This window comes from Oryzias latipes, chromosome 12 (assembly GCF_053564925.1).
Source record: "Oryzias latipes strain Hd-rR chromosome 12, Olatipes_Hd-rR_3.1".
In the NCBI taxonomy this organism is placed as follows: Eukaryota; Metazoa; Chordata; class Actinopteri; order Beloniformes; family Adrianichthyidae; genus Oryzias; species Oryzias latipes.
The window spans coordinates 16,560,341-16,686,620 of NC_136248.1; the positions used below are offsets into that span (position 1 = coordinate 16,560,341).

At 39.3% G+C, this 126,280-nt stretch overlaps 3 protein-coding genes across 3 annotated transcripts; all 3 read left to right on the forward strand.

Annotated features, from left to right (window-relative positions):
- Window positions 1–206: 206 nt before the first annotated feature.
- On the forward strand, window positions 207–23,888 carry atp2a2b (ATPase sarcoplasmic/endoplasmic reticulum Ca2+ transporting 2b). The gene is made up of 23 exons (XM_004074844.5): window positions 207–847; window positions 1,123–1,140; window positions 1,210–1,292; window positions 4,600–4,704; window positions 5,793–5,931; window positions 12,295–12,375; window positions 12,985–13,070; window positions 13,701–13,856; window positions 13,971–14,112; window positions 14,533–14,699; window positions 17,193–17,281; window positions 18,257–18,359; window positions 18,443–18,574; window positions 18,674–18,793; window positions 18,886–19,104; window positions 19,193–19,316; window positions 19,390–19,601; window positions 19,676–19,896; window positions 19,977–20,179; window positions 20,265–20,350; window positions 20,425–20,558; window positions 22,154–22,271; window positions 22,371–23,888. The coding sequence occupies exons 1-23, from the start codon at window positions 730–732 to the stop codon at window positions 22,641–22,643; spliced, it is 3,129 nt and encodes a 1,042-aa protein (XP_004074892.1). The 5' UTR covers window positions 207–729; the 3' UTR covers window positions 22,644–23,888.
- Window positions 23,889–26,107: 2,219 nt separating this feature from the next.
- On the forward strand, window positions 26,108–111,274 carry bcr (BCR activator of RhoGEF and GTPase). Its single transcript, XM_023960573.2, has 23 exons — window positions 26,108–28,481; window positions 75,904–76,088; window positions 81,065–81,169; window positions 81,469–81,654; window positions 89,936–90,043; window positions 91,016–91,073; window positions 91,164–91,216; window positions 91,601–91,741; window positions 96,782–96,903; window positions 97,679–97,844; window positions 97,928–98,050; window positions 98,248–98,323; window positions 98,400–98,504; window positions 98,715–98,789; window positions 98,959–99,056; window positions 100,171–100,302; window positions 102,355–102,414; window positions 102,590–102,699; window positions 103,311–103,450; window positions 104,741–104,875; window positions 104,965–105,070; window positions 106,792–106,954; window positions 107,050–111,274. The coding sequence occupies exons 1-23, from the start codon at window positions 26,909–26,911 to the stop codon at window positions 107,137–107,139; spliced, it is 4,110 nt and encodes a 1,369-aa protein (XP_023816341.1). The 5' UTR covers window positions 26,108–26,908; the 3' UTR covers window positions 107,140–111,274.
- A 5,844-nt stretch (window positions 111,275–117,118) lies between these two features.
- adora2ab (adenosine A2a receptor b) lies at window positions 117,119–124,310 on the forward strand. Its single transcript, XM_011481901.3, has 7 exons — window positions 117,119–117,387; window positions 117,717–117,877; window positions 119,817–119,956; window positions 120,045–120,335; window positions 120,475–120,606; window positions 122,221–122,324; window positions 123,216–124,310. Exons 4-7 carry the CDS (start codon window positions 120,136–120,138, stop codon window positions 124,178–124,180), a joined length of 1,401 nt encoding a protein of 466 aa, XP_011480203.1. The 5' UTR covers window positions 117,119–117,387; window positions 117,717–117,877; window positions 119,817–119,956; window positions 120,045–120,135; the 3' UTR covers window positions 124,181–124,310.
- Window positions 124,311–126,280: the final 1,970 nt, after the last annotated feature.

The following is a 126,280-nucleotide window of genomic DNA, read 5'->3' on the forward strand; positions in this document are numbered from 1 at the left end:
TTATATTACAGAATTTTTATAACATTTATAAAAATGTATAATATTTATAACAGTTGGGCTCACTTTCTTGTGTTAACAATGGTTGGAATCCGGCAGTGAAAACGTTAAAGATTATGTGGATTTAACATGAACAGCCTGCACCACGCAGCAGCAGACCCCTGAACACGCGAGATGGAGAGAAAGAACGACTTCCGGTCTTTTCAGCCAATCAGCGCATTCCACATGCGGACACTGAACGCCGCATTCGACGAAGAGTCGCGATTGGTGCCGATTCGAACGTTAGTGATTCCGCAACAAGGAGCCGAGCTTCAACTCAAACCACATGTTTATTATTACCTGTTTAGATTTTTTTAAATGTCTCGCTAGTTTAAAGGGATAAACGAAAGCGGGAAGCTACAACCGAAAGTGTGGAATAGAAATGAGGAAATTTTTGACGCTGTGAACCGGGAAGCTAGCGGAGCTCAAGGAAGCCGGCGAAATCAAGCAGGGTGCAAAGGCACAGTTAGCTTTAGCCTCTTAGCTTCGCGTTAGCAAAGAAGCCGCTTATTCGTCCACTCTCGCCTTTTCCACCTGCGTGACGCGCGCTTTCGTGGAACAACCACTTGTTCGCTCATAACTGGGCCCTCGCGCAGACGTTTCCTAGTGTTCGTGGCGTGGATCGTGACCGGCTATACTATAGTCGTCGGACTTTCCGAGACGAGCGGTGTCCTCGAGTGTCCGCTGACCATCATGGATAACGCGCACACAAAGACGGTGGAAGAAGTTCTCAGCTTTTTCAACGTAAATGAAAGCACTGGCCTGAGTTTAGAGGAAGTTAGAAAACAACGGGACCGATTTGGACCGAACGGTAAGGAGCCGGTTTGAATCTATATATTAGCTTACAAAAAACACGAAAGTGTTATCCGGGTGTCAACGGATACATACCGGCGACAGAAAAAACGCCTTACGTCACAACCCGGAGTTTATGTAGTAATTTGTCTTTTAGGTGATTTTTTAAAATAGTATTTCTGTCACTTAAAGCACTTTTACATTGTAAATGTATTGCTATATAACATAATGTCCTTTTTCTTTCTATTTTGTTTTCCAACCATCTCTTTGCGGTCTGAATCGGATGATTTGCAGAATTGCCGGCTGAGGAGGGTACGTGGATCTTTTTGTGTTCTTAAAAATATACATTTAAAATGTAAACTAATAAAAAAATTTCCGTAGGCAAGTCTCTTTGGGAACTTGTTCTTGAGCAGTTTGAAGATTTGCTCGTGAGGATCCTGTTATTAGCTGCCTGCATATCTTTTGTAAGTATGACTCAAGTATTTGTTCTGACAGGGGCAGAAGAACATGCATTACAATGAAATAATTTCTCAATTTACTTTAATCTTTTGTTAGATCACCTTCACAACTTTTATAAGCGTTGATATTATAGAAAGGGAAAGGAGAAGCTTAAAAAGGATCAGCACTGGCACTTGCTATGAGACCGACTCACTTATTTAACTGTTTTAGAGCCATGTGGATTTTTTTAGTGTGGAATTTTGACTTCTTTGTTTAATGTTAACAAACTTTCAAAGCTGTGTGATAACTTTAAGAAACACCTTATTAAAACAGTGGTTGTAGTTAAAGACCCACTTTAACAAAAATAGTGTTTTATGGCATATATCTAATGATGGAGATAATATAAAGAAAATTAAGCTTAAAGTTGCATTCTGGAGTATTTCTTAATCCATATCGATTTGAATCTAGAGTAGATGACAAAATGCTGTTGGATAAAGCCTGTAGCTGTGATGCAACTGCTTTAGTTAGTGGGCCACAAGCTTCCTGCTTCACTCCATGATTCTCATACATCCACTTGCAGAGAAATACATCCATGAACGTCTTTGTTTTCCTCGTCTGAGCAGGGATCTGGCTCAAAATTGTAATACTGGATAGCTCCAATATTACTAATCCCATTTTGTTGCATCGTGGAGGTGTGAGGAGCTGAAAGTTCACTGGAGAGCACGTAAACCGATGGATGATGGGAAATGAGTATAGGCTTACTCCACCCCAACAGTCCCGCCCACAACTCAGATGTGAATTTCTAAAGAACTACTGCCACTCTGCAGAAACTATGTCCTAGAAACTGACACAGGTTTTTTGATTATTGACCATAAACAGAGTAATCGTAATTATAAGTCCACTGGGACATTTTTTAAAAGTAGATTAAAAGATGATCGGAGGGGGTGGGGACTTTAACCTAATATTTGATTTGGAAATTAATTTAGTTTCTGTCAAAAAATTAGGACTCCAAAACTTTTATTAAAGGAATTTTAAATATTAAATTTAAGAGTGCAATCTAAGGATAGTAGGTTATTGAATTTGATGTGACTTTAAAACATTGAAATCGCACTCTTTTTTAATACATGCACTCAATTATTATAGTTTTTTTTTTTTTTTTGCCTTTTCAGTATGAAAATTTTCTAAAAATGAAGTGTTTCCTGGTTTTGCACCTTAATTCTTGTCCTAAGCCCTCTACTGTCTTGTGGCTGGACAAGTTGAGTTATATCCTCGGACTTCAACTAACTTAGCTCAAATCTTATTTCCGCGCTCCTCTTTCTGGGTCAGTTGCCGTAGCTTTAATGACGTTTGGTCCTGCTGCCCCGAATGGTTGATTGGAAGACTCGGGAGATGGATGTGCCGGGGGGGGTTCCACTCAGTGTGATATGAAAGCTACTTCCACACTGTAATACATTACTGGTTATTTGTGAATGTTGTTTAAAAGTTAACCCCCTACTTTGCTAATAATGCAGATTGTTTTTGATAAAGTTAAAGTACCAGACAAACAATCGGAGGATCAGAACCTCAACTTTTTCATACAAATGACCAAACCAATTAAAGAACCACAAACCTGTTTCAGAAAAACTTTTTAACAAATTTAATTTAAACAAATTTTACCAAAGCAAAAAAGAGAAAAGCCTGTTTTAAAAAAGATTCCATATAGCTTAAAGACACCAGGACTGAGAGGAAATGGTTCTATGAAAAACAGGAATAAACCCACAAAAATCAAATGTTTAAATCCATGAAGCCAAGCAGGACATTTGCCTCATAAATACAAGTCGAAACAAGTTAAGAAGCTAAAATTAACCAATAAGAAGCAGAAATCATTTTGTAACATTTACCTCATAGTCTCTCAGCTTTGAATAATAATTAGACTTTGGGTGGTTGGTCTGTTGTAACAGATAAGATTACTGAACACTGAGTAAAATATTACCACAGTGATGCCTTCCTACAGTCTTTTGGTTTCAACAAAAAGTAACATGTTGCTGTTCATTATTGCCATCATTATTATCACATACAGTACTTGAGTTAATGATTTACTCCCAACACTGGTTTGAGTGTTGATAGATTTTGTTCTGAAGTCAAATTCAATAGATTTTCTTCTCTTTGCTGTCAATTAGAAGACGTTACTGATGTTAATACATATATAGATATTCATTAAATTGTGTTTTCCTTTATAGCTTTTATGATATCATTCTCAGATTATGTAATGATCAGAACTTGGTGAAAGTTGTTAGAACCCAATTGGTTTTGGCATATTGTCTTTAATTATTGCAAGTCAAATACATTATTTTTCCCCTTTTTTAGTCAGTTCAGTCATTGCAGAGTTTGGAAAACAGTAGTGTCTACGTGTTTTTTAGCCACAAAGACTGACATTTTTTACACTGTTCACATAAGTGAACATGAAAAGAAATTGATGCAACTTATGACATCTATGTCCATGTCATCAATAGATGACGTGGAGGGGGGTGGTGGCAGTTTTTATTGATCTTTTCATTTAATCTTTTTTTTTTATTGCTTTTGAAAGAAGATTTGATAACTTTTCATTTTCTTTTAGCTTGGTTCATTTTTGGGCTTTCTCTTAAAAACAGTTGGGCTTCAATCCAAACAATGATATTATCAATATTTGTAACCGTTGTACATGAAAACCTGCATTATATTGAATCCATTCAGTTTGTGTTCTCAGAGGAATTTAATTGACAAAGTCTGACCACAAGTCCAATATTTCGGTCTATAATGAAGTCGTCCCGTAGTGGAGTGTGTTTCATGGAATAAACACTGAAGGAAAAATGGCTTTAGCCTTCTTATTGGCACTGGAAATGGGTTACTGATGGAAAGGACCGAGGCATTTGGCGCCTCATTGACACACTTTGTTTCTGGCACAGATTCTAAAAGAAGCCGAAGTGGTTCCTGCACTCCTTCTAACACACTTGGCCCAGTTTGCCACAGTGGGATAGACGTACATAGCTGTTAAACTACATCTATTTGTACAGATCTTTTTTATATTTAAGGTGTGTGAATTCTTAGAAATATTTGACACTTTAAGGGAAATAAGAACAAAAAAAAGGGATAAAGCGGCCATCTAATTTTTGTTCTTTGGAATTATTTTTGTGTTATTTACTGAAATACATTATATATTTTTAAATCAAATCGTATCCACAATCTGACTTTTGTTTTTTTTATATGAATACATTTAAAATGTATGTATATATGTATTGTATGCACATAATATCAGTGTCCCCATTTCTGAGACACAATCATATTTCCTAATTTCCTTGTATTTCTTCTGGGCAGGCACTGGCCTGGTTTGAGGAGGGGGAAGAAACCATCACAGCCTTTGTGGAGCCTTTTGTCATCCTCCTAATTCTCATTGCTAATGCCATAGTGGGAGTCTGGCAGGTAAATGCACATTTCATTCAGACATCTATCATGCTACCAGTCTATTTTGGGGAAAAAAATGTGTGGTAAGGAGTTTAGAAACGACTGGAAAAGAAAGGTGAGCATACTGCAAAGCTTAAGATCTCCAGTTGTTTAAAGATTCTGTGTGGAGCCCCCAAAAAATGTGGTTAAATGCAAACTGTAACAAATACGGGCTGTAATGAAAAGAAATGTAACTTTTATTGCTGTTCCATTAAGCTAAGATTTTCTGTATCTTTATTGAATCAATATTGGATCTCCAGCAAAATCCTAGTTAGGAACAAAAATCATCCAAACTACAATATTGATCAGTACTACTGATTTTAATCCCAAACAATTCTGGGGTTTGGTTTTCATTATTTTAAAAGAAACTGAAGCAACACCTCCCGCCTCTCTTTTTGATGACAGAATTTTTCTACCACACTACATCCTGCTGATGGTACCTTTTCTAGTTTAGTGGTTATTTCATTACAAAGGTGAGAACAGTGGAAACAACAGCAAAGGACTGCTTCCGAAGTTAAAATAACATATTTCAAAATATGGTTTTATAGAATCAAACCCAAAAAAAAATTCTTAAAAAACAAATTAAAATAAATTCAGTAAGAAATGCCACAATACTTACAAAGTGCCTTGTAACAAAACATAAAACTAAATGACAATTGGAAAAAAATCAATATCATAATATACAAAAGCGAGATTTACCAATTAAATAAGACATTGTTGTTTAAGTGATAGTCTTATCAGCCGATGACAAAATAAGTGACTCTGACGTTTTTCCTAAATATTTCAAAACTGGTAGTTATTTCATATAGTTTTATTTTTATGCCATTTCATTTTTTGTACCTCATTTCTAAAAAGTTCATGATCTTGGTCCAATGAAGTCAGTTTATTTCTACTATCCAGGTCATGAATTCTTTTCACTAACTATCCTGGGATCATAAACAATAACCTCCTATTGTTCATTCATGTAAAGAATGTGGCACACTTTGTTTCTTTTCATCTTGACCAGTATGTTTGTTTTAAAAAGTTTACTGATCTTTATATATTTACATTTTTCATCTTCTATTCAGGAGCGAAATGCAGAAAATGCAATCGAAGCACTCAAGGAGTATGAGCCAGAGATGGGAAAGGTGTATCGCCAGGATAGGAAGAGCGTCCAGAGAATCAAGGCCAGAGACATCGTACCTGGGGACATAGTGGAAATAGCTGGTAAGAAGACCATTATTTGTTAAACGTTTATAATTCACAGGTCTTTTTCCTCTAATTTTTGTTGTCTTTTATTGCTATTAAGTCACAGAATAAGGGGAGAAAAAAAAGAATATTTATATATAAAAGATGTATCCATTAAAAAAATGTTCTTAAGTTTATGTTACATTTGGTTTATGCTCAAATGACATAAAAAACATGTTAACACAAAAATGTAAAATCTGAAATATTATTCCCAGGATGGTAAAACGACAAGTTTGAGCTGGTGATGACACTGTAGAAAAACAAATGGGTGGTAAGCTGTTAGTGTTTGGCAAATATAAACGCAGGGCTCGACATAGCCATTTGTCCGCTGGCCCGGTCCTGTTTTTCGAGCAGTACGGACCACAAGACTTTATTTTTTACTTGTCCGCTCGGGCCACTAAAATATCTAACAATTAATACATTTTTCATCTTTTTCAATAAAGTATATTTTGCGAAAACGTGTAGATTTACCTCGTCTTTATAATTCACTTTTTCTGCTAGTCCTGTGTTCAGACTTCAAGGGTTTCTATGGGAAACCTTTTATCACCCTTCTCCTCCTCTCCCGCCTGCGGGCGCGGCTGTCACTGCCGAGCACCACGCGGCACGCGCTCACTCAATTTTTTTTCAAACTTTATTGAATGTAACAATTCAATACTAAACAATGTTAAACAGCAACAACGAAGGAACAAGCCAGTGGGTTATTATTACATCTTATGCAGATATATTTAAGCTGACACACATATTAGCGCGGCCCATGGTGGTTTTTCACCGCGATGATCATAAATCCAACACCGTCACTGAAGAGAGACTGAAGCATGTCAGAGATGTGGAAGACATGGCAGGAAACGATAGGAATATGTTAGATGGAGTAATGGGTGGAATTAGTGCTATGGACAGCAAGATATTTAATGAATGCATTGAAGATGAAACTGTATCCACTAAGCTTTAAGCTGAATGTCAAAGAATCAAAGGCAACTCCAAATACCTGAATCTCAGACTCAAATGGAGTATAAGGTCAAACTACTTAATTTTGTTTCTTTACAACACTGTAAGCAGTAAGTATTTCTAGTTAGCTGAATGATCTCAGTAATTTAATTTTATTTCATTTTTCAATTATTTAATTTAATTAAGTAACTAAAGTAACTAAAAAGTAAATGTAACTTTGCAACAGTAACAAAAAGCAGAACCTTAAGGCAGTCAGAGCAGGAAAGTCAATAAAACTTCTTAACTATTGATTAGGAACAAATGTGAAATAGCAGTGATTAGAAGCAGCATGAAAACTTCTTAACTAGTGTTAACTACTACACTGCAGCGCTCTCTTCAAAACATCTGAAACAGACTAGAGCAGATTTAAGTTTGATATGGTCTATTTTCAGTCATTGAAAAGTGTATAAATTAGTGTTAGATGTCACCAGAATGCACCAAATTAAAATTTTCCGGGGGGCATGCCCCCGGACCCCCCTAAAGTTGGAAGCACCTGCGGAGCGGCGGGTCTCGCTGTGCGCGGTGTCGGGCCAGTAATTTTCAAAAACTACTGGCCCTGTGGGCCAGTGCAAATTTCTGGGCTATGTCAACCCCTGAAACGCTTCTCATCACTTCTCCTGATCAGTCTCTACAACAGTTTAGAATAAAAGTAGGAATTATGTAAAGCAGTTATGCAACAGCAGAAGTCCAGTTTGTTCCTGAGCATTTCTTGGCTAACCTCATCTTGGTTTGGGCCACATGTGTTTATGGCTCTTTGTGTCATTGCTTTGCTGTCCTCTTCCCTTTTCTCCCCCTTTCTTTTTCTTTTACGGTCCAGTTGAAAATTTTTTTGTTTGGTCTCAGATTAGTGTTTCCAATGAGTATTTTAATTTTGTACTGATTGTTGGTCATGCACGGTGGCGCAGTGGTTAGCGCTCTTGCCTCATAGCAAGAAGGCCCCTGGTTCAAGTCCCGGCTGGGGGACATGAAAAACACAACATCAATGGGGGACCTTTCTGTGTGGAGTTTGCATATTCTCTCCGGGATCACCGGCTTCCTCCCACCGTCCCACTGCTTCATAGGTTGATTGGCAACTCTAAATTGACCATAGGTATGCATGTGAGAGTGAATGGGTGTGTGATTGTGGACATTCTACCCTGCAACAGACTGGCGACCTGTCCAGGGCGTCCCCTGCCTTCGCCCATAAGTGGCCGGGATAGGCTCCGGCAGCCCCGTGACCCCGAAAGGGGAAAACGGTATAGAAAATGAATGAATGTTGGTTTAACACATAAATGCGATCAACTTAGCTTAAGCTTTTAGGACTTTTCTTAGGGGACTGGCAACTTCTTAGGATGGAAAGGTTTTATTTAGTTATTTTATGTCAACATTGATTTTATAATTACAAAAACATATTAGATAATGTGAAATGATTTTAAAAAGCTCAGGGAAAGAAAATGGCACTGAAATAAGTTTTCATATGAAGAGGCCCAAAGCAGGAAGTCAGTTAATTAACCTGATTGACCAACTCAGCTGCCAGTTTCTCAATGATTTTCTTTTTTTTTTGGTCTGATCACCAATTACTGTGACTTTCTGGCCTACTTAGTCATTTAAGAAAAAAATTGTTCATAAAACATCCGATATTTTGTGATCTTCTAGTTAGTTAAATGAGGCAAAAGACAAGTGTAGCATATGCTTATACCAACAGTTAAAGAGTTTTAATCTTTTTTTATACTTATACACAGTATAAGGAAAAGAATCAAAAGAGCTGTGTATTGCTTGAATTTCCATCCGAAGGAAAGATGCTGCTGCTTTGAGACGTCCTTTGTGTGCGTCTTAAATTATTAATAAGCTCCAGCGGTTCACTGGCTAAAATGAGTCTAAATTGCCTGTTATTTGTGAGCAGATGGTCTAACATATCCTCTGTTTTTAGCTCTCTTGTTTATCAACATAATGACTTATCAATACCCAAGCTGTACAAATATTGCATTGTCTTTGAAAATCATAAAGATTTTCTTGAAAAGTTCACCTTTTGGCTTTGCTCTCCGCCACTTTCAGAGGGCTGTTTTGTTTTTTGTTTGGCTTGCTGTATGTATAAAACGTTTTTCCACTTCAAGTTTCTCTGGTTTCCCCAGTATTTTCTAAAACTAATCAACTTGTTAGAGTTAGTACACATTTTCTTAAATATTTATTTAAAAAAATATTTCTGTCTTTTCTTGTAAGATTTATACATGATTAGATAAACATAGCGTCTTTCCTGTGTTCCTGCTCTCTGCTTTTTACTCCGTTTTTTTTACTTAGTTGTGTGTTTTCTGTGCTGCTTCATTCTGCTAGTACTTTAAGTTTCTCTGAACGTGCAGCTGTGTGTGGGAGCTGTCCCAGGACAATTTCAGGACGTTGTACAAAGTCCTAGAACATTGTAGGTCTGCGTGTCTTAAAGTTCCAGTCCCTGAGAGCAAACATACAACCCCTGGGACAACCACAGTTTCATTGAACCCAAACTTGATGAACAGCCGGCTGCTAGGTAACCTGGACCCTAACTCTAGTCCCTACAAGAATCCCATAGCGTGCTGTTTTCTTTACCACTACACTATTTTCTGGGCTGGACTCAGTCTTTGTGACGTGCTTCTCTCTAGAGTGATCATTGTGGGTTACACTGGGACTGTTTTCAAAATAAATGTGTGGAGTCTGACATAAACTTCTCTCTCAGAGAACAGATGGGAGGAGGAAATGCTGCTGTCCTGGCTATCATTTTCAAAGGGAAATAAGTTACAGACAGCAGACCAAAAGGAGGGGATTTTTGTCTCGCTGAGAAAAAAACGTTTCAAATTAAATGTCTCTTCAGTTAATTTGTTTGCATAAATGTTACTATGCACTACGCACTACTTACTATGCAGTTAAATGAATAAGAGCAGCTTGAAAATGAAAAACTGGAGGTTTTATTGTGTTTAATGCTTCAGAAGATAAAACAATTAATCTTGGGTCTGTTTCTAGTTTGTAATTTACCATTATACAGTAATTGCTGTTTTGAAGACTTACAATTAATAGTTTTTAATAATGCCCTCACTGTTGAGAAACAAATCCACCAAAGGGATTCAGCTTTCCTTTCTTACTGTCTGTTTAATCCTGCATTTCTTTTGTCTTCTTGCTGCTCACTAAGTATGGAAAATATCAAAGATATCGAGAGTTTCCCTTTTGAAATGCTAACATCGTGATCCATTTCTCTGTTGTTGACTTTGAACCTCATCTTTGCCGTAGTACATCAGGGACTTCCAGCCACCCAGTATTACAAACACGCTCACTGAAACTATGCATATTTTGTTGTGTGCCATCACAACAAAGTCCCACTCTGATCATCCTTTGATCTATTTTCAAAGCGTTCCCAGAAGTCTTTTAATTACTACTTTGCTGTTTTTAGCCCCAAAAATGTTCATTTTTTAGGACATCGTTTCTGCAGAGCAGCAGAGGTTCATAAAAAAAGCCGATTTGTGGGCAGGATCGTTGGCGTGGCGCAACCCCGCCCCCTTCATGGAAGTAATGCTATAAAAACATGTTTATAACACTAAAAACCAATCTTATCGAGGACTTAGTTTATTTTCTTGTGTCTGATTGGCTGATCACTTGTTGAAGTTGAGGTTAATATATTCTAGATTTATCTGTCCAGCATCCTCTGTGAAAGTCAAACTTTTTATCTTTTTACCTTTATCTTCTCTTTTAGTTTGAAGACTGTTATGAGTGTGAAAGTGGGTTTGTCCTCTGACATTATTCCCTCTATATAACCCTGGAATGGAAAATAACATGGAAATTTGGGAGGATTTCCAATTAAATTGACCAGTCTTTGGGTTTTAACTAAGGGTACAACAGATCACCAGCCTAGTTCGGCACACACATGCACCGCAGATCCCCCCTCCCTTTATGTGCACCTCCCGCGCGCTTCATTTAAATCAATTGTCTGTTAACACCGAAGGCAAAATGATTCACACCGTCTTTGTTTTAGCATGCGTCAAAGTTGGTGCTTGACTTTTGTCCAGAAGTGTGTCAACCCGCAAGTCCGCCGGGAGTTGTGGGAGGAGCTTCTGGCATAAGTTTTTCTCTAACCTCATCACGTAGGACGTGGATGATGAGGGGTCAGGTGACATGATCTGAACCATGAGGTTTTGATCCGCTGCACCCCTAGTTGTAACAATTCTAGCAGCTACATTTTTCTTTCTTCACTATGAAGTCGGGAGATGATGGAGGTTTGTCAGTCTTTCATTAATTGTGGAACCAGGCAAAATGTGTGCTGGTTCAGTTGAAGAGAAACCTATTTCTTGTTGAACTAAAAATGTTTCTATTTTGAATCAGATTGGGTTCAATTGGTTTCTTACTTGAGACGTTGAATTTTCCACGCGGAGGAGTGGGTTGCAGGTTGGAGGCTGCTGCAGACCCCTTTGAATGGTCATGACAGTATCGCACATCATGCCGTTTCTATTTTTAGCCCGCACATGGAGATTTCCTCTTAAAGCAGATGTTTTCAGCATCCCTCCCTCCACCAAATAAAGCAGTATATTTTCTGCTGCTCAAAATACTTTGACCATTTTTGGATGTGTGTTTTTAAAAGGGCCCATCCAATCCTCCTTTCCTCTCCTCCGTCCACCCTCACATTTTGAAGGGCACTCTTAGTGTAGGTTTACATGTCTGTCTGCACAAAAAATCTGTCCGTCGCTGTTTTATTTATTTATTTATGTAATTTTTTTGTGTGTTTGTGTGTGTTAAACAAATGGAAAATATATTTTAAATCTCCAACAGCAGGCTCCTTTTTTTTTTAAACTTTTTATTTTATTTAGAAGTACAGTCTTGCCAGCTTAGCTTAATGTGACCTTTCAAAAGGTGGAAATAAACATATTTCATAGCTGCAGGAAGTGGTTGAAGTGTGTTTGATTTGTTGCCCTCAAACACATCTGAATGTTGGTAACGAACATTTTCTCTTTTTGAAAGAATACACAAGTAAACAAATGTGCTGTTTCATGACATTTGTTTTATTGGAGGTTCTGTAAATCCCCATTAATGGAAAGACTGAGCAGAGCTATTTTTGTCCTACGCAAGAACTGCGTGGAAGCTTGATTCTTTCTATAGTATGTACCGCTCTAAAATAACCTGTCTATTTTATTGGTGTCAACGAACCTAAGTGTAAAAACCTGATGGCTAATTTTGTTTCAAAGTCTTTTATAGTGTTTTTTTTCTGTCTCTTTACTGTGAATTCAATAGATTTTTTTGCCTTTTGCACATTTATTTGCCTTAAAATGTATTCATGGTGATGCTTTCATTTTTTGCCCACATTGAAGATTTATCTATATTCTTATCAGGATTATTTATAGAAAGTTTTGTTGCTTTTGTCCACAGTTGGTGACAAAGTGCCTGCAGACATCCGGCTGGTTTCTATCAAGTCAACCACTCTGAGGGTCGACCAGTCGATTCTAACGGGTAAACCCTTTCGAAATCTTGCTCTTCTTTTTCTTTTAACGCTGAAACTAATCATTTTTAGTGATATTTTAGATCCAACGTCAATGTTTCTTTTGCACAGACATTCTTTTTTGTAATTTTCGTTTATTTGGAGAGGAGAAAAAAATCGACTCTAAAAGAATCTTATTTTGATTACATTTGTCGTGTCTTCCTTTAAGTGTGTAATGAATTCTTGGAGAAAAAAGTCGGAAATTATTGTAAAAATGTCAAACCTAATCATCTTTGGATGGATATGTGGTCAAAAAGGTATCGGGGAAAATATCAGGAAAGCTTCAGAAGGATTGCTACTGTCTAATCTTTCTCTGCTACCTTAATTGGTAGTGAATTCCAGGAGATATTTTGGTGTTTCAGCTTTTTTTTTTTTTTAAAGTCTTCCTTTCAACAGTCAGGCCAGCATTTCCCCCTTTAACTCTGTTCTAATGTTTACTCCACACAACACAAAAATGTTTAATGTGGGGTTTGACAGGCAGCTCACGTGATTCTGCTTTCTTAGTACTCTGCTGTATAGAAAGTATCAACCGACAGACTCTAGTATCATTTCCTTTTGTGTGATTTTCTGGTTTTCTGCAGGAGAGTCTGTGTCTGTGATCAAACACACAGATCCAGTGCCCGACCCACGTGCCGTCAACCAGGACAAGAAGAACATGCTCTTCTCTGTAAGAGACTCTTCTGTTGTTTGTCTTTCCCTTAATTCATACTATTGTGTGTTTATGATGACTATCTCCAAATGTTCTGATTTGACAGTCATGATTGGTTGACAGTCCTAAAGCTAACCATTAACTCTTCATCTTTAATCATAGTTAAATGTGCAGTAGCAGTAAATAACTAGAAAATACATTCAGAGGAAAAACAAGACGTTTTTTCATAATTGGGTTTTATTTTTAGCCTGCAGAACAACTTAAGTGAGTAAATTGTTAGTACTCAAAGTAAACCCTTAACTTTGATCAAATGCAGTTTGGCTCTTAGTCATCAGTTCTAAATCACTGGTGAGTCTGACGCATGTCTTCCCCAACAATAAATCAACCTCTGTCAAATCAGGACACATTCTAATTTCTCCATACAACTTTAGCAGAACATATTTCCAAAAATGTTAATTTTGTTGCTAGAAATATCAAAATCTTTTAATGTGTGATCCGTATCAATGAAAAAATCTTTTAGCCTAATAAGAGTCTTGTGAAAATGATTTTACAATAATTCTTTTTTTCTTTTTTTGGGAGATGGGAGCTTGTTTGTTGAATTGGGTGTTCTGCTTTCGCATCTTTATATCTACTTGTTGGACTCGACAGGGTACAAACATTGCAGCTGGCAAAGCGGTCGGTGTTGTTGTGGCCACAGCTGGGAACACAGAAATAGGCAAAATCCGAGACGAGATGGCATCAACGGAGCAGGAGCGAACGCCCCTGCAACAGAAACTGGACGAGTTTGGACAACAGCTGTCCAAGGTTACACATGGGGCTCTTTTTGTGCCAAACATTTATGCTAAAATCCAACCACAAAAGACAATCGATGATTAGATTTTCATCATCGGTGTTTTCTGACATGATGTTGGGTTTCAGGTCATTTCGCTGATCTGCATCGCCGTGTGGATCATCAACATCGGACACTTTAGCGATCCTGTCCACGGCGGCTCCTGGATCCGAGGCGCCGTCTATTACTTTAAGATTGCTGTGGCTCTGGCTGTTGCTGCTATTCCTGAAGGTACCTGATAAAGATCATCGTTCAGGAAAGAAGTTTATAAAAAAAATCAATACATACAGGTCCTTAATTCATCAGTGTCCCAATCCAGTCTCTGAATGGATTTGATTCTTATTATCAAAAGATTGGATTCACCATTCAGTGCAAAATTATATCTAAATATTGTATTTTTTATTTATTATACACTTTTGTTTAATTATGTAACATAATTGTTGGTTTAAACTGAAAAAGTAGATGACAAAGTTCATGTTTTGCATTTTAAATGACATTTTCTGCTGCACAGGAAAATGTATTGAGGAATTTTACTGTATGAGGTTTTTTTACGAGCAACAATAGTGATATAAGATGATATAAATTGTCATTCCAATACTCAATCTTTGGATTTATAAGTGAATGAAATCGTTCCTTCCTGTTTCTGCTCAGGACTTCCCGCTGTCATCACCACCTGCTTGGCTTTGGGGACGCGGCGCATGGCCAAGAAGAACGCCATTGTCCGCAGCTTACCCTCAGTGGAGACCCTGGGCTGTACATCTGTCATCTGCTCTGACAAGACCGGGACACTAACCACCAATCAGATGTCTGTGTGCAGGGTGAGGGACTGTTTTCCTTGGTCTCCTTAACTAACTGGTTGAGTAGTTTTCTCCACCTCTTGGGCAAAATGAAGAGTCAGTGTTGCTTCTTCATCATTTAGTTGGTGTCAGTTTCACCAGAGGTGCTGCTTTGATTCACTTTTGAACTTGTCTCACCTGTTAGGGGGAGAAGATTCTTTAAAAATGAGAACAAGAGGACAAAATGAATTTTGTCCTCTTGTAGAGGAAAAAGAATTTTTATGAGTGTTTGTTAGGAGCTTGACACCATTTTTTTTCTCCAGATTGAAATTCATTTATTTTAGAGCCAGTGAGGTAATTTAAGTGCTGAGACTTAGAAAGTCCTAAAGTTTCCGATCATCGTAACCTTTGTGCTCCACTAAATTCCATAACCCTGATGCGTCTAATGACTTCAATAGAAAATTCTAAAATTAAATCCAATTAAATTATCATTCAAACTGCAGTAACCCAAAGTAAATTTTTATTAAATAGAGTAATTTCCTTTGGAATGAGCTGAAATTTCAGATGACATTCAAGTCTGCAGTTTATCTTTTTGAAAGGTATTTAACTGAAGCAAATGCAATCACAGTAACAGAAACATTCAGTTCAACTTATTAATAAAGCCACACTTCATAAGGATGTCTCAAAGTGCCAAACAAAATTCAAAAACCAACCTTTTTGCCTTTTTTTAAAATTATTTTTGTTTAATTCAGTTGAGGTCATTCCAATTAAAACAGATTTTCTTAAATATTATTTTTTTGTGCAAATTACTCCCAAACTGAAACATAGTTTATTATTAAGCAATCCCTTAACCTACCATATTACTCTCAGAATTATAACGCCAATACATGAGTCCTGGATTACTTTGAGCTCTGAAGTGATAATCAATTTCTCAATCGTAAAAGGGGGCAGTATGGCAACATGACGACTAATATTGTTTACCTTTTGTAAAGTGAAAGTCGCTGAAAACGGAGGAAGAGTTCTTAGCATTCATCAGTTTAGTCATTGAAAATATCAGCCATCAGACAAATGAGGACCCAGCATGGAACCGGATGTTCGTGTTCCTCTGAAACTAAATTAAATAACAACCTGTGGGACGGCGAATGGTGGACAGTGAGGCTCCACTGTACTCCCAACGCTGATGCCTTCAAAAGTGACCACAGATAATATCAATGGTTTCAGTGGAATCTTTGTGCTGAAAACTAGGATGAAACGTCTAGCTGGACCAGACTCTGCCATGATCATTTAGGTCTTTACAAAGACTGTCTGATCTTCAAAGGTCTTTGTAATTTTTACCACAGGACAAAATATATATTTTTAAACTATTCAATTAAATGAAATAAAGCCTTTTTTTTTTTTTACTCAAAGTGAAACTTTTGCACTTGTCAGCAGATGCTTTAGCCGACTACTGGTGAGCTGTGTTCTCCACATGAGATGTTTCAGCTTCTTCCACCGATGTTTTAAAGATCAGGACTTGTAGATGGCCTCTTTAGAACAGTCTATTGTTGCACAACGTGTGCTTTGACTTTTAAGTTCACCTTCAATCCCTGCAGGCTGCTCCTGGCTCTCGTATCCATCCGTTTCAATTTATCCTCAGTTTTCCTCTGTGGATCTGAAACGTCTGACGGAATTCCCACTTCTAAGATGCCTGTGATGCCTAATTAGAGGAACCATTTTAGTTGAACACGTCCCTGTAGTCAAATTATTCTAGTCTCTTCTAGATCATAAAAAAGAACCAGACTGAAATGTTGGCTGACGCCTCCATCGACTAATGATGATGTAAATGCAGCTTCTTTGCTCTGCATCCCTCACCCCTCTGTTCAAACGGAGCACTGATCACAATGCAGCCACTCTCTTTCAAACAGCATTGCATAACTGACCCTGTGTCTCTTCCTGCTTTCTCTCCCTACCTGTGTTGCTTGTGCAGCCCACACAGTTTTTCACAGTTCAATGCGATGGAGAGGAATATTTAAAAGCATTAAACGCAAATTAAAGAGAAAAAGACATACATTTGAGCTTTTTACGTGTCACTCGTCCCTTTTGTGTTGCTTTTTCTGCTGCAGGACATGGAGACTCACCTCCACTTTCATTTATGAATAAGCAGGACTGCCATGAACCGTGAAATGAAAATAGAGATAGTATAGAAAAATGTGTAAAAACTGATTCTAATCTGTGAATCTTAACAGCTCTTTTCTCATTGTCTGAACTCTGGGAGTTCCAAATTTACAGCTGCACACATGGAAACTTTAGGCTAACCTCTCTGTAAGATGACATTAATGTATCCTTCCCTTCAAAGTGGCCTGTCTCTGTTTTAGTTCAAGCTTTTATTGCATCCTGCTCAGTGTTTCCTTCACACAAACTGTACTGCGCTGCCACCTGCTGGTTGCACTCCCAAATGGCATATGTGCCAAAACTTTCCTTGAGTTGGAACGTATTCCAGTGAGAATGATTAGCCAAAGCTATTTTCTCTAAATAGTTTTTCCTTCTCTCTTTCAGATGTTCATTGTTGATAAGGCTGGAAGTGATCACTGCTTCTTAAAGGAATTCACCATCACCGGCTCCACGTACGCCCCGGATGGAGCAGTGTGAGTATTTTAAGCCTGCGTTTCATGCACTGCAGCTAGCAGGGCTGTAAGACGTCTGTCAGGGAGGCTACAGTCTTCCAGTGAAGCAAAAGAGCGAACTTCAGCACTGGGAAAATGACAGGAATGCAGCTTAAGGGGTTGATTGAAGAGGTGATGAACATAAACTACATTCTTTGATGTAGGAGAACTTTGAGACAAACTGTATTATATTTTAAACACCCACTCCAATGGAAATGATATTTTGCTGGAGGACATGTATAAAGAAAATGTTATGTTTCTGAATATCTCCTTATTCAAATTGTTATGAATCAGGAGCAGACGAAAAGATGCAGTCTGAAAAAGAGCGAATTTTTGATGTAAAAAACTGCTAGGCGGGTCACAAGCTCCCTGCTTTGACCTCTGGACAACAGGGAGGGGAAGGGGCGCCAACAGTCCTGCCCACAAGGCGGATTTCGAATGATTTCTTGCCACTATGCAGAAAATGTTGTAGAAAACGACAGTTGGAAAAAAAAGAAATCAGAATTAAAAGCCCACTGGGAATGCTTTAACAATAGATCAAAAAGATGATCAGAGTGGAACTTTAATGCTTTTTCAGACTTGAATATTCCAAATCCATTTTTTTCCCTTTTGAGAGCGGAGCTCCTGTGATAAATGAGGGGCTGCTGTTTTCCCAGTGTTATCGCTCAAACCAACCTGTTGAGGGCGTTGCACATCTCAATGGTGATTTCTGTAAAAGATGAGAATAGATAAGTTTACCTGTCTTTTAAAAGCAAAAAGCTTTTTTTTGTGTCCCTGGAATAAGAAATGTCTCTGTGTCGGATACTAACATGCTTTATCACTTTGTGGAAATGTGGTTCCAGACATGTATTGTGCTCAACAGTTAATGTACTTAAATGTGTGTCATTCAAGTTGACCCTCGTCAGAAACTCTTGTTTCCTATAAAACTATGTTGTTGTATTTTCCCCCTTTGTTTAGGTTTCATAATGAAAAACCAGTCAAATGCTCCCAGTATGACGGTTTGGTGGAGCTGGCGACCATCTGTGCGCTCTGCAATGACTCGGCCCTGGACTACAACGAGGTGGGTCTCTTTTGACTGAACAGGACATTTTGTTCCAGAATTCGTCAGTGAATACATTTATTCCCCTTTTCTGTGTCCATCAGGCCAAAGGCGTTTATGAGAAAGTGGGTGAAGCCACCGAGACGGCGCTCACGTGTCTGGTGGAGAAGATGAACGTGTTTGACACGGACCTTAAGAGCTTGTCGAAGGTCGAGCGAGCCAACGCCTGTAACTCTGTATGTAACCTCATGCTCTGGTTATCAAACTGAGGATTTGAGCGGAAATAAGTGTATATTTTCTTATGTTTAAGGCTTTCTCTGTCTTTGAAATCACAGGTAATCAAGCAACTGATGAAGAAAGAATTTACTTTGGAATTTTCCAGAGACAGGAAGTCTATGTCCGTTTACTGCACTCCCAATAAAGCCCGCTCCTCTTTGGGCAAGATGTTTGTTAAGGTAAAAAAACGGCATCAAAGATCTGACAAATTCAACTATTTAACAAAAATGTTGCTGTTACAGTTTGTTTATGAATACTATTTTGTTCCCAGGGTGCCCCAGAGGGAGTGATTGACAGGTGCACACACATCCGCGTGGGCAGCACCAAGATGCCAATGACTCCTGCCATCAAGGACAAGATCATGTCCGTGATCCGAGAGTACGGCACCGGCAGAGACACGCTGCGCTGTCTGGCTCTGGCCACTCGAGACGAACCGCTGCACAAAGACAGGCTGGTGTTAGAAGACTCCACCCGCTTCATAGAGTATGAGGTGAGAGCCTATCCAGAAAGTTCTGTCCGAATCATCAGATTCCAGTTTTTTTTTTTTTTTTTTTACTTTTGAATTTCTTTTTTTCTAGACTGATCTGACATTTGTGGGCTGTGTCGGGATGCTGGATCCTCCCAGGGCAGAGGTGGCGGCCTCTATCAGGCTCTGCCGCCTTGCAGGCATTAGAGTGATTATGATCACCGGAGACAACAAGGGTAGGAAGAGCCAACCAAATAAATAATTTAGGACCTTTTGAAGCCATTTGAGGTAAACCCTTGTATATTTTAGGAACGGCGGTGGCTATCTGTAGACGCATCGGTATCTTCGGGGAAGAAGATGATGTTTCCAGCATGGCGTTTACCGGCAGGGAGTTTGACGATCTGTCCCCCGCTGCCCAAAGAGAAGCCGTGGTCAAGGCTCGCTGCTTTGCCCGTGTGGAGCCTGCTCATAAGTCAAAGATTGTTGAATACCTGCAGTCGTACGATGAGATTACAGCTATGGTGGGAGATTTGTTTCGTCAGATGTTACTGGAAACGTGAGCAGACCCGACTCAGCTGTCAATCTGTTCCCTCAGACCGGCGATGGCGTCAACGATGCCCCCGCCCTGAAGAAGTCTGAGATCGGCATCGCCATGGGCTCGGGCACAGCTGTGGCCAAAAGCGCCTCGGAGATGGTGCTGGCTGACGACAACTTTGCCACCATTGTGGCTGCGGTGGAGGAAGGCAGAGCCATTTACAACAACATGAAGCAGTTCATCAGATACCTCATCTCTTCAAACGTGGGCGAAGTCGTCTGGTGAGGACTCGTCTGCACTCACTCGTCTCTTTTTTTTGGGGCAAATTTGGTTTGTGTCAACCCTCTTCCTTCCTTTACAGCATCTTCTTGACCGCAGCTCTGGGTTTTCCTGAAGCCCTCATCCCTGTTCAGCTGCTTTGGGTCAACCTGGTGACTGATGGTTTCCCCGCCACCGCTTTAGGCTTCAACCCTCCAGACTTGGATATTATGACCAAACCTCCACGCAACGCTCGGGAGCCTCTCATTTCTGGCTGGCTGTTCTTTAGATACCTCATCATCGGATGTAAGCAAACATCCTCGATTCTGTTAAACCCTTGAATCCCTTGAAAAGTTTGGATTCTGTTTGACGGACTGGTTTGGCTCCGTAGGTTATGTCGGGGCGGCCACTGTCGGAGCCGCTGCTTGGTGGTTTGTGGCGGCTGAGGATGGACCGAGGATCACCTTTTACCAGCTGGTAGATCTTTGTAGATTCTTCATATGAGCATGCATATGCATTTTTTTTTTACCCTTGTTATTTATTTCCAACAGAGCCATTTTTTGCAATGCGCTCCGGATAATCCCGACTACCTGAACGTAGATTGTAAGGTGTTCGAGTCCCCTTACCCAATGACCATGGCCCTGTCTGTGTTGGTCACCATTGAGATGTGCAACGCCCTCAACAGGTTGGTTTGAGCGATAAGACTGGGAAAACAGCCGCCCCTCATTTATCACAGGAGCTATGCTCTAAAAAGAATTTGTAATTGATGTAATAGATTTCAACTCTATTTCTTACAGCTCACTACACACTTGATACACTTTTTTCAGACAGCAATGAATCTTTTTACGTTTTTTTTTTTCTTGTTTAAACTCTCAAAGTTCAAACCTTCATAGAAGAATATTATAATATGAAAACAAAGATCTGCTGAACGCATTGTGTGCTGTACAGAAGACACGGCACAGACGAGATGGATTGACAAGCAATCAGGACGCAGAACTTAATGCGCTGTAAAATAAATGAAAAGGATGCATAATTACACTTTCCAAAAGTCTGCTAAGCAGTGAGGCCACAAAAGCTGAAGGGTGTTCTAGTGAGTGACCACTGTGTAAACCATCGGGATCCTGATCTGTCTGCAGGATGAACTAGTATAGACACCTGAGCTCATCTGGTCTCCATTTTGGTAAATGGTAAATGGCGTATACTTATATAGCGCCTTTCTTCCTACAAGGACAAAGCGCTTTACAGTCACAGACCCATTCACGAAGTCACACACACATTCACACACACATTCAGACACTGGTGGCGGCTCCGCTGCCAAACACAGGCGCCTGCCTACCACCAGAGGCAAGGTGGGGTTCAGTGTCTTGCCCAAGGACACTTCGACTCATGGGCGTGCAAGGCGGGAATCGAACCTTTAATCTTACGATCATGGGTCGACCGCCCTACCGCTGCACCACGGCCACGGCCGCCCCATTTTGGCTAAGATTCCCACATCTCTGGGTGCACAAGTACCAGAATAAAAGTTTGGGAATAGCTGTCCACTCATTTGTGTTATACCACGTTCACATCGGGCTCATGACGCACGTTCTTGAACACGTTCACACTGGACCTTCGGCGGCGAGCGGCGCTCGTCCTGCACCTACAGTTGGAAGAGGTTTGGTGCAAATCTGGTGGATCTTGCTCCAGGCTTCTGCTGTCACAGCTCTATTCCGATATACGAGAGACTTGGTGTCATAGAATTCCAGACGGGCACAAACTGCACTCCTTCATCATCACTTTTATAACCGCAGAGCAAAGGAACGCCATTGTGCGGAGTTCCTGATTGGTCAAAAGTTCATCTGGTTTCAACACACGTTCAAGTTTTGTACATAGAGCCAGAACAGATGGCGGAAACTTGGGTAGCGACGCACAAACACAAGAGTTTTGAACGTGGAAGCCTGAAACGTGTGTTTATGCGGGTTTACATAGACTTTATTTGAGATTGGCCTCTGGAACCCATGATGCAGAGGATGGTGTGAATGTAGGTTTACTGGTACAATTTTAATTTGCAGACTAAAAAGATCCAGACCAGCTCAAAGCTATTCTAGAAGCACAGTTGATGGTCTTCACCTGCAGAAAATGCAACAAGGCAGGATGATGTCTTTCCATGTCAAGCGTGCACCAAAAAAATGAATAAATAAATTCAAGACAAGATATTCACAACCTACTCCCATTTTTAAGGAGCCGAATCAACTGAAGTGAATGCAGGAGGCTGCATTTTAACGTTGCTGTGTTTGTCAGTGTGTCAGAGAACCAGTCCCTGCTGAGGATGCCTCCCTGGGAGAACGTTTGGCTGCTGGGATCAATCTGCCTCTCCATGGCCCTTCACTTCCTCATCCTCTATGTGGAGCCTCTGCCGGTAAGGAAGAGGCTTTCTTCCTTTTTTTGCTTATTCTGATGAACTAAAAAGAGAAAAAGATTTGGACTTCTTGTCGTCACTTCTTGTTTCCATCTACAGATGATTTTCCAGATCACCCCTTTGAATCTCACTCAGTGGCTTATGGTGCTCAAGATCTCACTGCCCGTCATCCTGCTGGACGAGCTGCTCAAGTTTGCTGCCAGAAACTACGTGGAGCCTGGTAAAGAGCTGGAGAAGGCCGCCAGCTCCAAAGGCTGCCCCCTGCCTGCATGTATGGAGGGCATCTCCTGGCCCTTCGTGGCCATTACTCTGCCCCTGGTCCTCTGGATCTACAGCTGCGACACTAACATGGCCGACATGTTCATGTCCTGACTGATTTGAGCACCACCTCTACTTTTCCATCCCCTCCCCCACCCCACCCCACTGCCATCACCTCCCCTCCCTCGTTCTCTCTGCCTTCCTCACTGTGCATCATTAGTGTGTGTGAAAGTGTGCGAGTGTGGATGAGAAGGACCAACAAAAACACAACAGATTCTGTAAAGACCAATCCTTTGAATTTGTAAAAGGGTGAGGCTGTAAATCTGAGCGTCACTCCCAAGGCTGTGGACTTTTGCTGATTGGAAAGAAAATAGTGTTGCCAGTTCTTGTTTTTTTTAATTTCAATGATGCCTTTAAGGTATGTTTTAAAGATGGGAACTTCATGTCCTTTGTCACTACAATTAGAGAACATTTTCTTTACCTTCCCTGATGTTAAGAAAGAAATGGAAGATATGTGATTTGATCTGTACAGAGATGGAACACTATTTTATGCAACTTTTTTTTGTTTGTTTTTTGTTTTTGTAAAGCTTTTGAAGTTGCTTTGACCGGCGTGGCTTAGACATTACCGCCTTGATTTCTTTTCTAACGTGTACCATTGTGTCTTCAGTGTAAACTCAAACGTTTGTAAGGACGGGCGCCATGCGGCAGATGAGGATGGAGGCAGGTTTGGGATGCTTGGCTTTAAGCAAAACGAGAAAAAGAGCATCAGTAGCTGCATGTCGTGTCCACGCATGAACGAACGGTTTCTCATTTCTAAATTTCCCCCTAACAATAAGTCAACGATATTCTTTTCTACGGTTTGGATGGAAATCAGTTTTTCTGCACCGAGCAGCAGCTACCTCAATAGTTGTTTATTTTTCTTTTTGCTCATCTGGAGTTTGTTCTTCTCCCCCCCTCAGTGCTCGCCGATAACATCTGAGGTGTGTCCCTATATATGCCTGTGCAGAAAACGAAGAACAACACGCCCACTACTCTCTCTAACACCTAATGTTTGTGACAATAAGTCTGGAGGGGAACGCTATTTACCATCTGTGACGTTTGATTCAAAGGACAAAAATAAAGAAAATCTTAACATCCATAATACTAAAGTGCTCCAAATGGACATTGAATGCAAATAAATATTCCAACTGCCCCCCCCCCCTTTTTTTTTTTTTCTTAAAGGAAAATACAGTGATAAACCCTTTGAATCAAGTGTTTTCTGTCTTTTATTTAATCCAGTTAAGACTCGTTTGTCATAACTGTTCGTTTAAGTGTATTTGTCTGTACATATAATACTTGAATACAAATATTTCAGACATATGAATGCTTATGTTTTCTTTACGCGACACGGCAGAAAAAAAGCCTTTGTGACACGGATCCTAATCTGCGGTTGGATTCCCGCAGACCTTCAGATTTGGAGTTCTTGTTGGATCGCACTCCTAAACCCGACAATACTAATCCTAAGCGCATCGTTTTGTGTGGATATTAAAAAAAACAAAAAAAAAAGAAACTGTCTGAAGCATGTTGTTTAAGTAGATTGGTTTTGATCTGCCTGTTTTGCTCCTAAAAGCGTTTTTTTTTGTCCCTTCAATGCTTTCCATTGGCTCCCATGTCATTAGAGTGAGTATCCATTTCTGCTTTGTATTAATTGTACAAAATGTTACTTTCTATTAGTCACTTGTGTTTTCTCTAGTATCATAAAGTAGCTGTTTCATGTGGTTGGTTGTGCCGCCGTTCCACCTTAAGCCACCATTGTGATTGTGCCGTTCTTTCCACCTCTGACACTTGCTTCCAGTCACAAAATGACCTTCAAAGTTGAGACAATGTGCTGTTTTTGAGTTTGCTGTGCTGACTTCATCCTTCTTTTCATTTCTTCATAGGTTGGCTTTTATGATTCCTTTTCATTCAGAGCGCTCTCAGAACTTCCTGCTGTCCAGCATGAGCTTCCTCCGCCTCTGTCACCTTGCTGACCAGCAGTACGTATCCATACACAACCCACCAGAACAGCCAAACATGCAAAGGTATAATAGAAGCATCACAAGCTGTTGCAGACTTTAAAATGCACATGTATCTGTGTGCAACCAATAAACCCATTTTTGTTGGTGTGTTTATACCCCCCCTAAATCAATCCCTCCTGCATGAAAGAACTGACTTCCATCGTAGTTTGTCACATCTTTAAAACTGGGTAGAATAATCGTAAGTGTAAATCCATGCATGCCTCTCAGCTGTATAGTACTCTAATAAGGTTTTAAGATGGCTATATTTAATAAATCATATCACTTTTTATTGTAATGATTTTGCACAACGTTGGAGAAATGACTCGAGCTGATCTGGATCCGTCCCCGACACGCATCATTCATCGGTAAATCTGCAATACAACCGGTTGTTTTCTTACCGCCTTGGCATTCCAGTTCTTTTAATGTTACTTTGAACTGCTGTGAAACTGTGATTTTTATTGTGAGGGGGACATGTAACGCCTTCTCTGTGACATTTTATTTTCCAACAATAACGCCGATCTGTAAAGAAGCTGTCCATATTTATCAAAAGACTGATAACGATTCAACAAGCATTACTGAGGTTGTGGTTTCAGGTAAATAAACTATTCTATTATTTGATTTGTGTCTGTTTTTATTCACTCAAATAAATATGAGACTCCAGAGCCACGTGTGGCTTCTTTGTCACTCCATTGTGACTATGGCTATGAAGAACAAATGCAAATAATTTCCATAAATAGTCTATAGTTTCTTTGGTTGCGTTTTGCCGTTTATATTTAGAATTTTAACAAGGCAGAGTGGTTTCTCATTACATTAACCTTAAAGCACATGTATATTTATTAAATTCAATATTGTTTGCATACAATGGTTAAAAAAAAGGATGATGGTGCACCAAAGTCAGTGATAATTTCATGTTGGACTTCTTGCATTTTGAATTCCTGCAGCAGGAGGATCCTGTTTGACCCACGGTGTATTTTCTTTTGAAGGGAAATTGAATGTGCTGCTGTCAAAAGTAGAAAATGTTATACAACTAAAATATAGTACCGGTAATTTATAAATGGTACAATAAAAGGTACCTTTAAGAAATAAAAGGTTTAATGCTCACAAAAACGGAATTTTTCTTAAAGGTTAAGTGGAACTTTTGTGCAATTGTTGGGTTTTAGTCGGTAAGAAATTACAAAAAATGCATTATTTTTTTAGTGTTGAAGGTTGCAGATATTTTAATTTAAAATGTATTTTTCTGACTCTACATTTAACTGAAATATTTTTCCAAAAAGTGTCCACCAGGTGGCAGCATTGAGTTGAAGACTCCAACAGCTTCACATGAACACCTGCTTTTGAAATTGTTAGGTTAAAATGAAAAATATTAATAGTAATAGACTACAAAATGTTTCTATTAAAAAAATAAGAATATTGATAATAGTTAGACGTTAATGCCATTAATAGTCAAATACTCGAAAAGCTTTTATTTTCTTTGAAGGGGGTTAATTTAAAACTTTGAGCTGTCTTGTCAAAATAAAAGACGCCGTCAAGCAAAGGGTGACTGCATCCGCGGTCTGTCTCTTTAACCAGCCGGTTCCGTCACCCCTGGTCCCTCCCATTCGTTCAGCCTCTCCAGTACTACTGGCCTGAGATGGGAATGCAGCAGCAGCAGAATCTCGGACGGAGACGCGGGATGAGTGTGTGAGGCAACATTACAGACGCCGCGATGCCGTTTTCTCCGCTTTGGATATAGCATTTCAAAATAAAATCAAGTCATGGATGTTATCGCCTTTCGTGCTCAGCTGCTTTTTTCTGCCCATTTCTCCTGAGCTGCTGGTACAAAGGAGCTCGCTGCGGAGCAGCACCTGGGATTTACACACTTACGATACGGCAGGAGTGAAAGGAATAACCGCCGCGTGAAGAATTCAAGAAAAAACAACAGAACAAGACGAGGATGCTTGAGTAAACCGAGCAAGATTGAAGGATTTCTCCCGAAGAAAACGGACCACTCGTGTCCTCCAGATAGCTGTCATTGTTCGGAAGATTTAAAAAAAATTGCTCTGAAACTATTTTTCTTGAAATAATGCACGAGGAGGAAGAAGTGGAAAGTGGCTATTTGTCCCCCTCCCCGTGTCGCGCAGTCTCCGTGGCTCTTGGTCCGAGTCGGATGTTCTGCTGCGGCTGCGCAGCCCGCGACAAGTGTCTGCAGTCGGCCCGCGCGCTCCTCACGAGCCTCCTGTAAACCGTCGATTGACTCGACGTGTTCGCTGTTTCGTGACGTAGTGGGGTCAAAGTGAACACTTGGCGTTACCTTTAACTCCTTTCTTCCTTGTCTTTATTTTCAGTGGACACCGAAAATTAACTATGGTGGAGCCTGTGGGGTTCATTGAGGCATGGAAGGCCCAGTTCCCAGAGTCCGAGCCCCCAAAGATGGAGCTGAGGTCAGTAGGGGGCATTGAGCAGGAGTTGGAAAAGTGCAAAGCGTCCATCAGACGCCTGGAGCAGGAAGTGAATAAGGAGCGCTTCCGCATGATCTACCTGCAGACCCTTTTGGCCAAAGAGAGGAAAAGCTATGACAAACAGCGGTGGGGCTTCAGGAAGACACCTCTGAATGAGGGGTTGGACCCTGAAGCCACACAGGGGGCAGAATCCCAGCAACCTCATGTCCAAGAGACGGGTGGTGTTGGAGGGTATGCTAGTGTTGGGGATAGGAGTCGTTTTCAGCCTCTCGGAGATGGAAGGTCCAAGCCCAGACCACCACCAGCCAGGAAGTCGGCCTCTCATGGTGACGGCCTGGAAGCAGCCTTTGACATTCCACCACAGGCTGAATCCAGCTCCTGTGAACACCTTGACGGCCTCTCGCCGTCCAAGCAGAGATGCGGCGTTACGATGTCACCACGCAGGCCCACCTTACCACCCCCAGACAAAGAACTGCCCTCTGACCCCAAGGACAAGCTAGGAATGGGACTTGGTGTGGCAGCTCTTCGATCCAACTTTGAGAGGATCAAACGGGCCAACTCTCACTCTGCTGGGGATGTAACCAAGGGGCAGGAGAAGCACCTGCCACCACCACCTCCTCCCCCACCATTTTACACCAACATGGAATTCCATCACGAGAGGGGTTTGGTTCGTGTTAATGACCGGGAGTTGTCTGAGAAGATCAGCTCCCTGGGTAGTCAGGCTATGCAGATAGAGCGGAAGAGATCCCTACATTCGCTTCCTGGTAATTTGGCCACAGTGGCAGGCGATCTCAGACCCAAACCGGTGTACAGAGGACGATCCACTGAGAGCACATGTGGGTACGACGCAGAATATGAAGATGGTGAACCCAATCAGCGACATTCAGGGAGGGCCAACGGTGGTAAACCTCCACCTCCTTGGCAGCCTTCAGAATTTCAGGCCTACTCTAGTGTCTACGTTGGAGGGGTAATGATGGGTGAAGGTGGTAGTGGAGATGGAAGAGGGAGTGGTGCGGTCACAATGAGAGACCACGGGGGAGGGGACGACCACCTCCTGACCTGGCCGCGCCGTTCATACTCTCCAGGCAGCTTTGAGGATGCAGGAGGAGGTGGCGGCTACACGCCGGACTGCAGCTCCAACGAGAACCTGACATCCAGTGAGGAGGACTTCTCGTCCGGCCAGTCCAGTCACATCTCACCCAGCCCCACCACGGCCTTCCGGCGGCCCTTGAGGGAGAAGAGCCGCTCCCCGTCTCAGAATTCCCAAAACTCGCAACACTCCTTTGACAGCAGCAGCCCGCCGACGCCACAGTCACAAAAACGTCACCACCGGCAGCATGGAGGACATGTCGTCATGTCTGAGGCCACCATTGTAAGCGTTCGCAAGACTGGTCAAATATGGCCACCTGCTGCCCATCATGACCTCATGTCTCATGGGAGAACATCCCACGACAACAGTTTCCATGGAGACCACCTCGGTGAGTTGATTCCTGTCTCATACACATATTGTTAGGTTTATAATGTCCTCTTAAACAGACATGAACAACAGGAATTTGCTTGTTCTTGTTGGCATTTTTGCTTTTTATGTAGTTGTCCTGCTTTCTTAGATCTGTGAAGGGGTGTTCAAGTGATTAATAACAGGAGTAGGAAGGTGTGTTCACTCAAACATGCAGGACTGTGTGTACTTTGGACAACCTTAGATGGCCGACAGCCCAAAGATCTCCCTCTGCTTGTTCCTGGAATGTCCGCTGGGCAGATGAATGCGGTTGGATCCACGCTTGGGAGGCTTCTATCGTCAATGTTGAATCAAAGTATTTAGCTTTTTCTTGGACCGCCTCCTCTAGTAAAACACTGTTGGTATCGACTACTGTCCAAACTTCAAGACGATGGGTCACTTTTATAGAAACTATCATTTTCTCCTCACGCCTGGAAGCCACAGTACAGTTCATAACTGCCTTCAGAAGACCGTGGTGACGGCACAAAAACCACATGTGGAAGTTTGATTGTTCTCTAACTCCAGAGGACATGCTGGGTCATGACAGCTTGAAGCAAACAAACATGAGGACATCCTTTTCGGTTAGATGTAATCCCTACAGACTATTGACTTTTTTGAATGGTAGCCTTTTTGATCAGTCAGACAGCAGGGTGCTGGCATTAAAGAGACGTGCAGAGGATGAGGTAGTGTTACTGGAAAGTAAAAGTACAGACAGTTATCAGCTCTAATGACATAAAGGTACTTTCAAATCATTTTAGTCCTTACAGTATAGATTTGCGCTTGTAATTCATTTATGTGAAAAGACCCTGGCACTCTTATTAAATTCACGCTGACGCATTTGCAGAGATTTAAAGCTGCAGTCCGTCCGGGTTTATGTCCATTCTACAAAGGCTTGCAGAATAAAAAACATCTACAGTTTAAGAATAGTTCATGTTTAAGACAGTAGAGAATGATGAACATTTTTTGTTTATAGCACAACCCCATCAAACAGCATGCTACTTTTTTAAGGTGCTATATTTGGGAGGATGATTCCACTGTCTGCTCTCTTTGTTTTAATGTTTTCCACAACAGTGAGACCTGTGGGAAGTTTGGTGAGCCGGAAGGGCAAGAAATGGCGACGGAGGTTGGGAAAGCGTGTTTTAGAGACAGTGATGCCTTTAGTGGGATAATCTAGAATTTGAACATGAGAAGTATGTTTTTTGTAGACACCCTGCAGGGTTTGTAGTGGGGTTAAGCTGACATCAGACAGACACAACGTTGCAGACAATGTGAACAATCACGGCGTGATCTGGTTTAGGGAAAAATAAATAAATAAAATCCACTAAGAGTAAACGGTTAGAGGAAAGCAAGGCTTTTTTATTTTTTATTTTTATTTGGACGAGTGGTTGATGATGCTAATAAAGAGTGGGAGAGTGCTGTGAGGAAGACTGAGGGAAGCAGAGTGCAAGGCAAAGCTGTCGTTTCTCGCTTCACTGGTCAGGGATGCGGGGGCTGGAAGAAGCACAGATGGGAAGAACTCTCCCATTGTGCAACACAAACACACAAGACTCCAGCTCTCGCACAAAGACACACACTTGATGTTCACTCTCAGACCTTACAGGCCGGTCGGGAGGTGGGCTCCTCTTCTCTCTCTTGGGATGTATTTTGTTTTGGGTTCAAAATCTAATGGAAAAAATGGAGCACTGATGATAATAAACAAATATTTAAAGAAAGAATTAGTCGACTGCTGACGTTTTACTTCTGAACTGGACTGAACAAACTCAAGCTTTGGCAGTCGTGCATCCATCATTTGCTTATTCATGCTCAGCGTCGCTCCCGACGAGTCGCTTTGACATCACCATGACTCAATTTTTACGAGTTCCTGCAAATCAGGAGGGAAAAAATCCTTTTAAACAAACGCAAACCATTTCCTTTGAGTTGGCCGTCACACAAACAATATGAAGATGACTTCAAGCCCAGTATAATCCAATGTCCAACCCACACATGCAGCATGAGCTCGGTGAAATGTGTCATGGCTAGCTCTCCATATGCCGTCCCCATTCATTTATTTGAAAGGAAACCTGCCTTTAAACTAGGGAATACCTGTGGCTTTGTGCCTGTGACGACAGGGGTGCCAAAGCGGGGCAGGCGTGAGAACGCGTCAGTGTCTGCATTGTGCAATAACTGCAAGCGCTGACTCTGTGTCCTGTCTGCAGCTGTGCAGCTGAGTCTGAGCAGACCTCATAATGTTTGACCTCAAACTTGAAGATCTCCGGGAGTTTGCAGAAATATGTCTCACTGTGGAAATGTCTGGATGTGAAAATACTGTGGGATTCAGTTCATTTTTTGGGTGAAGATGTGTTTGTTTTACTCACACCTTTATTTTTCCCCAAATTCAACTTTTATTGTCAAAATGCTTACGAGCTCAGAATGTTCATATTTCCCTTCTCCAAATTACGATGAAATTCTGAGGATTCTTATTTTAATCTCTTAATTATTTTTTTAAATATTTTTTTAAGGAATAATACGTAAAATTTCGATTTCATGCTTTGTTTGGAGAATGTAAAACATGCAAGAGTTTGGGGAACCGTTTCAGAATTATAATTAAATGTTACAAAAAAGTAGCATTTTGAAGTTCAGACTTTAATCTTTAAAAAATGAAACAAAACACAACTATATTGATAATCTAAAAATATTCAAAAAAAATGTATTGTTCTCTCGAATTAGCATTTCGTGTGCATAAATTGAAATTTCGTGGCATCAAATTATGATTTTATTAGCATCCTTCACTACTAAGTGCACTATACAGTTCTATAGCCAGTTTTTAGGGCCGTCCCAATCTACAAATTCCAAAACCGAGTGCCCTAGAAACCTCCCGGAAGTCTCTGCAAAAATTAGCGAAAATAGACCACAAAGCATTGCCTTTGAACAACTTTTGCAAAAGAAATGCATTTAAATTAAGACTGCACAATTAATTGGAAATTTATTGTTATCGCAATATCAAGCTGTGAAATACGCATATCGCAAAAGTCAGCGAAAATTACGATATGGTAGCCCTATATGTGCTAAAGCAAACTTATGGCAGCTTGAAGTATTTAATGAATCAAATAAATCCATTTATCCATTTGACCAATCGGATAGAGCCCTTTTATGTTAGATGCTGGCTTCCTATGGAGTCAAGGGTTATTTGGAATGTAATTTAAGTTTTGTTGACTCTTATTTAAATTAAACTGTTGCAATGAAATGGAAATTATGTATTTCGTTGTTTTGCTATCTCGCAAGTCAGTCATCGTGATATTGATCACCAATATTGCAAATTGTTGAGTTTACCTCACATCGTGCAGCCCTGAATTAAATTGTTGTTGTTTTTTCATAAAACCCTCTACATGTCCATCATCTGAACACAGTGTATTTATAAATAGTCGTCATAAAACACTCATATCATATCATTAGATTGTCACTTCATGAAATGGATGACGTCATGTTCACTGTTTAAGAAAAAAACAAAACAAAAAGTAGTGATCATTATGTCCGAATCGCTTTTAAAATCCAGGGCAGTACATCGTCCCGCAATAAATCGTTTTTTAATAGTTAGGGATCAAAGCGGAAATTTGCAAATAGCCAATAATGCACACAAAAAATGCTAGTAGAAGGCTAATTTGTGTGCACAAAAAGCAAATTGTGCATACTAGTCAGCCTTTTGTTGGCACAGGTTAGCAATTTGTGTGCAGACGTTAACATTTTGTCATCAAAATGCTAACCTGTGCACACAACATGCTAGTAAAATGTTATTTTGTGCGCACTGTTAGCTATTTTGTGCACATACTTGCATTTTGTCACTAAAATGCTAACTTGTGTGCACAAAAATGCTAATAAAATGGTCATTTCTGCGCACATAATAGCAATTTGGGCACACAAGTTAACGCTTTGCATGGACAAGTTACCAACTTGGGCACATGTCAACATTTCGCGCACAAAATGCTAATTTGAGGGAATTTTTTTTTTTTTTAATGCCCATTCCAGGGCTTCATATGACTGTTCTAATAAGTTCCTGAGTACAGTAAGTATGTGTATGGCCATGATTTTTTTTTTAAATCTAGTTTTTATTGAGGCAACAGTACGTCTTCACCTTTTTTTTTTATTTGGGGACAAAGCCTTGTTTTTGGTGTTGAGGAGTTAGGTTTTTTTGGGTTAAAGTAAACAGTCATTAATTATTATAATCTTACTTTTGTAACTACTGATTGTGACCGCCCCCGTAAATTCAGCAGCATTTAGTTGTTTTTTGTAAAATAACTGGGAGTCTGATTGGTTTTTGTTTTAAAAAAGGCAAGTATTTATTAAAGACTTGCAATTGAATAAATCAATCAAAAAGGACATTTTAAACCAAAATTTTGCACCATCAAACCTCAGAAAAAGTATATAACTGATGGTTTAACTCTTCTAAAGTAGTTGGAAGTGTGAAAAAAAAAATCCCTGATGGGCTTGAGAGAAGTAAAAATGGGAGTATGTCACCTATCAGAGGGAAGCATGATGTATACCAAAAACATTCCATGCTAAGGTTGAGTGTCCTGTTTGTATTCGAGTTTACTGCTCTCATACTGTATATGGACTGTCTGTTCGGATCAACTTACAGAACTTCACAGTAGAACTTGGGTTTGGATTTTGCTTTAGCAAACTTAAATCTCTAGTTTGCGTCATTCTCTGGGATAAAAATCGATGCACCTTGAAGGTGAAATGGCGTGAGAGCTTGAGAAAAAGCGGGAAATTCGCTTTCTTGTCACTGAAGCATGTGTGAGAAGACCAAAGAGGATACAAAAAAGTTGGATGAGAAAAGACTTGGGCAGATTCAATGACATTATGCCATCAGTGTTGTGTGTTTCTGGGTGTGTCAAAATTGAATTTGTTATTTTGCATCAGGATGTGAAAAACGCCGTTTTCCCTCATGGCAGCCCACCGTGTTGCTTGTGATTCGCTGCCTCTTGCAGGCGGTACAGGAGGTCTGCCAGAGAGGATCTAGGCCGTGTCCGTGTGCATAGTTAGCAACTTTGCAAGTCAACATTTCCACCTCTTGGTAGAGGAAGTTGACCAAGGACAAAAAAAGGAGGATTTTACAGTAGTTTTCCGCAGCACAATAACTCCTTTTTTTACTCAGGCCTGACCGACTATAGCTCTTAAAAAAGGGCCGGCTCCCTGTTTGCAGTTGAGTGAACTTGGCAGGGAAAGCCGGCGCACAGTAGTTACGGGCTCAGAGTCAGATCTGAATGGTGGAAAGAGGGGAGAGAAGGACTGGGGGAAGGAGACGAGGGGGAGTGAGGGAAAGCGGATTGGGCTTTCTTGCCAGCTGGTGCTCAGCTCAGCTTTTGAAAGTGTTGATACGACCTGCTTTTAGCCGTTACGGTAGCAGTCACCGTTTACCTTTGACCTCTGGCTCCAACATGGCGGAAAAAATGGGGAAAAAAGTTAAAAATGGGCCAACTTAATGGACTTCATTTGTTTGAAGCCAGAAGTCAGTCATTGTCTGTGGGGGGCGTCACATCCACTCGGTCCTGTTCCCTTATACAGTCAACGGTGGAGACCAATGCAGTCAAAACAAGAATGAATTAGAAATGGCTTTGGGTGGTGCTGTTTTGAGGCAGTGGATGGGCGGGTGGAGCAACTCATGTGAAACCAGGTTTAAAACTTGGCCACAGGCCTCCGTGAAGGTGTGTCTCCACTGCAGAGATCGCCTGATAAATGTGTGTTAGGGGTGGAGGGGGGCATGTGAGTTGACCCCTCAGGTGGAGGTGAGGCTAAAGAAAATGGAGGGAAAAAATGCACAAACCCTGTCGAAGGCGCTTTTCTTTTCTACTGTTGGCACTCTTCTTTTTTCTTGTGTGTTGCCGTCTGTCACTGAGCATCGAGCCACAACCTTTCCTCTGGTTACCAGCGAAGCGTGTTTGGAAGCAGAGGCTAAGAGCTTGGAAAATCCCTGAACATTAAATCTGGAGACTTTTTCTTCCCTTCTTGTCGCAGCAGCTACAGTTTCTTGGCTGTCTTTTCCACATATATGTCCTCCATCATGAGAAAAATGCTACAAGAACATGTTAAAAACCCCATTTTCAGTGGATGGGAGCTTTAAAGAAAATTATGTGTTTTGTACAGTGGTTCCAGTAGTCCCTTTTTTTAGACAACATTGGACATTAGTGTTTGATAATCGTATTGTTTTCTGATCAATAGCATTAATAAGAAATAATCCTAATAGATTGGAAATGCGTGGGTTTCTAGGGGATCTTTTACCCTGGTAAGTCGGTCTTTAAGGAGTCAAGCCAGGCTTTAAAATTCCCGAGGAGCTTCAGTTGGAGTGTGGTGTGACGATAACTTTTCAGCCTGACCGCGATCTGATCACATAACACTTTGGCCTTCTGTGCCCCAGGCACTCACAGTGCCACCTGAAAGTGGCTGAGGCTGTGGCGAGGCCCAGCATGCTGAGCTGACACACTGACACAGTATTCCACCCAGCCTGAGCCTGCAGTTTCCCAGCGTGGAAAGGAGATGAACACTGATACGGTGGTGAGGAGATATTATCCTATCAAATGTGGGGCAGCATTATGACCTGAACCATATTGGGTTTTTGTTTTTTTTAGTAAGAAAAAAAGGATTTGTACCACTATCTGCTTGACCTCCGTGATTCGACCCCATGCGAGACAAGCTTTTATTAAAATTTCCCTAAATATTCCAAACTTTCTGATGATTTTGAACAGACTAACCAGTGCAGACTGTGCACAGTTTGTGCTGATGATCCGACTTTTTTCAGATTTCTTATAGGAAATCAATTTTGATGATTGCATAATGTCTTTTATTGCACTGCCTCTATGTATACAACTTTAAATTGCTTTAATTTAAACATATGTGATGAAGGAGACACAATTCAGCTCTTTATGCTTGTCCTTAATAAAGTACAGTTGGGATTAGAGTAAAAACCATTTTAAGACCAATGCTAAAACATTTCCGTTGAATAATGATCTCTTAGGGTATACATTTAAAATGGTTCCAAAATTTTTGATTTTAATTAGTGTTGTAAACTATATATTATTTTTTTGTTGGCCAATCCGCTCAAAACTTTTTCCTTCACTTTGCTGATCCAGCATAATATTATTATTTTTTTGTTTCAGGTGTTTTGGTGCTAAAATAAAGAAAACGTCTTTGTGTCTTTTAATAAAGCTTCACTTTTAAAGCTGCAGTATGACTGAATTTTCTTTTAGAGCTTTTTAAATGAACAATTTTTAAATCTAAAGGTAGGGACGGGCTGATATAATTTTTTCCAATAACCGATATTTCCCCTGCATCTGTAGCTGATAACCAATATTTGCCGATACCAATACTTACATGTCTACAGTAACACAAAGTTTAGGTTTCCCCTTTATTTTTCTTTATAAGAAACGCACAACTTTTTTTTAACAAGACAATCACATTGTACTTGATCTCAAAGGATCTCCTAGGAACAAGTATCACGTTAAAAATTTCATGGAAATATCTACAAGCATTCAGACCATTTATTGAATATTGGACATAACTGTAAGCCATAAGCTCTCCATTGCAGGGGATCTATTAGGAGCAACATGTATTGCTATCAAAAACAACAATTACCTGAAAACAGTCAATTACCGACTATGACTGTAAACATGAGCTTCGGAACAAGTATTTAAAAAAAACCCAGTGTTTCTGAAAACAGAAGATCTGTCGATTTTTTTTTTTTTTTTAATATCGGACCGATTAACTTAAATTATGCAAATGTCGACCTATACTGGCACTGATGCCCATCTCTATCTGGAAGTGCTTTGAAGCATGTGTGTCTGCATGATATTTGATTAAAACCTTAGAGCACATGTGTCAAACATAAAACTTTTTAATTTCTTAAAATAAAAAATAAAAATTGCTGTGTATTTATTCATATCTAGGGGGAATTGGACTTGAAATATCCGATTGGGCAACTGCACATTAGGACTTAAACACTTTCAATATAACCTAACCTGACAGGATCAAATTTTAAAGGATTTATGCTAGAGTAACAAGCAAATATGTTTTCTGTGTATCTGTAATTGTCACTTGAAAAAGTTATAATGCATAAATAATGAGTTATTTAACATTAAGGAGTAGTTACATTTATTTTTCATTACATTCAGTTACATGTCTAAGTTCTATCTGGCCCTTTGAGGACAACCACTATGCAGATTTGGCCCTCAGTGAAAAGAGTTTGACACCCCTGCTTTAGAACTTCAAAGCTATAACGTTCCAGTCAAAGGTCCTGAGTTTTCTTGCATAGTAAATGTCTAATTCCTTGAAAGACTTTAAAGTAAAATTTATTTTAAAAAAGTAAAAAGCAAAATAAATGAATGTGTCAGCAGTTCATTTTTAAATGGCTGTTTGCTGTTCGATATCCTCATTCTTTGTTAGACCAGAGCAACGCCAACGTTTTTTTAATCAAAATTAGAAGTTAAATCTTCCACGTGTTTAAATAGGTTTTTGTTTTGAATTGGTTCGCCTTCTCGTTGTTGTTTTGTTCTTCCCATTTATTGGTTCTTCATCTATGCTTTATGCTAACAAAAGCCGTTCACTTCAGAAAAATATATATATTTTTAAATCGCTTTCTGTGTCCTTGATGTTTCCTTATTATGAAAACTCATCAACTGGTAAATTGGGTGTGAAGAAAATATTCTTGTTGATGATGTTGGCAAGTCCCCCCCTGTAGGCCAAGCTTAAAAGAAGCCTTATTTTCCTTGAAACTCCTGTCTTTTTAACCTCCTCCCTGTAAAAAGTTGTCCTTTGCCTCTCCTGGTCTCCTCAGAAAGGCTTCACTCAGACAGATGCTTTTGGTTTTTGTTGCTTGGAGCCAATTAGAGGTGCATCACTTTTCTCTGTCTTTGTGTCTGTGGGATTCCTGCCAAAAAACAAAAAAAAAATCTAGGTGGGGGCAAAGAGAGATTGGAGTGGACCCCCTCCTCTCTGCAGTTGTCAAAGAGAGCTTTACCTAACCGGTCCTTATAAAAAGAACACAATCAATGCCAACTGTCAGCAGCAGGCGTCCTTGCTTCAGAGCAGTAAAGACTGTCCGGTCTGTTCCCATGAGCCCGCTCTGCTGATTCTATCAAAATTCCACCCTTTCTCGTCTGTTTCTTTACGTCTCTTTGAAGGTGCTTCTGTCTTGGCTCGTCTTGCAGCTTCAGTCTTCAAACTGAAGTTGCGTGAACAGACTGTTAATTCAGAAAATAGCTTTAATTGTTTAATGGAGTTAAGCACAGCTTATCCTCCTGCATTAGCAAAGGGTTGAAGTCGTGCAGTTTTTGGAACCTTGTCCGTCCTCCTTAAATGTCGTTAAATCCCCATGTCCTTTGTCCGTCCGGATGGAAAGAACGAAACTTTGAAAAGAATCAGGTCCACGACTTGGGTTAAAGTGACTCTTGAGTTCCCTCAGCAAAAAGTAATATTTGAAGTTTGTTTTACTAAGTTTACTTAGTATATATAGTGGAGTATAAGTATAGTAAGTTACTATATACCATGTATGTGTGATGTAGGAAGTATACTAACTGAATACTTCTTCAGACTAAATAGGAACATTTTAAGTACATAAAAAGTATACTATCCTCACAGAAGTAAAAGGGTGGAAGCGAAAGAGAAGGGGCTTTAGGCGTGTGTTTTCTTACTGTTGGAAGAGGTGATGAAGATCTACAGCCTGTTCCTGAGGAGCACAGGTCGTTAGACGTCCTAATCCATAAAGCTGTCCTCTGGTTTTTCTACATGATTGACCCTTCTTTACCTTCCTTGCTAGCCTCTCCTCACTTTGGTTACACAAAATGCAGTTTGTCCCTCTGGTTTGAGAAAGAAATGTCAACAAACGAGAATGCTAATATTTCTGAAAGGTCTTGAAACTGAGAGAATGAGTTTTGCAGGATTGATTTAAATGTTAGAATTATGTTTCAGGAGTTTAAGAAAGATTTTGATAGTTTCTTCATTTGAAGTTGGTTTGATCAGACTTTCAGAGTAACAGAAATTCCTTAAAGTCCCACTCCGATCATCTTCTGATCTATTTTGAAAGCGTTCCCAGTGATTATGCCGTTTTTAATGAAAATGGGGGAAAAAAGTGTTGTTTTCTGGGACATAGTTTCTGCAGAGCGGCAGGAGTTCATTAGAAATTTGTTTCTGAATTGTGGGCAGGACCATTGCTTTGGAGAAACCTCCCCGTTGCTGAGAGATCTTTGTTTACAGTCTCTCCTGCTGGCTTACAGCCCCTCACACCCCCAACGGTGCAACAAAAATGGCGAGCGATATCGGAGCTATCCAGACGTACAGTTTTGAGCCTGATGTCAGCTCAGACAAGGAAAACAAAGACGTTCATGGATCTATTTGTCTACAAGCGGACATGTTTACCGACGACGTCTGGCTCCAACATGGCAGAGTTGAGCAGAGCAGGGAACTTGTGACCCGCCCAGCGTATTTTCTATGTAACAAATACGGTCTTTATCAAATGGCTTATTTAAAACTCTGCTACTGATTCACAATGATTTGTATGAAGTCAGAATTACAATTATAAGCATAATTTTCTTTTATAAATGTCTGCCTTCATGAGAAAAATGCCACAAGAACATGTTAAAAACACCATCTGGTCTTTAGGCTAAGACGAATCAAAGTGATTTCATCCTTCCTACATGAGCCAGTTATGACCCTTTAACACCATAAGTGTCCCCAGCAATGCCTAACATACACACACTCTTTGACATACTGTAACCTTTTGACAATTTATGTGGTCAACAGGAGTCAGCCGATACTGATGCAGAAAAAGCGGCTTTACATATCGGCTGTGCTAACATAAATCTAACGTAGGGCTTCGCATAATCATGCAAAGCCACAAAATCCGATGGAATTATGTCCATTGCGTCTACCGATAAAGAGTTACGGGAGTTGAAGGAATGTAAAGACAGGGCTCGACATAGCCATTTGTCCGCTGGCCCGGTCCTGTTTTTCGAGCAGTGCGGACCACAAGACTTTACTTTTCACTTGTCCGCTCGGGCCACTAAAATATTTAACGGTTTATATATTCTTCACCTTTTTCAATAAAGTAAATTTTGCGAAAACGTGTAGATTTACCTCGTCTTCATAATTTAGTTTTTCTGCTAGTCCTGTGTTCAGACTTCAAGGGTTTCTATGGGAAACCTTTGATCACTTCTCCTTCTCTCCCGCCTGCGCGCGCTCTGCTTTCACTGCCGAGCACCACGCGGCACGCGCTCACTACTTTTTTTTTTCAAACTTTATTGAATGTAACAATTCAATACAAAACAATGTTAAACAGCAACAACGAAGGCACAAGCCAGTGGGTTATTATTACATTTGATTATAAATCCGACACCGTCACTGAAGAGAGACTGAAGCATGTCAGAGATGTGGAAGACATGGCAGGAATAGATAGGAATATGTTGGATGGAGTAGTGGGTATAATTAGTAGTATGGACAGCAAGATATTTAATGAATGCATTGAAGATGAAACTGTATCCACTAAGCTTTAAGCTGAATGTCAAAGAATCAAAGGCAACTCCAAATACCTGAATCTCAGACTCAAATGCAGTAGAATGTTAAACTACTTAATTTTGTTTTTCTTTACAACACTGTAAGCAGTAAGTATTTCTAGTTAGCTGAATGATCTCAGTTAGACCTGCACAATATGAGGAAAACTCGCGATATGCGATATCAGAGATTAAAATTGCGATAACGATATAATTTGCGGTATATAAACAAACAGCAAAATAACCAAATAACCATTCCCAGTTTAAAAATTATACTCCAAATGACCCACGTTGACATAGGTTACAAACATCTAACATAATAGGGCTCCATCTGATTGGTCAACAATGTGAAGGCGTCCATCCGATTGGTCAAATGCATTAAGGGATTTATTTGATTCGTTAAATGGTTCAAGCTGCCATTAGATTGTTTTAACACATTTAAGGTTTATGATTTATTGCGATATTTGCCGTTAGAAGCACCATGAAAACTTCTGAACTAGTGTTACCTACTACACTGCAGTGCTCTCTTCAAAACATCTGAAACAGACTAGAGCAGATTTAAGTTTGATATGGTCTATTTTCAGTCATTGAAAAGTGTAGAAATAAGTGATGTCACCAGAATGCACCAAATTGTACCATATTAAAAGTTTCCGGGGGGGCATGCCCCCAGACCCCCCTAAAGTTGCAAGCACCTGCGGAGCGGCGGGTCCCGCTATGCGCGGTGTCGGGCCAGTAACTTTCAGGCAGGGCCAGTAAGTTTCAAAAACTACTGGCCCTGTGGGCCAGTGCAAATTTCTGGGCTATGTCAACCCCTGAAAGAGGGTTCACAAAAATGTTGATCTGGACACAACCAAGCATAGACAAGTGTTTGTTAAAAATAAAATAAAAAAAGAACAGAATTATGGCAGAAAAGATGATTAGTTACTCTCTTTGTCAAATAAAACAGTATGCCTGTGCATCTATGTTGTTGGACATGTGAAGAAAGAAAATGGAACAGTTTGATTAGACTCTTATTAAATGTCTAACAACATTGAAGGGAAAAAATATCAACAGATTACAAAGAGAAGTTCCATTCTGGCTCCTTTGTCTGTCTTTCATTGTTGGGTGTTTGTTGGGCTGCAGAGGGAATGGCTGACTTTTGGCTCCAGGGGACGATCAGATTTCATGTTGTGATCTCCCTCTCCCTCCTTTTCCCTCCATCTTTTCCCTCAATGCCCTTCGGTAACATCCCTCCTTCTGTGAAATCTCTTTTATGTCACTTAATATCCCTTTCTCTATCCCCCTGACCATTCCTCCATCTCTGGCTGCCTGCCTCACTCAGCCCCGGAGCGCACTGCTCAGTACAAAGGAGGATTTTTAAGCTCAATTTGACCATGATGGATGGGTTTTTTTTTCAGTTTGTGGAAATTCTTGTCTAGCCAGAAAGAGATCTCCATAAATGGTAGACAAATGTTAGTTTTGTGGCTTTTATGAAAAGTACATGTGATAATAAACGGGTTGATTTTGAATAGAAATGACTGATTTTTCCCACAAGCTGTCATTAGCAGTAAAGTTTGGTTTTGAGCTGTCAACAGCTGATCAGGATTTTTTTTTTTTAAGACCTGTTACCTTGTTCTAATTCTCTTTTCCGAGAGCAGTAAGCTGGCAGTTCTTGGATTCATTCTCCTTCTTCCTATTTTAGGCCACATGCCAGCTCAGACGAGGAAAACTGAGACATACATGGATCTATTTGTCTGCAAGTGGATGGATCAGATCAGGGAGCTTGAAGCTCCAAACGTCCCAGCTGCAAGCTTTTCCCAACAGCTTGTTTTCATCTGCTCCTGATTCACAGCAACTGGAATAGATAAATACTTATAAATGCAGTTTTTAATCTTAATTTTCTCTATATATGTCCTCCATGGTGAAATTAATGTTACAAGAACATGTTAAAAACACATAATAGTCAGGTGCAGAAGGCCTTTCCCACTTTTTGAACATCCCTCAAAATCTAAAAAGCACCTAGAAAACTCTGTATACAAGTAAATGTTGCAGGTCAAGTCCAATTTATGTGTTTCCGTGACATCTTTCATGAGCTGCAGCCTCGCTCTTTGTTCCTCCTACAATGTGCTCAGGTTTTACTTGTCATCCCGTGTCACTGACACTGGAGCTTCCGCTCATTTGGCCCACTTTAGAGGCCTATAAAAGACAGAATGCGCTGTGGGCGTCGAGGCTGTGATTAGCTTGGAATGACATCTGGAAGAGCGTGGCATTTCCACAAAAGAAACAGCAGATTTGCTTACAGGATTTGGTTGTGCGCATGTTTTACTTTAAAGACCCATGTTTTTTCAGTCCATGTTCTTGTGGCATTTTTCTAAAGATGGGGAACATAGATCATAAAAAATTAACCTCAATATTGGAATTCTGAGTATTTTTTTAAATCACTGTGAATCAGGAGCAGATTTAAAAATGCAGGTGGAAAAAGAACTTATTTGTGATTTAGAAAAGGTGGCCACCAGCTCCCTGCTCTGAACTCTCAGCAACAGGAAGAGGCGGGGTTACTCTGCACCAACAATTTTGACCACAACTCAGAGGCGAATTTCTAAAAAAATCCTGCTGCTCTCCAGAAACTGTATTCTAGAAAATGCCAGTTTTTAAATTTTTATCTTGCCTGGAAATGGCATAACCCTAATTAACCCTTGTGCTAACTTAGATGACCCCACCCTTACATTGACGTGTTCTCCCTACCATGACAAAGGTGGATAAAGGTGGAAAGATTTCATGTAATCCATGGACACCAGTGAAGATCACAAATCATTGAAGAAAAAAGCTTCAGCGCACTGTCTAGTGGGGTCTAGATGACCCAACTCCCAACGTTAAAGTGCCTAGGATAGCACAAGGGTTAAAAGACCACTGGGAACTAGGGCTGTCAAACCATCAACACTAATTTTAAATCATTTTAAATGATTATAATAACCACCAGCCACAAAGTCATTGGGATCGCAAAGTACAACAGGAACTTTTAGAGGCGGTAGAGCCCTTCCTCAACCATAGAAGAAGACGGACACAAACTTAAGTTTTATGCTGCAGTCCCACTGGCCGTGTGTGGTGTGTTCCAGAACGCGCTCTACGTGGTTTTATGAGCACACATCCAGCTGGTGGTGTACACACCGGACCATACTTGCCATACATGCAAGTACCGACAGGGAAAAGATTCTTCTTGTTTTGTGAATTTACTGTTTATTAGCGCTCCTCCGCGAGGTGCGCAAAGTCAAAGCTTCTTGCAGAGCCAGTGACTCATGAACTGTTTTTGATACAGCCGTCGGGCTTCCTCGCCTCATTTTCCTCTTACCATCTTACCATCTATTATTGATAAAGAAAGCCCACTTCTCGCTGACACTCATGACAAAAGGCGTTTCCTGTTACCCTTTCCTCACCCTATGGGTCAACCTGCTTTGTCTACATGTCTCCTTTAATATAAACCATTGCATAAATATGCTTATTTCTTGACACACACTAATATGACTGACTTGTTTGAAAAAACCCTCAAAAGCAACAAACTTTATGAGCCTATGATACTTTGAGGAGACAAAAAATCCCCTCAAACCTCCATACGCCTTTCCTAGTTCATTTGTCCCATCGCAGTTCAACATTTATTATATAAACATGATGTAAAGGTGTTTGCTCTGCAAACAGGACATCCGCTTTTAGTGCACCGCCTCCTCTGTTTTTGAGAGAAACTGTAGGAACTGGAAAATCTTCCTTCACCTGAGACCCGGTGACCAGCTTGACCAGCATGGGTGAGAGTTTGACAGCTGGTCACCAGTTAAACCAGCTCTCGCCAGATGACCTGCCGGCTAAAGCCAACAAGAGCAGCTTTTAGTTAGTATTTAAAGGCTGAAATAAATGACTGTTAGTTGCATTCACAGCATTACTGTGCTTTCACAGTAAAAACAAATATTGTTTTACTGTTTTAACCCTCTTTATTCCTGTGTTCTTTTAAACTTTTGAAATATAATTTGGTTTTCTACACACTTCAAAAGCCTTTGAGTGGTCAATCAGCATACTTTAAAGGCCCGCTCTGATGAAAAGAGTGTTTTTTTTTTAGAGTTTTGAACATGGCCTTGTGGTGTTTTTTTTTTTTTCTGATGATGGAGGACATATGCGTATATATGAAAATTTATCTTAAAATTGCATTTCTGAGTATTTCTTCTTTCAAATCGTTTGGAATCAATAGCAAACGAAAACAAAAATGCCATTTGAAAAAGCTTGTAGGTGTGAAGTAGAAGCTGACTATCAACAGGTCACAAGCTCTCTCTTCTGCTCTGTTCCGATGCATCCACTTGTAGACACATACACCCATGTACGTCTTTGTTTTATTCGTCTGAGCTGGTATCTGTCTTTAAACTGTATGGCTGGATAGCTCTGATATTGCTGACCATTATTGTCTCACCAGTAATGTTAAGTTGGGGTTGTGAGGGGCTGTAAGCTAGCAAGAGAGAGTGTAAGCAAAGGGATGTCGGGAAGAGGAGACAGGGTTACTATGTACCAACAGCTACAAATCCGAGAGAATTATTTGATGAACTCCTGCCGCTCTGCAGAAACTTTGTCCTAGAAATGCTTTTAAAATAGTTCTAAAGATGATCCAAGTGGGTCTTTATGGACACTGTGTTGCTTTTGTCTTCTCCACTGCCATCTTTTTCCACATTGATCTGGATAAGAGCCCCGGCTGGGGTGCCTGAGAAGTCCCTGTTTCTCCAGAAGAACTTAAGCAAACACACACACTAAGATAAACACTACAGAACCCCCCCCCCCCCAGCTCTGTTTGCTCTGGACTCACTCTGCCACGTGCTTACATGTATGTTTAGAGTTTTCATACACTGACACAAAGACATCACTCTTGTTTCATTGACAGATCTTGCAAAACTACTAAAAATCATATCTGACACGCTCATTTCTCCTGTTTGCTGTGATATTGATGAGTCTTTGCTCATGATTGCATTGCATGAAACGATTAACGACCAGAAAGAGGAAAAAAAGCAAACTAGCTTGTCCTGCTGGTCTTCTGGTCATTATGCTTTCACCTCCTCACTGCACCGTCTTTACAGATAACACAGTTTTGTGATTCCTGCTTCTCTACATTTGTGTTGGGGGCTATTACTTTACTGTCTTTGGTTTAAATCTTTGCCTTGGTTGTACTGCTTCCCACCAAGGTTCACTTGCAAGTGACCCAATGCTCTTATAATTACTTGAATTGCCGCTTTTTGTGTTTTTATTTTCTCCATGTTTTCACCTGGCTAAAGGCTGATTTCCACTGGTATGTTTGTGGTGCATCTTTGTTACATTGACACAAAAAAAAAAAATCATTAATCAATGTTGACATCGCCTCCGTTATGTCTGTGACTGAGATCCATCTCCACACTGCAACGCCAGCATTACACAAAATTTCTATTTCTAGTCTGTCGATGCATCAAAATTCCGGCAAAAATCCGGACAAACAGGACACAGGTCCCGGTTTCAAAATAAAAGCTTCTGTTGTAATTTTAAAACAACACTACGTGGCCATGCGGTAACGGACGTTAAATCCGCGGATAAAACCAGCACCCAGTCATGGATGCCGAAAATTTAATTTTGGAAGTACATCATTTATGACAAAAACATGAATGACTCTATGAGGAAGGAGAGGGAATGGGGCCTGATATTTGCCAAAGTTTTGGATGTTGATGACAAGACAGGACAAACCGCTCCTCTGGAAGCCAGGATGGAAACGCAACGGAGATGATGTAAACTAACTGACGTTTGTGATACAAACTCCCCACGTAACCCAACGGAGATCGACCGCTGACGGACCAGTGTAAACTCGGGGTAATGATACAGTATCCAATGGAAAAAGGCCGGGTGTGAACCAAACAGTCCAGTGTGAAAACACTCAGTGGAAGAGATAACGTTTCCTTGGTTATTTGCCCTAGGTGATTGGGTCAAGCTGCTTAATTTAGAAAGTGGAGAAACAACTGTCATCACCTTCTTCTAACAGGTTTTATTCCCTCATTTAAGCAGGATATAGCACAGATATGTGATTGTGGAGCAAATTCATTGTGCAGTAAATCCATTTTTGAAGACAATCATGAGAAGGACTGATCAGCATTAAGTGTTTGCAAATTAATTCTTTTTTGTAGCTCTGATAAGCCTCTGTAAGCTTACTGTTTACCCTGTAAATGTTCAGTATCTGGAGAAAAAGCAAATGAATTATGACATGTACATGTGCCTTCCAAACCTGAGATAGATGTAGTCCAGAAGAAACGATTCATGCTGGAAAAAGTTGTTTTTGGACAAAAGGAAATGATTAACAGTCTGGCTATGTACTCCTTCAAGGATGAACTGAAACTGTTTCCAAAAATATTGCATGAGCATCATCATCTCCACCCATTTAGCGTGAGTGTTGATCACAGTTCCTAAATTTTGCGCCGCCTGTCAGCGTGCGCCAAAGATTGGCTGGAAGACGATTAATGGGAGAAATCTTCACAGGGAGTCTGACAAAATCCACCGTTATGTAAGAATGTTCCTGAAGCACAGAGTGTATTTTAGGAATAATCTCAGTGAAGATTATGTTTCAAACCATTTTATACTAGACTGTATTTATTTAATCCTGCATGCTTCTAGCACACCGACACCAGTGTATTTGCACTTGCAATTGCAAGTATTTCCTCCTCTTTAGATTTTTCTATAGTGATGGCTAGTAATATGTACGTTCATTAAGGCTGTTATTTAAGTTGCTGTAAGCTTTAGATGTCTATTTGAGGACTTTAGATTTACTGTTTCTCTTAAATTATGGACACACCGGGAATTTGACGCGTGTTCAAGAATGTGCTACATGCGGGTTCTTGTACACTGGTACTACTGCGTTATTACACTTTATCAATTTTCCTCGAAATGTTTTTCTTACGACACTGGTACTACTGCACGTGTTCATGATGTTCTCACTGAGCAAGCAGGGAGGGTCTTCTTTGTCTTCTTTTTCTACTGTTTGGAAGAGTCGAAAGTCTCGTGAATCTTCCTCCAGGTTTTTTTTTCTCACAGCTTGATATCGCGATAACGATAAATTTGCGATTTATTGTGGAGGCCTACAGTTGGCACTTCCTTGAAGTTAAGGGGAAGCCCTCCATACGTCACTATCAAATCCAAATCCCTGATTGGTCAAAGTTTAACCTGGTTTAACTTTCAATGCACGTTTAATGGCTGTAGGTAGATTGTACATACAGCCATTGCATAGCTATGTATGAACGCAAGAGTTTTGAAGACGGAAGCCCAAAACGCACATTTACCTAGACATTTCATTGGAAGTGCATTGCTGAGGGCGTTTTGAATGCAGCTTTAAGGAATTGCACTAAATTTCAGTATACATGTAGCTTTGTCATCTTTCTTTGTTAGTATTTACAAATTCAGTGAAACTTTTATACTTCTTTGAGACAGTTCGTACAGAGATGTATCTTGTCCTCCTGTAGTTTCCTGAGCTGAAACCCAGTTTCATGCTCATACCCTACAAATGTTGGATAATTTCAGTACATTTAGGTAGCACTCAAATTGACGGTGCCAATCTGATGTCACAAGTTTAAAATAAATGTGAATTTGGCCTCAAATCTAGGATGAAGGGAGATATCCATAAAGGTAAATAACTAATCTTCATCTCTTCTAAAAAGTGCACTCCTTCTTACTGCTCAGAGGTGTTTTAAACTTTATTTAAAGTAGGAAATAGTGAGATTTGACTGCAAGTCATCTACTAATTTAACATTGTTTAAACACAATAAGAGGCCTCTTTATTATTTTCTCCTGTTTTCCTTACACGTCATTGGCCTGTATTTGTCTTGCTGGTTCTAGACACCGACCTAAAGTCTGTACGGTATTTACCGTAATGAAAAGGCAAAACAGCCTATCACTTAACTTTCTTAATATTAAGTATAAAAAAATCAAATAAATATACGTTCATTTAAAAAAAAATCACATATGACGTTTTGAAAAATATCCTAATTAATAAAATGACTCTAAAGCTTGAGTTGAGCTGAGTTTGTAATTATAGAAAAGTTGTGATTTTTGTTTGAATATCTGAAAGCCTCTCCAAATTTACATATGAAACTTTTTCTTTTCTTTTTTAAAAGGGAACTTTATTGTTTTTTGCATGGCTGTATCTTCACATATGCACTTTTCTGAAATGGATTTTGTGAGATTGGAAGAAACCTGACCGTACCAGTTTATTCCTTCACATCATCTTTCTTGTTTCTTTTCTTTGCATGGGTAATTCAGCTCTCATGTAGAATTGTAGGCGCACTGAAACATGTCCAATGTTTGCTGAGGAGGCAGAAAACCGAGCAGACTGTGAGGAGTATAAAAGGATGTCAAGGTTACATGCTTTACCGTCTGTGTGAACGCTTTCTAAATGCTGCTTTTGGAATTATTTAGTCTTTTAAGCAAACGTGTGTGTGTCCTTGAAGAAATTAGGTCTCAGCTTCTCATTTAGAAAAAAACAACAACCTTGATTTGGCTCATTTTGTAATTGTTCCAGGTTGCTATGATTTGTAGCCGGAGCTACACTGATCAGAGGAATAGAAACAACACAGCTGATGGACTCCAAGAGGTGAAGATGAGGAACATACCTCCTCCTTGTTCCCTTTTCCCCCATCACACACATGTAACACAGATACTAACAGACTCTTGCAGTTCTGGCTGACTTGCCTGATCATTTGAAGTGTCATTGGTCTGTTAATAGTCAAAAGTAGGTCAAAGGAGGGTCTAGCCTCATCTTTTGGGTATTATTAGTTCTCAGTCAAGTGTGGCGGCACACAGATCTTTTGTCTCTTTTCTGTCGGAGGATAATGGTTTTTCTCTCTGTCTCAACATCAGCCTGTCATCCACCAGTTCATTTTGGTTCTGCGTCAGGCTCAGAGCCAAGGTCTAACAACTGCTTGTTAAGGGTTATTTATTTTGGCTTGTAGAGCTGAGGAGACTGTTGGGTTTCCCTTCAAACTGTCTGCAACTATATTTGCTTTTTTATACGTAATTATGTCAAAGGTCATTTTGCAAACACAATACTTAGGTTGTAATTTCGTAGCATTTCTTATGCATCATTATAAAGTGCGAAAATTCACACCCACTGTGGGATCAAATTAGAAATTGAATCTGCAGATTTAGCTCAACACACAGCTAGAAGATGAAAGTTTTAAGTCCCTCTAATGTATTGCTGGTTTAATCTCCAATCAACTACATAATAAACTATAATGTGAACTCTAATACAAAGAAATACACAAACATTTCCAGTATATCTGAAATTTTAGTTAATTCACAAATAGCAGGTCAAATATCTTTTTTAACATGTTTTGGCATTGACTCCAAAAAGTCATTTCATAAGAATATTGCACAAGGAAAATAGACCTAAGTTGAAATAGTATTGCAACTGTGTTTGTTTGAAACAGAAAATACAGCATTTACGGTATGTCATACCTACAGTAACAGCGATAAGATTCGATACTGAACTTATAACTTCATAAATGTCAGCCGCTGCGACGCCAAAAACAGGACAAAACAACCAGCTGTGCAGTCATAAACGTGTGCAACACCGTGCGCGCTTTTCCCTCTCACGAATGATGTCACGTTCCGTCCACAGACACTCATTTCACCCCACCTGTCATTTTACCAACAACAGTTTCAAAATCACAGGATCATTATTACAACTTTTTCATTTCACTGTGGCAAACTTCGTTTTTTTCCTACGGTGCGCTTTAATTTGAATTGGCCGTTCATGGAGGCTGACACGGAAATGAGGAAGTATTTATAGGCTATAGGTGGGCGGGGTCACATGACCATTCTCTCCTGTAATTTTTTACTGTCATTGCAATCTTAAATTCACTGTCTTTAGTTACACTGAAGGGAGTCACAGCAGGATTCACTTGCAAGTGAAGCAAAATATATCCATGTTTTTGTACCTGTTTGGTCTTCTGCAGAATTGGGAGGACTCTGAAAATTCCTAAACCAGAGATTGTAGGAAATACTTTGTCTATCCTTAAATTAGAACAACTTCAGTCACAAATTATGACCACTGAACATCATTCTTTCTGATTTACCTGCTTTTCGCTCAACAAAAGACTTAAAATAAGAGCCTGGTTTATGAAAGGGCACTAGAGCTTCATGATTTATGTTTAGGGTTAATGGATTGTCTCAATGAAATATTTCTACTAAGCTCTCTATGCTGCTCACCACAACAAAGCCAGAAGTAACCTAAAATATCGATGCTGGCTGTCCTTACATTTCTGCTACTAATTTGGGTTGATTGCTTCTATGCAAAGAGAAGAACTGTTCCTCCCCTTTGTGTACCCTTTCAATGCCTGTCTGACAAGTCTAATGACACACACCCTCACTTCACATTGTACCCCCCAGTCAGACACGCTATGTGCAAGAATTGGGTCAGACACCTCTGCTCACACAGTTACTACGGTATGTGTGTGTGGGTGTGTGTGTGCGTGTGTGAGTGCGTGCCTGTCAGTCAGGCGTCCTGGTCTTTGTATCTTGAAGATACAACAGTAGCTTGCTGCTATCCGTCTCTGCTTTTTGTCAGAGGGACAGGTCTCGAATGGTGCTGTGTGGTGGTCGCTTCTGTTGGCAGACAGAGTTCTCATTCATGTCACCCTGACGGATCAGTCAATGACTGTATTTGGGTGTAATCCTCATAGTTTACTATTTCCCTCATTATAAGCATCTGTTTTTGCAGTAACATACCACTTGTTGCCTTTTTTTCTTTCTTATTTATCCTACTTGTTGACTAAAGAGGCCATTCTGGTCAGTTTAAATGAGTAACTTTGTGTCTGATGTTGGACGTTTCTGCTGTCCTTACATTTACAATTTCTTTTTTGTGTGACACTACGTACCAACCGTTTGAAAATTGGTCATGGAGGAGAAGTTAATAACTGCGGTCTGTGCGCGGCTGGAATTCTATGACACCAAGTCTTTCATATATCAGAATAGAGCTGTGAAAGAAAAAGCCTGGAGCAAAATTCCCGACTTTTTCTCTGTTTTGACATGTAGCACAAATACTCTACCAAAATGTGCTAGTATCGGATAGCGACAGTCCGGTATGAACACGATGGGCTTAACATGCGCTCACGAATGCGTGCTTTGTGCATTCCTTAATGCGTGTCACATGCCCGTTGCGATGTAACTTAGACCACATGTGAACAGTTTTTTGCAAGACCACACCAAGTCTTACATTGTCTGTTAAGACTGACAATCATTTTATTAGTTCAGTCAAATGTTTCCATGTTGTTGAGCAGTCTCTAGTAATATATTTTCTTGAGCTGTCAGAGTTGATTGGGAAACTTAAAAAATGGAACTGAAGTGGTTGGCAGTAAGCTGGATGGATACATGCTGTTTATTTTTTTTTTGCAACTGTGGAGCTGTCTGTTTCGTATTTAGTAAAGACTCACTCTGAACATCTTTTGACCAGTTGTAAAAGTGTTGTCAGTGGTCTTTTAATTATGATGGAATTATGAAGACCTGTGTTATTTTCTAGGACAGTGTTCCTGCTGTAGTTTATTTGAAATTCACCTCTGAGTTGTGGGTGGGGCTATTGGCATGGAGTAAGCCTTTCCCCATTCCCCATCATCCATCTCATTACACTCTTTTCTCCTAACTTACAGCCCCTCACACCCCCAACCTGACATTACCGTCAAAACAAAAATGGCGAGCAATTTCTAAACTTACCAGCCATACAGCTTTGAGTCAGATGTCAGCTCAGACGAGGAAAACAAAGATGTACATGGATCTAGTCGTCCACAGGTGGATGCATCAGAAAAGGCCACAAGAACATGTTATAAACATCTATAAATATCTAGTATCAAATCAGAAAGGAAACCTGACTGTCCTGACATTAACTAGTAAGACATTCTGTCATGTTTTTTTTCTTTTGTTTTATCTGAAATTATCTGTTTCCTCTACTTAACATCTTATTTCCTGTCTTTGAATAGTTGATGGTGTTCTTGTGTGTTTGTGTGTAAGAGTAGAAGTAATATTAAATCAGACATGACACATCCAATGACTCATTGTGTCTGGTCTGGTTTTGGGTTTCTGTTTATGACTCAAATATTTTTAGGATATACCTTTTATTCTACAACCACAAAAGTACATGTTTTACCACTCCAAGTTGACTTAAGTTGTCCGCACGCTTTTTTATAACTTATTGACATGACATCCTGGTGTAAATGACCTATTTAGCCACATAAAAACACACATAAATCATTGTTGGTACTTTAAAGTGTAAACACATTTTGAAATAACTAGAATTCTGAATGTATGGTTAATTCACACAAATGATGGACATTTTCTAGTTTAATGTACTTATAGCATGTTTGAGGACAATCTGCTGTCTTGCCTCCCACCCACTGAGCCTCATGTGCGTTTGCATGCTGACAGCTTTCACCCTGATGAGAACTCTCAGCGGAACAGCAAAGCGGAGTAAGGCTGAGCCGTCCAAACCACACACAAACAGACGCAGGCTTCACCTCCGCAGAAATAAACAGTCACACAAACGGATACATTGCTGCGTACTATGGAAAAATGTGGAAACAGGCGCGCTCCCTCTTGTTTCTTCTTTTCGCTTCCTCCCCATCGTTTAGATGCTCAGCAGAGCAGATTAGTGGAGCGCACAGTGCCCACGGGGAATAGTTGCATTTGTGGCTCAGCAAAGCAAAGCTTTGAACCTTTGGGAGACTGACGCTTTATTTTGATTTTTGGACTTGGGGTCACAGTGATGTTTTAAGCCACTTCCCGTTGGACTGCCTACACAGTTTGTTTTTATTGGTTCCGTTTAGTAAAAGTTTAATATTGAATACTTCTGCTAAAAACACTGATGCTCCTAAAATGCTCTAATTGTTTCAAAAACCAATGAGGACTTTGTACAGAAAGAGGTGCATGCTGGGACTTTTGCTGTGCGTGGGCTTTTAGTTAATTAATGGACGGCGTCTGCAAATTGTCAGAAATTAATTACTGGCAGATTAGTAAAATGTGTGCATATGAAGTTTTTAACTAGCCTCTAAAATGCTGAATGAAAGTATTGACGGACATGATAGATGCATATTTTAAATTCTAAGACAAAGTCTGTTCTGTTTGTTCAGCTCTCTCCAAATTATTTGCTGGGGTGGTTTGGCCACAAAGTCCAAGATGTCAAAGTTGAGCAGAACTGCGAGCCAGAAAAGTATTTGTGAAATTGGACACAATCTTGTTTTTTTTATTATTTCTAAAAATAAAAACCTGACAGGGTTTAATTTAGATACAGAGCTGCACCGGGGTATACGGTGGAGCAAAATGATATTTAGTCAGCTACCAATTGTGTAAGTTATCTCACTTAAAAAGATGAGAGAGGCCTGTAATTTTCATCATAGGTATACCTCAACTATGAGAGACAAAATGAGAAAACAAATCTAGTAAATCACTTTGTCTAGTTTTCAAAGAGTTTATTTGTAAATTATGGTTGAAAATAAGTATTTGATCAATAACAGAAGTTCAACTCAGTACTTTGTTGGCAATGACAGGAATCAAACATTTTCTTTAAGTCTTCACAATGTTTTCACAAACTGTTCCTGGCATTTTGGCCCATTCCTCCATGCAGATCTCCTCTAGAGCAGTGACGTTTTGGGGCTGTTGTTGGGCAACACAGACTTTCAACTCCCTCCAAAGATTTTCTATGGGGTTGAGATCTGGAGTCTGACTAGGCCACTCTAGGACCTTGAAATGCTTGAAATCCTAGAAATCCCTCTGCTGAAAAACAGCCCTAAAGCATGATATTTCCACCCCCATGCTTTTACACTAGGTATGGTGTTCTTTGGATGCAACTCAGCATTCTTTCTCCTCCAAACACGACGAGTACAGTTCTTTCCAAATAGTTCTATAGTGATTTCATCCGATCATAGGACATTCTCCCAATCCTCTTCTGGGTCATCCAAAAGCTCTTTATTAAACTTTAGACGGGCCTGCACATGTACTGGTTTTAGCAGGGGACACGTCTGGCACTGCATGATTTGAGTCTATCAAGTGATATTCCTGCCACCACATTGCGAACAAAAGTCAAAGTTTTGAGATCAAAATTTCCTAAATGGCAAACGAAATCTTCAGTTTTAAAAATAAAATTTTCAAAGTTGCAAATAAAAATATTCAATGTTTGCTTTCAAAATCTTTTTTTTCCAAATACATTTTTGAGTTTGTGACACAAAGCTTGCAGATGCATGTCTGTCGTCTTGCTTTCATATGTTTCAGCTTAGTGTGACGTATGTGCCACCAATCATAGACAAAAGGGTTCATCCTGATTGGTCTATGTCTTAATCATTAAAGTGTGAAGTACTTTCAGTGGAACAACACAATATTTAATAGCCTGTAAAGCTAAAATGAGGCCAAACTAAAGCAACAACTTTTACAACACATAAAAATGAAATTTTAACCCTAACTATTTTTTAGTAGTGTTTGAAGAAAATCCCATAGTTTCATTGGCATCACCTTGAAGTTTTAATTTCTTGTGCATTTCTATACGTTTTTAATGTTTTTGCAAATAAGAAACACCAATTAAAATGTGACCAATTCAAACAAAAAGACAATAACTTTTCAAGCTGTTTTTTCACTGTTATTTGAATATATTAGATTTCCAGGCCACCTTCAGAGTTGGACTAAAGAAGCCTACATAGTTGTATATTTTTGCTTTTCACCTTCAACATCTTTCTTTTTATTACAATCCCAAACCCAAAAGTGTAATTTAACTGTTTATCCAACCGTTTCTGTTTTATCCAGACTCTTTTTTTTTTTAAACCAAATCACAGGTTTTTAGTCAGGAAGTGTGTGAACTGAAGGGCAGGAGGATATTTGGGTTGCAGTATGCCGCACTGCAGTACCACACACAACAGGAGCACATGGCTGCACATCTCAGTGTGTGATCATTTTTCATTTATTAGAGCAACTTTAGATGTTTCCTGTCTTCTTTTGTTTAGTTGTAGATATTTAGTGGTGTATTATATCTTTATGTTGGAGTGTAGATCCACAGAATCCACATATATGTCTCATCCTGTATATGTGAGGTGCAACTGCATGGAAACGCACACATGGGTAGATGGCATTCATGCATCCCTGTGGTTCGTTCTGCTCTATATGATGTCACATAAGCCCATGCCTGTGCGTGTGCCCCCCTCCCCACCTTGTCCTTGGTATGTCATAAGCATGTGGGACTGGGGCTCTTTGCACATCTGTCAGGTGGTGAAAAAGCAATGCGGTGCTGCTGTGCACCATTTTCCACTCATAACTGCCCCCACCCCCAATTGCCCTGCCCTCACTTTGTGCAAACACGTGCACTCATGGAAACCCGGAGAGGCCGTTTCCAAGGATTTTTGGGGACACCCACGCTCCACCGAGGGAAATCTGTCCTTTGTGTGTGAGAGGAACCTGCTGTGCTTTCATCATGTTTTCTTTTGCTCCGTGAGATGCTAACCTCCTGATGTGCAGTGCTGAGAAGAAGGATTTCTGCTTTGAAATCAAAGCAAGACAGCTTTAAAAAAATAGTATGTCAGTTTCTTTGCATGGGATCTAGTGAGCTAAATATTCAGTCAAAATCTCTTCTAAAAATACTCGACTTGTAAAACAGTTTGCTAGTTGGTTGCTTCAACAATTCTAAATGATCAGGCTTCCCAGGTGTTTTCGTTTTATCTGGTGTTTTTAAGGTTCGTTGCATCAACCTGAACTGACTCGATAATGAAGTTGGAATGAACTAATATCATCACACCTTCAGCAAGTACAAGCAGTTTATCCCGCATCACTTCTAGCATACACGGTGACGTTTTACCACTTAAAATTTTGATTTCCACGTAATGCCACATACACACTGGGCATGCGATGCGTGTTCAAGAACAAGCTGAACGCTCCTCTTGAACAAGCCTTTACCATTCGGTGTTCACACTGGACTGACGCTACCCGATACTAGCGCACATACTCACAGTAGGAAGAGAAATTTCGAAGCGGTGTAAATTTCGCTAATCTTGCTCCAGGCTGTTTTTCGTTATACGAAAGACTTGGTGTCATAGAATTCCAGCGGGGCTCCTTTCGCAATCATTCATTTCTCCTCCATGATCAATTTTCAAACCGTTGGCATTTCCGTGAAAATAAAAGACGCTACTCATACGTCAATACACAATCTGAGTCCTTGATTGATCAAAGTTCAACTGGTTCCACTTTCAGCGCACGTTCAACAGCTGCGCGTTTTTGTACGTGAAAATTGAAATCGGACTTACCAAATTCCGTGACTATTTTCAAGCACATATGTTTTGAACGTTGAAGTCCAAAACATGGACAAAAGATTGGTCGCCATGGTGAGTTATGGAGACATACATTTGTTTAGGGATCAGACATTTTTAAACCAAGTTTTGACAGGTCATTTTTGTTGAAATTTATTTCATAAATACTGTTCCACTTTTATTTGGTGTTACCCTTTAACACCAAAAAAGTCGTCCGCAACACCTAAAAAAACACGCACTTTGACTTACAGTAACCGTATACATGATCAAGGTAAATCAGCTGGTTGATGTTGGTTGTGTAGGCACTTTAATCCTGTAAAGTGTTGCATATTAGCGCCAAACTGACTTTCTTCGCTTCCGAATGTGCTGGAATTACTTTACGTAAACAGTAGTAGTCATTTTTTACCATCAAACAAACATGATGTCAATAAAATATAGTTATCCTTAGAGCCAATATAGCTTCTTTAACTCCAACATGGCTGTTGTTTGTGAAAATGTGGCCATAATCTTATGCTTTCAGTAGTTAGTAAAATGTGTTAATGTATCTCTAAATAAAAAATGTAATTTATTATCAGTCCAGTTATTGATTATTGATTCGGAGATAAGCAGTTTCAGTCACGGTTATGTTTTTTTTGTCAAGTTCTGTTGAGGTCATGTTTTAGTCACATAAAAACAAAGTGGCCATAGCTCATCACTAATCTTGGATTGTTTTTTTTTTTTAAATAACTTCTTTCAGTATTTAGTATATTCTTAAAACCCAATATATGCTTGCAATCGTTGCGTAAGTTGCAGCTTATGTGCTGCTGCTTTCTCACAAAGGGTTGATGTCAAATGACACTGGTGGGTGTATACCTATGCGTACCTATAGAATCCACGATCTACGGTGCCACACTCTCAACTGATCGTAGTATCTTTTTACATAAGCAGTATAATGTTACCCAGGCAGCCCATGTAAGGGGCACTTCACCCTCCTCACCTCCAGAGCGGAAGCAGAAGAAGGCAAAGAAGCGATCATGTGACCTCTATTCTTCGCACAATTGAAGCGTCTCATGCGTGTACCATCCAAATTTTAAGGGAAAAAGGCACTTATGTATCAAACTTGTGTTTCTTTTTGTAACGTGTTTTTAACTTCAATAAAATCTGTTATTAAAAATGTACTACATTTTTTTTCGACCTTATATTTTGATGTGGCAACAAAACAAGTTTGCATGCCATTTTTAAAATGACTAAAGCATGTAAATTCTTTAAATATTGTGGCAGTTATCTATAAGGTTGCCATATATAATTTTTTCATGTCGGGAAAACATGTAAAAAAGTGTACCTTAAGGAAACAGTGATAGATGGTTCGATTGAGGGAAATATTCTCTTCTCATTAAGTAATAATGTTGACTAAGCTTACTACAGGGGTTTGTTCCCCTCAGCTTGTTCCTTCACTGCACGTTTTTATATAACCTACTTGTTTACTCCAAATACCGGTATGTGTTTGTCCAGAGTTCATATAAGGTTTTACCATGCACGGACAGCGGTGCTGATCCAAGGAACTAGGAGCTAGCAGGTATGGTAAGCCAAAAGGCAAAGCCAACATTTTAATATGCAATTAGTGACGAGTCAATAAGTGAGTCACCCTTTTTATGACAATTTTCTGTGAACAATTAATGTAATTTAATTACTTCCAAAAAAATGGGATTGTATTGTGCTTCCAAAAGGCCTAATATTTCATGATAAATAAACCAGTGAAGCTATCAACTTGTCTCTTAAAGTCTTATTCACAACTGCGTTTACAGCTAGATACAGACTGTCTGTGGATAAAAAAGGGGGAAACCTCCACAGGACTCCCAGGTGGCCCGTTAAAAATGTCAAGGTCGTAGACCGCTCGATGAAGCATTTTTTGCCACAGGCATGCTGTGGGGTGACAGGTCGTAGCGTACACTTATAGAAATACGCCAGGATATAGGAATGCAGGCGTGCATACAAATTTGTCATTTTTTCGACATCCCACTAAAATAAAAAAAACTATCAGACTGTGCAAGGAACCTGTTGGTGCCATTTATGTGATGATTATGGGCTCCTTGCATCCTTGTGTGCAGCCTGACTGTTAAAAATGAGAAAATTAGACAATCAGACTAAGGTTTGTTTGTGTAGGCATCCCATGGACACTTATGTATCATCTGCACACCCCATGCAAGCAGTATTCATGCGGCGTCAGTTAGGGAGCAGTACTCGCACTTTACTGACAACTAGAGCGTGGTGAAGGGCTCCATACAGCAGCGTCACCCATACATTAAAAGTGCGTTCAACTGAGATTAGCCTTACTAATACTTCACGATACACTTACCACAAACATGACATGGGTATGTTCCATTTTCTTGACATCTCTTGGGTGTATGAGCTGAGGGTGGGAATCTTGTGGCACCTCACAATTCGATTAGATTACGATTTTGTAGAAATGTTTTCACTATGACTGTTGGAAGTGCTTGCAGCAGGAACACCAATACCATCCAAATGGTATACTCTACTCCTCCCCCAGATGAAACTGCACTATATGATTTTGCAAATTTGTTGTGTTCCACCCTATATATATTTTGGTGCAATAGAATGTGCATTATTTTACAAATAAAAACTATAGGTGTGTTTTAAAAAATTATATTATGTTAAATGCAAACATAGAGGAAGTTACAACATAGTAAAACAGTCTATGAAATATTATCTTTTCCAAAATGAATTGAAAATGAATTAGAAAATGAATTGTTTCTGTTTTCTTCCCCATCAGAAGAGGGGTTTCGGTCTGAACTAACTGAAAAGTCCAATTTAAGCCTGCTGAGAAAACAAGGGAAGCAGATCTTTTTTTCCCCCTAATCTTGCCTCCAGTTGATTCATTTTTATATGAAATCATAACAAAAACGGTCTAAAAAAGCTGAGCATGTATTGGATTCTTGCTATTGACAGTAAAAATGCAGCGCTCTCACGAGGGGGGCTTTTTTTCAGCTCACGCCAGCTCTGGGATGTTTCAAAGTTCCATACAAAGCGGCTCTTATTATTTTTTATTAAATACAGTTTTTATAAATGTTTTATGAATTAATTTTGTTGCATTAATCTGCTCGGTTAAAATATAGTCTGACTTTAAACCGGTCCGTGATCACATGTAGGCGACACACGAAACAGCTCGTTAACATGGCATGATAGCATCGTACCATTTAGCATTGTAGCATCAGTGTGTAACAACACTGCTGTCTCCAAATCAACACTTTTTTATTTAACTTTCTGTTGCTTTTGTAAGTCCAACAGTTCCTTCTGGATCCTGTTAAAAATCGTCACGCTTCGCTGCTTCATCAGTTTAAACTAAAACTACACGGATGCAACTAGCAGAAATTCCGGGGGGGTGGGGAGGTGCTTCTCACGGCGTGTGCACTATTGGTTTTTTTTCATAGTCTTGCGGAAGTAGCTGGTCTTTGCTTGCTGCTGTTTTCACATCTGCGCTCTACGAGAGACTGGCGGACAGACTTTATACGAACAACGGAACCACAAGAAAGCAGAGAGCTGGGAAAATACAATCTCGATTCTTCCAAAAATAAGTCATCTGAAACAACAAATTCTAATTACCGGTAATCGATTCAATAGATTAATCGCCCAGCCACACAAAACACACTTGTGCTTGTTTAAAGATGCACCCTTATCTCTACGAGCCTCCACGGACTGAGACAACCCAAAAACCTACAGCACCTGATTGAGTCAACCCCATACAGATGCCACTAAGACTAAAGTGGTCCCATGTTGTAATCCCTGTCCTGCAGTGCTTTATGAAAGCCTAACTAATGATCCAGTTACTGGTCTATCAATCAGCTTTACCCTTTTGGCAGCTTTCCATTTACAGGACTGGCTGCATTCAAGAAACCGACCATTGAGGATTTGTCACTGATTCACAGACAGAAGCAGGCCACAAAAGAACAGGATAATGTTGTTCTGTGTTCCTTTTCTATCTTTTTCTCTTGGTTTGGTTTTTCTCTGTTTTCTATACAGTTATTAGCGTAAGCTTTTATCTTTTTGTCAAAGTGTACAGGACAAATTAGCCTTTTTGAAAACAGTGTCTTTCATTTTCAGTTGAACATTTAGATTCTGATCCTTAAAGTGTCAGCAAAGTATTGGAAAACCAGGTAACCATTTGTTGCTTAAACACATTTTGTCTAGCTAAAAACACAACATGCAAATGCTGTTTTTACAGTTTTCCGTTTGTAGTGCTTTACAAGGTGTCTTCCGCTAGTATGACAACCGGACACTGATTCATGATGATAACAGCAAGCCTTCATTCATCTGTGGATGGAGGCAGTGCATGTGTTTGTGTAAATAGGACTACTCAGAGTTTCCCATCTCTTTGTTGCCAAGGCGACGGGGCCCTGGATCAGCCTGTAAATACCTACGAGGATGTGGGAGTGTGGGATTGAAAGGGGGTTGCTTTGGTCAAACGCGCCTACTCATCATATCCCAATGCATTGGCAGAAAGACTACAAATGTTTCTCGCTGTTGTCTGATCTTGATGTCACAGGATTCCGTTAATATCCACAAAGAAATCCAGTTATGTCAGAAAGAACAGAAGGAAATGCTTGTCACTGTCACTTAAAACTATGGCCTGGCTGACATCGCTCTCAACCTTAAAGTACAGACAAAAGAGACGAACAGCCATAGACATACGCTGTATGCAGGCTCTGACTGGAGCCCATTGTTACACTGTGTAGAGCTGACCTTCAAGAGACTGCAACTGCAGACTGACAGAGAAATACAGATAATTGAAATGTCTGTGTTGAGTGTCTTTCATCTTTCTAATTATTCACTGTCCTCATTTGGTGGTTGCAAGCTTTTGTTCACACTAATATAGGAAGTCTGATGGCATGTTGTTGTTTTTTAGCAATTGCCTGTGGGTTTATGGGTGTTTCATAACGATGTGCAGGTTGTACTGTAATTGTAGGAATTAGTGATGGCAGCATTTGGGTTATTGATGCTGGAATGCTTAAAAGTAGCAGCCAGTCAGACTGGCTTGTTGCCAGTGTAAAGAAGGGGAATGGAGAGAATGGGGGAGGAGAAGATTAGAGCAGAACCGATACTGGCTACAGAAATTCCATGGCAACCAGATTGACTGATAAATGAATTGAATGGATGCTGACAGCTAACCTTATGGTGGAATGCAGCCTGGCTGTGAATATCCTCCTGAAAGCTGTTGAGAAGTCGGCATGTTTTGTCTTTGGCTTGAAGCTTTAATAATAGTAAAGAAGTCATTGATAATCAAGGGGACCTGGTTGGATCTCAAGGACGTACGAATCACTTTTTTATTATTATCTGATGTTTTAGCCAATCAAGACAAACAGTGACAGAAGAAAAACTACATTCATCAAAAAATGTACCAGGTAGAATGAACATAAGGCAGTTAATGTTTATATCCTGAGCATTTATCTAATCAGTAAAAGGATACTCTTTCTGTTGTTTATGGTAACCCAGGCAACCATAGAGACAGCCTTTGGTAAATCTCCTTGGTCCATTTAGCTAACCCATGTCCCTAACAGCTCCAGCAATTTATTGCCCTGAACAGCAATTATGCTGCCGTCTGTGTTTGACCACAAATTAGTCAGGCTGAAGCCTTTTGTGATCGTTCAACTCTTTGCTGATGATAAGAGGTAATTTCTGACCTGGTTGCCAAGGGACAAGAGAAGGTATTAGTGCTGGATTAAAGTTTTTATTTACTTATTTATTTTTGATGTCTTGTATGATACTTGACCATTATTAGTGTTTAATTCTCCATATTTAAAAACTAATTTTGTGCCTGCTTGGTGCAAAGGGTATGCACTTCATTCTGCACTTCAATTTTCTATCATCCAAAATTACCCTTCCCATCAAACCATTTACCCATTTAGGCATTGAGCAACAGTTTGACATTTTTGTAGCTCAATAAAGGTTTTAGTTTTCAACCTCAGTAGAAATAGAAAAGCTGTTTGAGAGCTGACTTGCTTTCTTGGAGACAGTCTCAGCTGCACCAACTGAAGTAGGGTAGCATTACTTTCATTATATGACGCTGGGGAATGGAGTGGGAGTGATCTGGTCTAATGAGAGATGAAATAATGGACAAAACACACTCTCACTGAATGTTTACCTCCACATGAATCATATTATTGCACCCATGTGTGAAAGAGGATAAGCTGTGCTGCTAATTGACAACGACTTCACTCTGTTTTTTCACTGGAGAGACAAACTAGCACTTTATAGATTTTAGGGGGGACGTCACCTAACTCCAAATGGAAAACCTTACAACCAAAATGAGGTACATAACTTGAAATCTTCATAGCGATCAACAGAAAGGACTGTGAAGTATGTACATCCTAAAAACCCTTATATGCTGATGTGTTTCTAGCAATACTTTCAATTATCTACCCCAATGTTTTTTTGCAACCCTTGTGCTATCTTAGATGACCCCACCCTTACAGAGACGTGTTCTCCCTACCATGACAAAGGTGGATAAAGGTGGAAAGATTTCATGTAATCAATGGACACCAGTGAGGTTCACAAATCATTGAAGAAAAAAGGTTCAGGGCACTGTCTAGTGCAGGGGTGGGCAATTCCAGGCCTCGAGGGCCGGTGTGTCTGCATGATTTCCAGATACTCTTGCCCTACTGATGGCTGATTACCTGGTTCAGGTGTGTCCAGCCAATAATCTTGCCCTACTGATGGCTGATTACCTGGTTCAGGTGTGTCCAGCCAATCAGAACATGCCAGAGCAGGGCATGCTGGAAAACATGCAGGACTGCGGCCCTCAGTGCCCACCTCTGGTCTAGTGGGTCTAGATCAGTGTTTTTCAACCAGTGTGCCGCGGCACACTAGTGTGCCGTGGGAGATGGTCAAGTGCGCCATGGAGAAATTGCCCTCATTCACTGATCTAAAAACATTTTCCATCTTCAGGAAATCAGGTCTTTGTTCATCCAAACAGGCCCTGATAAAACACTGAGTAAGGAATATAAAAGATCTTAAAATTACTTTTTCTTTGTGTTTATTTAATTCTGTTAAAGACATTTTGATAAGAATCACGGTACCGCGATTTAGCTGCAGCTATAACTGTGTAAGGAAAAGTCCCGCCCCTTTAACTGTCTCCACTAATCATTCTTGAAGGCTTAATCACATGTCATCAGTCTGACCAATCAGAAGTGGTTAAAGTCTTCACTTCCTGTTCTTAATTCTGCTGATAAAGTCGCTCAGTTCTAACAAAAATACAAAAAAATCTCTTTTTTCATCTGTTCATCTCTTAGAAAAAAAGAGCCGCAACTTCCTGCTGTTTCTGCCACAATTATCGCAAAAATTCACGTGAGATTTCGCGGGCGGGGGGGGGGGGGGGGGGGGCGCTGTCGATCAATACAGACCATGAATTTCTGCTTTTTTTTTTTTTTGGATGCTGGTGTGCCGCGGGATTTTTGTCAGAGTTAAAGTGTGCCGTGGCTCAAAAAAGGTTGAAAAACACTGGTCTAGATGACCAAACTCCCAATGTTAAAGTGCCTAGGATAGCACAAGGGTTAAAGAAATAGATGAGTACGTCCTTTATAGGCTTCTTCAGGTCTTCTGAGGCCAAACACACAGTGGAGGTCAGTCCTGCCTACAGCTCTCATATCCTCACGTCTAATAAACAGTTTCAATGTAGCTCCACAAAACCCTTGTTCTTATACTGTAGTTTATATTCTGATTGACGTCAGTTTTGTTAAATATATATCTATCTATATATAATATCTAAACATCCATCCATCAATTTCCTTAACCCATTTTACCCGTGTCAGGGCTGCCAGAGCCTAACCTAGCGTTAAGTGAAGGCGGGCTACACCCTAAGCAGGTCGGCAGCCTGTCGCAGGACTACACACTTACACATCCATACACAGTCACACCTAGGGATATTTTGGCATAATTAATTAATTTAAAAGGCATGTTTTTGGACTGTTGGAGAAGGTCGGAGTACCAGGACAGAACCCACGCATGCATGGGAAGAACATGCAAACTCCACACAGAAAGGTCCCAGCTGGTGTTCGAACACACTAACAACTAACCCCTATTTCAAAGATGACCCATTATAATTTCTAAAATTTACAATTCCTTTTCACATATTTTAACCTGTTTATTTCCACATTTGCCAAAATAACTGTAGTTTACGTCTTAGACCTTCTTAACATATAGATATAACAATTTTTCCCAAATTATGCAGGTTATTTAATTCCTATAAACACACTCCTCAACCTTGTGGACAGCCTTCCCAGAAGAGTTGAAGCTGTAATAGCTGCAAAAGTTGGAATGACATCCATCATATTGAACTGTATGGGTTAGGAATGGGAACTTGGCAGCAATTGTTGCCAGTAGGAAACTGAATTTTTCACATACTCTTCAAGCTGATCCATTAAAGCATAAAAAAGAGAAAATTAAACTCATGGATTATATCAAATTTAAGCATTACGTTGGTATTGGAGACATTTAGTAGAAATTTACAAATACTAAGATAATATTTAATACAGAGTGGTCCTGAGCCAATTTCAAGCAGATACACTATATTACTAAAAGTATTTGCTCACCTGCCCTGACTAACTTATAAACCGGAGTGCCATACCATTCTTAATCTATGGAGTTCAATATGATGTCGGTCCACCTTTTGCATTTATTTTTCCCTATGGAACTAAGGGGTCAAGCCCAAGTCCTGAAAAACAACCCCACACCATAATTACTCCTCCACCAAATTTCACATTTGGCAAAATTCAGTCCGAATCGCACCGTCCTCCTGGCAACCTCCACACCCAAACTCGTTCATCAGATGGATTACGCCATATGGAAAGGCGTGATTCATCATTCCAGAGAACACGTCTCCACTGCTCTAGAGTCCAGTGGCGGAGTGCTTTACACCACTGCATCCAACGCTTTGCATTGCACTTGGTGATGTGTGGCTTGGATGCACTGAGCTCCTGAGAGCGGCCCGTTCTTTCACAAATGTTGTAAAAACAGTCTGCATGCCTGAGTGCTTAAATTGTATCCACCTGTGGCAAGGCGAAGTAATTAGGAGACATGATTCTGATCATTTAGATGGGTGAACGAATATTTTTGGTAATATAGTGTATATCAAAGATAATTTATATTCTAAACATATGTACAAAACATTTCAATCACATCTGTTCCTTAGGATGTTTTACATGTGTTCACTTGTTTAACTTTGAGGCAGACAGCTCCTTCTCGGAGAACAGTGTGACTCTTTGGACTTGTGCCATGACATTGATGCAAACAAGAGGAGAAAAGCTCATCTTTCATTATAAAACTTGGATTATGTGCTTAAAGCCAAAACAACAGATTTAAGGTTCCAGAAACTCCAAGAAACTCCCAGCAGCTGTCGCTGTTGGTAGGACTAAACGACTTATTGTCGGTTTGAAATCAAGTACTAATGTGGATTTAGAGTGCCACAGTTATGAAGGGTTATTTTATTTTTTGCATCAGAAATGGGACCAGAATAAAATCATTTTTCATGTTTTCTGTTTGACGCAATGGGCCTATTTGTGGTTTTTAAAAGATGAGGAAATACTTAATTTTCTGTGGTTCCTGACAATTAGGAATTTCACTCAACTCTAGACTGAATTAAATGATGATTAGTTATCTTGGCTCCAAGTTCCATACTGGGATTTTAATAGTAAATCCATCAAGAGTTAAGAATTTTCTCATAAAATGTGACTTTAACTTGCCAAAAACTTGAATTTAAATAGAAGCGACATACAGCATTGTTGATATCAACATCGTCTTAATAAAACATACTGATTTAGCTTGTTTTTAAAATAAAGATGTTCTTATTTTAAAAGTTTTGCATTGGTAGCTTAAGTATTTTACGATCACAAAATACATTTTTAAAAGAATTTATTGGAATCTGATAGAGGCCACAAACTTTTTCGTCACAAATACCCCAAGTTTAAAAAAAAAAAAAAAAAAACTTATCTGTTGCGCCCTTTAGTGCATAAAATGGAGTTTATCAATGATCATGGAGGATAAATTAATATCTGCAGTTTGGCCTGAATTATATGACACCAAGTCTCCAAGTCCTTTGTATATCAGAATACAGCTGTGAAAAAAATAGCCTGTTAAAAGATTTGCACCACTTTGACGTTTCGTTCCAAGGGTCTTCCAATTGTAGATGGCGGACGTACGCTAGTAAATAGTAAAATAAAGAAAAAGAAAAAGCCCCTGCCCGCTTGTTCAGTGTGAACACCATGGTCTACACTGGCGTTCAAGAGTATAGTTGTATGGAGTATAGTATAGAATAGTTGTTGAGCGTGGGTCACATGCCTGGTGTATCCATAGCTTAGGAATCAACTAACAAAAAAACCAAACAAAAAAACATGTAGATTTGGCTATTGTGAACACGACATGCCTGGCTCTCTCTTCAGTTCCATGTCCTGCCTTGGAAGCATCAATAGTTAATGTGACTATCAAGAACTGTTTACCAGTGACAATGTTTACTGAGCTGGTATTTTTGCATACGTTAAAGAATTTACAGATGGTGTTTCCAGAGATTTCTGTCAGCATGATCCCCCATTGGTGGTTAAAGGACACCTTTATGATTCTACTTGACGAAATCTTGCACATATCCCAACTTTATCAGCATATTCATAGACAAAGACCTCCAAAACCTTTCTGTTGGACGTATCAGATCATTCAAAACCCACACACTGCATGTGATGGGCTGCAGAGTGTGTTTCAGAGGACCGTGGAGATTAAAGTGGCAGCTTCGGTGTGTAGATGAATTAATGAGCTTGCTCTTCACCCACACAGAAACACACCCAAATCACCGTGGTGCTCAAAGAGCATTAAAGAGTGAATCAGACGGTAGAAGGCTGTCGTCTGCTCTTTCGATTCAGCTCCGCTAAAAATCGCAAGCTAAATCTTTCAAAGGGAACTCAAGAAATGACAGGGCATCAAATTAAGAAGTTTAACATTTCCTACAAGAGATAAGATTTAGTGCAAGCTATCCATATGGAAAGTACTGCTTGCTGGTTTAAAACCCTAAAAAAACAATCATCCATAGTTTCTCGTCATTTTATCATCTTTAATGGTAAAAAAAATGAGTATGTAATAAGAGCTATTCATATTCCTGAGTGGAGCTAATAATTTAGCACGCTGTATTATTAATCAGAGTGTCTGTGATTTTGCTGCAATTTAAATGCTTATTTCCCAGATAATGCTCCAGGGCTCTGAATAATGAGCCTCTTTCCTAATGAGTTTAGCGGTTGACAGAGAAGACATGACAGACGCTTACAGAATCAAAGGTTTGCATGTGTTTTTTCTGAGGGTATGTCGGCTAAAGCAGGAGGAAGCTCCACTGAGAAGAGCCTATGTGATGGAAGGAAGCAACGACGGGATGGGAAGTCAAAATCAGAGATCTGTACACTGGCGCCGAAGTTGAGTTAATATAAGAACATAACATGTATATCCATATGCTGTGTTTGATGGTCTATGAACTCGGGGTTTATGATGCATGGCTGTTCGCTGTTATGATAGCTGTCGAGCTTCAGATGTCTTCTGTCGCCTCACAGTGGAAAGGCCGGAGTTTGAACTCCAGCTGTGACCTTTCAGATTCCCCCCATGCAGGCATGGCTTTACTCTGGGCTTCCACCCACAGTCGAAAGACATGCTTCCCTCACAGGAGGGAGTGTGAGTGCTTGTCTGTCTGCGTGTGGTCCTGTGATGGACTGGTGACCTCCAAGTGCCTCTGCCCTGTGGTGGTGAGAACAAGGTTCATGCTACATGCGTACCGGGCTTGGAAACTTGCATTCAAGGGACAAATTTTAAATGAAAAGTCCGTTTTTAAACACATGTATATGTGTGTCCCCTATTCACACATCGATACACAACTTCTAAAGTCCGTTTTTGGGCTCTACATACAAAAAGCACAACCATTGTACGCGCGTCAAAAGTTAAAGGAGTTGAACTTTCACCAATCAGCTACTCGGATTGACGGTTGGGTAGCGTCCTTTTCAAAACACGGAAGTGCCAACCATTTGACAAACGATTGTGAAGAAGAAATGAATTATTCTGTTTTGTGCTCTGCTGGAATTATACGACACCGAGGTTTTCATATATCCGAATAGAGCTGAGAAAGAAAAAGCCTAGAGCAAGATTCGCAAGACTTGCAGCGCTTTGACATTTCGCACCAAGACTCGTCTGACTGTGAGAACACTAGTCCTAGCGCTAGTACTGAGTAGCAACAGATCTGCGTGAACAGCATATGCCTAAAGCAGATTCAAAAACCCATGTTCAGCACATTCTAGAATGCACCACGCATGCCCGGTGTGCACGTAGCATCAGAAACCCTTGTGACCCTGTACAAGGTCATGCAGGTTTTGTATCTGGATGAATGTTTCCCTCTTGGATTTGCACATTTTGATCTAAATTTGATTGGATATTGCTTTTTAAAATGTCATTGCTGTTCCTAAAATGCTTTTCTGCTCCACAATTCAATTATGCTCTGATCTAATGGGATGTTTTATAGTCCAATGACATGTCTTTGTGTATTTTATGGTCCTATTCATCTAGATTTGAAGGCATTTCTGCTTTCATAATGTCATTTGTTTTGGCTTGGTTGCTTTACTATTGATTAAAAACAACAAATAGTAATACTTTCTTTCAGTTTTCCATTTATCATGTTGCTGAATGGCTGTATTGTAGTAGCATTGCAGTCTGGGAGTATATTGTGTTTTGAATAAGCAGATATGCTGATTTCCACTGCTGCTTGACTTTAAACAGTTTGTCCCGGGCTTAAAGAAACGCACTGCGCATGGTAGATCTGCCAGCACCCAAAAGAGGAGGAAAAAAGAAAATGCTTTTTTTGAATAAAAGATAATATTCTGACCTGTAACTTTTGAAAGTCATAAACTATTTAAAAATCAAATGTAGTACGTTACAAATTTTGCATATTGCAATGATTTGATTGGATTTCACAAGTGCAATAAGTACTAAGAAGCTATTTAAATCTTTAAATAATTTACAAAGAAACTCCTGTTTTCCCATACTTTTATAGCGATCATGTGACAATCACCACACAAGTATTTTAGAGAAACGGCATCAAATACCCTCTCTGAGTAATTGGTTTGACGTGATTTAATTTAGGAACTTCACAAATGACTTCATGTGTTGCTCCTAATTCTAGTCTTTAGTAAAACCTGCATTCTGACAGTTTCTTTCTATTACTCCCAATTTCTTTGTCATGTCACACAAATAGAGCCACTTTTCCATTATTCCATTTTAGGAGTATTGTACGCATTTGTGTGTGTTTTGAGGCAGAGAAGTACTATTTAAATAGTTTAGGAGATATGCATAACATTAATATTCCACTTTTTTCTGTGGTGTGATCTCAACGGAGGCTGTTTTCTGTTGTGAATACTTCTTTTGTTCTTCCTTTTTAATCGCTTCAGTTTGAAACAAAGGGATAATCTGATCACTGCAGGGGGCGCTGTTAGGTTTTTTTTTAGTTTTTTGCTAGAGCAGCATCTCACTGTTAGAACCTCAGCCAGCTGTTGTTGTTCATTTCTACTGAGATTATAGGAGCCGAGGCGAGGAGATTACCTTCAGGAAACAAATTGGTTTATTACGATTTCCCAGCCCAAGTCTATTAATATCAGGAGGCGGGACTCCAGGAATTCAGCGGCAGAAACACTTCATCTTGCTAAATATTGAGTTTTATAAAGAAATAAATGAGGAATTTTAAGCATAGTTTTGGGGCAAAAATAGACATTTTATCCCACAGGAATGAATCTTTTTAGGCAGTGTTTTGCTTCCTAGTCAAAAAATACCTTTAGATTTCCAACCAAATTCCCTTTCGTTGACAAATGCAACTTTTTCCATCTTTTACGGAGCTGAAAACATCTTTAGTGCCTTTATTCCCTTCAGAATAAAAAAAAGTGCATCGTAAGGTATTGTTTCTGTCTTCTAATGACATTTGTTAAAGCAAGTGCCATTAAGTGACTTCGCCTTCATCTGGAGCATTACAGGACACTGTGCTCAAGCTCATTTGACAGCGTGTCTGTCCCCTCTCGCTTTATTGTGGTTGAGGCTTCGCTTTCATTTTCACAGTTGCTACTTTTATTGGCACACCAGCCTCCTCTTTTGTGTCTAATTATTTTTAAATTGGATTTTTTTTTAAAGATAGAACCACTGGTAGAGATGTCTTTTTTTAAAATCTATACTCTGCTTTTTTTTATGCACCATGTAGATTAGACTCAAATAAATATTGCAGTTTAGGTTCAACATATTTATCAGCTGTATCCAGACCTGCCCTCATAGTTAAGCTTAGTGCTTCTAAAGCGTCGATTTGCAGCTTGTATATGAATCAGATCTGGGGTGGGGAGGTTGGGGCTAGACCATTAAAGCCCATAATCAAAGAGCTGGATTAGGAAAGAAAAACTGTGGCTGCCGCCGTGGCACCGCATCAGGATCCTGTGGTGTTGGGTGGGGCTTTGAGGTGCGTTTGGATTGGTGACTTTGGCAAATGGCTTTAGGTAGCGTTCTGATGGCAGAGTTAGAGTGAGGAGCCAGGAAGGGGTTATGACCACCATGATGAGGGGGGAAAGCTTTTCTTGGGGGTTGCAGTTAGGAAAATGTTGTTGCCTTTAGAGACCTGGTCCAATGAAAATTGTGTTTTTGGCATTTGTAACATGTTGGAGGACATAGTGTCTTCCCATAATGGAGGACATTTTTAAAGATAGTTGAGCATAAAATTGCATTTCTGAGTATTTCTTCATTCAAATCGCTGTAAAACAGGAGCAGATGAAGAAATGCAGTTTGAAAAAGCATTTGATATGGCGTTGAACCTACAATGACAAGCCACAAGTCTTCTGCTCCAGTCCCTTCCGATGCATCCAGTTGCACACCAATATATACATGTACATCATTTTACGACTGGGTTGTTCCTACATAGCTCACCCTTTTTGTTGCTCCAGTAATGTTAAATTGGGGTTGTGAGGGGCTGTAAGCTAGCGGCAGAGCGTGTAAATAAAGGGATGATGGGAAATGGAGATTTCTCTGTGTCGACAGTCCCAGCCAAAACAAAGAGGCAGATTACTAATGACCTCCTGTCGCTCTGCAGAAACTATGTCCTAGAATTTGACAAAGGTTTTTAGATCAAAAGATGGTGGGAATGGTACTTTAAGCAGAAATGATTGTCCTTGTTCATGAAGCAGGTAAACTCCTGAAAGCTTTTAAAATATGTACAGCATGTTTAAAAATGGGAGTAAAAGCAATTTTTCAAAAGACTAATAGCACAAGGGCAGAGCAACCAGGAGCTGTATTGTTGGATAATGAGAAAAGGAGCAAAAACATGATCAATTTGATAATAAAACTATAGTAATGATCCAGGATCAATGTTTTTGTTTGGGGTAAAAAGTCTTTTGAGTACAATTTTTATTATTCCATCATGTTTTTTCATGCACATATAAAAGGAGTTTGTTTGCAGAGGTGTTTTTTTCATATTTTCAAGGCCAGATTACAGCGGTCATAGTTCAGGCTAGTTTTTACTTTTGCCACACCAGCACACGAACTATTCAAACAATGCCTATTAATTCAATGTCCCACTCTGATCCTCTTTTGAGCTATTGTAACAGCATTCCCAGTGGTCTTTTAATGATGATGATGCAGTTTTTAGCCAAAAAAAAAAAAAAAATCTGTTTTGTTTTCTTGAACTTAGTTTCTGCAGAGCGGCAGTAGTTCATTAGAAATTCCCCCTCTAAGTTCTGGGCGGAACTGTTGTAAGAACTGTTGTAAGCCCACCCCATTTCCCGTCATTCCTTTGTTTACATGCTCTCCCGCTAGCTTACACTCCCTCACAACCCTAACCTAACATTAGCGATGCAACAAAAATGGCGAGCAGTATGGGAACTATCCAGCTGTTCAGTTACCAGCTCGGATCTATTTGTCTGCAAGTGGATGCATCGGAATGGAGCGGTGCTGGAAGCTTGCAGCTTGCTATGTCACACTTCCAACTTCATTTTTCTCTCCACTCCTGATTTACAACCATTTTAATTAAGAAATGCACAGACATTCAATTTTGAGCTTGATATTGTTTATATTTTTCCTACATTATGAAAACAATGAAACAAGAACATGTTCAAATCACCCAAAACACCTTCTTCATCTGAGTGGGTCTTTAAAAAAAAAAGACCTATGAAGTCATTTTTGTTTATACTTTTGGTGCAAAGTAAGTGTCCTCCTTTAAATAGTATCCAGGATAACCAGATTTCTTCAGTTTTATCTCTCAAAAATGTGACACCAGAACATCAGAAAACTCTCGAAGGATGTAAAAACATAAGAAAACTCTGCCAGATGTGACTTATAGAAAAGGCCCTAAAACCCTAACCCTAAAACCCTGTCACCTTTACCCCTGCCTGCAAAATAGTTCTGGAAAGTCCCACGTGTTGGTACAGCAAACGCACCCCACATATTCACAGTGTGGGTATGTTTCTTTTTCCACCTGCTCCTGGAAAGCAAGCGGTCCACTTCCCAGACCCAGTTTCCATGTAAACATTTTACAGGACAATGTGTGTGTGGGTTTCACGGCTCCATCAGCCAATTGGCTGTTGCTCTTCTCTGTATGCAGGGGCGCTTCCTGTGACATTTTCCATCTGAACTCGTGTGTGTGGGTGGATGTGGTTAGAGATACAGCAGTCAGCTGACTGTGTGCCCCCCTCACATGCCCACCACAATGACAAGGAATCAAAAAACAGGGAAGAAAAATGGTAAAAATGACTTCTAATCAAGGCTGGATCTAAAATTTTTTTGAACATTCTTCATGTAGAAAATGTAACATAAATTATAGATTAGATACATTTATCTTCAAAGAAACTTTGTGTTTTTTAAGACAAAAAAGGCTTTTTTATGCTAAATATAACTTTACAAATTCACTTTTTTTCAATGAAAGTTCCACTTTTGGTCAGTTTAATTGTTAAAATTGTTTTTCTGCAACCATAAAAATTGTATTTAAATGGAAAATTGTAAAATAAATTGATATTTTACTGAATCTGTCAGACTTCATCCATATCAGAGGCTTGATGTTTTGATGGCCATGCTCTCATGACCACTTACCAGAGCTAGAAATCATTGGATTTGATTATCCTTCACTAATGCAAGAATCCATTACAAGTAATTATTTGCCAAGATTGGAGTTTAGGGAAGCCTATTAGCTGATCTTAACATATCAGCTGAATGAGGTGCTGTCCTGTAACATCACATTATATCCTTTTGAAATGTTTTAGATACAGATAAAAGAGGAGTTCTTTACTGTGGCATTTAACACATCCCTGTTTGGCGATCTGCTTACATGGATTTTATGCATGATGACAGTTGAAAGCATGTTTATTGTGCTGCCTTTACAGAGGAGAAAATCACTTCATTCGTCCAGTTTGCTTGGCCCCCGGGCTGTGTGTGTGCCAGTTTGTGTAACACCCACTTCTGCATGTGCACCTTTCTCATGGGACTTAGCTTAAAAAAAACAAAAAGGAGCTATAATTCAGAAAAGATTGTTACTATTGTTAAAATGGTAAAAAAAAAAAAAAAATTTCGCTAGAGGAGTGATTACTACTAAACACCAGCTTGAGATTCCTCATTGCATGAATAAACAACAACATAGAAGGAAGAAATTCAGTTTTTTTCCAGAGGGGGCATTTCAACATCCACACCCTGGATATGGCTTTAAGGCAGGGAATGTATTGGTGCATTTTGTCCTGGAAGCCTCTGCTGGTTTTCCTGGATGCAGTGGGAAGCACACACTCCCAAAAAGGAAAGGGTTATGCAGATCGTGTTGTGGGCTGATTAAAGTTCACTTGGAAACAGTTAACACTCTATTACATTTTTCATACTTGTAATACTTTAGAAAAAGATGGATAGAGGATGGATGGTAAATAATGTTGCTCAGGAATGATGTGATAGGAAGAACAGCTTGTGTGCCTCTGGGTGATCCTGGTTTGGGTTTATAGTCTGAGTCAACGCTTCTGGCTGGAAAACAGGGCAGCTCTGTTGACTGTAGAACACGGCGATCCTCCTGGGATATTCCGGGATCACCACATTCCTGCACAGCTACCCCCCTTGTTGAATTTAACGGTAAAACACGTCATTCATGGACTGGTCCGTTTTTTTTTGTTTGTTTTGGTGCTCTTCTTCTCCCTTTACAAAGGGCAGAAGCTGCGAGAGCTGATTGGTGATGGTGATAGCACTGGGAGGTCGATGGGAAATTTCTCCTGAGATGCTAAACTTTGCATTCAACTAATTTGAACTTCCAGTTTGAAAGTCTTTTGTTCTGTTCCCTCTTTGAGACATTTTTTTTTTTTTGTTTTTGGAGAAATGTATTAATTTGAGGTGCCCCACTTTCTTGAGCTGCATTAATTAGTGTTAGAAATTAACTCTGCAAGACTTGGCAACCTTCCGAGAGCAAGAAGCCAATCAGGGAATGTGATGCACGTCTTTTCCTTAACAGCGTGCCACGCAGAGAGCCTCATTACCAAAAGAGATTCTCTGTGAACTGCAGGCCAAACCTTTTCTTGATGTCAGCATTAAAAATAGCATCTAAGATTTTGTTAACTGCTGTATTGACATTGAGATTCAACTGGAAGGTTTATTGGCTTTTAGAGTTTAGATAATTTGTGATGTTAAAATGTTTTATTTTCTATACTACATTGAGTTGGGTTTAAACATCAATGAGCTGAGTCAATCTTTGCATAAAAGATGCAGTAAAACTTGATCAAATCTATCATTTTCTTTTTTTTTTCTTGGATCTTTCTGGTAAAAAGAAGTTATTTTGTGAGTTATTTAAGTAAGAATTTATTTGTATGCCCCGCAGCAGTCCTGGACTGCAAAGACTATGATGTTTGTGCAGTTATTCTGTTTACTGCGCCTTTTTATGGAAATTTCCGCCCCAGCTACATTCTCCAAAACGCATGTAAAAAAGGAAAAGTTATTACAAACTATTGTCAAAGGATTCTTACCATTTTGCACAATATGGGGGAAAATAAATGATTTCGAGTGATCTTCACGCCACCAGCTTTATTCTACTACCAAGGTTTAGCTGACCTTTGACCTCAGAAGGCGGCTGCCATCTTGAATAAAAAATAAATCACTTTTAGTAGCAGCTACAAATTTAAACTCCCAGGGATCTCAATCTATCACCTCATAACTCATCAAGCAACATTTGAAAGCTAATTGGGAAAAATGTTGTTAAAAAATTTTTAAATTTGTAAATTTGAAACGATGTTAGCTTGGCAAGCTCTTAAAAGTGGCATTTCCCCGTTGCTCGCATATTTTTTTACCCAAATATTGCTCAAATTGAATACATGACTTGTTGCCAAAGTACTTTTGCCAATTCTTGTAAAAATAACATCGACCTGTTTGTCAGCCCTCTGTGACCAAAAACTTAAGTGGTTGCTATGGAGATGAAACTAAAAGAGAAGTTGCCATTTTGAAAAAAAAATTGGATTTATTGTGCTTAACTAAAACTGAATTGATGGAATATTTTGGCAGCCCTCAAATTAGTTTTACTTTTTCAAAAACCTAAAATAGTTACTGAAGTTGGGTTTTCCTTCCATTGCAGATGGTCATTACACCAGCACCCCTCCACCATACGGCTACGATGCAGACCGAGCAGAAGAGCAGCGGAGGCACCACGACATCCTGCCGTTCATCGACGACTCGCCTTCCTCCTCTCCCCACCTCAGCTCCAAGAGTCGCAGCAGCAGGGACACGCTCTCCTCCGGGTCTCTGGAGTCCTCCAAGTCGGTCAGTGTGCCATCTCCCGGTCTCCTGATAGATTAGGAAAAGTGCGCTCCAAAATCCGCCATTGCTGCCAAACTCTCCTCCTTCTGGGAGGAGGCACAAAAAAGCCATCCAGACTGTCTGTGGCTGGAAATCCTCTCTGGTCACTTATTTTGCCAAGTTGACTTCATTTTGACCCGACTGCAGACCCAAAAGTGTGTTAATCTATTCCTGCAGCAACGCTGCTCTGTCGATACTGAAAGGATTTGTGTTCTTAAAATTAAAGAGATGAATTTGTCTCCTTTCATAAGAAGCAGTCATCCACTAAAGTGACTACCCCCCCAAGGGTATTAAGCAGAAGTACCCCGTAAATCCAGCACCACATCAGCATCCTCCCTCCTCTTCCTCCGCCTCCTTTCCCCCTTTCTTGGGTCTGAAGAAAAACCAGTGATCTGTGACACCTGGTGTTACTCAAAGATTATCACCGACTGAATGCATTTATGCACCCCCACCCCCCACCCCAGGGCAACAAACAGGATGGAGTCAAAGGGAGAAACCTTGAATCTATTTTATTCCTTTTTTTTATTGGCCTCCATCTAATATGTCCCTGAGGAAGTAATTGCATCAATGTTCACGAAGGTGCCTGAGTCTTTGCCCCCTCCATCACCCTTCACTCACTTCCTGAACCGGCGAGTGCCGACCTGTCAATCTGATCGACGACCTGGATCTGCCAGTCTCCTGACCTTATCCAACCTTTGACCTTTGAAGCCCATTTCATTTACACATATGGATAAAGGCACTTTGCCATATCCATTCACTTTACAAACCCCCCGGACATTTGGTGTTTCCGCATCAGAATATTACATTTTTTTTTTACTTTAAAAAGAAAAAATTATTTATTTATTTTTAAAATTTTGAAACTTTCATTTCAAAATAAAAAATTTGAAATGGTTAATTTCAAGCAAACAAATGCAAAAATAATGCACAAAACAATACAATCAGGAGTTATACATTCATACAAAGACGTATCAAACATAAGATAATATGACATTAAATCAAAGATTGCTTAAAAGGGAGTGGAAGGAAGCAAACTTATATAACCCCCCCCCCCCCCCCCCGTTCTACTGTAACCATTTTATTACATGATAAATCATTTAATAAAAATGGTTACTGTTCTACTGTAACCGTTTTTATTACATGATTTATCATGATCTGGTTCATAATTTATCAGACAGAACAACGAATCCTTAAGTATCAATACATCACATGACAAAGATGAATTACTTCATTATTATGTAAAAATAGACATGACTATTTCAGAAATCAACATAGCACATACAGATCAGTCATATAAAATGTGTGCAGATTTTTTTCATTTGAAAAAAAACACATGATAAAAAAAGAGGAAAGTGCAATTAAACAAACTCTTTATTCTTCCAAACGTATTATGTACGTTTATGAATATAAACAAGTTTTTAAACATTACCTGCCTTTTTTTAACTCTGCAGTGATGAACTATTAAAGAAAAGTGTTGATAGATGCACTAGCGAAGGCTGATCCTTACTCTTTTGTTTGATTTATCTTTAACTGCTGGTCTTGAGAGCCCCTATGAGGGGATTCTTTTTCCATATTAAAATATGTCTATACTAATCCTAATAGAGGAGATGTGGCTAACCAATAAAAAAGATATTATTTTCCAATATATGTATAAAAAAACAGGACATTAAATGTCTCTTTCAATATGTCCTTGTGACAAAAAATTGACCATTTTATCTTATCAAGTTTGTTAAACCACGCCCATATAATTACCCACTGTCTCAAATTTGATCCACAAATATTTAGGTGTAACTGTTTATAAAGAATTACTTATCAACTAAATTTGCGTTCTTTCAATACAGCAAGTAGTCATTTAAAAAACTGAATAACAATAAATGATGTGTTCCCACCATAAAGTTTTGAAAATTAGCCAAACTTTTTAAATGAGCAGGGAAAGCACCTCTACTGCCCCCAGTGGAATGACGATGAACTACAGGGCAGAAATCATGGAGCAAGTTGTATACAATGTATTTTTGAAGTAAGGTTTTATCATTCTAATGAGATAGGGGTCTCAGAAATGTGTGTATGAAATATAAAGTATGTTTTCCAGTTTCCTTCTGTTCAGCTTAACATTGAAAAGGACACATTTGTTGTAGAAGATCAATCACTTTGAGTTTATAGACGGAATCTCCTGAGCAAATGCAATTGTTCATGTGTTCAACTGATAGGAGCTTCTTTTGGTTTTTAATTAATATAATCCAAAGCATTAATATAAATAACCATCTACAAATCCCCAAAAGAGCCAGATCGACTGTCAATAACTTTCATTAAAATAGAGTTAGCCTAAAAAAGAATTGTATTCTTCAATTCTGCTCCCTTCTAATCATGAAAATGTTCAATATGTGAGACAAATATGTAAACATTTGGACATCAATTTTCATGAAAGGAACAAATAAATAAATGAAAAAATGTATCATCATCATCCTGTTAATTGTAAGAACTGATGCAGAATTTGTTTCTTGTTGTCTTTTTATGGATATTGCAACGGGTCACTATGTGTGTTGATGCCAATTTAATTTTCAACAGTGGCTCTCTAGTCCTTTTCTGAAGCTGACTCTTCTCTGCTGTGAAGAGAACAGAGATGGCAGCCACTGATCACAGCCTCCTTCAGTCCGCGAGACAGCTGCGGAGATAAAAAAACATGTTATAGTGTCTTTCACTCAATAATGACCTCAGCCTCATGGGTGCACTATAAAGTGTTCATTTTCTCTCCTGATAGCTAATTTTTTACCATACACATGGTTGGTCCAGTAGCCCAAAAGATGAATCCCTCATGGGGTTTCAGTTTGGTCAAATGTTAGCTACATTCTGCTGATGAACACCTATATAAACACAAAATACCCAGAGGAAGTGGAAAATAGTAGTCTGTGTTTTTTATGCAAACCACACTTCAGCAGGAACCCAGAGACACGCTCATTAGTTGCCACGGCGATAAATAAAAGATATGTCTGGAGATGCAGATTCCTCCTTGGGGAGTCATCTTGGTTTTTGAAGGAGAAATTCACACTTAATGTGTCTCCTATGCTTGCTCAGTGAAATGTGGCCGAATGTAAAAGCTACCTCCTTTCTGATGTTTCATTTTTATTTTATTGGTTTATTGTTATTTTCTGACAGACACGTTTGCTTGTTGTTTTACCAGATTTTTAGAACTTGTATATATTACACATGCTCAGTTACTGCCACAGATTAGCTCCTGAACACGGCAGGCCTGTATTCAACTCTTCGAAGCATAAATCACACAAATAAAGAGTTTTAAGCTTTTTTTAAAAGTACTTTTCGATACTTTTTTTGCAAGATTTTACATTTGTAGGAAAGTTAGGGTCTATATTTTATTACCTGTTTTTCTAAGAAAGAAAAAGGACATATTGAGATAAAATAATACAGTAAAAGCATCAATTTTGATATAGAGGAGGGAACCTGTGCTTCAAAACACTGTCCGACCCTGTTAGAGTCAAGAAACTTAGACTTTCTGCTCACCTGTACTAAAATGAGCTTCCGAAGATAATATATGAGACACCAAATATTAGATTTGTTCACATAAAGTCATCACATAAAAAGGATTTAGTTAATTGTAAAAAATACCAGTGTTTCATAATTTTTTGAGCATAAATATTCCTGTGAAATCTGTATCAAGCACATCAGTGGCTGTAAGTTTATGGGTCAGACCCATTTTTTTCATCACGTGTGTGTTGATTGTATTGTTGCACTGTTATGTGACAATTGAGAACATGTTTTGCAACACTAAAAACGCCACATTTTTACATCCCTTGACCTAGGAGACAGCGAGGTCAAAGCATGCTTTGCAGCTCTTGCTGAGTTTTGCTAAGAAAGAAACAATCTCTAAAGGCTATTTTAAAGGGCCTATATCAAGCTTTTCAGAGTAAACTACACGGAACAAAAATATAAACGCAACACTTTTGTTATTGCTCTCATTTTTTATGGTATGAACTCAAAGATGTGAAACATTTTCCACATACACAAAATAACCAGTTCTCTGAAATATTGTTCACAAATCTGTCTAAATCTGTGATAGTGAGCACTTCTCCTTTGCCAAGACAATCTATCCCACCTCACAGGTGTGCCATATTTAGTCCAGTCTAAGGCACACCTGTGCAATAATCATGCTGTCTAATCAGCATCTTGATATGGCACACCTGTGAGGTGGGATGGATTGTCTTGGCAAAGGAGAAGTGCTCACTATCACAGATTTGTGAACAATATTTCAGAGAACTGGTTATTTTGTGCATGTGGAAAATGTTTCACATCTTTGAGTTAATACCATGAAAAATGGGAGCAATAACAAAAGTCTTGTGTTTATATTTTTGTTCAGTGTATTGCCACATGTATAATAAAATGTTAACTTTTTTTAAAATGAAATATTAATTTTTTTCGTGAGCTCTTTTCATACCCGGAAGTAAGATGCCTCGATCTCTGAGGCACCAGCTTTCGCTCCTAGTGGGTGCCATGCATTTCATGACGTCGTCTTAGAGTCGGCCTCAGCAGCGTGTCTGTGATTCTCCCATAAAAACAACAACTTTTGCAAAGATGGATATGCATATTATGCATTTTAAAGGAAAAGGTTCTGTGTTAACCTGGCAGCGGTGCTGACAGTGCAGACTCTTCCTGGAAGGGGCTGTTCTCACTTATTTATGTCACAATGTGAGGACCCACTCGTTTTTTGTGGATTGGGAGAGGCTGGTGCTCAGAGTACAGATTTATAGAGGAATACTCAGACGTGCTTGAATGGATCAAAATCCAGCTTTGGGGATGCTTATAGTGAGGAATTAACACTTTAATACACTTGAAAGCTCAAAAACGTTGATTTTGCATGATATACTGTAGACCCTTTAAGCATTAAAGGTGGCAAACCCCTGCTTTAGCATCTGTTTGTATGTGTTTTGCAGACCGAGTGTGACTTGGAAAAAGGGTTGGAGATGAGGAAGTGGGTCCTGTCTGGAATCCTGGCTACAGAAGAAACATACCTCAGTCACCTGGAGGCTTTGCTGCTGGTAAGAGAACTTAATAACACATAACTTAGTATATTGTTTTATTTCTGTGAAAAGTATCTGCAAAGATTAAGAGCTATACACCAAAAACTTGCAAAGTTCTGGCTTTAACAATAATTTAGAACTGGTTGCAAAAACATGTGATGACAATTAAAAACTGCATTTCAGTCTATTCCAGTTAAACTCAGTTCTATCCAAAAGGTTCCAAGGGCTGAAGTCTGATAAACTTTAACCAGAGCATGACTAAAATCTTAAATTAATTCATGTTTTTAAATAAACATCATCTTTATGTTTTGTTTTAGCCTATGAAGCCTCTGAAGGCCGCTGCTACGACGTCCCAACCTGTTCTCACTGTGGCCCAGATAGAAACCATCTTCTTCAAAGTGCCTGAGCTGTACGAGATCCACAAGGACTTCTACGACGCACTTTTGCCCCGCGTCCAGCAGTGGAGCCACCACCAGCGAGTCGGGGACCTCTTCCAGAAACTGGTAAGGCTCTTTGTAAACATGGGAGTCCAAAAGAAAAAAAAAAACCTGAACTGTGGAAAATTGTAGTGTTTGTTTTCCCATGACAGCAGCCAAGTCCCTGGGTGTAACTGGCTGACATAACCCCTAATCAAAACGACAGCAGTGGGCTCAGAAAAAAAAAAGGTTGACTGCACTAGACGCGACATTTGTGGCTTTACAACACTTACAGTCTGTGGACGCTCTCCCAAAGCAAAGGAACACAGGGGGAAAGTATTTATAGAAATGCTTTCTTTGCTGGAAGGCTTCTCAGAAGCAGACAAATGCTCTAAAGTCGTAAAAAAATAAGTCAAATTGATTTGTGCAACGATGCTCCCTTTTTACTGTTTCAAATTGAGTCTAATTGAATCTGGAATGGTTCATGACAGCTCAAACGGTCACTCTTTTTGTTTTTTTTACTCGCAGCAGTGTGTGCCAAGGATATCAGGGCCAAATGAACAATACACTGGTCCTATTTCATTATATCTGCAGCGTGTCAATTAGCCCACAATGGCTCATTTGTTAATTCTGTCAGAAATGCTGCTCTTTTCCTACTGGTGCATCCCTCCCCCTGATCTCTCCTCCCCCTTAAACTCACACTCAAACACACACACACCGACACACATGCACAGAGACAAGCCTCACAATACCCCCTTTCTGCCTCAGGCAGCTGAGGCCATCACAGCTCTGTGTGCTTTCTGTCTTGGAGAAGCTGCTATAAATAGGAGCTTCTTTCCCTCTTTCTCACTCAGTCATTCACTCTTTCACTCACTCTTCTTCTTTTGCTCACACATATTCTCATTAAACTATCTAAAGAAAACCCCCCAGGGATGCACATACAGAATTAGGGTTTAATACATTTTTTATTACAAAAACCTTTTTTTTTAATAATGATTTTAATATTTGTCCTATGATTAGAGCAGATTTCATCTTTCTTTTTTTCCACCCTAAGAATCTAAAACTAACCAAAGGAATTGATACACAATCTGATGTAATAAAAAAGGTAAGAATGTAACTCTGCATTTGAATGGGAACTTGGTTTCTTCAAGCTTCTGCATCAAATAGTGATAAATGGAGTTCCGATGGGCATCATTGGCAGTAAAAAGATGTGATTTGATTTCAGGTCCATGATTTAATATACATACTCATTTAGTCTATTAATGCATCGCCTATTGTCAACTTTTCCATCAAAAATCACATGTATTTAGTAATCAAAGTCAGTTTTTAGTTAATTAGAAAGTTAGGCTGAATAAAGGTGGAACTTTCAAATACATAATAAAAGATTCTTACATAAAGAACTAGCAGGAAAAGTATTTTTGGCCTAAAGAAATTCAATAAACTGCTGTATAGGAGAATTAATCCGTGCGTTTGAGGAATTATTGTTGTGTTTTTTAAGTGGATTAATCGATTTTTATAAACACTCTTCCAAAACGCTGTGACAATCAAATCCAGCTTTTTTTTTACTTACTTTTTGTGGGGGGAAAATATAAAATGTCATTTTAAAAGTTATTTGCATGTATTTAAGTTCATCGTATTTAACTTTGCTGAAAAAATATCTCCCATAATCTTCAGAGCTGCTGTTCACCCCCCCCCCCCCCCCCCAAAAAAAAAAGACAATAATAAGAACCAAAGGGATTCTCAAGTTTACAAGTTGGAAATTAATAAAAAAATCATTTCAATAAATTGGAACATAAGTAAATATAAATGAGAAAAAAATGATATTGTAGGATTAAAAAAATTAAATAAAAAGGTTTTAAAACATGTAAATAAAATTGGAAAAAAGTTGGAAACCTTTTATATGGTGTAAGCCTTATAGTTTCACCCAAAGAGGAGAACAGAACAGGCCTTTTTCTTTATGTTTTTCATTTTATTACAAGTAAGGACAGTTTGGAGCTTGTCTCTGAACTTCCAAAGCCAAAGGGCTGTCTAAATGTAGACTATGTCAGAAATAAGCAGAAGAGATTTCAAATCAAACCGTAAATCCCCAAAATAATTCTAAAATGAACGAGAGTCCATTGCAATCCAGCTAAAGTGTAGAATGTACTCTCCAAAGATAAAACTGCCCTTCTTCCATATAAATCCAAAATTGAATAAGAGTTAAAAATTAGAGTTGACCATTATTCTCTTCCGGGCTTTTTAAGGCCATGGTATCTATCTACCTTTCAAAATAATACTTTTTATTAAAAAAAAAAAAAAAAACTAGATTATAACTTTTTGTTGCCTTTAAAAGTAATAAAAACCATTTTAAATTATTATTTGGCTTATTAAATCTTTGTCATCCAAGCATCCAAATGGGTGTCATATTGGTATGGCCATTGGTATTTAATCGCAGATACATGTCTGTGTCTCATCAGCATAAAAATTGACTGAATTTCCTAACACAAAGAAGAATATACAAGGGTATAGACCAGACCCTTGAGGAGCACCACCATTAAAAGGCAAAGATGTGGAGAGCTCAGGTTACACCTGTAGAAAAAAAACAAGTGTGATATATTTTACTACAGTATAGTGTTCCTATCCTTGTACTTGTGTGTGAATTCAATCTAATCTGTGATTTAATGGATACAAACACATCAATGAAATCTAAAATACAGTTTTCAAGTGTCAGTATTTTAAAGGAGGTAGTTAAAAATACTCAAAAAGAGTATTTTGTGTGTTTGTTAGGATTTCTAAGCAGATTTAAACATTTGTTTTACAACTTTCTGTTCATCTAAAGATGATATTAGTCCGTAAAAACCCAGACAATATAGAGAAAATGTTACTATTGATCTGTAATTTGAGAGAATGCAAACAGCTAATACCTTATATGTGAAAGTGTTGAGCCTAAAAGAAGGAGAGTTCTACACGACAGGAGTCGCACTTGCCTGAGAAAAGGGGCGCGAAGATTAGATTGGAGTAGGTTAGGTGATCCACAAGAGTAGTGGTGGGGGTAGGGAGGATTTAGGCAGGATAGAAACCGACACGGCAAGAAGCTGCTGCAACTCCGATAGAGCTATCTATCATCATACTGTGGCTCTGAAATCTGCAGGAGCATAGGAATCGTGAGACATCTGAAGAAGAAAGGCAAAATACGAACAGAAAAGAGAACGATGCAAAGCCTTGGTGACAGGTTATAAGCACACACGAGTATCTGAAGGCTGAAAATAGTGCAAAAGCGCACCTGTGATTTTGAGCTTTCAAACACCGCAGAGAAAGGAGGAGTTTAATCAGAAATGTGAAACTGTGAAACTGAATGAAGTCTTTGTTAATGTCTTTGTGGCTGTGCCACTTTGGTCCAGAATTAAACATGGCAAATTTAGGACTAATGCTTATAAAATTCTTTTACCAAATACCCTCTCCAAAGAAAATAATGTTTTTGATGTTTTTAACATGTTCTTGAGGCATTTTTGTCACGAGGGAGGACATACATAAAGAAAATTAAGCTTAAAATTGTTTATTTGAGCAATATTTAATTCAAATCTTTGTGAATTGGGAGCAGACAAAAAATGCAATTGGAAAAAGGTTGTAGCAGTGACGTGGTAGCTAAAATCGGTGAGTCACAAGCACCCTCCACTCCATTCTGATGCAGCCACTTGCAGACAAATAGATCCATGTACGTCTTTGTGGTCTTCATCCGAGCTGGTAGTTGTCTCAAAACTGAATGGCTGGATAGTTCCGATATTGCTCACCATTTTTGTTGCACCGGAAAACAGATGGATGATGGGAAGTGGTGGCGGGCTTACTCTGGGCCAACATTTCTAATGAACTATTACTACTATAGGAAACTATAACATAGAAAATGACACATTTTTTTTTATTTTGGCCAAAAACGGCACAATCATAATATAAAGACCACTGGGAACACTTCGAAAATAGATCAAAAGACGATCAGACCTTAAATCTTAATCTTAAGTATGCAACCTTTATCTTGAGGAAAAGTGTTTTCTCGTAGTACTTCAACTACCGAAAAGATACTACAGCTTTTTTATTTGATGGCAGCGGGATGTCATAATGCCGTTTTCCGCAGTGAATTACACACCTGCTCTCACATGGCGCAAGTACTCAGCCTAGAAACCATCTTTTTTCATCTCTCAAAGAGGTTTTCTGCTGCGACAATGTATCCTCTCTCTCTGTAAGCCTTCATGTTGTTATGTGTGGTTCTTGGGATGCAGCTGGCTGACATTTGGGCTCTCTGTTCCTGACACAGTCAAACCGTCATGGTTTGAATGGCTGCCTTGGTGGCTCAGATTGTGTAACCCTGGGAAGGCCACACAAATGGAGGATTTGTGCATCGGCATTACTCTTAACCAGAGGTGGGCACTGAGGGCCGCATTCCTGCATGTTTTCCAGCATACCCTGCTCTGGCATGTTCTGATTGGCTGGACACACCTGAACCAGGTAATCAGCCACGAGTAGGGCAAGATTATTGGCTGGACACACCTGAACTAGGTAATCAGCCATGAGTAGGGCAAGACTATCTGGAAATCATGCAGACACACCGGCCCTCGAGGCCTGGAATTGCCCACCCCTGCTCTTAACTTTCCTCTTCCCACATGTTAGTTTGTGCAAACCCATCTGTAATACACAGTGGGGCAGAAACATATTTCTCAGTCACTGACTCGGCAAGTTGTCCTATTTAAAAAGATGAGTTTGGTCTGTAATGTTCATCATAGGTTCACTTCAGCTGTGAATGACATAATGGAAACAAAGAATCCAGGAATTTATAATCAGGATTTTTAAAGGATTTATTTCTAGATTGGTGCAGAAAATCAGTATTTAGCTCTTACAAACAGACAAAGATTCTGTCCATCACACACCCTTTTCCTCTTTGAGAAGCTCTTCTATCCTCCACTTGTTACTTGTATTAATGTCACCTGCATAACCTGATTATCTGTTATCAAGATACCTGTCCACACCTTTAAACCGTTAGACTGCAACCTCTTCACAATGACCAAGACAAAAGAGCTGTCGAAGGACACCAAGGACAAGATTCTTTACCTGTACAAGACTGGAATGAGCCATCTCCAATAAGCAAGCAGGTTGATCTCACCTGGCGAGGTACAAATGATCCTAAGAAACAGCCCAGAACTACACAGGAGGAACTGGACAATTCATTATGGACTCAAATCCTGCAGTTCCCCAAAGTCCTCCTTCTTGAGCCAGCACATGTCCAACCCCGCCCAAAGTCTCGCAGAGACCATTTGAATGATCCAGAGCAGGATTGGGAGAATGTCATATGATCAGATGAGACCAAAATGGAAATTTTTGGTATAAACGCCACTCTCCATGTTTGGAGGAGAAGGAGTGCCGGGTTGCATTCAAAGAAAACTAAACCCACTGTGAAGCATGGGGGTGGAAGCATCAAAATTTGGGGCTGCTGTTTGAGCAACAACTTGATTTTGTGGCAAGGAAGAATACCACAGATACACTTTTTTTTCAGTTTGGTGTTGTTGATTTTTCCCCCCACATTTTTCTCCTTTCTTTTTTGTAATATATCTAGCAAAGAAACCATAAATGACACTGTCGCATTTACCCTCAGTTTAAAGGTCTGGGGGGGTTATCCCAAGGATTGGATTCATTCTAAGCTACTTTACTGTGTTAATTAACGGAACACTTTAAGTTTTCCCATTGAATGTTTTTCACTTTTTTTGTTGTACTCAAATTTACGGAGAGCACAAAACACAGAAACAGTTTTGTTATTGCCGCCAGAGTCTACAGAGTCATGGAGATGATGTGCCAAGAAAAGAGCAAGGTCATGTTATCTGTCTTTCACATCACATTTAAAGACCCGCTCTAATGAAAATAGTGTTTTGGTTTTTTTAAATATGATCTGGTTGTACTGTTCTGATAATGGAGGGCATATAAGAAGAAAATTAAGACTAATATGGCATTTCTGAGTATGCCTTTATTCAAACCATTGTGAATCAGGAGCAGACAAGAAAAAATGCTGTTTGAAAAAGACTGCAGCAGTGACATAGGTCTTAGAGTCGATGGGCCAGAAGCTCACTGCTCTCCTCCATTCTTACACATCCACTTGCAGAAAAAAAGATCCATGAACGTCTTTTTTTTCCTCATCTTAGCTGGCGTCTGGCTCAAAACTGTACTGCCAGATAGCTCTAATATTTTCTCCATTATTGTTGCACCGGTAATGTTAGGTTGAGGGTTTGAGGGGCTGTAAGCTAACGGGAGAGAGTAAAAATAAATGGATGATAGGAAGCTTACTCCAATTTCCAGTGAACTGCTACTTACTTTGCAGAAAGTATGTCCTAGAAAATGACAGTTTGTTTTTAGTTTAGGCTAAAATCGGCATAATCCTAATTAGAAGACCACTGGGAACACTTTTAAAACAGATCTACAGCTGAGTCCATGCCGCAATGACCACAACCCACTGTGCTACATTCATTTTATATGAACTGTAGAACATTACTGTGTTGAAACTGAGGTTAGAAGATGCCTTTTAGTATCACTGATTTGTGGTTCTCAGGCTGCTTTCTCTTTTTTTCTGACTTTAACCCCTCCCCCATCTTTCTCCCAAGTAGCAAATCATCCTCTTCTATTAATTTAAGCTTTTTTCCCACTGATTAGTGTTCCAGTGGCAGAAAAAATCCCACTCATGTCATGCCACTCGTTCATTTTTTTGTTTTGTTGATAGTGATGTGGTTACAGACGAAGGACCAGATACCATCTGTGAGACGTATCCACATCTTCAGCACATGCAGGGAGCACTGTGCAGCTTATGATGGATGACGAAGGGAGGGGATCACAAGATTAAAGAAATGAAAGAGGAATATGACTCTTTTGTGCCCATTATACTGGCCGGCCTGTGGGAAGGTTTTAAAAATTGTGCACTTTTAAAGATGTTTTGATCAAATCGATTTATGGTAAGTCACACAGAACCACGTATTACATTTTTAAAGTCCCACTCCAGTCATCTTTGAAGTTATTTTAAAATCATTCCCAGTGGTCTTCTAATTATGATTATGCCATTTTAAGCCCAAATCAAAAAACCTGTGACATTTTCCAAGACATAGTTTCTGCAGAGCGGCAGGAGTTCATTAGAAATTCGCCTCCTAGTTGTGGGTTTGAACTGTTGGTGGCAACGTCCCCACTTCCTGTCTTCCATTTGTTTATACGCCCCTGCTATCTTACAGCCCCTCACAACCCCAACCTCTCATTACCGTTGCAACAAAAACGGCGAGCAATATTAGATCTGCTACAATTTTGAGCCAGATGCCAGCTCAGACGAGGAAAACAAAGACGAACATGGATCTAGTCGTCTGCAAGTGGATGCACACCTTCAAGCTTTTTTTGTGCTTTTTTTTGATTGTTCCTGATTCACAATTATTCGAAAAAAGAAATACTCAGAAACACAATTTTAAACTTAATTTTCTTCATCTATGTCCTCCATCATGAGAAAAATGCCACAAGAGCATGTTAAAAACATAATTTTTCGTCAGAGTGGGTCTTTAGGAAATAACTCTGGCTTGTTGAGGTGTGGCTCTTAGAGTTACTTAGAAAGTTATGTCCATTCTTAGGAAACTTTGGATCATTGTGCTGCGTTTAAATTCTTCTTCCGAGCTGGGAATTTCCAATCATAACAGGTCAAGTGTGTGCTGCTTTACTTCTGAATCACAGTAGAGCCTAAAAGCAACTCCACACCCGGCTGCTGACGTGTGTTATAGATTTCCGTGTGATCGTGCTCGTGTCACACAGAATTGACATTCACCGCCCCCCGCACTCCCTCCATATTTGGCGTTTGTTCCGGAGTACTGACGATCCCTTTGTTCGCTGCTGAGAAAGATCGCTTGGAGGTGACGTTCGCCAGAGGTTTATTTCCTCACCCACCTTCCTAAATGTGCTTTGTGTTACACCCGTCATTAATTACTCAACCCAACTCCATGCAGGTCTGGCTAGTTGCTATAGCAACAAGCCGCAGGGTCCACCGTAGTTAACGGCTGTTGATATTATCCATATCTGTGTTTTTGTTGGTTGTTTTCTTCAAATGTTTGCAGGTTGCACTCAGCCTCTTAGGTGGTACCAGCTGGACTAAATGTAGGAAATATTTATTTCCAATGAATATGCATTTCACTGTTGCAGTTTGGTATTTTCCAGCCTTTTTCAAACGTTTGGAAATAAAAAACTTTGTTTTGTTTCTAGTGTTTCTTGGTGGTTTAGGTGTACAGACAGACAAATCTGCCATTTCTCTACTTGTCTCTTGCATGTTCTTTGACCCTGTTGTAAACACACCATCTCTTCCTCTTTTCTTTGTCCTTTCTGTCTCCATCAGGCTGGCCAGTTAGGAGTTTACCGGGCGTTCCTGGACAACTACGAGCTGGCTGTAGAGACGGCAGAGAAGTGCTGCCAAGCCAATGCGCAGTTTTCTGAAATCTCAGAGGTAAAACAGGAAAGGGAAATGTTCAATCAATTATTGATCTTTTATCTTTGATTCACAACAAATATAGATTTATTGCTACAGTTGTTCCCACATGCCATAATGATAATGCACAGTACTAAGCAACCGGCTGTCTGATGTTATGAATAAAGATTCGTGTTTATGATTATATTTAAAAAATACCACTTTTAGTGACTGTTTTTCTTTTTATCCGTCGCACCTGAAAATTCAAATGAGGCTGAAGTTGGCGTCCAATTTTTATAGCCTTTACCTCTTTTGGGACAAGTGAAAATCTTTATCTCCTTTTTATGATTCCAACATAAAATCTAGTTTACAAATAAAGTTTAAAGCAGCTGAAGATCACTTACAAAGAATTAAGATAAACTTTTTCCTAAACAGGGAAACTGGAGGCAAATACATATATTTATATTGAATGACAAAACCAGCCTCATACAGGGTCAGTGAAAATATCGTCTGACATTAAACCGGCCTGAAAAAGGAGGGTTTTTTTGGACTCATCCGTTCAAAAGACCTTTGGCTTTTTGTTAACATTGAGATTAAATGTCCATATATCCAAAAATATTACAAAATGCATTTTTGCATTTAAAAAAATGTCATATTTTGATAAACATAAGGAAAAGTGAACTGAAATTTTGTTTATGAATGAAGTTCTCTGATATAAAAAGTTTATGTTTTCCAAGTATGTGGAACTTTCTGAGACATCAGGCCTCATCTATGTTTTATGAGCTCTGTCCGTCAGCACTGGAGTTCCATGCCGGATGGGGAATTCATCATGGAGGGTTGTTAATGGTCTAAGTAATGATGCATAACTCTGCCATTTCAGCATCATCTTGGCTTGCTGAGGAGAGCATAATTAATCAGAAATGGAGGGACCTAAAAACACAGGACAGAACATGAGTGTTTTAAAGGCTTTTACCAAACTAGTGTCCAATTTTTCTGTTTGTTTTCCAACAGAATCTAAAAGTGAGGAGTCCAAAGGACTGTAAAGAGACAGCCAAGACCTCTTTAGAAGGTAAGTCACTGAGTTATACATGGAGACATTTAGGAAACTCTTATACATGAGCACATGTGTAACATTTATGCAATAATCAATCTTTTGCAGCTTTATTATACAAACCCGTGGACAGAGTGACTCGCAGCACATTGGTGTTACATGTAAGTAAGCTCAAACTATTGCAATTGTGTGTATTTGGATAGAAATTATTTTTAAAAAAAATTTCGTTGCGACAAAAAGACAGATTTAAAGCAATATTTATTTTTATAATTTCTCTGTACTTTGATTAAAAACAGCTCTGCTGACTTGGAATCACTTTATCTTTTCTTTTCTATGTATTTTTTTTCTTAATTTAGGGTTTCATAATCACTTAGTTGTTAGTGTCTAATTTCTATATGTGTTTATAAAATTTTAATGTATATAAAAAGGAGTTAGAGCTTCAAACAAAAGCAGTCATTGATGTTCCCTTTCAAACTTTGAACTCTCCGACGGAAAAACATTGATGTGTTGTCTTTAATATTTAACATTTCTACACCTATTGCCAGGACTTGCTCAAACACACCCCGACCAGTCATCCAGACCACCCCCTCCTGCTGGACGCCTTGAGGATCTCCCAGAACTTTCTGTCCAGCATCAACGAGGAGACGACCCCCAGGCGCCAGTCTATGACCGTCAAGAAGGGAGAGGTGAGAAATGTTTAAAAATGAGACCCTTTTGAATATTAGAAAGCCATTAGGAAATAATGTTGACTTAAAAAAATAATAATAATTTTTTGCTGGGTTGTGTAAAAAAAACAAGGAAAATCCAAGGGGAAAGTGGCCATTTGCTCTTATATTTTGATATTTTGTTTTTGTTTTACTATTTATAAATCTGGTGGTCCATAAACAAATTTCGTCTTCATGCTAAATTTGGAAGCTGACTAGGTTTTTACTTACATTTATGGTTGCATCCTTGAGCTGCATTCTGTGAAAATGGTTTCCTTTGAGATTCTGCACTGATTTGCACTACAGAGTTTTCTGTTTGTAGTTCATTACAGCCTGAAGGCCACAAGCACTGCAGCCATTCTCTATTAGATGTAAGCTATTAAGCTAGAGGTGAAGATCTCCCTGCATCATCTGAATCTCTTTGTGATATTAGGTCCCCTCAGGTATTTCTATCTTGTCTTCAGTAACTCTAGAATATTTATATTTCAGGTTATTTATCACCATTTTTTGCAGCCTTTTGCCTCTGCCTTCTTTTTAGAATATAAGTTTCATTTTCTTAGTGAAAATCTCACACTCCCTTTTTATAACATTCTCCTCTCTTTATTCATGTCACTGATGATGTCAACCCCCCCCCCCCCCCATAAAAGGCTTTAAAGTCCTCACCAGATGATTGTAAGAGAGCCACCAATCTGCAGCCTACAGCAGAGTGCGTGTCCTTATATGGTCATACCCAGGTTGCCTGGCTGAGAATGATTCCGTCCGTTTGCTCGTTGTCTCCCTGTCCCTCAATCAGCCCCCCCACCCCCACCCAGCCAACTCCCACCCCCACTGTCTCCCTCATCCTTGGAGATGACTTGATGCACAAGAATGGAGCTTCTTGATTGATAGCTTTCGTGACACTGCTGTACACAATGAGCCTCTAAGCCCGCTCTGACGGCCAGAATCCAACTTAATTATTCATAAATGATAGGCGGTTGAGTAGAAAAGGTTCCTCCCCCCGCTCACTTGGGGGTCATTACCCATTTCCACGCACACAATCACGCCCTTTCCTACTCTCTGTTCCGCCTTATCTTGTTTTCTTCTGAACTGCATGCAAACACAGACTTGCTTCCTCTGTCAACCCTGCAAGTCGGCGTTTCCGTCTCACTCGGTCTGGACCTTCGCTCATTAAATATTAATCATGGATACATGAAAGAAAAACACAAAAATCAATGGGTTTCATTATAGTGTACCTCATCAAAAATAGAATATCTAATAAACTGTAGTGGTATTTTCTTTTTTCCAGTTGTTTTCAGAATGAAAAACATTTTTATAGAAATTTCATGTTAATGTATATTATTTAATGAGAGCCAGTTTAGCTCGTGCTGGTTTGCGGCGCCTTCCTCCCGTGAAACCAGGGTTCGAATCCGGGCTGCTCCCTATTCCCTTCTCTGCTTCTGTGCCGGTCCCAAGCCCAGATAAATTGAGAGGGTTGCGTCAGGAAGGGCATCCGGCATAAAACATTGCCAAGTTAACCATGCGACTCATCCTCGAAAGAGAGGTTGTTTCGCTGTGGCGACCCCTGATGGGAAAAGTCAAAGGGAAAGAAGTTTATCATTTAATGACAAAATTAAATGTAAAATTTATATCTACCGTATTTTTCGGACTATAAGTCATTCCACAGTATAAGGGTGTATTCAGACTGGACACATTTGCTTCGCTTAAAGTGAACCAGATTTCGTTTCCCCGATAATCCGGAACAAATTTTCAGTCTAAGTACACCCAAGTGGACCCTGGTCCGGGACCAGGAACTGCTCTCTGACCCATCTTTGGTGGTAGTCTCGGTTCACTTCCAATTGGACTGAGCTCTGGTTTACTTCGAGTTTCCGCAGTATGAATATAACAATTTGACCAAAACGGCCACCGGAGCCAGGCTTTACGGAGTGTAAACAGAATAGGAAGGTAGACGATAAGACAAAGGACTTCCATCATACGTTCTCTCATTGCTTTGCCCCGCCCTCGTAATTCCTGGCCAATGACTGAAGAGATCCTAAAGCATGTGGGAGAAGCTACAGTCAAGTTTTTAGCTGCATGACTACATGGAAGCATTGACTTCCAATAATGTCTCAATGCAAACAGGAAAAGTTGAGGAGGAGAGTGAGAGGAGAGAGTTTTTTTTAGCTGTCAGTAGCAAATACTGAAACCTACAGTGCTCTCTAGCGGTGTTAATGGGAAAATAACGAAGATATAAGCATATGTATGTTTTTAAAAAAATCACATATAAGTCGCCACTGTTTATATATTGCATGGCTGGCCAAACTGTGCAAAAACACGTGACTTATACTTCGAAAAATACAATAATTTCTATTATTGTCCAAATGATCCAGAACAAGTTGTGTGAATGTAAACAATAAAAATAAAGTAGCAGTAGAAAAGAATGTTTTTAGCATTTGACCTGATGAGATGCAAACCTGCAGAGGATTGCAGGAGTAGAGCATGCACAGGTGACCCCCCACCCCCACCCAAGAGACCCCAGCCCACTATCACGGTAAATGTGGGAGGGAAAAACTGCTTCATTAAAATGCAAATGTTGCTGCTCGTTGGCTTGCCTTGCCTCTGGGAAAGTTACTGTGTTTAGAAGTGCCGACCTTTGAAAAGAAAAAAGAAAAAAAAGTGCACACTCATTTGCACAGTTCCACTATTTCTCACACACATGCACTAGCCTGCGAAGTACACACAACACGGGAGCAGAGAAGTGCTCCTCAAAGCAGATGTTCTAAAAATAAACCCCAGCGGCGGTTGCTTGCACACATGCCATCTCTACTAGATGGTCAATATTTAATCTGTGTTCTGCCACTTTCACTATGTGCCGGTCAGTCGATATGAGAAAACGAGCAAAGCTGCATTTTTCGTACTGTCAGATATTTTGAAAGTCTGATGTGCTGAGTTAGCTGGGAGGTGAAGTGTGAGAGTCAGGCAGCAAAACCTCCACAGGAATTCTTCAGCATCTATAATAAAAAGACTTCGCCAGAGTATAAACTTTGGGATCTTAGTTCTGCGTCTCTATTAATGTTGCATAAATGTCAATGATTGCTTTTTAAAATATTATCTCTCAACTATTTATTCGAAAAGTCAAGCACACTAGTTTGCAGTTGGACTTCTGGGTCATTTTAGATGTTGGATTGTCTGTTTTCTATTTAGCTTTCAAATATATTAAAAAAGAAATCAAGCAGGGAACCAAAAACCAATAAAATTTAGGCAGAATGAGTTTAAAGGAGACAATTTTATCTCTATGTTTTCCCCACATGTGTAAAGACATTTTTTTTTAAATCCAAAATACCCAAAAAACCCTTAAAGTCCCACTCCAGTCAATTGTAAAAGTATTCTCAGTGGTCTTTTAATTATGATTTCGTTTTCATTTTCATTAGGACGTAGTTTCTGCATAGCAACAGGAGTTTGTCAGTAATTATCCTCTGATATGTGGCGCTCTGTTGGTGCATAGTAAGCCTGACCCCACTTCCCATCAACCATCTGTTTACATGCTCTCCCAATCGCTTACATCGTCAGAAAAATGCCACAAGAACATGTTAAAAAGACACACAAAAAATACAATTTTCATTGGAGTGGGTCTTTATAGGTTCTTTTTCTAAAACTTTATAAGTAATGAATAAAACAGAAAATAATATAGTAATAAAAGAAATATTGATCAAATGTAATAAAGGCTCCTTTAACCTTTCTTTCTAAGCATGATCAAGTGTCTGGGATGACAGTGGGAAAAGTAGAAGAGGCTTTGGAGAACATCTTCCAATGTGTTGACTCACAGATGTAGTTGGTAGCTGCCATTAATGACAGCTGACAAACAGAACACCATCATCATTATCATCATCATCATTGTAATGCAGCTGTGAATGTCCAACTAAGGGCATGGGAGCTTATTAGATCCATGCCCTACCATCAGTCATGATTGTAGTCAGCTGAAGGGTCTGGCAGTTGTTTTGGCGACACGTCACATGCTTTGGTGTCTGTGCAGAGTCAAAAGCAGCGCTGTGACTTCTTCACACAGCCTCTGTTGGCCAGCAGATGCCTGATCAGTGAGAGCGCAAACTTTTCCCTTTCATCATCATCATCACCAGCTCCAACCAAGAGTTTCCTGGTGCTGACGGAAGCTGTGTGCTGGTCAAGGTGAAGGGAGGAGGAGGAAGAGGAGGAGGAGGAGGAGGAGGAGGAAGCACCAAAGGGAGGGGGGTCACAGACATCTTTAGTGTGTCATCGCTGGTTGTGAGCAAGTGTGATGTCATGCTTTGTGATTTTGCTGCTGGAGGGGGCGTTGGATAGTAGTAATCCATTCAGCCAGGAAATGAAAAGCAAAAGAAAACAACAAAAATTAGCTTTATAATGTTTTTATAGTCAGAATAAATTAGCATCTTTAGTTTTTTCCTTGCTAGAGGACAGACTCATATTTCCCTTTTGTGACTTGAAAATACGTTTGGTTTAATTATCTTTGAGTGTTTTCCTCCAGTTTTATTGTTCTCTATTAAATCTTTGACGATGCGATTAGCATAAACCTTGAAAAAAAAATGTCTGAAGACCGAAATAGTATTTGTGTTTGATCTAATTTGTTTGGTTTTATTTTTTTTCTATTATTTATGTGAGAATTGACCTGGGGTTATGGAATACAGAATTCAGCAATTTGCAACAGAGCTGCGGTTTCCGCTTTCTTTTGTTTGGAGCCCTTAGTCATTTCTGTTAAATGACTTCACTGCCCCCCTTTGGCAGGACGTGGTATAACACATCTCATTATGTAGTCTGACATCAGCTAGAAGTCCAGAGCACAAAGTATCACAATTATTTAATTTTTTTCAGAAACTCATCTGTTCCCTACCACTAGAAGTAAACACGTGAAAATTTGATAAATGTGCGACAAATAACCCACGTATTGGAATAAATTAAATCAGTTCATAGGAGTTATGGAGTCTGTACTGTTTATCTATATAAACGCACTGGTATATCCTGACTTTCTGCTGTTGTGTTTTGATGCCACAGAACCGTCAGCTCCTGAAGGACAGCTTCATGGTGGAGCTAGTCGAAGGAGCCAGGAAGCTTCGGCACGTCTTCCTCTTTACGGACTTGCTGCTCTGCGCCAAGCTGAAAAAACAGATCGGAGGGTAAAAAAGACGAAAAACTTTTAAACCATTTTTCTTCCCCGAGTTGGCCGAAGCCTCACAGCAAAATGCAGAGATTTACTGCGCTATCAGGATTTGGAAGTTAAATTTCTGGCAATGGCTGAGTCAGTCCCCTCAGTTTTTTTCCCTGATTCATGTACGTCTCACTGACTAGAGGCAAATTTAAAGACAGAAAGCTTCTCAAACAACAGAATATGGATGCCATCACAAGTTTACAAAGCAACATAAAAGAAAAAACATGCTTTCATATTCTGAATTATCCTGAAAAAAAGTTCTACGCCTCTAAAAAGTATAATTTTCCATATTTCTTCAGATGCAAAGGAGTCTTTTGTGTTCCTTGCTTTGCAGGACATTTTTAATTTTTGTTTTAGTTGTTATGATGGAAAGACACAAAGTTCAGCCTTTAATCGTCCTGATATGTGTCTTCGAAGGCTAAGAACCAAGAGGTTTGAGTAAACAACTTAGAAATGTCTTAAAATACACTTTTACTTCAATCTGTTTATGTATTATTTGCAAAAATGCCAAATGAAGGATTCTGTCCGTTGGTTAAAAAATGTTGATTTTTAGCTGCATCAGAGCTTTTGTTCCTAGTAACTTGTTTCTACTATCCCAATTTGTCTTCCACTCATTTATACATTTTTTCTATAATTATTTACGTTAATTTAGCTCCTGCTTCCCTCCTCACGTTGAGAAGACTTTTTTTTAATAGTCTTGACCATTTTTTGTCTCTAACAATTCAATTTGAATCCTTGCACAGTAAAAACCAGCAATACGACAGCAAGTGGTACATCCCCCTGACTGAGCTGACCTTCCAGGGTCCCGAGGAGGCAGATCCTCTTACAATCCCCCAAGTCCCCGATGAAGAGTTGGATGCCATTAAGGTCAAGATCTCCCATCTTCGGAGTGAGATACAGAAAGAGAAGGTAATAGATTTTAATGTCCTTCCCAATTCCAAACAACAGAAACAGATTTTCACAGTAGATTATCTTCCACTGTGTGACTTCAGAGAGCAAACAAGGGTTCGAAAGTCATCGACCGCCTCCGGAAAAAGCTGTGTGAGCAGGAGTCTCTGCTCCTGCTGATGTCTCCCAGCATGCCCCTCAGACTCTACAATAAGAATAACGGAAAGGTGACAACCCCCCCCCCCCCCCCCCCCCCCCCCCGCCACCTTTGTTTCCTCACTTTCATTTTCCCCTCCAATCATCCTCCTCTTCCTATTTTTTTTTTAGTCATTTCTGCCCCAAACATTTGGTGCTACAAGGCAAAAAGCAGCATTGAAACAATGGTTGATCTATGCCTGAAACTGGAATCTGTGTTTCATTTTAGAGCTACAGCTTCCTTATTTCATCTGACTATGAGCGTGCAGAGTGGAGGGAGGTCATCAAAGAGCAGCACAAGAAGTGTAAGAGTCCCAGACACTTGAGACACCTTCTTTTTCCTTCGCATGGTCACTTACAGTTTCCCTGTTTACCTTCCAGGTTTAAAAGCCACCTCCCTGACTTCCATGGAGCTGCAGATGCTGACCAGCTCCTGTCTCAAACTGCAAACTGTACACCACATTCCACTTAGCACAAACAAAGATGGTGAGGCTGTTCAGTCTTTTTTTCTGTCTGTGGTTTATTTAAATTTTGCTTGATTTTAAAAAGGGAGCAGATTAAATGATGTTTTGCAGACATATGTTATTGCTGTCTGATCGTGCTCCAGAGCAAACAGAGATCTGTATGGCATGTTTTTTTTTTTTAAATGACCCCTCCTTTTTTATGTTTTTTTTTCCTCTCTGACTGTTTTTCCAGAGGATGAATCCTCCGGTCTCTATGGATTCCTGAATGTTATCGTCCACTCTGCCTCCGGCCTCAAACAGAGCCTGAGTGAGTCACTCGAGTTCGGATGATTAAAAGTCAAGCAAGGCAAATTACACAGGAAGCTCAACGAGCAAACTGTGACTTTTTAGCCCTTTGCATTCTTAGCAGTTTAAATCTTAATGATAAAAGAAAACAGTATTACTGGTTTGTTTTGACCTTCTTTTCATTCTGTCAGATCTCTACTGCACATTGGAGGTGGACTCTTTTGGTTTCTTCTCAAACAAAGCCAAGACGAGAGTGTATCGATATACCACCGAACCAAAGTGGAATGAGGTAAAAACAAAACAAAAACAAAAATTCTGAAAGAGTAAAATAAAGGGTTAACACAGTTATTTGCTGTGAAAGATCGAGCAACGAATAATTCTTCTATAGCTCGGCAAAACTCGTTCAAGCGGCCACTTCTAACGGAAAGCCCACGTAAACATGCATTTTTAGGCTTCATTAAGACGGTTTCTCAAATACCACGTTCATTAAATGTGTTCGCAAGTTAAACCAGGTTGAACTTTCACCAATCAGGGAGTCCGATTTGGTAGTAACGTATAGATGGCATCCCATTTTATTTAAGGAAATGCCAACTGTTTGTAAATCTTTCCTGGAGAAGAAATCATAATTGTGGTTTGTGCCCGGCCAGGTATACATCGGAATGGAGAAACCTGGGTCAAGTTTTGCACCACTTCAACATTTCACACTAAGGCTCTTTCACCTTTAGGTGTCGGACGTGCACTAGTATCGAGTGGCGACAGTCTAGTGTGAGCACCAAATGCTAAATGTGCGTTCACAGACGCCCCTAAAGGTTAAGAAAAACTGAATAGTTTTTACTCACCTGGACTGCGTTTCCTGTGCTTTTATGCTTTTATTCAGCTGTTATTCAGGGCTTTTATTCAGCCTTCTTCCCATCTACAACATTTCCTAAGCGAAGCACCTTCTTACCGTGCAAAAGCCCATATAACGCTCCCTTGCATGTCTACTGCATATGCAAGCAGGCATGCATAACCAATCATGGATGCAGTGATTATGGCTCATACATAACAGGAAAACCTCTGAGGTTCAGTAAGAGGACCGCTTCAGAGTATTCTTTTAAAACTGCATCATCTTTGAGGAATTTGCTCAGCAAAGGAGAAGTAATGTTAACTAATGAGGGTCTGCAGCTTCTAGTGATTCACATCTGTCCAGAAGCAAAATGAGCCAGCGCCGTGTGAGCTTCAGAACAATGTGCAAAGCATATGCAGAGCACTCCCTTATATAATAAACAACATTGACGGGAGGGAAGTTGGACTGCAATGGCAGTGCTGCTTTGTTTTCTTGCCTTTGTGTTGTATTATATGCGCTGCTTGGTGTTTGAGGCTCAAGATTGTCTCCCTTTTTTTTTTTTTCCTTTTCCCAAAAGGAGTTTGAGATCGAGCTGGAGGGCTCTCAGACCCTGAGGCTCCTCTGCTATGAGAAGTGTTACAACAAGACCAAGCAGAACAAAGAGGATGGAGACGGAACAGACCGCATCATGGGGAAAGGACAGATCCCGGTATGACATGACATCACCCTCGTCCTATCAGCAGATCCCCATGACTCAGTATTGACAACAAGCACAAAGCATAAAATCCACATCAACCAAGATTTTACACGATTTAGAAAAAGTAATAAACCTAATAAAAATGGTCAAGAGAAATCAGAGGAAGGTTACATTTCATTGAGGCCAGGGAAGGATCACACTAAAACGTGCTAAAATACCCTTTTTATGCCTTTATCTTTCACTAGACTACCACATTTTCAATGTTTATAGCAGAATCCTTTACCAAAGAGATGAAAATTGTAAAGTGCTCACTCTAATAAAGTACCAGAATTCTGCCTTTATTGTCCTCAGGGGTACGTTGGACAGACTGCCTGATCTGAAGCACATCCCGCATTTATAACGTCTGTGATTAGGTTGCCAGGACAACAACAGCTTGCAGCTGTCAGCTCAGATCAACAATGTTATGAGCAATCATGATTGTATTTTTGGGCACTGTAGATTAAATAGGACAGGTGTGTATGTTAATGTGCACACAAGTAGTATTTATTTTGAGGTGCTCATTTCTATTATTTTTTGCCAAATATCTGGAGACAAGTTGGCTTCCTTGTTCTCCAGACATACGGTGGCACGCTCCACCTAGCGGCTCTCTTTGTAAATCTAATGCACGCTTTCTATGCTGCAGATGATGTCATTGAAAACAAGCTGCAGTGCAATTTTTTTACAAATCTGAGTGAGGAGGAAATCGGAGAAATCCTAAACCTTTCTTCAGCTTTGACACAATTCTGCTGCAGAAAATGATGCCCAAAATGGTCTTTAGCTTTGAAAACATCAAAACAGTCCTTGACGTTAATGCAGCGTTTGATTAATTTTTTTATTTACTCTTCAACCACTATTTATGATGTGTTGCTAGCTTAAAAATATGGTGCTGCTTGAACGAATTCAGTGAAATTTCTGTCAAATATATTATTTGACCTTCAGAGCTGTTCATCTCCATCTGAAGGATGAGCAGTGATTCCCCCCCCCACACACACACATTATCCATTTATAGAAAAAGTTTTAGTTGTTAAGCAACATATGCAGTGCCAAAGTTTTACGTGCTACAAGCTGAAGAACATCATCTTGTTTTTCAGAGCAGCTCCGTTTTTGAGCTTTTGCAAATCATCTAATATGGTTCTACCTAAATTAAATCATCAGTAAAAATTCTGTCACGACAGAAAAACAATCTGGCTTTGCAGGCAACAGATGGCTATAAGGCTGAAGAAATAGACATTCTGTCAATTAAAAACTCTGCACCTAGGTATTATTGAACTTTAACCCCTTCATTCCTTTATTATCAGCAATGAAAAAAATCCCTCATATTTTTGCTTTCATGCAGATGCCAAGTTAAGATCATTTTGGAAATGAAGTATTTGCATGAACAGCCGTCAAGGGGTTCAGTTCTGCTTGCATTTGAGTGTCTTGCTGAACATTGCAAATTTGCTTATTATAAACTAAAATGTTTAAAACAAGATGTCAAATATGAGTGGTAACTTCCAAAAACATGCTTCCTGCTGAAGAAAATGTGTTCAGGAGGATTCTTCTCTCATAAAAGTGGTGATGTTAGGAAACAATGAGTACATTTACCTTTAAACATTAAAGACATTTCATAAGCATGAAGCTGTATTGTTTTTGAAAGAAAATAGTTTGAATGTCTCACAAGGGGAATTACAGCTGAATCTAAATTCTTAAATAAAATCAATCAATTACTTTTTTAGTTTCAACATCAATTTTTTTTTTTTTATATTTGAAACACTATTCAAATATCAAGTACCCAAACCAAACAACTTAGAAAGGTTTATTACCAAATTCATTATGAATTCTTTCAATTTAATTTAACAGAATACAAAAAAATGTTGTAATAAATTAATAAATAATATATTTTAAAATAATAACAAAATAAATAGATAAATAATAACAGAAGCCCCTTTTTGTAATATATTTACCTGAAGGAAATTCAATCCATTGATTGTATGGTGGTGTAGATAAGTGTGATGTGAATTCTCAGTTTACCATTTCTTCTCACAGCTGGAGCCTCAGAGTCTTCAAGGCAAAGATTGGCAGAGAACAGTCATTCCTATGAATGGGGTAAGAGAGCCGTGTCACCCCAATTCTCTGTTCTGCTGTTTACACACTACAGAGATCTCCCCTTTTCGTAGATCGTGGCAGAACAAATTTTTATCATTCAGAACTTCTCTGAATTATGAAATATATTATAGGTTTGAATTGTTTTCATTTGAACTTCTTATTTCGTTCTTGCTAGATTGAGGTGAAACTTTCCATGAAGTTCACCAGCAGAGAGTTCAGTCTAAAGCGGACGCCTACAAGGAAGCCCATGGGCGTGTTTGGTGTAAAGATCTCTTCCGTGACCAAGTAAGTTCCCTTCAAAATAAAAGTAAATAGTATACACTATTTAATCCTTTTTTGAAAAGGAAATAAAATATTAAATAGTATGGTCTAAAATGTGGAGTAGAACACTGTTGTGCCTTTTATTGACAAGTTCATCCCCATTTCAATTGAAGCTCTTAGTGTGGCAAAAATGTAAGCTTGATCCTGAATTACACAAAAAACAAAATGTTGACATTATACCATTTTGTATATGCATCCGCAAACCGCTTTAGACCAAAAATGGGTGGAAAATGGTCCAAAAGGTTGTAGCAGGCAAGCCACTGCACTGACTGCGTGTAAAAAAAAATTCATATCTGTCAAAAACAGGTTAACAAAGTAAGGAGAACAAAAAAAAAACAGGTTTGCTGACATGGTGCAATGGTAACTGGCAGCCTACCATGGGGCAGGTTGGAAATAGGGGGAAAAAAGCTAAATTAGCTGTTAACAAAACTAAATTGAAAACTAGACAACCAGATGGTTTCTTCTGGCAATCAAAAGTAAAATAATAATATAAATAATGATACAGTATTTTTACAAATAAATGGTCATTTTTTGGCTCTTTAAAAAAGAATCCTATGTATTTTGTCTTCATTTAGGCGAGAGCGCTCCAAGGTGCCCTACATCGTTCGGCAGTGCTTAGAGGAGATAGAGCGGAGGGGAATGGAGGAGGTGGGAATATACCGCGTCTCAGGAGTGGCCACTGACATCCAGGCTCTGAAGACCGCCTTCGACACCAGTGAGTTCCACTCTAATCCAGCTGACCTACATTCTTTCCCCTCACCATACAACCCATAGCAGAAGTTTAAGCAACCTGTAAAATTACAAACAAACTTTGTATTTACTGTCTGAATAGAGACCAGCCTAAGGTTTCCCTATTTCCATCGCCAGTCATTTCTTTCTGCTGTACAGTGATCCCTCGCTATAACGCGGTTTACTTTTCACGGTTTTGCTACTTCACGGATTTGCATTGTGTTCTGCATTCTGATTGGCTAAAAAGTCACTCCGCTTCTTCTCTACCTGTGCGTCAATAACGTTGCAGTTTAATATGTATATGTACGTAAAACAGCTTGCCAAATTTACATTACGTACGTGCAAATTCTCTTGCAATTTTGAGTTTTTCTAAAACCCATAGAAAAAGAGCGACAACAACTGCCTATCACTATGTTCTTCTCCTGAACAAACACAGCTGCACCGCGGGCTTCAAAAGAAGAAAATACTGCAGAGCGGAGTCAGGATGCAGCAGCTCAGTCTGAAGAGCAGTGAAATACACCTGAGTCACTATTTGTCCCACTGTACTTTGTATTTTTTTCGCGGTGTCGGGGCTAATCTCCGCAATTTGAAGCCTTCTGTTCACATTGATGATTAAAATTATTATTTGATAGTACAGTACAGAAGTTATTTGTTGAAAAAAACATTTCTAAAGTACTTTGATTTGTGAAACAAATGCTTGAGCCTGTAAAATGGTTTGTTCTTTCTTTTCAATGTATAATAGAGTGTTTAATTGTATAATAATTGTCAAAAAAAGGGTTTTTACTTCACGGATTTTGCCTATCACAGGTTCTTTTTGGAACGTAACCCCCGCGAAAAACGAGGGTTTACTGTATATTGAAAAAGAGAACATTTTGGAAGAAATAAATATGGAGGTTGGAGCTACAGGGGAGCAAGGGCATTTGCAGCATTTAACTATTCAGTCATTTTGACGGCGGAGGAATAGAACAATTCAAATTTTTGCATCATTCTCTGGACAAATAATTGCTAAGAGGTGAATGGATGCATTCACGTTCAGCATATATATATATATATATATATATATATATATATATATATATGCTGAACATGAATGCATCCATATATATATATACCACTTTTCTCCGCTGCTCCTGAGAGAGGTTGGTGCAGGTACAGTAGCTGTTACTATGACAACGCATTACATTGCGTAACAAAACAAACAAAAAAAAGGATTCATTTGTTTTTTTGTTTTGTCTTTGCCTCTTTTCTTCACTTATTCTCTTCCTTTCTTTTGCAGATAACAAAGATGTATCAGTGATGATGAGTGAGATGGACGTGAATGCCATTGCGGGGACCCTGAAGCTGTACTTCAGAGAGCTGCCCGAGCCCCTCTTCACCGATGAGCTCTATCCTAATTTCACAGGCGGAATCAGTGAGACACCAGCTTTCAGTCCTGCTACACGGATGCATACACACACATGTGGGCAGACATGTAAGCGGTTTTCCTGTGTTCTTGTGCAGCCCTCTCGGACAGCGTTGCCAAGGAGAGCTGTATGTTAAACTTGCTGCTGTCACTGCCAGAACCCAACCTCGTCACGTTCCTCTTCCTCCTGGATCACTTGAAAAGGTTTGAATCTTTTCCTTACAGAACATGTTAGAAACACAAAAAACACACTTTTCACTGGAGTGGATCTTTAAAGGTTTGAGATGAGAGTTTACGACCTCAGTGATGTCTGTTGAAAGTTTTTTATTTCATTTTCTATCAAAATTCAAAAATAATCTTTCTAAAAAGTTCTGAATAAAAAAAAAATCTTGAAAAAACTTATTTGTTCAACACTTCTGAATTTTCTTCTTTAAAATATCTGTTTACTTTTAGAACTTTTTTTTGAATTTTTTTTAATCCACTATTAGATCTGGGCGATAATCCCACAAAAAATGTAATCTCAGATTGTTTTCAACCCAAATTAAATTTTGGATTTTAACAAAACGATTTGATTTTAACATCTCTATTGTAAATTGGCTGTAACATAACGTTCAGCTAAATACAAGCTGTGAAAATGTTTGCAGAATAATGCAGCTGATGTTTTGTGAGCATCTCATAAAGAGAAATACTAGTACAAATAAGTACAAATAATACACAACAGCAATATAATCATCAGTTATACATTGCTTGAAAGGGAGTGGAAGGAAGCGAATTTATATAATCCCACCGTTATACTGTAACCATTTTATTACATGATTTATCAATATCCGGTTCCCAGTTTTTATCAGACAGAATTAAAAATCATAAGAGGTCTTCGTATTCCTGGGGTTTCTTCGGGGGCATGGTCAGCTCTCTTTTTTGGGGAAAATCAACCTTTTAAGTAATTTGAAGATAGTTGTATTCGCAGAGAGGCACGCCACGCGCCCTGCCCATAACCCGGAACCGGAAATCCCCATGAATTTCAATCCCGACATGAATTTCTATCCCTTTTTTTTGTCGATTAAATCGAGTAATCGCCCAGCCCTACCCCACTAAACAAAACATTATCAAAACCCTACAAGGTAAAATGACTGCAGTTTCATATGTATGTATAGAGATTGAGAATTTCTTTCTTTTTCTTAGGAGTTTTTTGACCAAAAAAAAGCCCAGAAAAATGTTGGAACTGGTTATTGAAAAAACTGAGGTTTAGTCTTAAAATAGTGCTCAGCTCAAAATTTAGGGAATTTTTTTTTCCAGATCTTTAATCACCACAGTACAGAATTACAATACAAAAAAAACACTGCAATGAAAAAAATAGAGTGACAAGTCCAAGTGTATTTTACCTTTCTCTATTATTTTTTTACACACAAAAAGACTAAAATACTCAACCTTTTAAAGCTGAAACACACCTTGTATGTTGAAAAAAACCCTTCCTCATAAAACACATTTTTATACATTTCTTTTAAATCTTGGTTGGTAGAACGCTCTATGGTTTACACAGGATTCTTTTTTAAATGCTGAATTCAAATGTGTCTTTCCTAATGTTTGTGTTTTACGTATAAATACAGACTTTACAGGATCTTTTTATTTACTTGCACTAATAAAATGACATTTTGATTGTTAAATACACAGCAATAAAATAACAGACCAGTGATTTATATTTTACATTTCTGACATAGCTATAGTTTTTATTCAGATTTTTCCATTTTTTGGTCAAACATTGATCAATTTGACAAATAAATCCATGCTTCAAATAAAACCAAACCTTCTTTGAACAAAGAAAAATCGCTCTGAGGAGCGTCTATCTGCTGCATTCATAGAAATGTTGTAGATTGTCACAAACACCTTCCGGTGGATCATCTTTGTTGCGATCTTCTTCTATCTAGAGTGGCAGAAAAGGAAAGTGTCAACAAGATGTCTCTCCACAACTTGGCGACGGTGTTTGGGCCGACGTTGCTGAGGCCCTCAGAGAAGGACAGTAAGATCCCCACTAACCCCACGCAGCCCATCAGCATGGGCGACAGCTGGTCCCAGGAGGTCATGGCACAGGTGACCCACTCGTTTTTTGTTGTTTTTGTTTTCATTGTCTCGTTTAAAAGCTTTGAATTGCAACTAATAAGCCGTATTTCTTGCTCTCTGTGCAGGTCCAGGTGCTGCTGTACTTCCTCCAGCTGGAGACCATCCCCACCCCAGACAGTAAACGACAGAGCATCCTCTTCTCCACTGAAGTATAGAGCTAAATTGGACTCTCTCCTCAAAACTCTCAGAAGGGGGATGGACACTGGCTCAAAGTGAGCTTTCTGTAGTGTGTTTTAGAACTGACCAGTTGTATTCTGCATCGCTCCTTCAGATAACTGAGCACAAGAGGGCGCCACTGAGCCTCACGAGGACTTAGTCATTGCCATTTGTCTGAAAACTCTATTTAGTTTTTCTCTCTTTCTGCCATTTCTACATTTCCTTACAGTTGTGAAAACACTGAATGAAGAAGTTAGAATGAACTTTGATACGTCTTGCAGAATATTACAACGTCCTGCTCAATTTTGTCTTTGTTTTGGACAATCACAAGGTCGTGTAAAAACGTCTTTTCCCACCTCAAGATTCGCTTCTTGCCACGATAAAAACTTTAAGTGTGTCTTACGTCGCCTCAAAACTTTCTCTCTTTCCCTTGAGATTTTTTATTTTACTTCAAAACGTTCATCTTTTTCCTTAATTTCTGTGTCCTGAAAAACACAGGAAGCCAGAAACCTCGTGAAGTGTTTACAACGTAAACAAACCCGCTTGGAGTCAAAAGTATTTTAGAGAAATATAAAGAGCCTCTGTGCTCTTTTGTTTTTGCAACCAGAGAAGCAAATGCCCTTTGTTTGTGTTGTTTTCCTCACCAGGTAGTTTTTAGCTTAAAAACCCAGGAAGCAATATCTTTTCTAACATGCTTGTGTTCATGTCTTTGACAGACTGTGCATTGTGTGGTAACAAAGGACGTCTTACCAAACTGAAATGTGTTTTTGTCTCTTAAAAAAAGAGATGATTACATTTGCAGAAAAAGGTTCCTGTAAATAAACTTTAAACTCGTGTTTTTTTAATTGTTTTCATCATCGGTTTTTGCTGTTATATTAATTTATTTCACAGGCATGGCTCAGAAGTCGGGTTTTCTACGTGAACCTTTCTTCTTGAGGGAAGTCTTAGCTTTGAGTTTAGTTAATAAGAACATCAAGTTTGCCCATTCATGGCTTTTCTGAAGGTAACACTCTCCTTGTTGTTTTTTGCTGCTGTAGAAAAGGCACAAGCTCTTTAACCGCTGGGTGATCCTCAGCGTGATGGTCTCGCGTTCAGAGACCGCCGCCTGTCTGCTGTAGACTTTATGCAAGGTCCTGATATAGCACATCCAAACAAACTTGGTCTCCTTTTTGTACGATTTCATTTCGGGCTCCGGAGGTGCAATTTCACAACTACTGTATGAAAATTCAAGTGGCCTAAGCACCCTGCGTTAACGTCCAATGAAGAGAAAATCTGAAGGAATTTTTCCTTTTTGCCGTCATTTCATGATATATTTAAAAAAAAAAAATTTCCCACACAAGTCGTTTTTTTTCCAATTTTTACTTCAGTTGTTTCAAACATGCAGGCATGTTTTATGTTGTTGTTTTTTTCTGTTTTGGGTGGCATCTTGGTCATAGATGAGTCATCGTTGACTTACCGATCTGCAGGATTTCCCTTTTCTGGCCAGTATCACCCAGGCTGTGATTTATGTGATGACATGAAGACCACTTGCTTTAGAAAAAGAAAAAAAATGTGGCATGACAGCATTGAATTGAAGAGATCCAAAAACGACTGTTTACTGTGAGGTCTAAGGGTTAGGTCTGCTCATCGGTGCTCTAGACCTTTGTTCCTTGAGTCATTCTTGAAAAGTTTATTCAGTTGCCAAAGCAGCATCCACAATAATTCTTTAACCCCAGATCTCACAGCCAACTTACTATTACTCTATTTTAAGGCAGAAAAACAAAAAAAGCTTTTAATTTTGGATTTATGAGCAACTGAGGTCAGACAAAACTGCAAAAATTATGTTTTTGAATACACAACGGCCATCTAAAGAATGTGATGACAGATTTTCCCGTTGGCAAGGATCCAGTAGTTTTTTTCAATAAATCAAACAAAGCTTTTTTTTTCCTAGTCACGTTCTACTCTTTTTTTCTTTTCTTTTTTTATACTGTTTTGTCTTATTTTGCTTTTCTACAATGACTGTGTTGCTTCATCTGTGTTTAAGTTTTGTTGATGGAAAGATGACGTCTCCCAGCCCTTCTTTCATTCATCCTACTCTGCTGTCACAAGTCCTGCTCCACCCTATCGTGCCTCAACACTTAAGTGTTTAGAGTCAGTACAAACTCTCACAGTGTTAACCTTCTTTCCCCTGTTGCCTTTGCTGAAGCGTCCGCGTGTCTCTGACAGGCTAAGACAGGACCTTACTTTGAAGCATGGTCTTAGCTCCATCGGTGGAGAAGCTTTTTGAGCATTTATTCCACCACCACTGCTAAAAACAGTTTTTTTTTCTATCCAAGCTAGCATTTTTGTGGGCACAAATTAGCATTTTGTGAAACACATTAGCATATTATGCACAAAAATTAGCATTTTTTTAGGCACAAATGAGCATTATGTGCACACAACTTTGCTTTTTAAGGGCACAAATTACTATTTTTTGTGCACAAATTATCATTTTGTGAACACCTATGAGAATTTTGTGCCCACATAAATTAGCATTTTGTGGGCACAAATTTGCAATTTGTGCGCACATTAATATTTTGTGTGCACAAATGAGTATTTTAGGAAGTAGGAACTGATGATACTTATTAGATGCTAATTTGTGGCACATAAAATGCTATTAAAATGCAAATCTATGGCCAAAAAAAATACAGATTTGTGCACACAAAAAACAAAATCTTGGCCACATTATCATTTTAGAGAAATATTTATAATTTTTTTTGTTTTTATGTCATGTCAGGGCTCCGTAGCTTCCCTAATATACTGCATGTACTGTGAGAACACCGTCTTTTAGCAGCAATGGAGGCATAGGAGGCCTTATTCTAAACACTAGGCCCACTTCTTTATTAGCATTAAAATAAAATTTTACTATTCAACATTTGAAATCACACAAGTTAACTAGCATGGTAAAAAATGCACTTACTAGTTGACTGGTGGATCCATTTGGTTCTACTAATGAACATTTTTAAATGAACTAGTTTACCAGTAAGCTTCAAAAAGCAGAAACTAAAATAAAAAACACTGTTCAGTAAATTGGTCAGACTTTTTAAGTCTAAGTGGTGTGCTGTGACATATTTTGACAATTATCCATAAAAAGGCTTAGCTTATTCATTAATGGTGGTAAAACAAAAAAGCTTGTTGATATCTGTGATAATGAATAAATGCTCCAATGGCTTTAAACGAGTGTTTTACCTGACTGTGATGCTGACTGACTGAAGCTGTGTTGTCGTTAACAGACACAGCTTTGTCTCTTCTATTGCCTTTTTAATTATTCTTTATTTATACGTCTCCCAAGTTGATTTACTTGATTAAAACAGTTTTGTTTCCAAGTTGAAACATTTGCTTCACTTTCCCGCTCATCTTCGGCTGCTTGTGTCATCGGCAAACTGGACTCTTTGATTGTTTACCTTAACGGTTTCAGATGAAACTGCTCCTGTACTTTTTCATGAGTTTGTATACTATGTATTATAATAGACCAAACAGAATTAGTTTTCTCTTTTATTTATTGTGGTGTCACCGGTTTCTGCTCTTTGAGCTTCCAGCTGGTTCACCTTTAGTCTCTTTGGAAATTTGAAGTGTAAGTCTGTGGTAGAGGAGAGAGGAGCCTTCCGTGGCTCCAAATTGTTTTGTTGATTGTCGCTGTATCTGCATGTCCACTCATAACCTCAAACCGAGCCAAAAAGGTTAGACTGTCGGTGGACTCGTACCAAGATATGGTGCATCTTGCTTTTCTAGGACAGTTGTAAATCTTCTGCATTTATTGTACATGACCCTGGTACTTATCACCACATTTCCATACTATAGTTAATTCATTCAAATGGCCTTCCGCAGCCATTTCTTTAACAACGGGCTACCAAGAAATTGGACTTCTCTAGGGAACACTGTAGGTTGTTTTATTTGTCATGCCTACATGTAAAGGGAAGGAGAAGCCCTGATGACCAACCACGAATGCTCTCTTTTTAGTCCTCGATTTCTGACTCTTCTACTTGTTAAATATTCTGTGTCCTGCTTGTAGAACTGTAAAAAGTCAAGTATTCTGAGGTCAAACATGGGAAGCATTTGCAGCCTATGTTTGTACACAAAAACAATGTTAAATAAAATCTCCTGTATGAACATAAATGTTCTTGTCGTGTGTCTAAATCAGTAGAGACTACAAGAAAGATTTTTGTTTTGTTTATTTTTTATCTCATTGGGACGTCTACCATGTAAAAGCATTTAATGGTGTGGTTGTGGGTAGGTTTTGATTTTAAACAAAAGTAAGAAATATTTGAAACGTTTGCAACTTTACAGTAGGTTTTGAGTATACATTATTAATTTATCTCTTGCATCATCATAAATTTACTGGCAAGAGTTTTTTATTATGGATTATGGAGTATTTTGGAAGTGCAGATATACTGTGTGGTTCAAGAACTGTTGCAAAACAAGAAACAGCAGAGGGCACGTCCATGTTGAATTTCCACGATCCTTTTTTTCCTAAGTAATGTTTCACTGCGAATTTCAGCTTCCTAAGTAGAATAAAGATTTTAAAAAAAATAGTTCCACAAGATAGACTGGTGAACTTTTACCTTTTTTGTATAAAAATGAATGGAAATAGTATTTTTGGATTTTTAAAAAAATGTTATGGGATGGAATTCCGTTTTTTTTCTTTGATGTAAGACTGAAAGGTGATGGAGAAAGTTAGGAGGGCGGAGCAGTGGTTAGCGCTCTATTGCTTCACAGCAAGAAGGCCCTGTCAAATCCCGCCAGTGACTTATCTGTGTAACCCAGGCTTCCTCCCAAAGTCTAAAAACATGCTAAATAGGTTAATCAGTGAGTCTAAATTGCCCCGCTGGCAACCCTTTCTTAACAGCAGCTGGGTTGGCTCCAGGAATTCCGTGACCCCAAAAGGTATCCATTGGGTTCTGAAGATGGATGGATGGTGCATCATGCTACAGACCATAGATAGGGTTTCATCATCGTAATATAAGAGGGAAAGCGACACAAAAAATGAAGGAAAAAAAGTATTTCTTTTGATTATAAAATCTGCTCAAAAATGATTCAACAGAATAATCTAAACAAAAACAATAAACTGGAAGGTGTTTCATTGGTTCAGTGCTGAACTTGAGAAGAATCTTCTATAATTGTGTTTGAAGTTTGCACAATAAAAATGATGAGAACCCTGCAACTAATGTGACTTCATTTATTTTCATTTATTTTAATTGCTTAAACTTTGTCTTAAAATGATTTGATTAATCAAGTTGTGTAATGCCAAATAATACCAGCAATTTTTATGGAGCAATCAAAAATTTGTCAAAAATCCTATCAAGTGAAGGTTAAATAATAAGTAATGATTTCCGAACCACATTTGGTATTGTTGAGCCACATTTCGCCATGGTTTGGTCATTGTCTCTCTGCCCCTCTCCTCTGGTTATCTCTGCTATTGTTATAGCCTATACTGGCTGTTTTTAATGACTATTTTTTTTTAGTTGTTGATTTATCAGCCTTTACCCTCCACGGTAAATAGACTTCTACCTTTTAATTCTCTTTAGATAAAATTGAAATGCACTATGTGGTATTCAAGGCCATGTTTTGTTGTGGATTATAGAAGCCATTCTAAAACAATTTAAAAATAATAACAACAATGTTAATGCACAGAAAAGAGCCTGTTTATCACGTCATTCTTTATTTAGGAGACTATTAAAGGTTAATATTTATGATGTGATCATAAAAAGATATGATGGAACCAAGCGAGGCATCAGACTGGGATCTTTTACATAACAAATACACCACACAGCATGAGATGCAAAACCATGTTTAGACAGTCTGAGAACAGCGGTTTCACTCTCGAGTACATTTCAACAGCTTCATGTTTATACAAACACTATTTACCATCTTATTTTGCAGAAAACTTATTGAGGATTCTTCAGGAACTCAGCACAAGTTGTGTTCCAGTGACACAGCTTGTAACTGTTCTTTAAGCAAAGTTACAGTTTCTACCCATTTTCCTCATTGTGGACAACTTTTCCCTGACGTTGAGAAACCCACATTCCTCAGAAAACCCAATAGACTTAAACAAAGCACAAAAAGTTAGGAACTTTGTGTTTGTTAGACTATTTCTTTGTTGGAACAATCCTCACTGGAAACGAATCACAGCTTTTTTGGATTTGTAAATCGAGCCACATGTGTGAGGAAAGTGTATTTGTGGAACGAGCTTTAGAGTCGAGTTTTGGGGTTTTTCATCACAAATTTGCGGAATCGTTTGTTCTTCTGCCAAAACAGATGATATTGCTGTTGTGTTTAGCCTTTGGTGCCCCCAGATTTGTCCGCACTACATTAGTCATTGAGTGCTTGGCTGATCTAAAGGAATAGGAAAATTTCCAGCAGGTTTTCCTGCATCATTGCTTGGAGAAAAACCATCTCTAAGCTAAAGGCCAGGTTCTGTATAGGGGGAGTGTCCCAAAAAGTTTATGTCCGAGAAACCTGTCAGTACTGAAATACCGGTTTTCTTTTGCAGATCTGCAGTCAAACTTTGCAGGTCAATATGGCCGACAGCGATCTGACCATTGACTGTATATGAGAACTGGACCAAATGAGTCTGAAGTCACCCACAGACTTGCTTCAGTACCCAATTTTTCATGATATGGACGCCGCCAGTTGTCAGTGAGCGGTGATTGGTTACGTGTATCACACATGTATCATGAAAGAACGAAATTTTATATGTGAAAAATACGCAAAATGTATGTAGTGGCTGTGTGACACGGCCTTAAGGGGGAGGCCAGCAGGAACCACCTACTGTTATTGAGGCATCTGAATGGCCAGTTTATAACTGGAATAACTTGCAGTAAAATAAAGAAATCTGAAGAACATGTTAGAAAAAAGCTATCAGAGAAAGAATAGTAATCCTGACAAATACAATAACTGAGTAATAGCTGTTTATTTCTCTATTAATGTTTATGAGACTTTTGGCTTCTTGAAACCAGTGGGTACTTCCTGTTTGGGAAGCGAGGAGGGAGGAGTCACTCAGTCCAATCCTCATATACAGTCAATGATCCAGATAGACCATCTTTGGTCTGATAGGGCCGTCAGGAGGTCTTTTCAGACTGTCCATTCAGCGCTACACTTATTTTCCAACGTTTGCAACATCTGATCATGTGGAGGAACAAAATTTTTAGCAGCGATGACTGAATGAAAGAAGAAGACGTGGAGAATAGTATTTGGATTGCTGCACTTATCTTGCCTGTCCTTCCTTGCAGCATTTCTCTAATTACCGGAAGGTAGAGGCAGTCTCACTGCAGGCAGATACTAGGATGCAACCAGTCTGGAAGTGTACTCAGTCCTCCAAGATGAGGATCTCCCCCACAGAGCAAGGACGATCAGACACAACCTCCAGAGTAGAAAAGGTGGAATAGTCCTGACGTTAACCTCATTGAGGATTCTTCAGATCAATTTGGAGCAGCTGTTGTCAGAGTGACCAGTACTCCCATGATACCTGACATAATGGTTGTCCTTCAGCATGAGGAGGAGGATAAGGAGCCAGACTCCTTCTTTTGTGTGTTAATTTTTGGGTTATTCATGTCAGGATATACTCTTGGGTTACTTTTTGGAACAAATACTAATTTTGGGGTGTTATAGTGGTTTAATTTATGTTTAAGGTCTTTTTTTTCCTCCTTAAATGACCCAGAAAAAAAGTTGGGTTAAAAACAACCCAATTTGTTTGTTTTTTTTAGTTTTTATTGTCCACATGTATTTTTTCCTTGAAACTTTAGTCATTTAATCAACTCAACAAGTGTCAATGGTAGTGAAACCCACACACTCCGTTCTCTCTCATCCCAAAATGCTTGTTAATGTCAGACCTTTAAAAAAACAGGAAGTAAACGAGTTTTCCAAGAGTAAAAGTGTTGATTCGAAGAAGCATTGTCACAAAATATCTTCTGAACAGGCGCAGAGCTACAAGGGGGGCAAACAAAATATCTTTGCCCCCTACTTGCTCCCCGATTCTTTACACTTTTACACTCAAACATTCGTCTGGTCAACTTTCTGATTATCTTTAGCAGTAAACAAATAACTAAAAGATTAGTAGATTAAGAATGAATCAATAAGAAAAAGTGACAACTAGAAAACATGCAGTCCTTTCATCTGAACTGACAACAGTGTTTCCAACAAAAAACCTGTTTTACAAACAGACTTTTTTAATTTTTTTCATGTAAAAATATAATAACTTCCAGAACTTTAGATGAATATTGTAATGACAGGTTCAGATACAACATCTCCATCATGCTGTCAGTCACATGACGTCACACATGAATTTGGTAATATTTTCAAACTCTATTTAACTCTTAACACACGCTTTTTCACATCTCGCAAGGTCTTGACCGTTCACGCAATCACTGTCAATCAGCTGATTCTGCAGCAGGGAAAAGTAGTTTTTCATACACACTGTCACGTCCCACCCCAAGGGAGGGAGAAAAGAGGTAACATAAAGAAAATAAAGTTAAGCCGGTAAGGGTTAAAGGCCGTCAGCGCAGCCGTTTATTTGAAATGACAGCTGCAAAGGGGAAAAGAAAGGTAACAAACGTAAATGCTCAAGCACTAATGCAATAAATAACAAAACCAAAGTGGGACTTTAAACTAGCAGGACATCACCAAAACACTAAACATAACCGAAAACAAAGATCACACGCAAGAGGGAAAACCAGGCCGTTTCCACAGGCTCTAATGCCAAGTCCGACAACAGGGGCCTGCTGATTAAACGGATTGCTCCCAGGAATTCAGCTGCCACTGGAACGTGGGCTGCTTGAGGCTTTTATGCTTCCCGCCCAGCCTGGTGATTGGAGGAGGGAAGGAGGCCGCAATCATCTCCTGCAGGAGGTGAAGTCAGGTGGTGTGGTGGAGGCTTCTGTAAAACAAACACACGTACACACTCATATACACACCAAAGGCCAGGGCCATAATACACACTTTTTACCGATATGCAACACTTACTTCTAAAGCATTGGATATTGTTGCAAAGAAGATATGAAAAGCCGCTTTTCTCCATTGCAGAATAAGCTGATAATCACTTCACTACTGTGCAGTGTTGCATATCAGTTTTTCAGAACTTGTCAATAAACAGAACTTTAATGTCTTATTTTACAAAAAAAACTCATAGTTTTAATTTGAAAATGAGACCTTCACTGACACTTTATTTTAAAGATTTATTAACTCCCGATGACAGTAGCGCTGCGCTTTTGCCTTTTTTAGGTCAACATTATTCTGCATTTCAGAGCAATAAATACATTGTGCCTGAACAGTGTTTTTACTAAACTCCACCAAATTTATTAAGATTGCAAATCAGTGATCTTGGACGTTGCGAATATCTGTACTCAAATTTTCCGGAGTAGGTCACTATCGTCTGGCTCCAAATGGCAATGCTCGGATTGCAGAAAAATGGGAACTAATTTGACATCAGTGTGCTGGAGCTGGAGACATTTTCTATGGGTGATGTCACTTCTGCATCCATCTTTATTTACAGTCATTGGTGGAAATGCTCACTGAATTGCCTGGACCATTGTTGACTTGATGAGATTGGACCGTATAGTTAAGTAGAAACAAGGCTTATTGGTGCCATTATTGACAAAGAAGAAGAAATAATCAATACAAGCTTCTTTAAGCATTGGAAAATGACAAAAGCAAAAAAATGTTAATGAGAATTTGAGCCCCGCGAATTATTTTCTGACCCTGTACTGTGTACATTGGCCCACCGGAACTTTTTAAAAATTTCTGTACTTTTTAGTTTTGTTTTTTGTTACTGCTTTGATAATTTCTTTTGTCTGCTGTTGTCATTATTTGCCCCCTTCCAAAGTCTTTTGCTCCTCCTGCCCCCACATGTATAATGTTCAAGCTCCGCCACTGCTACTGAACTCAAAACTTCTCACATATGTTTTTAACTAAGGGATTTTCCAGAAGTCTCCCTCTTGTACTACCTGATTGTGACCAACGTTCTGCGCTTTTTACGCGGCACCTCAAGCTCCAGAGCGCAGTCTCCACTGCGCAATCTCTATGTCCTCCCCATAATAAAACCCATGCTGGCAGCCGGCGTGTCTGCGCAGCATCAGGAGCGGCTTCGCATCACTTTCCTCATTCCGCTTCATCGGTCACATTCAAATGGGAGCTCGCTGCCTTCCGCTCCGACGCGGTGTCCGCGCGCAGCCAGCGGGCAGAGCGCACGGAGCAAATACCCAAGAAAGATAAACGGTCTTGCCTCCAAACATAAGGTAAGAGCACCTCATGTCGTCAAGAGATGACTCATTTTCCTTTTTATCACTTTGAGAGATCTGGAACAAGAAATGTTATTGTTTTTTACTGATTTTTTTCTAACGGCTATAACTCTATTAGATTAGCCGTTAAGTCGCTTCCTGTAGCTGTTAGAGCTGTTATGTGCATTTCTTAATCATGTGACTTCGTAAACATGAAAAAAACACATACATTTTCTTTATTTTGTTCAAAATTTCGCGCTCTTCATGTATCTTAATGCTCTTTCAGTTGCTCTCCAGCAGCATGTCTGTTCCAGACGCCTTTCTGTTTGTATTCCTCTCGCCGGCAGGCTGCAATGATTGACAAGGCAGTGACAGCTCCTTTCCAGCAGGATGTGCGTTTTCTTATCACAACCCCCTCCAGCTGCGTACAAGGTGAAAAAAGGCTCCATATGTGAAAGATTTGTGCGTTGGCTCCCTAAAAAGGCTTGATTTCTAAGGGAACAGAAAGGTGAGTCAAACTTTGTTCCTTCGCTCAAAGGTTGCCTCATAAGGTCTTTTACTGCAGCTTTTTTTTTTATACCAAATAAATCCTGGTTTAGGAATTCCTTTGGGCTTGGAGAATGTTTTAATTGCTCAACAACAAAAGAAAAGGTGGAGTTTAGTTCAGTTAGAATTGCTAGAGTTACAAATGTGCTTTGAAATTTCCATTCAACTAAATAAATGCACAAAAAAACGGCACCTGTGCTAAAATAGTGTGTGGAATGAATAAAAACAGTTTATATTGTCAACACTGCATTGTGCCTTCATGTTTCTGTACCTTTTAAAAGGTGGATTAAAGGACTCCTGCTTTGACATTTAAAAATTGAAGCTTACTCAACAAGCATTATGACCAAAATAGATATAGTTTGACATAAAAGGGTTTTGGGTGCTGCCCTCTAATATTTCCACTCACTCATCAGGAATTTCCTATTTGAGAGATTCATCAGCAATTTGCATATCTGGGCTTTTTTAAATCAAATTTCTAAACAAAACTTGTTTGAAAAGTGCAGAATCTCCCAAAAGAAGGGTCTAACATTTCTTATTTATGTGATTCAAATACTTCTCCCTTTTGGGGTCATAGATTTGACAGAGCCTAACCCAGCTACTGTTGGGGGAAGGCGGAGTACACCCTGGACGGGCTGCCAGCCTGTCACAGGGCAATTCAAATACTTACAAAATCAATTTTGTAAGTGGAAGATTTTTTCCCGGAAAAAAATCATTCATTCCTTCCATAGATGTGCTCTGACATATTTTCATAATTTAATATCAAGGGTGTTTGACCTGAGATGTGAAAAATTTTTGAGCTAATAACTATTTAATTTTTTTTTTTTTTTTTTTATCATACTGGACAAGTTTGAGATACTATAGTTTAGCTGTAGCCTATATCGTAGCTTGCTGCAGTAAAAGCTTCAATCAGTCAGTTTTACTGCACCATAACCGAACTGCTCCACATTAAGCAGGTGTCCTCCTTCAGGAATAGGAAGATTTATGTCTCAGTGGTTTTATGACTAATTTATTTTTACTATTGTTATTTTAAATGAAAAATATCATCAATAATTTTCTTTTAAACTTGATCTACCAAACCCAAAGCATGAATGCATCTTCTCTATTTCGCTCTTTATCAAACTGTGCTGCAAAGTTCTTGCAGATTTCAAATCAAATGCGAGACTTTTAAAACCGTTTCGTTTTCTGCATTCAAACTTTGTGTTCTGGTGCTGATTCGATTTGAAGAAAATAGTCTAAAAGTAAAATTGATATCGTTTTTGCTCAAAAAGCTCCTAATAATAGCAGCAGAAGTGGCCAGGCCAAACAACACAGAGCTACAATAAACTTCTAGTCAAGGTTTTCAAAAAAAGCCTGTTTTTCTTAGTCCAGTGACGAAAGAAACTAATAATCCCCTCAGCATCACTGCAGCTTATCTGACATTATTTGGAAGATGGTTTCTTTCCTTCTTTCTCCTCTTGTGTTTTCACTGTGCTGCTTAGAAAACCCTGCTCTGTGTCAGGCTCCTCACTGCTGAAGCGCGTTCAGGTTGGAACAGGTTTATGGAATAAGCTCTAATCTGCTTACAGTGCAGAAGAATTTAGCAAAATAACTCTGAAGAAACACAGCGGCGATAAGTCGACCAAGCTCTCCGGCAACAGTCTGGTTTCGCAAAAAATTTGCTGGTGTTTTTTTTTCTTTTTTTAAGAGGAATTATCAGTGATTTTGGAGGAAAGTATGTCAATGCCGGGAATGATTAGAGGGGCAGTTTTGGGAAACTTTTCGTGAAATAAAAGGCCCATTGTTGGACTGTCTGCTTTGGCCCTGTCCCCTTGTCTTCCAGTGATAGATGTCGTTTCTGTCGGGACTGCTTGTGTACTGTAATCTGTTTATACAGGCTAAAACCACTGATGCTCTCTCCTCAGTAACAAACCTCTCAGATGTTCTGTCCCTGATGTTTTTACTTCCTCCTGTGACGGAGTTCACTGAGCCGAACACGGAGGAACAAAACACCTCTGCAGAAAAAAAAGAGGAAGACCAGCACATCCGTATAGTACTAGTAACGGTAAAAGATGAGACTGAAATCACACATCATATGTGGCATTTTTGTGAACTTCCTGCCTTAACTGTGACACATTTGTGTGTTTGCCCAGGGTGAAACAGTCAGCATTGCAAAACAGGCAGAGGAGTTTGTAGAATGAAAGCATGACTAAAAGACAGAAGAAGTAAAAAACAACAACAACCATGCTGAGGACCTATGAGGGGATCTACATTGGTCTGGAGTTGGTGATTGCGCTCCTGGCTGTAGCTGGAAACATCTTGGTCTGCTGGTCTGTCTGCCTGAACTCCAACCTGCAGAGCATCACTAACTTTTTTGTAGTGTCGCTGGCTGTGGCTGATATTGCGGTGGGACTGCTGGCCATTCCTTTTGCAATTACAATTAGGTATCAGTCTTTTTTTTTTCTTTTAAAACTAATTTTACAGAGTTTTTACTGTTTGTGTTTCCATTTGAATGTTTTTTTTCTGATTTATTTTTTCTCATTTTAAAGCTGTATTTTTTTTATCTCTCTTTGTCAACTGCAGTGTGGGTTTCTGTGCTGAATTCCATGGGTGCCTGTTCATTGCTTGCTTCGTCCTCATTCTCACCCAGAGCTCCATTTTTAGTCTGCTGGCTATTGCTGTGGACCGCTACATCGCAATCAAGAACCCACTCAGGTGAAAACAGCCTTTTTTTTCCAGTTTTAATTGTGCAGTGACCTTGCATGTATAAAATAACTTAATAAAAAGTAATTTTTAAACATTTTCACTGCTAGTTGAGCTGCATGAATAACTCCAATTGTATGGTTGATTAATAGCTTCATTGTTTGTTTTTTTCTAAAGAGATATTTCTAGTAAGAAACAGCAAGGGGTTTACATAAACAGTTGCAGGACATTTGTAGTGTGTCTTTGTTTACCAACACCAAAACTGGTGCCACAAACCTCTACATATCCTGCCTAACCCTTTTTCTTAATTCAAATAATCCCGATTTGATGACTAAATCGTAGAAAGTCCTAACAATAAGGCTCGACCAAAAATAACAAGGAGTTTTGGAAAGCTTGGATATGTTCCAGATTTTTACCATAAATAGATTAACGTATGTTGCAACAGAAACACTGGACATGTGTGATGCATGTTCAAAAATGCATGGTGTTCATACAAGCAGGGAGCGGCTTCTTCTTCTTCTTCTTCTTCTTTTTCTGGCGCATGTCTGCCACCTACAGTTGGAAGAGGCTTGGTACGAAATATCAAAGTCGTTCAAATCTCACAAATCTTGTTCCAGACTTTTTCTTTCACGGCTCTGTTCCCATACATGAAAGACTTGGTGTTATAATTTCGGCCAGACAACAGCCGCAAATGATGATCAATTTTCAAGCGGTTGGCACATCCGTGAAGTAAAAGGGACGCCAGAAACATTTGTGATTTTTTTTCTTTCTCCCCCACATTTGGAGTCTCAAAAGTTTCCTGAGACTTTGACATCATGTTTTGCTTAATTGAGACCAAAAAAATGACACTTTTTGAATTTACAACAGCTTTATGCCAAAATTTAAACCTGATGTGGTGTATTATGACAGTCCTGAACAATATATGATGGTTAGAAAATCCAAATGAACAGCTGTAACATGTTTCCTTTGTTTGAAAGCAGACCAAACCAAAGGACAGTGAGGAATTTTGGCATTCCCACAGTGTGAAACGTTCTTTAATAGTTTCATTATACCTGTCTGTGTACAGTTATGCCAAAAACAAATGTCACTCTTGTCCTTCCTGTTCGGGTTCTTGACTTAACAATCATTTGAATGAGTTTATTTGCAAATTAATTCACGCTACTATTTTATCATTTTGACTTTTGGAGTTTCTTTGGCATGTCTATTCACAATTACATACAGATTACTGCAATATCTCACAACAAATATGCAAAGAGCAATGCAAACTTTTAGCAAATGAAATCAATGCAACCATGGATCCTTTGTTCTTTTTCATTTAATAATTCTGTCCAAAATCAGAACACATTTTTTTTCAAGTTCTTACCAATTCATCTGCGCCTTTAACCAGAATACAGCAGAACAGAAAAGCTGAGAGGATGTCTGAAAGCATATTTGATTAAAAAAAAACTTCAACTGGCAAAACAAATATCATTACGTTGATTATGTATTTAAGCTTCAATGCACAAGTGTTTTCCTCTTCATTCAGGTTGACAAATATTTGACTCTTGTCTGGACGACACAATCGCTGAATGATTAGATAACCCCAGCAACTGGAAATGGGTTATGATTGAGTCTTCAACTTTTCAGGTACAACAGTCTGGTGACGGGACAGAGGGCAAAGGGCATCATTGCATTCTGCTGGGCTGTCTCTGTGGCCATCGGCCTGACTCCAATGTTCGGCTGGAACGCAGGTGAGATTCTGTGAGGAAAAAACTTACAATGTTCTAAAACAGAAACATATTACTCCAAGTAACGTGTTTTTTTATTATATGTGGGAGGTTTTTTCCCCATCCTACATATGAGATTTTCTCTTTTTTTCCTCCTATAATCTGTAACTCCTGAGTTCTATTGACCTGTAAGTCACTAAAATCAAAAATGTTTTCGAGGCAATTGTGTTATCCTATACACTTTATACCAAGTCGATCTCTTTATGATGATTATTTTAATAAAATTACAGTTAATATCATTGTGAGTTGCTGCAATTAATCATATAAAAGGTCAACTATTATTAAATAAATAAAGGCTTGTAGTTTTAGGTGAGCAGGTTACAACTGTTTTGTAGTGGACAGTCACTGTTGGGGCGGAGTAAGCCTTCCTTCATTTCCCATCATCCCTTTGTTTACACTCCTGTTAGTTTACCGTTCCTTTACAACCCAGCCTAACATTATCAGAGCAACAAAAATGGCGAGCAATATCAGAGCTATTCAGCAGTACAGTTATGATCCAGACGATGATAACAAAGACGTACACGGATCTGCAAATGGAGGCATCTGAATGGAGCAGAGCAGGGAGATTATGACCCGCCCAGCATAGTTTCTACATAACAAATACACTCTTTTTTTAAACGGCATTTTCCATTTGCTCCTGATTCACAATGATTTGAGTAAAGAAATACCGGTACCAAGAAATGCAATTTTTGGCTGAATTTTCTTTATATGTCCTCCATCATGAGGAAAAATAAAACACAATTTTTATTTGACTGGGTCTTTAAAGTTTATTCTATTTCTGGAAAAAATTCATTTTGCCATTAAAAAATAAATAATAAACACAAAACCTGACAGACACTTGTTTGTTTTTTATAGGTTGGAATTCCACTATCACTACAACTGAGAGCAAGAGGTGCTCTGAAGGCATGACCGAATGCTTTTTTGAGAAGGTGGTTACCCTGCACTACATGGTCTATTTCAACTTCTTTGGATGCGTTCTTGTGCCTCTGTTGGTCATGCTGGTCATCTACGCCCACATCTTCATGGCGGCGCGTAGGCAGCTCCGTCTCATGACTCTGAAAGTGGCGCAAACTCCTGCCCCTGGACAGAGAGCCCCGACTCCCACCTCGTCTCGCTCCTTTCTGCAGAGGGAAGTTCGTGCTGCGAAATCACTGGCCATCATCGTAGGTCTGTTTGCTCTCTGCTGGCTTCCTCTGCACATCATTAACAGCTACAACCATCTATGTCGGAACTGTGAGCGCCCACACATACTGGTGATGAACATCGCCATCATCCTCTCCCATGCAAACTCCGCTGTGAATCCCTTCATCTATGCCTACCGCATCCGGGAGTTCCGGCAGACTTTCCAGAAGATTTGGAAGCAGCACATCATGAGGCAGAGAGACGGCTGCAGGATTGGGCCGGGGGATACCAACAGCAGAGAAATCAGAAGCCACAGTATCGGGAGGACCTCCCAAACCAGTAAAGATGAGTCATCAGGTGACACAGTGGTAAACAGTTGTTTTCTGGAAGTCACTCCTGACCAAGCAGGACAAAAAACAGCTCATGAACCGTCTCAGCAGTGGACATCATATTCAAACGTGGAATCCAGCAGCTGCACAATCAATGGACACCAAGGGAAAGGTGGCACTTCAGCAGAGCAGGATGAACCTTACACCACAAATCCTGCACGGGATGCAGAACATTCAGCTGCAGAAATGGGTGTAGCATCTAAAGCTGGGGCCGGAAGGCACACAGGAAGCTGCATTTCTTTTATAAATGTTCAAGCTTTCTCACAAAAACACATGGACTGTTCTGCAGATACCACTGATGTGTCCTGATGAAGTGTGTCACCAGCAGGACATGATTAGTAAAATGCAAACATGTCAACAAATTATTAAAGGCTGGACCACCCGCATTGAAATGTACATAGGGTTAATTTTAATAATAATAATAAAATAATAATATTTTTCTAGTGTTTTTGTCACTTTTTAAAATTCTTTCTTGCCTGGAATTTTGTCTGAAGCACAACAGTGCATCTTATGTAAAGCAGATTTGAGTTTTATACAAGTGTGGGAATTTTATTTTCCCTTGAAAAATAGAAGTTCTTTATTTGTGGTATTTTTTAGGTTGTATCTATGGAAAAAAGTACATTTTTATGTAGAGAAATGCACTAATATTTTAATCTAATAGAAATTACCCGTCACCAGGACAAATAAGAGCTTTGATATTTCTAGAAAAACATTTGAGACTGAAATACAGTCAGATTATCTTTTGATCTATTTTCAAAGCGTTCCCAGTGGAATTCTTATTATGATTATGCCGTTTCTAGCCAAAATGAACAAAAGCTCAATCCTTTTCTAGGACATAGTTTCTGCAGAGTGGCAGGAGTTCATCCGAAATTCGCTTCTGAGTTGTGGACTATTGGCGGGGAGTAAGCCTACACTCATTTCCCATAATCCCTTTGTTTGCACTCTTTCCTGCTAGCTTCCAGCAACTCACAACCCCAACCTAACATTACTGGTGCAACCAAAAAGTTGAGCAATATTGACATTCTCCAGCCGTACAGTTTGGAGTCAGATGCCAGCTCAGATGAGAAAAATGACGAGGAGTTTTTTCATCTGCATCTGATTCACAACGATTTGAGCAAAGAAATACCAAGAAACAAAATTTTAAATCTAAATTTTCTTTAAACATGTCCTCTGTCATGAGAAAAATGCTTCAAGCTAAAATACTGTTTTCATTGGAGTGGTTCTTTAAGTAAGAAATGTAGCACAAATGTTGCTGCTTTTCTTCTGTAAAATCCTTGTAGTCTCCATTTCTCTATTATGAATGACTGAATAACTGATTTCTAAATCAGCTACATGTTTCGTACCACATTTACTGCAAATGACTAAATCACGTCATTTCGCTTGTAAAATTTTTTTCTCGTTTGCTTCTAATTTCTCAAAGATGTATTTTATTTTTTTTACCATTTTCCCTACTGTGCTTCTGCTGACTGCACATACTTCAGGTTCAAGGTGTTTGCGGGACACATTACAAACTAACATGTTCCAAATCTGAAAAAAGTACACAGTGGGTTTATATTTTTTACTTTCACAATATTTTGCAAATTATTCGTTTATTTTATCATTTAGTCTGTTATAGGAATATTTCAAACTTTGTTTCTCAATTAAATAACTTGATACTTGATTGTAAGATCACAGGTTCAGTTCCCACCTTGGGCAAGACACTGAACCCCACATCTCTCCTGGTGGTTGTGGATTGGTGCCAGTGAGTGTTACTGTACGTGCGAATGGGACTGTGACTGTAAAATGCCTTTAAGGAAGGTAGTAAAGCACTATATTAGTATGTACATATACTGTTTACCATTTTCAATGTGGTCATGGTTGAAGTTTATCTTGTAAACAGACAGCAACATCATACCAAGAGTGTGAAGAAGAGTTTTGTCTTGAAGGGACCCATCTAAAGTCTGGATCAAAATCTCCAACATAACATCTCTGAAGATCCCTAAATCCTTGATAGCTGTGTAATTGTCTTGCTAAATGTGAACAAACAACCGGGAAAAAAAACAAGTTTTTATCTGTGCCACCATTTAACCCTTGTGCTATCCTAGGCAATTTAACATTGGGAGTTGGGTCATCTAGACCCACTAGACAGTGCACTGAACCTTTTTTCTTCAATGATTTGTGATCTTCACTGGTGTCCATGGATTACATGAAATCTTTCCACCTTTATCCACCTTTGTCATGGTAGGGAGAACATGTCAAAGTAAGGGTGGGGTCATCTAAGATAACACAAGGGTTAAAAGAAGATTTGACAAGATTTACTATGGCGATTCATGAAGTAAAATGTCAAAAAGCAAAATGAGAAGTTTTACACACTCCACATGACATACAGCTTTCTTTTGATCCGTGCTATTTGTTGTAACGGCTGTCTGC

What these genes read in the sequence shown, in the direction of transcription:
- bcr (XM_023960573.2), top strand. Translation starts at nt 26,909, where the DNA reads ATGGTGGAGCCTGTGGGGTTCATTGAGGCATGGAAGGCCCAGTTCCCA. An exon ending in GGGACCTCTTCCAGAAACTG is followed by an intron (nt 81,655 to 89,935) that starts GTAAGGCTCTTT and finishes TGTCTCCATCAG; the next exon opens with GCTGGCCAGTTAGGAGTTTA. An exon ending in CGGCCTCAAACAGAGCCTGA is followed by an intron (nt 98,790 to 98,958) that starts GTGAGTCACTCG and finishes TCATTCTGTCAG; the next exon opens with ATCTCTACTGCACATTGGAG.
- adora2ab (XM_011481901.3), top strand. Translation starts at nt 120,136, where the DNA reads ATGCTGAGGACCTATGAGGGGATCTACATTGGTCTGGAGTTGGTGATT. An exon ending in GCAATCAAGAACCCACTCAG is followed by an intron (nt 120,607 to 122,220) that starts GTGAAAACAGCC and finishes TCAACTTTTCAG; the next exon opens with GTACAACAGTCTGGTGACGG. An exon ending in AATGTTCGGCTGGAACGCAG is followed by an intron (nt 122,325 to 123,215) that starts GTGAGATTCTGT and finishes TGTTTTTTATAG; the next exon opens with GTTGGAATTCCACTATCACT.
- atp2a2b (XM_004074844.5), top strand. Translation starts at nt 730, where the DNA reads ATGGATAACGCGCACACAAAGACGGTGGAAGAAGTTCTCAGCTTTTTC. An exon ending in TACGCCCCGGATGGAGCAGT is followed by an intron (nt 17,282 to 18,256) that starts GTGAGTATTTTA and finishes CCCTTTGTTTAG; the next exon opens with GTTTCATAATGAAAAACCAG. An exon ending in GGATCACCTTTTACCAGCTG is followed by an intron (nt 20,351 to 20,424) that starts GTAGATCTTTGT and finishes TATTTCCAACAG; the next exon opens with AGCCATTTTTTGCAATGCGC.